This window comes from Alosa pseudoharengus, unplaced genomic scaffold, assembly GCF_046254945.1.
Source record: "Alosa pseudoharengus isolate Yale_2024_CS ecotype anadromous, Long Island Sound unplaced genomic scaffold, YU_APseudo_1.1 YU_APseudo_1.1_scf_15, whole genome shotgun sequence".
Taxonomy (NCBI): domain Eukaryota; kingdom Metazoa; phylum Chordata; class Actinopteri; order Clupeiformes; family Clupeidae; genus Alosa; species Alosa pseudoharengus.
The window spans coordinates 37,126,034-37,236,741 of NW_027468620.1; the positions used below are offsets into that span (position 1 = coordinate 37,126,034).

The 110,708-nt window shown below is 41.5% G+C and overlaps 1 protein-coding gene across 5 annotated transcripts; it reads left to right on the forward strand.

Annotated features, from left to right (window-relative positions):
* The first annotated feature begins 25,037 nt into the window (after positions 1-25,037).
* LOC143124661 (uncharacterized) lies at positions 25,038-106,200 on the forward strand. 5 transcript variants are annotated; one of them, XM_076286349.1, is made up of 24 exons: positions 25,038-25,400; positions 29,641-29,740; positions 29,864-30,108; positions 31,817-31,926; positions 35,555-35,726; positions 37,679-37,894; positions 51,927-52,064; positions 53,056-53,274; positions 53,449-53,586; positions 53,672-53,830; positions 54,045-54,124; positions 55,343-56,922; positions 57,480-59,227; positions 72,866-73,006; positions 74,661-74,879; positions 75,396-75,539; positions 76,682-76,792; positions 84,775-84,850; positions 86,453-87,498; positions 88,089-88,164; positions 99,178-100,067; positions 100,401-100,539; positions 104,428-104,484; positions 105,407-106,200. In XM_076286349.1, the coding sequence occupies exons 1-24, from the start codon at positions 25,302-25,304 to the stop codon at positions 105,919-105,921; spliced, it is 8,418 nt and encodes a 2,805-aa protein (XP_076142464.1). In that variant the 5' UTR covers positions 25,038-25,301; the 3' UTR covers positions 105,922-106,200. The 5 variants fall into 5 exon arrangements, with proteins under 5 accessions (XP_076142464.1, XP_076142466.1, XP_076142465.1 ...); XM_076286351.1 differs by having other exon boundaries at positions 88,092-88,164; XM_076286350.1 differs by having other exon boundaries at positions 84,778-84,850.
* The last annotated feature ends 4,508 nt before the right edge of the window (positions 106,201-110,708 follow it).

Sequence of the window (110,708 nt, forward strand, 5' to 3'; positions counted from 1 at the left end):
TAATGACATTTGCCTATCAGACCAAGGCATTCAACAGTTCAACCAAAACCTCCAACAGTTTGTGGAAAACTGGGAGAAGGAGTTAATCCCAACATCAGAACATTTAGAAATCACCTCAAATTCCCCAGAGCCCACTAACAACAACCTAGAACCTGTTGATCCGTTCCACGATTCCCTCTTGCATTCTGTTGATGACATGGACGTGACTCGAGAAGACTCAGGAAACACCATTATCTCCCTCCAACCGCCCCAGAAGGATGAGAACTCCCCAAAGAACGGATCTCAACCCCGAAGCCCTCCAGCCACTTCCACTGCTCCTGATGTTTTATCCAGCTCATCTCTTGCGGTTTCATCCTCTGGAACACTCAGACCAGAAAACAGCGGTGGTTTACCTCCAGATGCGGATTTGGACGTGACTCCAAAAGACTCAGGAAACACCATCATCTCCCTCCAACAGTCACAGAAGGATGAGAACTGCACAAAGAACACAGCTCAGCCCCATAGCTCTCCATCCACCTCAACTCAAAAACGCATGAAACCTGAAACATATAAAACAGTCTGGATGTGTGGATATGCTCTTTCAGGTTTGGCCAGAAGGATGGCAACAGCACAAAAACATATAAGTAAACTGGGGAATAATAGTCCTAGCATTAGGGTGCACCACTTGGGAGGTCCTGGAATGACCTGGACTAACCTTGTGCTCCAGATGCACGAGGTGAAAAGCAACCAACCATATCCAGACATGGTCATCATCCATCTTGGAAGCAATAACATCAACATGACAAAAAAGGAAGACTTGCTGAACACAATCAAGAAAGACTTGACTCTCACACACAACATCTTCCCCCAGTGCCAGATTGTGTGGTCTGACATGGTGCTAATGCCCTTCTACAAACAAGGCATGACTCCTAGTAACAAGGTTGATGAGGCAGGCGACAGAATTCATGAGGTGATCAATCGTACAGCGCATGCTATAGTTCATGACCTGGGGGGAAGAGTCATCACCCATGACAACATTGGCCCTGAACTCTATAGCCCCAGTGGCAATGAAATGGTCATCTCAGACAAAGGCATTAGAAGGTTCAACCTTAATATTCTGCAGTTTGTGGATGAGTGGAAGAGGCAGGTCAACTTTGTGTCGGCGCACACCGAAACTATTCCGAAATCCCCAGAGCCCACTAACAACAACCTAGAACCTGTTGATCCGTTCCACGATTCTCTCTTGCATTCTGTTAACGATGTGGATGTGACTCAAGAAGTCTCAGGAAACGCCATTATCTCCCTGCAACAGCCCCAGAAAGATGAGAACATCCCAAAGAACGCATCTCAGCCCCGAAGCCCTCCAGCCACCTCCATTGCTCCTGATGTTTCATCCAGTTTATCTCCTGTAGTTTCATCCTCTGGAACACCCAGACCAGGAGAGAGCGGTGGTCTACCTCCAGATGCGGATTTGGACGTGACTCCAGAAGACTCAGGAAACGCCATCATCTCCTTCCAACAGACACAGAAGGATGTGAACTGCACAAAGAACACAGCTCAGCCCCATAGCTCTCCATCCACCTCAACTCAAAAACGCATGAAACCTGAAACATATAAAACAGTCTGGATGTGTGGATATGCTCTTTCAGGTTTGGCCAGAAGGATGGCAACAGCTCAAAAACATGCCAGTAAACTGGGGAATAATAGTCCTAGCATTAGGGTGCACCACTTGGGAGGTCCTGGAATGACCTGGACTAACCTTGTGCTCCAGATGCACAAGGTGAAAAGCAACCAACCATATCCAGACATGGTCATCATCCATCTTGGAAGCAATAACATCAACATGACAAAAAAGGAAGACTTGCTGAACACAATCAAGAAAGACTTGACTCTCACACATAACATCTTCCCCCAGTGCCAGATTGTGTGGTCTGACATGGTGCTAATGCCCTTCTACAAACAAGGCATGACTCCTAGTAACAAGGCTGATGAGGCAGGCGACAGAATTCATGAGGTGATCAATCGTACAGCGCATGCTATAGTTCATGACCTGGGGGGAAGAGTCATCACCCATGACAACATTGGCCCTGAACTCTATAGCCCCAGTGGCAATGAAATGGTCATCTCAGACAAAGGCATTAGAAGGTTCAACCTTAATATACTGCAGTTTGTGGATGAGTGGAAGAGGCAGGTCAACTTTGTGTCGGCGCACACCGAAACTATTCCGAAATCCCCAGAGCCCTCTAACAACAACCTAGAAACTGTTTATCCGTTCCACGATTCTCTCTTGCATTCTGTTGACGATGTGGATGTGACTCAAGAAGTCTCAAGAAACGCTATTATCTCCCTGCAACAGCCCCAGAAGGATGAGAACTTCCCAAAGAACGCATATCAGCCCAAGAGCCCTCCAGCCACCTCCACTGCTCCTGATGTTTCATCCAGCTCATCTCCTGTAGCCACCTCCACTGCTCCTGATGTTTCATCCAGCTCATCTCCTGTAGTTTCATCCTCTGGAACACCCAGACCAGAAAACAGTGGTGGTCTACCTCCAGATGCGGATTTGGACGTGACTCCAGAAGACTCAGGAAACGCCATCATCTCCCTCCAACAGTCACAGAAGGATGTGAACTGCACAAAGAACACAGCTCAGCCCCATAGCTCTTCATCCACCTCAACTCAAAAACGCATTAAACCTGAAACATATAAAACGGTCTGGATGTGTGGATATGCTCTTTCAGGTTTGGCCAGAAGGATGGCAACAGCTCAAAAACATGCCAGTAAACTGGGGAATAATAGTCCTAGCATTAGGGTGCACCACTTGGGAGGTCCTGGAATGACCTGGACTAACCTTGTGCTCCAGATGAACGAGGTGAAAAGCAACCAACCATATCCGGACATGGTCATCATCCATCTTGGAAGCAATAACATCAACATGACAAAAAAGGAAGACTTGCTGAACACAATCAAGAAAGACTTGACTCTCACACACAACATCTTCCCCCAGTGCCAGATTGTGTGGTCTGACATGCTGTTAATGCGTTTCTACAAACAAGGCATGACTCCTAGTAACAAGGCTGATGAGGCAGGCGACAGAATTCATGAGGTGATCAATCGTACAGCGCATGCTATAGTTCATGACCTGGGGGGAAGAGTCATCACCCATGACAACATTGGCCCTGAACTCTATAGCCCCAGTGGCAATGAAATGGTCATCTCAGACAAAGGCATTAAAAGGTTCAACCTTAATATTCTGCAGTTTGTGGATGAGTGGAAGAGGCAGGTCAACTTTGTGTCGGCGCACACCGAAACTATTCCGAAATCCCCAGAGCCCACTAACAACAACCTAGAACCTGTTGATCTGTTCCATGATTCTTTCTTGCATTCTGTTGACGATGTGGACGTGACTCCAGAAGACTCAGGAAACACCATTATCTCCCCCCAACAGCCCCAGAAGGATGAGAACTCCCCAAAGAACTCATCTCAACCCCATACCCTTCCCCCCACTTCCTTTGTTCCTGACATTTCATCAAGCTCATCTCCTGCAGCGGGTGATGACATGGGTGTGACTCCACTAGACACAGCCACCATTTCCCCACAACAGCAGTTAAACCAGAAGGTAAACAGCCCTCTGACTTGTTCATCACCAAATGAATCACTTTGAAAATGTTCGGACCAATCCCATTTCACCCCTTGCCCTTACTTTTTAGCCCCTATCCCTATACATTTCACCCCTATCCCTATACATTAGCACCTATCCCTCTACATTTACACCTATCCCTATACATTTGCATGTTGTAGCCTTCTATCCCTAATTATTTGCATGCTAGCTACTCCCCCTCCCTCCCATCAAAAATGCTCTAAGTGATATTGGGTTACATCACTTCTGTTGACATTCAAGGTACAGGCAGCTAGCGGATGGTGAGGTGATGTTTGCTGTACTGTATGTGACAAAAAATGTTTTAGCAAAGAAACCAGGTAACATCACTAAGAGCACCTTTTAAAATCATTAATGAAAATCTGTAGATCTGGATATTGAAACCAAGCGGGTGCGCTTTGGTGGAGGGGCATGAACAATTCTGCAACAAACCAAGGCACTGGTCTGTTGAAGAAAAGGTTCAAATGTCTTTAGTGTAAAGGCCCCCTAAAGAGTTTTTTTTACCTTAAAATAAGGTTTTCAAAATCATTTTGATGGCACATAAACTCTTAATAAGACTAATGACACTTCTGCAGCACTCTAAGTGGGATTGCATCGCTTGCAATAGGACTAAGCAAGTTGCTAGTTTGGGTCAAAAAAAGCCCTATTTTTTACTTGTTCAGGGTAGCAGAAATCATGTCTGATATCAAGATGTATTTTCTCCTCATTAATGTGAGTATGGGCATAGCAAACAGAATTGTTGTTGTTATTTCGGTGTGTAGAATTTCTCAGATTACCTAACAGTCTGTCTCAAGGCAGAGATTTCATTTTTATTTTGGCTTTTGGGGGTAATAATAACAGCTCAACTTGTGTGAAAAGATGTATGCAGTCTGCAATAGTTTTGACTGATCTTGTGTGTTCTTGACCTCCAGCAGCAGCAGGTCAGAGAGAGCAATGAGAGTCCTGTGGAGGCGAACCAGACACATGGGAGCAGTGAGCCCATCACAGGTACCACACACACTCTGAGTGCAGTTTACACACACACACACACACACACACACTTTGAGTGCAGTTTACCGGAGATGTTCACAAGTCATTTTTTGAAAGTCCAAGTCGAGTCTCAAGTCTTTGAGCTTGAGTCCAAGTCAAGACTCAAGTCTTTGAGGGAGAAGTTCAAGTCAAGTCTCAAGTCTTTTGTCACAAGGTCAAATCTCAAGTCTCTGGCCATCTGATCTGCCCCTAACACTGTGTTAAATATTATGCTGTAATGCTGTGCCCCCCCCCCAATCCCAATAAACTTCCTTGTATCTTTGTATCCTTGTATGTCCTGTAGCTACCAAAACTGCTAAATCAGTTGTAGGATAATGTTATGGAGTCTACTGCAATGCTGCAATCTGAAGAAACATAAATTAAGATCTCTGTTTCAATATTATTTTTTTCCAATTTCTTATTTTGCTTGCCACTTATAAAAAGTGCATGATACAACTGACGTGTAGTTTTTGGGGGAAATATCTCTAAACTAATACTACAACATGTCTATCATGTTTTTTTTTCTGAAATCAAAGTGTGGGCAGGCAAGAGTAGATGATCTTGTGACAGGAAAAATATCACTCTTGCTGGAGCTAGCTTAATTTAGTTTACATCCAGAATTTACTTTGGGTCTCCAACTTGGGTCTCCAACATTGTGTCTAATCTGTTACTTAACATATCCCTCTAGCCCTAACCTAAGTGTGTCACATCATATGGCCAACTATAAAGATGCAATCTGTCTGTTCCCAGCATTAACACTTTGCGATGGTTAGCTTGTTACCTGTGACGATACATGCTAAGTTTAACGTCTCTTTCACAGTAGTAACTGACCTATCTGGGTGCGTTTTGAGATGCCTGATAAAATTAAAGGTTGTTGAACCGGCATAATTACAGTGCATGAAAATGCACTGTTCTGTTATCCGAAGTCTTCTTCTTCTTCGTCTTATTTTCTTTTTTGAGGGACAGCCGTGGCCTACTGATTAGGGCTTCGGGCATGTAACCGAAGAGTTGCCGGTTCGATACCTGACCAGCAGGAAAAATGTGGGCGGGGGAAGTGGTTGAGCACTGCTCTCCCATGCCCACATCCACGGCTGATGTGCCCTTGAGCAAGGCACCTAACCCTCACTGCTCCCGGAGCGCCGCTGTAGCAAGCAGCTCACTGCTCCGGGTTAGTGTGTGCTTCACCTCAATGTGTTTACTGTGCGCTGTGTGTTTTTCACTAATTCACGGATTGGGATAAATGCAGAGACCAAATTTCCCTCACGGGATCAAAAGAGTATACATACTTATACTATACTTATACTTCCCATCAAATTTCTGTGTCTAATTCAACCGTTTAACTTAGAAATTTTGTTCAAACTTTGTAGCGTAGGTCTTGAAAAGGACACTTGAGGAATGTATTTTTCATTTTTGTAAACTTTATACTTTTGGAGATATTAATATAAATCAAGCTTATTTTCCCCCATAGACTTTGCATTGGCCCTATGACATTACAATGGGCTAATAATTAAATTGATTTGCACCTGTATCAACTGTTTTCTGCTCCACTAGGCCAACTCTTTCTGTTACTCTCCATTCTACAAGGCACATTGTCAAGTCTGAAGTCACTGTTTTTCCGACTCAGACTTGATTCCCCATCTCTGCAGTTCACACACACACACACACACACACACACGCTGTGTTCTTTGTGTAGATTAGTTGGGATAGAGTTGGCTATAGGGTACAGCTGTGTTCTTTGTGTAGATTTGTTGGGTTAGAGTTGGCTTTAGGGTACAGCTGTGTTCTTTGTGTAGATTAGTTGGGTTAGTGTTGGCTATAGGGTACAGCTGTGTTCTTTGTGTAGATTAGTTGGGTTAGTGTTGGCTATAGGGTACAGCTGTGTTCTTTGTGTAGATTAGTTGGGTTAGTGTTGGCTATAGGGTGCAGCTGCTGGTGAATTTGTGTAGAACTGTGGCTCTGCAGTCAGACCATTCTCATCTGTTACTTAAGAATAACACTTTAAACACCCATCCTTTAATAATGCTTTAAATCTTCAGCCCTTGTTGTTGTCTAACATATCTAATGTAATTAACAGGGAGAACACTTGTAAACAGGGTGCGATTTGTAGGGGGGGATGGTGGGGATTTCCCCCCCTCTGGTTTTCCTATCCCTACCTCTGCTAAATTATTTTTATCCCCGGTGGGGACAACATTTATTCCCCTCTGCCCCTCATATTGATTAATGCTACTTTATATAAGTAAAGCGCTGCAACGTGAGAACAGTCTAGCTAGCCTACATAATAATCTGACATCAGAAACGCACCGTCACCGTCAGCACTCATGCTGCTGACACAGTGGCTGCGTGATAACTTAATTTGGCCTTGATCGTGCAGGACATTTCAGTTTCAATGGAAAAGTTAGCTGGACAAATGAAAGAAAACGAGAAGGATTCAGTGAAGCATATAGTCATATTTTAGAACTGAGATGGAGGACAACTGCACGTAGAACGTAGGCCTATTGTCCGAAGGAACTTACATTAAATGAGGAGATATTTGCTGATTGTCACAAAAAGTGTTACAGAAATTGCTTGGCATCGCTTATTCAATGGCTCTCTACCGAAACACCTGTAGTTTGCGGAGGACGAACGAGAAAGCACTCGTTTGATAAATCAGCCAGTAGGCTAGGCCTAGTAGACAAATAACTTTCAGAAATAATCTGTACTGCAAAAACAAATGTAGGTGGGTATTTAAACTATCTAGCGGGTGTTTTAACAGCTGCAAGAAATAGAAGCTTCATGGTCTTTATGTTCTGGTTCGTAAATTATTTTCATAAAACTTCAAGTTGCCCTATAACTTTACTCTCCAAACTCTTCACTGCACTGTAGCCAATTAACTGACAGTATGATAGTAGGCTATTTATTTTCTGTAGGCTACAATAAACACACTTATTTTTTCAACTTTTGCAATATTACGCACTTGGCTACTGAACGCAAATCAGCAGGAGAGAGAATGCACGTAGCCTACGCAGCGTGTAGCGCAACGTGTAGGCTATTTGGTTACCAACTAACACGGTTAGCCAATTCACTAACTTAAGACTTCAGACTACAACATTTTTTTACACAACAAATACAGAAAGGATGGAGGCAGCAAAAGTAGAGGAGTCATTTCAGATGGGGCAAGAACAAGGTGAATTTGTATGCTTGTCAAAACGTAGTCCTACCCTGCATTAGAGGAGCTGATCATCATACCATACGCTGTTTAAAGTCATACACCACGGTAAACTAAAACTAAAATGTTACAAAGGTGGCAAAATGAATATAGGCTATTATTAGCCATGACATTACTAGGCTATGAATCGTTAGTTAATTTTTTCTTTGGGGGGGGGGGCGTGGGGGGTTACAAAATCATCCCCCCCTCTGGTTTTTACACAAATCGCACCCTGCTTGTAATCACTCCAACAGTTTTTGACTAAACGCTAATGCAATGCACTGTGTTTTTTCTGTCTTGCAGGCCCTGTTACCAAAACATGTGATGTGAAGGGTCCACCCAAAGTGGTCTGGATGTGTGGTTTTGCTCTTTCAGGTTTGGCCAAAAGGATAACATCAGCACAAAATCAGGCCGCTAAACTAGGGAATACATGCGCGAGCATGAGGGTTCACCAGTGGGGGACTCCTCAGATGACCTGGACGGAACTGGTAATCGAGATGTGCCGGTTCAAACGGCAACAGCAGCCCCGCCCAGACATGCTCCTCATTCATCTGGGAGGGAGGAACGTTGACCTGAGAAATCCACACTCTAGTCTGAAAAGCATCAGGAATGATTTGGGTAAAACACACAGAATCTTCCCCCAGTGCCTGATTGTGTGGTCCGACATGCTGCCAGGAGGCTCCTGGAAATTCAAATGCATGACTGACGAAGCCGCAACAAAAGCCATTAATGTAATCAATCACGGAGCACGTTCTTTAATAACTGACCTGGGGGGGAGAGTTATCACTCACCAGAACATTGGGCCTGAACTCCGTCTCTCCAATGGCCACTCAAAGCAAGTCATTGTAATGTTTAAAGAGAACATACACAGATTTTTGGATAAGTGGGAGATGGGGGTCAATCCTGATTCAGAGCTCACAGACACCATAGCGCCCCCTGCTGACAGTACAGGGCCTACTTCAGACAGGTCACATCTCAGCCAGAACGCATCTGAGCCCCACAGCCTTCCGGCCACCTCCACTGCTCCTGCTGTTTCATCAAGCTCACCTCCTGCAGCCACCTCCACTGCTTCTGCTGTGTCATCAAGCTCACCTCCTGCAGCCACCTGCACTGCTCCTGCTGTGTCATCAAGCTCACCTCCTGCAGCCACCTGCACTGCTCCTGCTGTTTCATCAAGCTCACCTCCTGCAGCCACCTGCACTGCTCCTGCTGTGTCATCAAGCTCACCTCCTGCAGGCACCTGCACTGCTCCTGCTGTGTCATCAAGCTCACCTCCTGCAGCCACCTGCACTGCTCCTGCTGTGTCATCAAGCTCACCTCCTGCAGCCACCTCCACTGCTCCTGCTGTTTCATCAAGCTCACCTCCTGCAGCCACCTCCACTGCTCCTGCTGTTTCATCAACCGCACCTCCTGCAGCAGGTGATGATGTGGATATGACTCCCGAAGACTCGGGACACACCACCGTCTCTCACCAGCTGTCCCAGAAGGTAAACCAGGTCACTTACTTGATCATTATCTCATTAAGGTCATTAATGAAAACCTGTAGATCTAGAGAGCTTCTTGGAATTGGTGATATTGAAACCAAGAAGGTGCGCTTTGGTGTAGGGGCATGAACAATTTAGCAAAAAAACCAAGGCACTGGTCTGTTGAAGAAAAGATTGAAATGCCTGCCTTTATTTTAATGGGCAAATCTACATGATTAAAAACCTATACTTTGGTGGTTTGCGACGTCTAGCCTTCTTCAGGAAGTTTCTGATTGTAGATTGTTTAAATAAAGGTTTGTAAAAGTGAGAATGTATTTTTCCTTCCTTCCTTCATAGACTCCCCACGTACCTCAGTCTAAAGATATATCAAGCATCACTGTCAAGCAAAGTCTCTCTGCGGAGAAATCCTCCAACACACTGAAACCTCAGAAGGAGGATGTCTGCAAACAGGAAGTCCGACCGATATCTGCAGCTGGTTGGTCACCATCCTGATTATAAACTTACACTTACATTAAGTAATGGGGGCAGCCGTGGCCTACTGGTTAGGGCTTCGGGCTTGTAACCGAAAGGTTGCCGGTTCGATCCCTGACCAGTAGGAAAAATGTGGGCGGGGGAAGTGGTCACTCTCCCATGCCCACATCCACAGCTGAGCAAGGCACCTAACCCCTCACTGCTCCCCGAGTGCCGCTGTAGCAGGTAGCTCACTGCTCCGGGTTAGCGTGTGCTTCACCTCACTGTGTGCTGTTTGTGTTTCATTTCACGGGTTGGGATAAATGCAGAGACCAAATTTCCCTCACAGGATCAAGAGTATATACTATACATATGTTACTGCTTCTTGTAATGGATCAAATGCATAACTCTTGTAAACAGGTCCTTTCCAGTTCCATATAGACCCTTTCAACAATAAAAACAAAAACAATGCTTGAACATTGTATTTGGTTCCCAATCTACTTCCTCTGCATTAAGAAAACATGGAATGTTAAAATGGAAGCCTTGTGGGGCCAACTATGATGCTGATAATGGAACTCTCTTGAAAGGGTCTATAAGTGCCTGCACCTATCTACTGTTTATATCAAGATCAAAATATCTAGTTGCCATTGTTTTCAGACTTACCTAGCACTTTCTCGTAAAATCCTTTGACCTGATTTAAGAAGAATTTTGATCTTATTTCAAGACTTCTCATCCTGAAAACAAGCTAAATTGTCTGCCAGTGTGTTAAGCAAATGTATCTTGATACGACTCCTTAAAATAAGTCAAAGTCTTCTTAAATTGAGTAAATATATCTTTTGAGAGAACACTAGGCAAGTCTCTTAACGCTAAAAACAATGGCAAATAGATTTTTTTTCATTCTTCATATAAGATTAATAATACATTTTATTGTTTGGCAGTGTGAATGCTGTTTGGTTCTGCTGGTGTGATGCGTGTGCTTGTGAGGCTGTTTTGGTAATAATATAATTTTTTATCTCCCACAACAGTGACGGACATTAAGGCCATTTCGACTGAATCAAAGACCAGAGAGTTGTTCTTAAAATGTGAGACAAAGACACACACACACACACACACACACACACACACACACACACACACACACATAATGTCAACATTGACATATGGACACACATACACATAAGGGTCTGTCTTCCTTACATGCATTAAGCCAAGACTAAAAGAGAGCATCTCTGTGGAGATCTCTGCTGAAAAACAAACTTTTGTGTCTAGAATTAGATTTAAAGGAGAATTCTGGCGTTTTTTCACATGGATCTCCATTTTATCAAGGTCACTGAGTACTGCTGGTACGAAAAAACCTGAAAACAATCGGTTTTACCTATTTGAAGTTGCTGCAGCCAACAGCTAAGGCAGCCAGACAGTGCTATGGGGGCATGAACATGGGGGCTCATGAACATGCCCCCTGAGAGTGGCACTGTAGCTGCATTGAAGCTTTAAACTGTTGGTTACAGCAATGCGAGCTAGGTAGCACCGATTGTTTTTGTTATTTTCGTACTGACAGTTCTACAGTGACCTCGAGAAACGGAGTTCCATGTGAAAAATCGGTGGATTTCTCCTTTAATCCATGTGCAAGCTAATGTCCCATGTTTGTACTTTTAGAGATTTAAACCCCTGAAACATGTTCTCCTCCAAGGTTATCGGCTCTTCACTCTGAATCCAAACACGGCACACAAGAAGCTCTATCTGACGGAGAACAACAGGAAGGTGGAATGGAGTAACAAGGACCAGCCATATCCATATCATCCACGAAGATATGCTGAGAAATGTTTCCAGGTGCTGTGTTGGGAGAGCATTTCCGAACGCCGCTACTTTGAGGTTGAGTGGAGTGGAAGTGTTTGTATATCACTCTCATTTGACAACCAAGGCTGGAAAAAACGGGTTGATGTTAAGTTTGGATCAAATATTCTGTCCTGGGCACTGAAACTCTCCAGCACTAGCTGTTGTGTCTATCACAATGATGAGAAGATCAAAGTTCCTCAAGTGACAAGCTCCAGAATAGGAGTGTGTGTGGACTATAGGGCTGGCACTCTGGCCTTCTATAGTGTCACTGACACAGTCACCCTCATCTGGAAAGTCCAGACCAAATTCAGTTTTCCACTCTTTCCTGGATTTGGTTTAGGTCAGGGATCATCAGTGAAGCTCCTGTGATTCCCATTACAGTGCTGAAATCCGCAAATTTCTGTCCGAACCTGGCCCGTGTCCGACAGAGTTGCGTCCAAACCCGACAGGCATTTTAATTTTTATGTTCGAACCTGACCCGAGCTCAACGCAGATGATGCCTCAGTTATTCCCATGCTAGTGATTAAACGTTTGTGGATAGCCTGTCTTTAGCCCATTAAACGGAACAAACAACAAATGGAATTCTTCATTGTTTACAGAATCAGATGAGCGTGCACGCATGCAGGTCACACACAGCGTACGTTAACACAAGAGGCCCAAGCAAGCATAGCCTGTTGAAATATAATTCCAGTCTTACCATTGACGAAACGTCTTGAAATGAACTGCAACTACAGTCATTCTGTCACTGATCCCTATGCAGCATCGACGTTAATTGGAGCAACTCAAGGAAATCCTCATCCAGTTGAACAAGACAACCTTATACCTATAGCCTATGGCTTTACCACAGCATGCAACGCACATAGGCCTTCACATAGTAGGCCTAAACTTAATTCGCTTAGTTTTCTATGGTCTTAAAATCTTCTGATAGGCTAAGAACTTTTTCTTTAACGTCACCCAAGACATGCCGCCTGAAATGCACATGCGTTGTTACAGCTACATAAACAAATCTTGCACACAGGAAAAAAAGCTGTTTGGTCTTTTTTTACATTTTATTTTATTCTCAAAAAACAAATGTTTACATCATGTGAAGCAGACCCAACATAATAAGCTATTTTAAATGTAAAGCGTCCAATGCATATCGCCCCCATGTGTCCAAACCAAACCAGACTATAATTTCTAAATATTTGTTCGAACCCGACCCGACACGTCGGCTCCCATTGGCTCCCATCGGGCTCGGATCGGGCAGCCGACTCTAATTCCCATAGATAAAGGTTGTCATAATATGCATGTCTTATTGTCCATAAACATATAACTATATACTGTACATATGTTGTTATATTGTAAGTTATACATATTGTATTGCTGTTCACATGTCCCTATGCTCTGTGTCTGTGTTTTTGTTCTCTTGTGAACAGTGTGTTTATCAATCTGTTTGTATATAGTGCTTATTGGCCTTGGATCTTTTTATTATAACAGTGGCCTTGGGCAACTTGAAATGTGTTTATAAATAAAATGTATATTATTATTATTGTCTATAGTATTATTGTTATTAGTAGTAGTAGTAGTAGTATTAGTATTATCATCATTAATAAACTGCTCTTATGGTCAGACCAACTCTGGACTAATGGACCAACTCTGGAAAAATCTGGACTAAATCTTCATCATCATCTTTACAATCATTATAACCCCACTAGTGCAGTGCCTGTTCAAACATGCCATTCCTGAAGAAAACCCGTAGCCCAATTACATGCCCACAGGTATGCTTGCTTGTATGTATGCCTGCTTTAAAAATAGGATGATAGGGAAACATCATTCCATAATTCCATTCATCAAAGAATGCTGAATATTATAATATATTAGCCTATAATTAATGTGGCCTCTAATAAATGTGTAATTAATTTAGGCATGGCTGCATGTGACATTTCTACAGATCAGAATGACATAAGCCTAACAACTGTTTTGAGTTAAGGCTAAATGTGTATATTTAGCTTACTGAATAACTTCCTAATACTGAAGTCAAACCATTTTGTGGAATGATGCATCATATGCATAGCTAGTATGATATATAGAACATCGGAATATAGAATCAACATGAACATTTTCATCAGTAGGACAGGGACTGGAATATAGCTCAATTAGTAGCTGTGCACTCTCTGACGCAGGAGACTGGGGTTTGATTCCTGCTCGCTGCAACAGTTTTGAAGGTGCATTTCTCACAGCTAAACCAACCTAGATAGATAGATACAGTATAAATATAGAGATAGAAGGTTGGGGTTGTGGAAGTATAGGCTACATGGTCCTCACTTTAGATTGGGGGGCTGCAAAATTTACTACAAATAGGTAAGAAAGGTCTTATAAGCGTATTAGTTATCCACCTCTTTGTCTTATACACCATTAACAAGCATTAACAAGCTGCTTGTTAACACTTACAACTGTTAACAAATATGCTTGTAAGTAACTTAAAAGGCTGATTATTAACACTTACGAGCTGCATGTTAATAGTTATTTAATGTTATTAAAGGATAACAACAGTTAACTAACTGTTAGTAATGAATTGTTAACTGCTTATTATGCACTGTTAATACCATATAAGCACATGTTATTCTAAAGCGTTACCAAGTTTTCTTGTGCTTTCTGGCCGATGATGATGAGATGCACAATTAATCCAATCAGGCTCAGGTTGGTGCCAACTAGTGTACAAAACTGGCTCTGACCAGATGGAAATACTAGCCCGAACAGAACAACGAGCTATCTCCCTCGGCCCATGTGTTATCACTGATGTTCCAGAGCACCAGGGCCATATGACCTTCCTCATGGTAAATAGACACAGGCCTAAACCTCCTTTAGTGACCACATCTGGACCTTCCTCATGGTAAATAGACACAGGCCTAAACCTCCCTTAGTGACCACATCTGGTCAGGCCTTTGGTATTAGACAAAGTTATGCACAATGGTAGGCTATGGACCTCTCCCCATTGTACTACACACAGAAGTAACATATGAACACATCAGAATACAAAGGCTCAAATTCTTGCAAGTCAGAGAGATCCTAAATCAAGTTAAAGTCAAACCCTTCCCCCACTGCTTTTATATGCTCTATCTGGAAGGGCCCATTGTCAGGCACAACAGGGTAAGTTTCTAAATCATCCAAGTAGTCGTCGAGTCTGGCTGAGTTTGTATTGCCTGTGAGGGATTGTTGCGAGATATTTGAGGCGATACTTTAACTCATCCACTTCGATTCTTTGTGCTGTGCGATCCCTTTGGATAATTTCTATAATTTCCCTTTAACAATCCTCATCTGCAAAGTCATCCGGGTCGTACATCTGATATAATTATTCTCATGAGGAGAAAAAAAGAGTAGATTTGTTCCAGTTAAGTCCCTTTCTCACAGATATGTGGACCTTAAGTCTGTTACAATCACTCACCCATTCATCATTTCATGCACACATTCATTCTTCTCAACATTCAATCCTTATTTTATCAATTTTCATCTAATTAATTTGCTTAATCATACAATACAATAGTGGATGGGCACCTTGCTCATCCTAATCCTATTATTAAGCCTCACTCCTTTTCTTTAACACACAGAATCATTTAGAGCCATGCTCTATTAAATTCAGAAAGGAAAGGCGACCGGAGGATTAACCACTGTAGCGTGTCTCCCTAGGCCCTGGAGTGGGGGAGTGGCCGGGGAATATCACACAACGCCTGCAGGCCACATCAAATGGAAGTTTAAAACTGGCAATATCCAATAGAACATAAGTTGATACAAAGGTCTATCAAAGGTCTATCACAACATTAGCATGTCAGAAAGGGGAAGATATTGGGGAAAGGTTCCAGTAGGGGCTGGCATAGAAGCAAAGAGGGGGAGTGAGGGTGTGTTTGTGTGTGTGTTTTAATGTATAGAAGCACACATACAGTCCATCTGATCAATAGGTATGTGCCTGGACTCAATTTTATACACTGACCATTTTCTCACCCATTAATTTGTAATGGCCGGTCATTTTTGACCGGGAATACACAATTGTTATGAAAATGATAAAAAAAAATGTGTTGTGTGTTCAGATGCCCTGTGTTAACAAAGTCATAGAGCCTCATGGCTGTCAGAATAAGTTAACAATATTTTTGAGAGAAAAGAATGGGGGGGTTGGGGGTCGCTGAGGAGGGTGGTCGCCCAGGGCATCATACAAGGTAGGACCGCTTCTCAGTAGCAAGCATGGGCGCTTGCAAAGTAGGCCTATAGAGGGCGCCCACTCCCCACATAGTGATTGATGTGCAAATCGCCGCTGTAGCAAGGCAGCTCACTGCTCTGGGTTAGTGTGTGCTTCACCTCACTGTGTGTTCACTAGTTCACGGATGGGATAAATGCAGAGACCAAATTCCTTGTATACGCAAGTATACTTGGCCTATAAACCTGATTTAAATTTTTCATTTACAAGATGCCGCCCAAAAACTGCTACTGTGTATATTCTTATTAGACAGATTTTATGTATAATTCCTGACATTATGTATATTTACCATAGATCACATACAACAAAATCAAATCTTAATTTATCAGATAGCTTCTGTCTCATAGGCTAAAGACTATAAAACTACACTCCTACCTATCGATGATCGCATTTGTTCGGTAGCCTATAAAAAGTACACTTCTACTTTAATTGAAGATCGTATCCATTCGATAAAACCTTTTCTACTCTGTTTACTTGTCCAGTGAGATATCTGTTTACTTGTAGCCTAGTGAGATATCAGTGTTGTTGTCTAGTGAGATATCTGTGTTGTTGTCTAGTGAGATATCTGTTTACTTGTTGTCTAGTGAGATATAGTGTTGTTGTCTAATGAGATCTGGGGCCTGTACTACGAAGCGGGGTTTCTGGCTTATCTGGGTAACTTCGAGAGTAACTTGATCACGTGTGTGGCGTAACTTCCCGATTAACCCGTACTACGAAAGGTGGATAGGTTTTAACCGAGGTATGCTGCCATGGCAATTTACGCTGCATCTCAAACCTGCTCCGACCAGGTTATGTTCTTGGTTAACCCGAGGTTTCCGTTAACCACACCCTTTATAAGTACCACCCCTCCACTAACAATTTCTCCCGAGACATGTCGGCGTACCTGGATGATCCATACGACATTGGAGCGCAAATCGTGAGGGACTCTCTTCGCAGGGCGAGGGGTTTTAGAGACCGCCAGAAAATATATATAGCCTACCCGGACGATATTCTCTATGAAGATATAGATTGTCAGCCGAGGGAATTCGTTATCTTTGTCAGATGATCTAGGAAGACGTCTCATAGCAATGCCCGTACGTGGACATTCATGTATTCAATCGGTGATGCAAGAATACTGTATGTCCTAAAATAAATCGGACATAGGCCTACAGTATGCTGAACATCTGAGCAAGAATAGCCTAGTTCTTTATAGATCAGTGCCCTCAACCCCCTCCATAATCGGCCTTCCACTATTATTTGCGATGGCCAACTCCTCTGCTACTGTAAAACACTCTGGTGCCTTAGTGTTCAAATACACCTTTTTCTTGTTAGCTGTAAAACAGAGGCCAAGTGAAGGCTATAAGCATAGGCCTACATGTTTTCATAATTAAGAAATATTAATGCAAGCTATGACTATATAAACCACTATTCTGAATAATGTGTTTGTGTTTCATTTTCACCTGCTGCCATGTGTGTTGCGTTGTTGTGCAGTGAGATATCTGTTTACTTGTTGTCTAGTGAGAAATTAGTGTTGTTGTCTTGTTGTCTAGTGATATCTGTGTTGTTGTCTAGTGAGATATCTGTTTACTTGTTGTCTAGTGAGATATCTGTGTTGTTGACCTACCTTTCGTAGTACGGGTTAATCGGGAAGTTACGCCACACGTGATCAAGTTACTCTCGAAGTTACCCAGATAAGCCAGAAACCCCGCTTCCAGGCCCCAGATATCTCACTAGACAACAACACAGATATCACTAGACAACAACACAGATATCTCACTAGACAACAAGTAAACAGATATCTCACTAGACAACAACACAGATATCACTAGACAACTAGACAACAACACTAATTTTTCACTAGACAACAAGTAAACAGCTCTCACTGCACAACAACGCAGATATCTCACTAGACAACAAGTAAACAGATATATCACTAGACAACAACACTGATATCTCACTAGACAACAAGTAAACATATATCTCACTAGACAACAAGTAAACAGGGGCCTGTACTACGAAGGGAGCTTAACCTACCCAGATGTAACCCAGGGTTACTTTGTTAAACCGGGGTTGACAAAACCTGGTTATCTTAAGTGGTGTTAATCGGTACTACGACGCTGATTATGAAGTTGATTTGTTGAGCCGGGGTTAACCTCATTGGAGTTTGTGCGCGTTCACATAAAAGGGGCGGGTTGCAGCGCAAATCACCACTTTCAGTGAGGACGCGTTCACCTTATTTTACGGATGAGGAATGCAAAATTATTATGACAATTATGAGGAATTAAAACCCACTCTACGACAAAAATCAAATACGTCGGCAGTGAACAAAGCAAGGCAAGGCTGTTGGCAACGTATTGCAGATCGGGTAGCCTAAATGCCTAAAAGTAAAGTTTTATTTCCACATGTTCTTCAAATACGGAGGATTAATAGCTTGCGGAATGTATTTAATGAGTTGAAATAATTAAAATGCCTATTTTGAGTTCATAGAAATGCCTACAGATGCAACACAATTTAGAAGTGGGCATATAGATTACAGTAATAAGGATAATTGAATGTTTAAGTAGCCCCATTGACTGATTTAGTGTATGCCTAATCCTGTGAACATTTCAGATGCAACACCATTGCCAAACGCACATGGCAGCAGGTGAAAATGAAACACAAACACATTATTCAGAATAGTGGTTTATAGTCATAGCTTGCATTAATATTTCTTAATTATGAAAACATGTAGGTATGCTTATAGCCTTCACTTGGCCTCTGTTTTACAGCTAACAAGAAAAGGGTGTCTTTGAACACTAGGCTACTGTAAGGCACGGAAACCTCGGGTTAACCAAGAACATAACCTGGTCGGAGCAGGTTTGAGATGCAGCGTAAATTGCCATGGCAGCATACCTCGGTTAAAACCTATCCACCTTTCGTAGTACGGGTTAATCGGGAAGTTACGCCACGTGATCAAGTTACTCTCGAAGTTACCCAGATAAGCCAGAAACCCCGCGTCGTAGTACAGGCCCCTGTTTACTTGTTGTCTAGTGAGATATCTGTTTACTTCCTGACATTACTTACTTGTCTAGTGAGATATCTGTTTACTTGTTGTCTAGTGAGATATCTGTTTACTTTTTGTCTAGTGAGATATCTGTTTACTTTTTGTCTAGTGAGATATCTGTGTTGTTGTCTAGTGAGATATCTGTTTACTTGTTGTCTAGTGAGATATCTGTTTAGCCTACTTGTTGTCTAGTGAGATATCTGTGTTGTTGTTTAGTGATATCTGTTTACTTTTTGTCTAGTGAGATATCTGTTTACTTTTTGTCTAGTGAGATATCTGTTTACTTGTTGTCTAGTGAGATATCTATTTACTTGTTGTCTAGTGAGATATCTGTTTACTTGTTGTCTAGTGAGATATCTATTTACTTGTTGTCTAGTGAGATATCTGTTTACTTGTTGTCTAGTGAGATATCTGTTTACTTGTTGTCTAGTGAGATATCTATTTACTTGTTGTCTAGTGAGATATCTGTTTACTTGTTGTCTAGTGAGATATCTGTTTACTTGTTGTCTAGTGAGATATCTATTTACTTGTTGTCTAGTGAGATATCTGTTTACTTGTTGTCTAGTGAGATATCTGTTTACTTGTTGTCTAGTGAGATATCTGTTTACTTGTTGTCTAGTGAGATATCTGTTTGCTTGTTGTGCAGCAGAAGCGGAAGAGTGAACTGAGGAAAGGGGCAAGGAGGCGGAGTTGCCATGACAACTGAGGAGGAACAAGGCACTGAGAGAGACAGAGAAACGGATTTGGCTTCACTTCCTGTGCAGAGATGCAGATGAGTTTCACTGTCTCAATTGTCAGCTGTCACGGTCAAAACAGAGAGAGATTTTTTTGGTCTTTGATAATGGTCGGAATCTTGCAAATACATGTGATACAAAAAAGTCAAAAGTACCTCACTCTTTTTAGCCACTGACTGACAGGCTCCACATATCATGGCACTTGTGCTGCTACTGAGTGGGGCCATGCAGACCAACCAAAGTATTTTGCTTCATATTTGTAAAGAGAGAGTTTTAAACGACTGTGCCGTCAATTAACTGTATATATATATAACTATATATATATATATATATATATAACTGTATATATATAACTATATACAGTATACAGTCTAGGGTTCAGTCAATGCAGTATCTTACTCTTTTTCTGGTCACTGACATCTTGCAAGGGGAAATTCCCTACAAGCCTTTTAACCGAATGCTTTCATTGGATACAAAAGGAGAGATTGATGATCAACTTGAACAGACTTTTTCCTCGTAAGATAAACACTGGGTCATTCTGAGGTCAGGGTATATAGCCTGATATTTAATAGGCTACTCATAGGCCATACATCAGCTGGAGGCAGAGAGTGAGGGAATGAATGAATGAAGGGGCTGATGAGGGGGGCCAGGCTGATAGTATAATAATGGGGGGGGGGGCAGGCTGATAGTATAATAATGGGGGGGGGGCAGGCTGATAGTATAATAATGGGGGTGGGGGGGGCAGGCTGGTAATTTAGTAGTGGGGTGGGGGGGCAGGCTGATAGTTTAGTAGTGGGGGGGACTGATAGTTTAATAAGGGGGCTGACGAGGGGGGTAGGGCTGATAGTTTAATAATGGTGGGGGCATGCTGATAGTTTAATAATGGGGGGGGCAGGCTGGTAATTTAATAGTAATAAAAAGCTATAAATCACATTGTTTTTTTGGGCCTCAGTGCCACAGTGTGCTGACTCAGACTGCTCGAACATGTTGGGAACAATCGTCACTGTTGAGAGCAGGACGTCCTGATCTGGTCAGCTGAGAGCTCTAATCTGAGGCAGTAGATGTCCTCCCTACTGGCGCATCCTCGCCTGCTGGCTCCACTCAAGGGTAGCCGGGCGGGAGACCTTGAGCTTATCTCACTCAAGAGGCCCAAGAATGTGTGTTTGTGTCTCGTAATGTGTGTTTGTGTGCAGAATGAGCACTTTGTGTCTCGTAATGTTACACAGACTCCTCGATTACAGCAGGCCAGTTAATAAATGATGAGTACGAATAACGGTTGAGTTGGTTACATTGTTTGCAGCTTTCAATGAAACTTGTAATATACAGTACATGCAATTCTCAGTGCATGCAAGGGGAGGCGCGTGCTGACCATCTAAAAGATGATGCCGCTAATCAAAGCGTCAGGAACAGGGAAACCATTTTTGGACATGGGTATCTGGAGACCCAGAAAGGCTTTTCGTAAGAGTTAGTAAGGCAACACCTGTAGGTGGAGTCATTTGAGAGGTTCTAATGACAGTATACCTGTAGGTGGAGTCATTTGAGAGGTTCTAATGACAGTATATCTGTAGGTGGAGTCATTTGAGAGGTTCTAATGACAGTATATCTGTAGGTGGAGTAATTTGAGAGGTTCTAATGACAGTATATCTGTAGGTGAAGTCATTTGAGAGGTTCTAATGACAGTATATCTGTAGGCAGACTGGTAGGGGTCAAAGCAGACCCGGCGCCAGACACAAATTCACGGACGGGCATTACACCTTTCCAGGGGGGGCACGGGAACTTAAATTGATCACGGTAGTTTAAGCTGACACTTGACAAAACATTCTAATATGAAAATGTAGATGCATTTGTTGTAAAATGGTGCAGCTCCTTTGAGAGCCCCGTGCGCAGGGATGGAGAGAGAGAAAGCGAGAGGGGGATATGTGTGTTAGAACTGAGATGCGTGTGGAAAAAGTTGACGTGCTGTTGAGATTGGAGCTAGTCATATTCAAAATAATGCAAAAATAAATCCGCAGATAAAACCAAAATCCTCGTTCATTTGCTAACCACTTTCAGATAGAGTGTTAGGGAGTTAGCCCCGAAGTTACGGATAACTTCGGCCCTGGAGTGGTAACAAGCTCCCTGTTCTCCGACTAGGTCAGAAGAAAAAAACAGTAAAGGTTAACGCTCTCAAACAAACCCAGAAACTACTAGGCCTACTTCTACTAACTACGATATGAGATATAGCCTACCTGCGAGCCGATAAGCTATATTTGTCATCGGATGACAGGGGTTAGTGCAGAAATGAAGTAGACTGCGCCACGTAACCTCCTCTCCATTTAGGTGATGGGCTTACCTAATGTTCCTGATTGATTCCGTAGATTGATTGCTACGGAATAATACAGATTTTACAAGTTTTATTTGCTACTTGCTAGACTGACAAACGTATAATTTAGGCCATAATTTAATAAGTGTTCAAAATCAATCTATGGGTTTGGGGTTGGTTGGAGCAGCCAAGCTCATCCAGGGCGGGCACAGATGACTTCCAGGACGGGCCTGGCCCCCCAAAACCCCCCCATGCCGGACTGGGTCAAAGAGAGGCTTGGATGTGTTGCTGGACCAACCACTCAAAGCACTTGGTGGTCTGGTGGAAGTGCCACAGGGTGATTGTTATCACTCATGTGAATAGTTGATAATGACCATCTGATCTTTCTAGAAGGTTCCGCAGGCCTCTGCTGTATCTAAGAGGCTGATAACCACTGATTACGCCCATACAATCGGGGGATAACCACTGATAACGCCCATACAATTGGGTGATAAGGTTAGAAGCGAGCTATGCGACCCCAAGATACATTCTGGTTCATTCTAGTCTATGCTCATTACACATCATGGGGAGAGGAAAAGACAGATGGTTATAGTAACACAATAGAGGAGATGTTAAATGAGAAGAATTTTGTTTGTGTTGTGACGCTTCCTCGTTATTATTCACCAAAATGTTTTAGAATAATAAAACTCTTACCGCCTAGAAACATTCGGATGTTATTCACTACTACTAATTTACCAGTTGGAATAATAAAACGTTTATTTCCTACATACTGTATACACTATACTATACCATATACTACTTTGATTTTGCAGCCAAAGGAGGGAGCTGGGTTAAGTTATCCAATTCGGGAGGGAAAAACGTCCTCTTTATCGAACGACCAGACAAGAAAAACCCTTTTAACACTTCCTTAGTGGAAATCGTTTTTTTTACAAGAATAAAAAAGAATACAAAAATATAAGGTACAAAACACCATATGTGATTGAGAAAAATGAAAAATAAGAAATAAAAGTGAATTACAGGCAGGTTATAAGAAAAAGTAAAAGAAAATGATCAAATATTCAAATTCACATGGGGAAAATCCCTATTCTGTCTCCCTATGTAGGTCTACACCCATATCTATATATGCCATGTTACCACATGCTTATGTCTAATTGGCAGTTTTATTACCTTTTTTTCACAAAGCTTTCAGACACAGCCAGGTGATCTGACCATGCTATGACCTCCAACAGGCTACTTCCATGTCTGCAACAGTAGCGCTTGTTTCCTGTGTGTCGTTGCCCTAATAATGCGCATGCTTTCCTGTCGTTGCCCTAATAATGCACATGCTTTCCTGTTGTCCTGTAGCGACTACGCTAAGATAAAGTTAACCGGGCCGTTTCTAGATTAGGACAATGGCTGGGTCGGCTATAAAACGCTTTGGCTCACTCATCCAACTCTAGGGACTGCGGGGAGTGACCCAATTTCACCTAGGGGTGGTGTATTCCTTTAAGCAGAGTTACACTTTAAGCATGATTACACTTTGCACAGAGTTCTAAAAGGTACAAACTTTATTTCCTTCATAACTTTGCATAACTTTGCCTTTTACTTCAAATTGTTTATTTATTCATTCATTCAAACAAAGTGGTATAAAAAAACACAATCTTGTTTTCAAGGCCTCTTGCAGCGTTGGCAGATAAATCTTTCGCCAAATGATTTAACAGTGATGGTAAGAATGCCAGGGTATATAAGAACTAGCAAGGGCCAAAGGCTGAAATTTAACCCAGCTACAATTTGTAAGGTATCAACAATATCAAGTTAATGGTACAGATGTATGGTCTACAATTAAATATCCATTAGAAATGTCTCAATAGAGGATGTTTTAGAGCGTGATCTGCAGGCGACTTGTTGCCACCTCATAGGCATGCACCCTGCGGGCTCCGTGTTGGAGAGCCTGTCTTAGACTGATTCAAAAAAGTGATGTTGATTAGGCCTATTATGACATTGAATTAAAGCATTATGAACACGAGAAGAAAGCTGGCGACTACGCCGCTCCGTCCGGCATCTTTTGTCCTGTGTTTGTTCTTTTTTAAATGTATTTGTCATGTCTTGTTGTCACGGGTACGCTGGCGACTACGCCGCTCCGTCCAACATCTTTATTTTTTAAGCGACCTTGGGTGTCTTGAAAGGCGCTTTATAAATAAAATGTATTATTATTATTATTATTATTATTATTAATAATAATAATAATAATAATAATAATAATAATTACAGAGTATTTTGGGCTGTGATGATTGCTATACACACCTACAGTATAGTAATGTAGTGTGGGAAGCATCCATGGTGGGGTGATCAATGTAAAGAGGCAGATAAGAATGTGGAAGAAAATTGTACCTACACCAATGAATAGGCCTAACTGGAGTCTGAGATAAAGTGTGTCTTTATAGTTTGTAGGTTTAATACATATCTGCAGAGAGGTCACAAATGCATCAGAAAAAATTGTGCACCACGAGACAACCTTTCATTCACAGAGATATTTATATCAAAGAGGGGTTAGTCGAATGTCAGTGTTTTCAGAGAGGATCTGATCACCTTAGTTTCAATTCTGTATGTCTGGAACATCTGCAGATTTATGAAAATATTATCAGCAAACTGATTTGAAGAAATATTATGAATATCTAAACCAATACAGGCTGTAGTGGGGAGTCATAGGACAGGTAGATACTGGAGGGAGGGGTTCCATCGGTAATATAACTTCTAGATGAAATAAGAGGATGATTAAAAGAGTGGAGTTGAAATAAGGGGATGATTAAAAGAGTGGAGTTGTCCAATGAGAGTGGAGTTGTCCAATGAGAGTGAAGTTGTCCAATGAGAGTGGAGTTGTCCAATTCTGTCAGATGGAGTGCAAAAGGCATAAGGCCCCGGAGGCAATACGTCAAATGTATTGAGATCAGAAATGGACATATTAGCTAAAAGTAGGCCTATGTTAGAAGTTGAGGTCAAGAGTAAGAGAAATGTTATCTTTAAAAAAAAAAAAAGGATACCGATAAGTATGTCAGCCTAATATTCATGATTTAGCCTAATAATAGTAGGCCTAATAAAGCGCTCCAGACGATGGCAGCATTGCAACCACAAGGATACCAACTGACTGCTACTAAACACCAGAAAAGAGGAAGTGCCTCACGTGTTAGGCATTCTTGACATCGGTGTATTTTTAGAGTCTACAAGGTTGATAGGTTTACATTTCCAGTTTATTGCAGTCTACTAGTTTAACGATATAGGCTACTACTAGTTTAATATTCTGCTGCTGATATGGCGTGATATTCGTATGATAACGTTAAAAACACGACTTTTCATCGTCGGCCCAGCCCACTTTGCCCCACTGATCTCAGCACCACTCGAGAGATCAAAAGTTTGCTCTGTTTCCAGACCTGCAGACGAGCATGGCTGGTGAGCGCGGAGTCAACACTGGACAAATCGCAGAACGTGGATCTTTTGGACCTGTGCAACGGCTTAATTATGTCGAGCGTGATCTTTCCCAGGCAAGTACTCTAGGCTATTTAAATTGAATGTTAATGTAATATCTGTTGGTGTCATAATAACTCGCTTTGGTTTAAAGCGTCTACCAAGAACCAACATAAACAGCCTAGGCTACTCGATCCTGAACCAGCATGAGTTTTCAACAGTCTCTAAAGATCTTAAGTCTGGTGCGGGGTACAGCCTCTGGTCCAGGTCATGACTCTGCAGAGGAGTTACCAGGATGTGATCTTTGTGGAAAAGTCTTTTAGTGCAGGCCCATTGGGAGACACATGAGGCTCATAGTCTAAAACATGTGTTAGCTGTTAAACCAGGTAAATTTAAGGGTTTCCCCAGTGCCATTTATAGAGATGATGTAGATAGATACAACTGTAATTCAATACAATTATAATTATGTACAGCAGTGTTTCTAAACCTTTTTTTCTGTCACGCCACTATCATTAGGCCTAGAATACACACACAGTCTTTGAAGACCAACAAATATAGACAGTACAGACAGTAGAAGATAAAAAAAATACTAAAATACTAAATTCTAAATATACTAAATAAACTAAATCAAATATCCCCATAGTGTGCTTAAGGATGATCAAGCATGAGGCGCTTGCAGTGTCAGCGCAGGGACTGAGCCTGTAGTTCCGTATGCATGGTAACGTTCATGAGAGTGAGTGTCATGGTGATGGTGCAAATAAGTAAGTCAAACAGTGCAAGAATAAAGTTTAGAGACCACCATAAAATAAATATGGACATTTTAGAGAATATTGTACAAAAAGTAATATAAAAAAAAATATGTTAGTGCAAGAATAGGTTACAGTAATAGGGTTACAGCCACTGGTCAAGTATAAAGTATTAAGTACGGCCACAATCCAGGCTGTCGGAGGGAGGGAGGGAGGGGTTATGCATATGTGCTAATATAGCATGTAAACAGTGTAGCAGTAAAACAGTAGGGTAGTGGACAGTCAGTACACAAACATGGCGAAGGTGGAGAGGCAGACAGACTATGCAGAGAAGTCTATCTCTCTTCCCTTGGATGACACGGGTGACAGACACACACGTAGCTCCTGGTCCACAGCTCTCATACTGCAGTAGTAGTGTAGTAGGCTACAGCATGGTCCACAGCTCTCATACTGCAGTAGTAGTGTAGTAGGCTACAGCATGGTCCACAGCTCTCATACTGCAGTAGTAGTGTAGTAGGCTACAGCATGGTCCACAGCTCTCATACTGCAGTAGTAGTGTAGTAGGCTACAGCATGGTCAGGCCAGTCATCACTTATAATCGCGGGGCAACATAGCGATGCATTCTGAAGCCCTGTTTCTTTTCTCCTACACCGCTGTGCATCGAGGGAGGGGTGCACTTTTCTCCTTTGAGATACTTTCTCCTCCGATAATAAACTTGTACTCGTAACGATAGGCAATTGAAAAGGTAGTAGAGTAAAGAGTAGATTACTTGCTCAAAAATGTACTTGAGTAAGAGTAGAGTTTTGAAAAAAGGAATATGGAAAGTTGCCGTTCCTCGAAAAAAATACTTTTTTACTCATGTGTGTTACTACCCACCCTTGGAAGATGAATCTGAATATGAGGTAATTGTCATCATACTATTGTTTCATTAATCCACAAAGAGGCAAAAATTATCCCACAGCAAGCCGACCATACAAAGCTTTATTCCCGACGCCGGAGACAGGTTACAAACACACAAGCATGCCAGGCAAGCGTGAGAGCAACAAGTCTGTCATAGGCAAAGTCTTATCATTATTTATAGGACTAAACAGGGAATTCTTGATAGATTACGTAGAATAAAGAAAAAAGAGCTGTCATCATAAAGAAAGTTAATTAAAAGAAAGCTGTTATTACTCCAAATTCTCTAAGGCGGTTGACCTCAGAGGTCATAGACAAGAGAATCACTCCAGACTCCCATGGGAGGTTGACCTTGGAGAACACAGCCAAGAGAAAACCAAAACAGCTGAGATCATCCTTGTAATGTCTCTATTTCTTTAAAGTGTAGCCAATTAGATAACAACCACCCCAGGAGACATTTAACAGCTAAAGCGTTAAGTCTAATTACTGGAAATTTCCCCACAGGGCTTAAAAATACAGCATTATAGAAATACAGAAAGGAAATAGAATAAAATGAGAGAGAGAGAGAGAGAGAGAGAGAGAGAGAGAGAGAGAGAGAGCACAGTGAGAGAACTAAACATGAGAGTAATATTGTTCCTGAATTAGCCACAATTTGCTGTTTTTTTTTAAGGTGGCTGTCATCTGTGTCATTCCGTGTCAAACCAGATAAGGTTGTTGCTGCACTGTCTTAGATTTTGTTTAAACCTTGTCTACATCATCAATGGGTCCTAAAACCAAGGCCTATCAAATATTTCTGTGCAAATCTTCTGTCTTCGTATCTTTTTAAGACCTTGACATTCTTTCATTTTTACAGCTTGAAAAACACGTGCCATGTTTTGGTATTAATATCTTGACAAATATTCAAAATGTAAGCAATTGTTGCAAGTGTAAGCAAAGTCTGTACTAAATGTCTACTGGCTTTCAAAAGGGCGATAGATTTCGGAAAAATGTGCATTAAAGGGATAACAGGCAAGCCTGAGTGCTTTTTCTCCAGGAAGCTCCCCCTAGCGTCTGTACGTGTTGATACGTGTGCGAGCCCTCGCTCGGTCTGAAGCTCCACTTTTTCCTTTTCTTTGCATCTCCCGTCAAGGGTTATCGCTGCTTCTCTGCCGGCTCTGCCATTATACACACGTTTGCAATAATCGCTAGCCGGGTTTCGTTAGCCTGCCTCTGTGCTGGGGATGCAGGATGTAAACTGATCCTGCTTCTCGTGATGTCTGAGACTTTGTGAGACTGAAGGTCGCGGGTAAGATACACCGAACTTGCAAGCGGGATATTCTTTCTACAGGCAGTAGGGGCGGGCGAGAGAGTCTTCATTCGCCCTGTAATGAGTCATGAGTCATTTAACCATAACCACAACCAAACACGGAAATGTTGCTTGGTGTCCTTAAGTGTGATATTGAAGGTATTAAAATACAGTTTTTTTCAGTCACTATTTCCTCTTCAAATACATAAGTTTATTAATGTTTTCCAACAATTTGAAGTCTCCACATCAAATGACAATGACAATAATAAGGATAAAAGTGTTTGTATTTTTGAGTCATTTTCAAGCAACTGAAATGGTATGTGGGGTAGCTAGTAGGACCATACAAATCTATGTTGAAATAGTTAAGTAGATGGACATTTAGTGTGTAAAGTACCAATATTGTACCAAGTCCCATTCACAGAATAAATGCATGTAGTTACAGATGTTTTGGGAACACCAGAATTTACCAGCATTTACAATAAACAATAGACTTTAGCGCCCCCTCAGGTGAAACACAGCATAGCATAGCATTTTGCTTTTATAATGGTGTTATGTTCCCAAAACACCTGTAACTACATGCATTAATTCTGTGAATGGGACTATTGGATATTATAGTTGTATCTTGTAGGAACAGAAATTGTCTAGGGATTGTTTCAGAAATGAAGTCTCAGTCAGCCAGGAGTGAAGTCAGAAATCTCAGAGAGCTTTATTCACGAATCCGGAGACTTACGTCGTTTTGCTAACAGACGCAGTCTGATGTTACAAACAAGGAAACACTTTTTATACCCTACTGACAGTTCAGACAAGACATGACATCTCCATTAATGGTACGCAAACGTGTTTACGACATAGTTACCACAGAGTCAACCATATCTTTAAGGCTGTATCCCGTAACATCCAAGGCCCATGGAATCCAGTCAAGATTGACCCCAAGGCAGTAAATAGGGTCTTAGGGGCGCCAGCCCGTCGAACTAGGCCTACCCAGCCTCCTTGGAGGACACACATACAGTATGGCACACACACACACAGCACACACACACTCAGCATGGAACACACACACACACAGCATGGCTACGCAAACACCTTGAACATGGAATTCCACAGTTGTTACCTCATAAATCTCTCCTTCACTTTCTGCTTACAGCAGCGACTCTTTCTTTACCATTTGCACAGACCATACCAAAAGGGTAAATGGTTGAATATAGCTCACACTTATATGGTGAGACACCTTTAAGGCCAACATTTCTTACTACAATCTAAATACTTCTTATGTGTCTTGCACCATTTTACCAAGTCAAATTCCTTGTCTTTTCTTTTTCCCTGTGGAAAAGAAAAAAACCTGTCAATAAAATTATTCTGATTCTGATTCTTAAACCTTGTACCGTTCAGATCCTCCAGGAGCGGGAGAAACTGAGAAAGGATCGAGGTGTTTACCTGCAGAAGACCCAGTACCTGGCTAAGGAGCAGATGTGCTTCCAGCAGGAGCTGCGTAGGTTTCTTGTAGTGTTGATTACGGGAAGATCAGGATAATTTAAAATGACTGGTTGACGGGACCATTTGCCCTGATGTCTGACCCTGTATGTCTGCCTGCGTGCCTCTCTTTTTCTTCCAGGAGAGCTGACCTCTCCGTACAGCGTCACATTTGACCAGGAGGAGACCCAGCGACAAGTGGAACAGTTCCTGGAGCACATTAATACCCACCTCCTGTCATTGCGGAAGGCTGACGAATCCACCAGGTACCACCTCCTCAGGCTGCAGCAGGAGGCCGTACTCCTGGGCCTTCCTCCTCCAGACCACCCCTGGTCCTCAGACGCAGATATTCTGCTGCCAGACGAGGAGGACGAGAGACAACAGCAGGTGAATTTCCCCCTCAGCTCTTCTGGAGCATTCAGGGCTGGATACTCAATAGTACACATAGCTCTGTATCATACATACTCAGTAACTCATGTGGAGCATTCAGGGCTGGATACTCAATAGTACACATAGCTCTGTATCATACATACTCAGTAACTCATGTGGAGCATTCAGGGCTGGATACTCAATAGTACACATAGCTCTGTATCATACATACTCAGTAACTCATGTGGAGCATTCAGGGCTGGATACTCAATAGTACACATAGCTCTGTATCATACATACTCAGTAACTCATGTGGAGCATTCAGGGCTGGATACTCAATAGTACACATAGCTCTGTATCATACATACTCAGTAACTCATGTGGAGCATTCAGGGCTGGATAATCATTAGTACACATAGCTCTGTATCATACATACCTGTTTCATGTACAGTGCTTAGTATAAGTGAATACATCCATGCTAAAGTTGACCAAAAAGAGGAATTAAAAAAGGTGGAAGTGCTCTGCACTTCATTGGTGCTAAAAGTCTCAGATAGTAAAACACTGACTGTCTGTCGAAGGTCTTGGGCTAGTAAAAAGATGGCTACTGGCACCAGTCTCATCATGTGCTTGGGTGTGGATGGTTTTCAGGGGATCCTGGGGAATAGAGATGCTTTGATTTTGTGTCTTCTCCCGTCCCGCAGGAGAAAACACGTCATTATTAATAAAGAGATTCATGGGGATGTTTGTTTCTCCATCCTGTCGCTAGTGTTAACCTTTCCTGATTGCTCCCCAAACCAGGGGAGACTCGTTACCTCCAGGGCCGACGTTATAAAATAAATAACGTTGGGGTAAAATCCCATTTCTGGTGAGCAAATGAATGCATGGCAATCAGGCAAGGAGTCGGCGGAGGTGGGGAGGGGTATTGGTAATGGATCAGGCACTGCTGTTGCAACATGACTCTGATTTCTGATAGCCTCTCAGCCTTGATAGGTGCTGTCTCCTCATGGCCATGCAGCCATTTGTTTGCTGAGATTCCGGGGGTTTGACACCAGTGATTGGTTTTGAGCCATTTCAGCAGCATCCTTCTTATCGTGTCCAGTGGACATTGAGCAGGTTGTTTATGTGTGTGTGTGTGTGTGTGTGTGCGTGTGTGTGTGTGGGGGGAGGGGGGGGCTCAAGGTTGACAGAAAAAATGTTGGGTGCAGGAGAGAGAGGCGATTGTTTTCAGTTAAGATCTTGACCCTAGTCCAACTCAGTTCTGTGCTGTTTGGTCTGAAATATTCCCTGCAATTCCAAAAAAGATTAAAATTGTCAATAAAATTTATCCCAACTGAAATCTTTTTGGACATGCAGCTTGTTTTTTGTAAATGTAATTTGCTCCAACATGCACAATGATGCGTTTTATAGTTGCATATTTTGACACTATTTCTGCAAGTTTGTTTTTTGTGTCAGACACTGAAACATTTGGGAGACAGCATACAATCTTCCTTTCCCCATTTAAAAGTCTTACAACAGAGTTGCCTAGAACGAGTGTTGTGAGATGAAGTGCTGCTTCTTGTCTGTGCCCATCTTTCTATTGTTGTGGTTTGGGTCTGTTCCCTGGGAAATTCCTCTCTTACGTCCCGGAGGCATTCAAATCTGTTCCATAGTTTTTGGGGCTGTGGGTTTCCCTTAGGACCACAAGCTCTGTAGTAGTTTGCTGATCTGTCTGTATTTCCTCCAACAGCCAAGCCCACCGGAGCCCCCCCACCACGACACCCCCAGACCAAAAGCAAGCCCACAGGAGCCCCCCCACCATGACACCCCCAGACCACAGCCCCTGACGGCCACAGTAAGGTGAGATAAGATAAGCCTTTATTGTGTCTGAATGGAGAAATTGTTTTGGGCAATCGAGATACAGACACTACAGTGGATGTACGAATTAGTGTCTACAATCACACATGCAGTAGTCACACTTCAACACATTTCTATGTAAACACACATTTACACACTTAAACACATTTACACAGTAAAACATGTAAACACACACTTACATGATAAAACATGTAAAAATAAAAAGCCTTGGGTTTAAAGTCCCTAAAGACATTTCTAACAACAGTCTTCCTGTACAAATAATGTTACAAAACAAAAATATAGTATCAAATGTGGTACTTAACAGGCTGATAGCATTGTGTGCCGATGTTGCATGTATGCTGCAAGAGCTGACAGTAGCGTTTAGGGCTAGGCGATATGGCTGAAAACTATCACGATATAAGTATTTCATATCAGTCGATATCGATAATTATTGATTTTTAAAAAAAAAATCTATTTCGGATAAGGACCAGAAGGATAAAAAAGTTAAATTTAAACACTTTTATTTTAAACTTAACCTTCCTCTGATTTTAATCACCTCAGTTATCAATCAAAGCAAACAGGGAAAAGAAATAGCAACAGGATCATGAAAAACACTCAAATAAATAAATGTGCACACAAGTATGAATGAAAAGCAGCACTGGTTGAAGCCTGGACATATTGTAAACAAAGCAGCTTAATTTGCTAGTTTATCATAGTCTACTGGTTAGACTGTTCAGTTTCCCCATGTGTGTTTAAGTTTCAAAAGAATACCTTTTCTTCTTGGGACAGGCCCATTTGAGTCTTGGAAAGTAGCCTACTTTTCCATTTGCATCGGGATTGAGATGATTAGAACTTAGCAGTCAATTTGAATGCAACAGTTTTGAACAAATTTGTGCAGCTTGCTAATAATGCTAACCGGATTTAATAGCAATTTAGCCAGTTGTCTTGCACGATTGTGAATGTTTGGATTATGTGCATGCTGAGGAGGGATGCGCCTGTTGGGAGGGGGAGAGAGAGTGTGTGTGTGCACGGAACAACGACTCATTGAGAGTCTGTGTTGAGGTAGGCCTACTTCTATCGCCTAATCTGGTAGAGTTACACATAGCTACAATGCAAGATATATTTAGCCTTTTTATTTATAGACAACTTAAGGACGTGTGTGTCGCTTTAATTATCGAATGTTCTATCGAACGTATTTTTTTTATTGATATCAATTAGCAGCTACATAGCAGCCCTAGTAGCGTTGTTAGCTGCAGCTAATGGCCAGTAATCCCAGTCCGCTACAATGCTAGGTCTGGGGGCATCATATAAACGTTCCTTTTTTGACACGTGACAAAATGATGCATTTTCTACTCATTAGCTGTGAAGGCATCAGGAGGGAGGTTTAGCTAAAGTACTCATTAGCTTTGAAGGCATCGGAAGGGAGGTTTAGCTAAAGTACTCATTAGCTGTGAAGGCATCGGGAGGGAGTTTTAGCTAAAGTTCTCATTAGCTGTGAAGGCATGAGGGAGGTCTAACTAAAGTACTCATTGCTCTACATATCCAGCTGGCTACTGTTACACGTGTAGTTAGGGCCCGAGCACCGAAGGGCGCAAGGCCCTATTGTTTTTGTAAGGATTATTATTATTATTATTATTATTATTTTAACTTTGTCTCAGAGCATTTTCCTTTTTTGAGGTGGTTAACATGGTCGAAAACGCTTGAAATTTGGCACACATATCAGGTGTCACGCAAAGCAGTTAGGTACAAGAGCTTGGCCCTGGGCGTGGCCAAGGGACTCAGTAGCGCCCCCTTAGGTGATTGAGGCAGTGGTTGGCACATACTTTCAGCTAGACGCATCAAATTCGGTAGGTATGTGTATCTCCCCAAGATGAACAACTTTCGTATGTACAATGCATTAGCCACGCCCAACAGGAAGTGAGGTATTTGGGATTTTGTGCGGACTAAAATGTGATGAATTGTGATGCCAGAAGACGTTCTTCCCATAGGTGAAAACTCATGAAATTTGGCACACACGTCAAGAGGTACCATGAATACACAGGGGAAAAGCCTTGGCACTGGGCTTGGCCCAGGAACTCCATAGCGCCCCCTTATGTCACTTTGACTTGTGGTTGGAAGATAGTTTTAGATACACACACCAAATTTGGTGGGTGTGTGTAACTCCCAAAAACAATCAACTTTTGTATTAACATGCCATTAGCCACGCCCACAGGAAGTGAGGTAATTGGGATTTTGTGCATTGTGGACATGATCAATTTTAATGTACTCCTCCTAGACGATTGATCCGATTCATGTGAAAGTTGGTATACATGATGCCAATATGCTTCTGATTCTAAATTGTGAAGCTTTTTTTGATATGTTGTAATTTGACGAAATGGCAAAACTATGAATTTTAATACCCTTCCACGTTAACAATAAATGTGTCTTAATTCACCATGCATGGCTTGAAATGTTTTAAATTTCACAGGTCTTTGAATACCATGGTAGTGATGATATTCACATGCCCATAATGTATATTTGGCATAGCGCCACCACCTGGCAACAGAAAGAATGGCAATTACATTGATGTTACATGATCAATTTTAACATACTCCTCCTAGACGGTTTGCCGGATTCATGTGAAATTTGGCTAACATTATGCCAAGATGTTGCTGATGTTAAATTGCGAAGGGATTTTTGATATGTTGTAATATGTCATGATTTTAATATCTCACCATATAAACTGGAAATGTGTCATATAATCACAGTGCATTGAATGAATGGTCTGAAACTTCTCAGGTTAATAGATATTATGATTATGATGATATCCAGACACCCAATGGGCCTGCCTGACATAGCGCCACCACCTGGCCAAGTAGGAAATGTGACAGAAATGGACAATGCCTTAAGTGATTGATCTGAAACTTTATAAAATATTGGATATCATTATTGTGATGATATTCACACATATAATTCACATGCCTAGCATAGCGCCACCATCTGGCCAAACAGGAAATATGCCAGAAATGCTCTATGCTTTGAGTGAATGGTCTGAAACTTCTCAGGTTAATAGATATTATAATTATGATGATATCCAGACACCCTATGGGCCTGCCTGGCATAGCGCCACCACCTGGCCAAGCAGGAAAATGTGCCAGAAATTGGTAATGCCTTTATTGGTTGATCTGAAACTTTATAAAATATTGGATATCATTATTGTGATGATATTCACATGTGTAATTCACATGCCTAATATAGCGCCACCATCTGGCCAAAAAGTGTATCAAAAATGTTCTTTGCTTAAAATGAATAATCTGAAATTTCTCAGGTTAATATATATTATGATTATGATGACACACAATGGGCCTGCCTTGCATATTGCCCCACCTGGCCAAGCAAGTAAATGTGCCAGAAAATAACATGCAAAAACAAATAACACACATATCAAATATGTACATTTTACAAATGCACCACGTCGGTGCTTTGTTGGATTCTGAAATGTCATGGGTTGCGGCCCGCAGGTGCTCGGGCCCGCCATTGCCGCTTGCGGCTATATTTCACATTACTTTTGTTTTCAAAATCAGAGTGGTTTGTGTTTTCCATGGAATTAAATGACATTCATAAAGGTTAATGAGAGAATCCATGTTCATAGTGACGATTCGAGGAAGGCTCTAGCCGAGAGCTTGATCCAGGCCACAGGAGGTGGATGGAGAGAGCCGATGGAGATCTGTTTAAGGGAAGAGCAGTGTGAGACGCTTCTGCTTCGTGCCCATCACAGTGGTCTTATGCAGGAGGCAACACCTCAATGCTTGAGCCAGGCCAAGGTAAGTGAGGGGCCAATGCAGTTCATGAAAACATAGTGAGCTACATCTTGGGCGTTTCGTACGGAAGCGTATTGCATTCATGACAAATAAAATAAAAATGCACCCTGTTTGTCTGAATTAATGACTTGGCACATCCTGTTTTTCTGAATTGTTGAGTTAACTATCTCATCAATACAGAAAAACAGCCCCTTTTCTCTGAATTAACAAGTTATTCTGATTTTCTGAATTAACGAGAAAATTATCTCGTTAATTCAGAAAAACAGAGCTGTGACTTGCATGAGATAAGCTTATAGATACCTGGACTAGGTGTTTTAATGTTTGTTTTAGGTGTTTGGTTTGGCCCTCCGCAGCAAACTGAAAAAGTCCGATTTAACTTGGGTTTTATTAAAGAATGTCTGTGGAGATGCATAAATATAGAACACTGCTAGATTCTAAATCACATTCAGTATTTTGCGTTTTAGCTAGCAGCTAGCAGTAGCTAGTTATAGGGATGTTGGCTGTGATGCCTAGCCTACAATGCAGCCTGCATAGGCTACCGATCATTTTGATCATCACCTCTGTTGCTGTTTGCTTGGCCGTCTTTACAACTGTTTTTCTGAATTAACGAGATAATTTTCTCGTTAATTCAGAAAATCAGAATAACTCGTTAATTCAGAGAAACAGGGCTGTTTTTCTGTATTGATGAGATAGTTAACTGAACAATTCAGAAAAACAGGATGTGCTAAGTCATTAATTCAGACAAACAGGGTGCATTTTTATTTAATTGCATGATTGCAATACGCTTCCGTAGTTTCGCCTCCATTATGCTGCCAACATCCTATAGCCTTGAGGTTACACCTTTTAGCGATTTTTCAACATACTAGGTACTCATTTAGTGCTAAGTGGGGAACCCAATGCATTGAGAACGTACTGGGTACTCATTTAGTGCTAAGTGTTTTTTGCCAGACATTACACATGGCACCTTAATAAAGGATATCGACTAATTATAGTTATCGTCAAAATCACAAAAAAATATTGATATTATTTTTAGTCTATATCACCCACCCCTAGTGTCTAGATTAATGTATCCATTCTTTTGACTTTATTTACTACAAGATTAGTTTATCCATTCATTTGACTTTACAGTATTTACTACATTGATTTTGCATTAGTGTTTTTGCCAGCCCTGATACTATTAATACTACTACCTGATACTACAGATACTGAAGACTGAGACTTTATTATAAGGTAACTAAGCCAAGTCCATGACAAACTTTGCAGGAAGAGGAACTTCTTAACCAACAACCATCTTGTGCTTAGACTTTGACCAAATCCAAAGTTCTCTGGGCCAAGGCCCCATCTTATGCTGGATCATTACACACAATTACATTGTGTCTAGACAAACACATTACATACAGACATATGACAAAACCCGGGCTCAATGACCATCATGTTGAGACAACAGACCATTCAGGATAATATACAACCCACATGCATCCCCCAATCCTCCCTGCTATTGCCTGCTGCCTCACATGATATTAATTATGTCAGCGCTAGTCTCTGTGTGCAGAAGCATAGGCAATGCACGTCATATAGCTACTGGTCTTCCTCAGGGAAAGCCCACATTATCCTGACAATGGAGGTCACATAGCCACTGGTCTGCCTCAGGGAAAGCCCACATATTATTCTCACAATGGATGTCATAGGACCTTTATTAGAGAGACATTCATGCACAGAGCAAGTTGGATGTACTAAAATGTATGTTGCATTAGTGAGACTTGTATTGTGAAAAGCAAAAATATCAGTTCTTCCCAAAGTTAACATATTGTATGTAAGTCATACAAAAATGTAGGGAGAGTCTCAAAATATTTCCCACAGCAGTGTAGATGAAGTTGTGAGTATAACATATTTCTCAAAGGACTCTAGAGGCTCCAGGGGCCACCACTATAGCTGATCAACTTCTCTGGTCTCAGGTCCATCATCCCGGCAGTTTAAAGGCCGCTGTGGAGGGAATGGAGACGATGTCGAGGTTCAGTGTAGACAATATGCTGAGGAAGGCCACCATGCTGGTGGGGGATAAAGTTCAGTATGAAACATCCACCAACCCAAACACACAGGCAAGGGCCGTCACCATGGAGATCCTGGCCGACACCCTCAGGACCACGGACGCAGAGGAGCACCGAAGAACAGTAAGTCTCCATGTTAATATATGTCAGGGCTAGGGATGTCCGATACTGGCTTTTTTGCCGATATCCGATATGCCGATATTGTCCAACTCTCAAATTTCGATTCCGATATCAGCCGATACCGATGTCGATATGTGGGTTATTTTTCCTCAAAACTAATTTAGGTAACATCACATATCTCCTGTTGTGGAATTAACACAACATGCTTAATGTTATTGTGATGCCCCACTGGATGCATTCTTGAATGCAACAAGGCTTTCCAAATGTTAACATTGTCTGTGCAAAATAAGAAAAATACTTCAACTTAATTTAGGGAAAAAGTGCCATGTTTATTTTTTATTTTTTAATTGTCTCAAACAACAGTTTGGATTACACTCTCCCTGAGATAATCTTGACAATGCCCACAACAAATAGGGCAAATTTGACTTCTTCACAAATGATAAAACATTGTACCTGAACAACTATGTGCAACATAGCAGAATGTAAAGCCAACTAAAATAACAGGCATAGTGTATGACAGGCTACCCTTTTTCTGTGTTAAATGAGCCTGCATTTGTAGGATGCTTCATGAACTGTTTCTTTAACTAAAACTCAATCACCTTAATTGAATGAATGCATAAATATGAGTCAATTACAATGTGGCAAGCAACTATACTGCACAATTTTGAAAACATTTGTTTGAGCTACAAAAAATACTTCAGGCTTGAGGTGAAGTACATAACGGGCCATACCCACAATCAGGCTTGGAATTTCACCATTTTAGGGGCAAGGCCACTTGGCCTTCAGTTGGGCATATTTGGTGGGGGGCACAAAGGCCACATGTCAGGGCACCAAGGCCAAAGTTAACTATACAGTAGTAGGCTATAAAAATGATCAAAGTTGTATTCACTGCAGTAGACCTGCATCACTGTATACAAAAACATAAAACATGACATATTACATATAACTGTAAATCATTTGATCATCTAATATTTTCAGATATCTAGGCTATATTTAACATTTATTTTATATTTGGCCTGTTATGAAATCATGTATTGAACAATTTAAGCACAGCTCAGCTTTAAGAAACTCAAATAGCCTAGATGCATGCTTAGCATTTTGTGATCATTAAGGCTACTTTCACAAACTCTTACAGTCAGCTGTCCTCTGATTTACCGATATCTAGGCGACATTTGTAATATTTGTTTTGTATTTGGCCCGTTATGAAATAATGTGGAACAATTTAAACACAGTGTAAAACTTAAATCCCAAATTTGGAGACATCCATGTATGTTGAAATTTACTGAAAATTCAAAACGGGATTAGTCTGGAACGGCTAACTGTACAGGGGACTGATTTACACCTTTCTGTTCGGTAAGGTCTGCTGTTTATTCTGATATATGGTTTGTCATATGTTAAACGAAGGGTTCTGAAGTATTCCACCGAGATGAATGGGTAGGGAGATAGACGCAAAACCTTCAGTAGAATTTATGATTGAATGATATTATTTACTTTTCTCGCGAACCGTTCACCACAGCAATTAGCGGCTAACATCGTTTAAAAGCTGAGAAAAAGCTCTTTCATGTGATACTTGTGATGTCTGTGTGACGAGTAGGCTACTTCGCGAGTAGTTCAACTGAGAAGAATGGGTTAATTTGGACGCACTTTCTTGCGCTGTCACTTTCTCCACTGCGTAATTTGGCCAAAGGTATATATATCGCTATTAGTAGGACGCAAAGCAGAATATTTAAAGAAGGGGGCACAAAGGCCACCGTGGCCTGTAAACCTCTGATTTTCAAAGGGGCGTCGCGGCCAACTCAAGGGGCTACGACGGCCATGGCCAATTCCAAACCACAGACATAATGTTGAAACAGAGCGAGCAAGTTTGTTACTGCAGCCATCCACGCTTGTTTGTATGCTTCAAGACGCAGCTTGATGAGGTCATCATCTGTGCGCCGGTAAACGCTTCAGGAGCGCATAGGCACTATTTGGGTGTAACGCAAGCATTATTTTATCGGTTTTAAGGCAAAAAAAATCCGATAACGATATTAACAGATATTACATTTTTATGCTAATATCGGGCCGATAATATCGGTGGGCCGATATTATCGGACACCTCTAGTCAGGGCCCATTCAGTTGCTTAATGTACTGTACACAACTATGGATTTGGCTAGTCTCCACGGTAACCCTTAGAACTCCAGCCATTTCTTGCAGGTTTTTGCATTACTATGTTTTAATGACTTTATAGTGGTCTCAGGAATGTGCTACGAAAAAGTTTTAGGAACATTTCCCTCAGAAATTAAAAGACAGTTTAGAGTTCCTTTTTGTGTTTTTGCCTCCCCTGTGTTGCTGAGAACATCGAACACCTTGTTTGCATTTTTAAAGGTGACTCCATTTGGGTAAGTTGTCCGTTTGAGGGCTTACTTTCTAAGACACTAGTAGCGAACTCAGCTAAGCATTTAAGAAGGAAAGTCTTATGCTCTGGAGCAGACAAAAAACGCAGCTGAACTCTGTTGTCAAATGTATTGTTTGTTTAACAAAGTTTCTAGGCCTGTGCTGGCCTGATAGCACTTCGTGCACGCGAGGATACGGAAATCTGTTTAGAGATATAAATCTCTTTAGAGGCCGGACTCATTGGTCCGTGGTCTAACCTCCGAAGGATGAAACATCTTCAAAACGCTGGTAACAATCAGGAGTCTGCACACCGGACCTCTTGACCTCTTTACAACCTTTAGAAAAGGAGTGACCTGTGCAAATGAGGTTGAGAATCTCCCCATGAGCAAGGTCACAATTACATAAAGAAGAAATAAGGAAACATTTAGTCTACTTTCACCATCTCTAAACTCCAGTTCATGTATTTGGGGCAGCCGTGGCCCACTGGTTAGCATTCTGGACTTGTAACCGGAGGGTTGCCGGTTCGAGCACCGACCAGTGGGCCACGGCTGAAGTGCCCTTGAGCAAGGCACCTAATCACTGTGTGCTGTGTGTGTTTCACTAATTCATGGATTGGGATAAATGCAGAGACCAAATTTCCCTCACGGGATCAAAAGATTATATATACTTATACTTCAGAGGCGATTGCTTTAAGACTACAGGGGAAGCTCAGCCTCCTCTAAAATATCACGGAAAATCGCATCAAATAACACTATTACATTAGCTTCTAGCCTACTATTCCAACTAGAACATGCTGAAAAAATGTTCAACTTCATGGCTAGTTTGTTCAGCAATAAGGTTTTGCCGGTCATTTATCGTGATTTCGCACCCGTAATACATTGCTGTAACAACACGATCTATCAAAAAACCATGCAAAAAACCCATAGACGCTCGGCTTCACTGGCTTTCAATGGCACTACAGAGTGGGCTGATCTCAGTGCAGAAAAGCTACACGTTTATTGGACAAGCGCCACAAAATCGTCATTTCCAGGGAAGCCCGGCGTCTCTGGGAGTGAATGGGACAGTGGGATGGCCCGGACGCCGAGCTTCTGTATGATGATTGGAGGAACCGTTATAGAGGCTGGACTCTTTTTGATTGACAGCATATGTCGCGATCTGACAGGAAGTGGTTCAAGTTCAAGGCAGGGATGCGTTAACGTTAGTGTTGGCAGGTGAAGCCGAGAGACAAGGCAAGTTACAGCTCAAATTCTCATAATTTGGGAGCAATACAGTCGGTTTCTATTTGTCTTAAATAGCATACTGTAAATAAAACCGTAATGTGAAGTTACAGAGTTTGTGACTTGCTTTTGTTCCAGTTGTGTATTTAGGCTAAATTAGGTAGCGTGTGTAGGCTACATGCCATGTCTGCCATGCCAACTCTATAGCCTACTGTTTGGGATACTTTTTGCCCTCAAAGAACAATATAGCACCTTAATAATATTAATTTAATAATTTACCATTTTTTATCAGAGCTTCCCCTGTTCCAAAGAGCAGCAATCGCCACTGTTATACTTATATAGGGATCAAAAGAGTATGTATACTATATATATATATATTTATTTTTTATTTTATATACTATATATATTCCTCTTGTATGACAAGGGCAGTCGCACTAAATTATGGAAGCATATGAGTAGCTTTATTCAAATGAGAATGCAATCTGCAATATGCAATTAAAAAAGACATTACATTATGCAATTGACAATTCATTATGCAATTTAATATTGCAATTTGCAATAATATCCAACAAATTGTATTTTAATCTGCAAAGTGACAATGAAATCCTAAAATCAATTCCAATAATTTTGGCTAAAAAATAGAATAAACATGGATTGAATTGCATTCCATTTTGCCATGGTACTTCAGTATGAAAATTCAAATGGCAATTAATTTTGCATTTCAATTTTCAACATTCAGTTTCATCATTTAACTGTCCATTCATTTTGCAATTTAATATTTAAAGTGCAATGTAGGATTGCATTTAAAAAACATATTTGGCAAAACTGTCAATGCCAGCCTGAAAAGATTTTGGATTATTTTGGGCAAAACGTTTTGCCATCGTTTTGAGGCATTTTATTCAAATGGAAAAGAAATAGCGCCCCCCGTGATTGCATTGCACTTTGGTCAAGCTCTTTGTGTTGCAAAATTCAAATGGCCATTCAATCTGCCAAACGCATTGCAATCTGTCAAGTCACTCGTCAAGGCGGGAACTAGGCTACGTCACTTCCGTGTTTACGTCTTCTTACCCAGTTAGCGTTTGCAATGGAGGAGTTTGCAGTCTCTGGCCGACAGACCCGGCTGTAGAGTACAGTGACAGAGGGGGCATTTGCGATTTTCAAGGGGGCACATTTTTTTATGGGGGGGGGGGGGGAGTGTTGGCGGCGCAAACATATCATGTCACAGTTGATGAATAATGTTGACCGCGAGTAGGCCTAGTGTCCGCGAGACCCAGCTGTGTTCTTACATTATTAAGGCTCTTATGTTGCTGCTGATAACTTTGCCAATCAGCGGCATCTTTAGTAGCACCCCCTCCCCCCAGCAATCAGTAGCCTACAAATAAGCATTGTATACAACAATTCAGCGAGATAGATTTGGCCAAACGTGGTCCCGGAGCGACTGCACCCCCCGGTCCGCTTATGAGGCTAACCAGACCACGGAGGGGAGTCTCCGTTGTGTGTGTGTGTGTGTGTGTGTGTGAGTGTGTGAGAGCAGGGCAAGGAAAGGCTATGTGAGTTTTAGCCTAACTAACGACAATGGACGACAGAGTGGGCAATCTAGCCCTACTTGTCCTGTGAACTCCAAAGAGCTCCGCAATCTCCCTAATAGGAGAGGTAACCCTCTATTCCCTCCAATGGTATCCACAGAAGGTCTCCCCACCGGCTAGCGCCCATTAGCTATAAGGCCTCAGAAATCTTTGAACGGACCAGGTTGACATCAAATCGGACAAGTAGGGCTAGATAGCCCACTCTGTCGTCCATTTTCAGTAATCTGTCCGTTGAGTCCGACTCGTTGACACAGCCAGAGACCTTAGTGCAGCTGCAAACTCCTCCATTGCAAGCGCTAACTGGGTAAGACGTAAACACGGAAGTGACGTAGCCTAGTTCCCGCCTTGACGAGTGACTTGACAGATTGTAATGCGTTTGGCAGATTGAATGGCCATTGGAATTTTACAACACAAAGAGCGTGACCAAAGTGCAATGCAATCACGGGGGGCGCTATTTCTTTTCCATTTGAATAAAATGCCTTAAGAAAATAATCAAAAATCTTTTCAGGCTGGCATTGACAGTTTTGCCAAATATGTTTTTAAAATGCAATCCTACATTGCACTTTAAATATTCAATTGCAAAATGAATTGGCAGTTAAATGATGAAACTGAATATTGAAAATTGAAATGCAAAATTAATTGCCATTTGAATTTTCAGACTGAAGTACCATGGCAAAATGGAATGCAATTCAATCCATGTTTATTCTATTTTTTAACCAAAATTATTGGAATTGATTTTAGGATTTCATTGTCACTTTGCAGATTAAAATACAATTTGTTGGATATTATTGCAAATTGCAATATTAAATTGCATAATGAATTGTCAATTGCATAATGTAATGTCTTTTTGAATTGCATATTGCAGATTGCATTCTCATTTGAATAAAGCTACTCATATGCTTCCATACTAAATACTTATATTGACAAGGTGTTTCCTTTTTGTGTACTGTGAGAGCCTCACAGTCATAAATCGAACACCCCCACACTCACACACACACACACACGATCTCAACTGTGTTACGGATGCCCTGTTTGACACCAGAGTGGACAAAAAATGCAACACGTCTTTGTGTAAATCAAGTTTAAATGGAGAGAATAGAAAAAGTTACGATTGTGCCAGTTCTGCCCTACTCTCGCTTAGTAAACAAATGGAATGTTGGAACATTGCGCTCCCCAACACAAAAGGTCGGGTTTGCTTGATCTTTTGATGATAAGTTTTGAAGCTTTGTTTTGATAACCTTGAATCAGATGTCATAAGATGGTTCATAACATTACACATCAGCACGACATTACACACTACGTGCACACATATGCAGGCCAATAGGGAGATTCGACTTCATGTACCTGCCTGCAGACATCTTAAGCTGACTTGCATAACGTGATTATTACAGTGCATGAAAATGCACTGTACTGTTCTTCCTAGGCAACTTCTTCTTATTATTATTATTATTCCGCTTACCACTTTTTCTAGACGCAATTTCTCTTGAACAGTTTAATTTAGAAACTTCATTCAAACTTTGTAACGTAGGTCTTCAAACAGATCGTGTTGCTATATCTTTTCAACTTTGAAACTTTTATACTTTTTAAACTATTAAAGAAAAACTTTTTAAAAATCCCCATAGACTTAACATTGCCGATTATGACATCATAATACGGCCATTAAGCAATTAAAATCCTATGGCAGGTGTTCAGGCCACCTGGATCTCAACTGCCAGTCTCAGGCTTTAAGCATACAAACTGGCCCTATTAAGACTACACATCCTGTTCAACTGCTTCCTCTGCCAAAAACTGTTTCAAAATAAAAGTCCTCACTACAATATTTCACTGTTAAACAATTTAACCCTTTAAACTACTGAACTTTTTAACTGTTTAGCCATTGTAACTGTTACTTGTCATCAACTATGACTCCTACCCACTGTAGCTAGTTAGCATGGTTACCATAGTTAGCATGCTAGCATGTTAGCATGCTAGCATGTTAGCATGCTAGTTATCATTTTTAGCAAAACTACTAAAAATGATTAGCTAAGTTAGCTAAGTCACATGGTTAGCATCGTTAGCATGCTAACATGTTAGCATGTTAGTTAGCATTTTTAGCAAAACTGCTAAAAATGATTAGCTAAGTTAGCTAAGTAACATGGTTAGTATAGTTAGCATGCTAACATAGTTAGCATGCTAGTTAGCATTTTTAGCAAAACTATTAAAATGATTAGCTAGGTTAGCTAAGTAACATGGTTAGCATAGTTAGCATGTTAACATGTTAGTTAGCATTTTTAGCAAAACTACTAAAAATGATTAGCTAAGTTAGCTAAGTAACATGGTTAATATAGTTAGCATGCTAACATGTTAACATGCTAGTTAATATTTTTAGCAAAACTACTAAAAATGATTAGCTAGGTTAGCTAAGTAACATAGTTAATATAGTTAGCATGTTAGTTAGCATAGTTAGCATAACTGTTAAAAATAATTAGCTAAGTTAGCTAAGTAACATGGTTAGTTAGCATGTTAGTTAGCATAACTGCTAAAAATGATTAGCTAAGTTAGCTAAGTAACATGGTTAACATAGTTAGCATGCTAACATTGTTAGCATAGTTAGCATGTTTAGCAAAACTGCTAGAAAATGTTAGTTAAGTTAGCTAAGTAGCATGGTTAGCATGCTAGCATTGCTAGCACTGCTATAAAACATTAGCTAAGTAACATGGTTAACAGAATTAAAAATCTTAGCATAACTGCTAGCAAACATTAGAGCCATTCCAACTTTCAGTTATCGTCAAATATCTACCTATACACAGCCATTAAACTATTTGAATATCAACATTCATTAAACTACTAGAAAACGTTAGCTAAGTAGCATGGTTAGCATTGCTAGCACTGCTATAAAACATTAGCTAAGTAGCATGGTTGGCATAGTTAAAAATCTTAGCATAACTGCTAGCAAACATTAGAGCCATTCCAACTTTCAGTTATCGTCAAATATCTACCTATACACAGCCATTAAACTATTTGAATATCAACATTCATTCAACTTCCAGTCTGTCAACAACTTTTAAACTATTTACCTTCAACTTTTAAACGGTCTACTTTTAAACTATCATTAAACTATCTATTAAACTAGCTGTCTATCAACAACTTTTAAACTATCTACTGTCTATCAACAACTTTTAAACTATCTACATTCAGCTTTTAAACAGTCTACTTTTAAACTATCAACTTTTATTAAGCTATGCAACCACCATGTCTATCCTAGCATCACCTTAGTAACCATCTCTGTATTATCTGTTTTAACTATACATGATATTTTACATCACAACTTTAGCATTTTCATGCACTGGTAATTCCTTGGAATTGCATTTCTAGTTATTATTATTCCGCTTACCACTTTTTCTAGACGCAATTTCTCTTGAACAGTTTAACTTAGAAACTTCATTCAAACTTTGTAACGTAGGTCTTCAAACAGATCGGGTTGCTATGTCTTTTCAACTTTGAAACTTTTATACTTTTTAAACTATTAAAGAAAAACTTTTAAAAATTCCCCATAGACTTAACATTGCCGATTATGACATCATAATACGGCCATTAAGCAATTAGAATCCTATGGCAGGTGTTCAGGCCACCTGCAGCCTTAGGCTTTAAGCATACAATCTGGGTCAATTAAGACTACACATCCTATTCAACTGTTTCCTCTGCCCAAAACTGTTTCAAAATAAAAGCCCTCACTACAATAATCCACTGTTAAACAATGTAACCCATTAAACTACTGAACTTTTTACATTCAACTTTTAAACGGTCTATTTTTAAACTATCATTAAACTATCTATTAAACTAGCTGTCCATCAACAACTTTTAAACTATCTACATTCAACTTTTAAACTTTTAAACTATATATATTCACTAGCTGTCTATCAACAACTTTTAACTTGTCATCAACTATGTCAACACTTTTCATCAACTATGACTCCTACCCACTGTAGCTAGTTAACATGGTTAGCAAAGTTAGCATGTTAGCATTGCTAACATTGTTATCATTTTTAACAAAACTGCTAAAAATGATTAGCTAAGTTAGCTAAGTAATATGGTTAGCATAGTTAGCATGCTAGCGTGTTAACATGTTAGTTAGCATTTTTAGCAAAACTGCTAAAAATTATTAGCTAGGTTAGCTAAGTAATATGGTTAGCATAGTTAGCATGCTAGCATGTTAACATGCTAGTTAACATTTTTAGCAAAACTGTTAAAAATGATTAGCTAGGTTAGCTAAGTAACATGGTTAACATAGTTAGCATGCTAACATTGTTAGCATGCTAACATGTTAGCATGCTAGTTAGCATAGTTATCATAACTGCTAAGTTAGCTAAGTCACATGGTTAATATAGTTAGCATGTTAGCATTGCTAACATAGTTAGCATGTTTAACAAAACTGCTAGAAAATGTTAGTTAAGTTAGCTAAGTAACATGGTTAGCATGTTAGAATTGCTTGCACTGCTTTAAAACATTAGCTAAGTAGCATGGTTAGCAGAATTAAAAATCTTAGCATAACTGCTAGCAAACATTAGAGCCATTCCAACTTTCAGTTATCGTCAAATATCTACCTATACACAGCCATTAAACTATTTGAATATCAACATTCATTAAACTGCTAGAAAACGTTAGCTAAGTAACATGGTTAGCAGGTTAGCATTGCTAGCACTGCTGTAAAACATTAGCTAAGTAGCATGGTTAGCATAGTTAAGAATCTTAGCATAACTGCTAGCAAACATTAGAGCCATTCCAACTTTCAGTTATCGTCAAATATCTACCTATACACAGCCATTAAACTATTTGAATATCAACATTCATTCAACTTCCAGTCTGTCAACAACTTTTAAACTATTTACCTTCAACTTTTAAACGGTCTACTTTTAAACTATCATTAAACTATCTATTAAACTAGCTGTCTATCAACAACTTTTAAACTATCTACTGTCTATCTACAACTTTTAAACTATCTACATTCAGCTTTTAAACAGTCTACTTTTAAACTATCAACTTTTATTAAGCTATGCAACCACCATGTCTATCCTAGCATCACCGTAGTAACCATCTCTGTATTATCTGTTTTAACTATACATGATATTTTACATCACAACTTTAGCATTTTCATGCACTGGTAATTCCTTGGAATTGCATTTCTAGTTTCTCATTCTGATACGTTTTCAACCTGGAATTGTGCATAATATGTCATTGTTGAAAATGTAGAATCAGAACCTCAGCAATAATCACGTTATGCAGTCAACTTAAGACCTCTGCGGGCGGCTACATGAAGTCGAATCCCCCAAATGTTTGTTTAATGGATTTTTTTTTGTGGTGATGATGATGACTAGCTCAGACCCACGGTAGGTGTCACGTGATTGCGGTAATGCGATTATCGTCCCAGCCCTACCAGTGTGTAGTACTTGGGTCTTTAATGGTCCAGTGTGTAGTACTTGGGTCTTTAATGGTCCAGTGTGCAACATGAATAATATTATGTAATAATATTGTTTGTTCATAGTCAATCTGTTTACCTGTTAGAATATGTCGGTTGAAGTGCTCTCTAGATTGTGCGTACTGTGGCCTGTAGCAACAACTCTCTAAAGCAGGGTTTTTTCGACCAGCGGTGGTATTGCAGGTGGTCTGTGAAAATGGTCTAGGGGGGGGTCACCTTTGGATAATTCTGTGCTGTGAAGAAATGAAATTAGCCACACATTTCATGAAATAACAACTAATAACTGAATAATACAGCGACAACAAAGAAATTAATTGGGATAAAAAATGAATATTTTGATGTTTTGTTTACCTTGACCTTTACATAAATGCATTTTCTTGAACTCTGGTGGTTTCAAAGTTATTTTCAATTTTCATGGTTACCCGCTGTACTATGTGTAGTACTTGGGTCTTTAATGGTCCAGTGTGTAGTACTTGGGTCTTTAATGGTCCAGTGTGTATTTAATGGTCCAGTGTGTAGTACTTGGGTATTTAATGGTCCATTGTGTAGTACTTGGGTCTTTAATGCTCCAGTGTGTAGTACTTGGGTCTTTAATGGTCCAGTGTGTAGTACTTGGGTCTTTAATTGCCCAGTGTGTAGTACTTGGGTCTTTAATGGTCCGGTGTGTAGTACTTGGGTCTTTAATGGTCCAGTGTGTATTTAATGGTCCAGTGTGTAGTTCTTGGGTATTTAATGGTCCATTGTGTAGTACTTGGGTCTTTAATGGTCCAGTCTGTAGTACTTGGGTCTTTAATGGTCCAGTGTGTAGTACTTGGGTCTTTAAATGCTCCAGTGTGTAGTACTTGGGTCTTTAATGGTCCAGTGTGTAGTACTTGAGTCCATATAAGCTTAGACAGTAAACAGTAGTAGAGTACGCGAGTGGTGGAGGAGAAATCAGGCCGGAGAAATCCCTGTCCGACACTCTGTCGCACCCTACGTAAGGGAAACGAAAATGACAAACAAACATTTAACATTAAGCTCACAACAGCCCCTTACCGCGCGTCACGAAACTTTGAATCCCCCGCATAGAGAAAAGCCAACGTTTAAATGGCTAATTAACTAATTACTTCCGCTGACATCAAACTTAACATACAGTAGAACACCCCCAAAACACACATGATCACATCAGGGTTTCCGTTGTCCGGTAATTACCGGACATTGGCCGGAAAAGAAATGAAATGTAAGCTATTAAACAACACGCATAGCCTATGCTGCATTTCAAATAGGAAGCGCACGCTTAAAACGTCCATCTTAAACAACGAACAAATGAGTGAGGCGGTTCAAACATGGCCAGGCCCAGGCAGACTAGCCTTAAAAGTTTTTTCAGAGGCCAGACGCAATGGATGATGATAAATTGGTAACGTCTGAAGCCTCAGATGTCCGGTCAACTCCACCACCACCAGATAAAAAGCAGAAGTGTCGGGCGTAGCCTATCTGTCGGAATCCGTGACATTGGAAGTGGAGTTGCGGGGGGTGCGGCCGCTCCAAGACACTGTCATTCTCCGTGTACACTGGACATGCAAAGTTCTTTACTCAAAGCATACAGTAGGCCTATGCATTCTCTGTCTATGATCTGCAGGGTTAGGTCCTCCTCGACGAGGAGATTACTGGTCCGCAGATAATTTCTGGCACAATTAAACGGTATCATTGAACCGCGGCCGAAAGAAAAAGAAACTAAACATCCCAGAATAGGAAACATTTCTTAATTTATTGTTATCAAATAAAGAGTCATAGCATTAGGGGGTATTGGTGTGAGCGCTCATTCTTGTGTGTGCGCATCTGTGTAAGTGGAGATAACGTGGGTAGCAGCAACAAACAACGTAGCCTTTTTAAAACAACGAACGAAGCGGACTCTTGCTCTCCATGAAGATACTGGCTAGATCTTGTTTAAGTTAGGCTAATGAACATGTTGCATTCTATACAGCCTGATTATGTAATTCTTTAAGCTACATAGCCTGTCTCCAGTTTTCCTCAATTTGACTAATTAAGAAGCGATAATAGGATATTTGACCGGCATATCATCAAAATGTCCGGAAAACGAAACCTCTGCCGGTCACTTTGACCGGCACCATTTTTTTCTAGCGGAAACTCTGGATCACATATTAAGCAACATTCCTCACACTTAAAAGGAACGTGCCCAACACAATGAACAAGCACAAATAATAATTCAGGAAATTGACATGACATACATCAGTAATATCATAGGGTCTTAGTATAGTAGATGTGCTGCTGAGGCGCCACATCGTCACACAGGTAACAAACATGCACCACAGCAACAATCACCAAAGTATTCATTTAAAGGTCCCCTGTGTAAAGTTTTCAGTTGTTTTTTAACAAAATCAACATTTCCCATTCATAAATGTGGCCCCATTCATGTTTAATTACCACCACCACCAAATCGAAGCATACCTATTGGCTTAGGAATCCTCATTTTCATTTACATAGCGCCGTGTCGACTCGCCGTGTACGTGCGCCATTTCAAAATAACGGTGGCCTGCAAGGGACATGCGAAATACAGCTCAGTCTTTGCCATCTGCATGCATAGAAAAAACATTAGCTTGGATTCATCTGCAGAACTTTCCTACATTCAGCAATGTAAGTAACGAACCCATTTTCTACAAGTCATATGTCTTCCTAACAATCCGACATTGAAATCGTATTTTCCAACTAAATAAATAAAGAGAAAAATAACTTTGTTTGTGATCTGTCACCAGCTCACTTGATCTCTAGTTTCTAAACCCAGAGACAGTTGACAACCTAACCTAACATAGTTTTGCTATGACCATTAGACTACCACAAAACTGCTGAATGTGTGTTATTTCAGGTTAGTTTGCAACAATATACAAGTTTAACCAAAGTCTTTAGCTGCTACCTGCAAACATAACTAGCCGTTCCCATTCACTTTCCGTTTACTGTGCTAACATAGCTAGCTAGCTCGGTTAACAGGCAAAATGAAACCATTTATTCCGTCTCCGAAAGAGTGTTTCATTGGCATCACACACAAGCAATGACAATAAAATAGTACACAACAGTTTATTAATATGTTGCTTATTCAGAGACAAGTTTATGCTTCGATGGGCCTAAGAGTCCATAACTAGTGCCAGTTTTGATGTGTGATGGCCCCCGTAGTTCTAAACGAGGCAGCGCTTGAGACGTTGGTTGCTATATATCTCCTAACCACTAGATGGGAGACTTTCTTTCACAGGGCTTTAAACAAATCTTTACAAAAGTTATTTTTTTAATGTCAATGAACACATCAGACAAGAAAGGAAGTCATTGTATGATGTTAATGTCATGTACGTGAAGAGTTGCCCTTGCCCTGTGCTTGGTTAAACATTTTCCTTTGGTTATTTCTTCCCTCTAGTGGAGACCGATAGGTGGTGCAGAGCCATCTCTTGAAGAGCCAGACGGGCCTGTGGTTGTAAGGACTGAACACACAGAGGGAACTGTGCTGAGAGTCCCTACAAAACAGAACACACTCATCAGTAATCTACCAATTAAGGCAAGTTATATATGGACTTTAATGGACACAGTTCAAGTTCAAGTGTGTATGTTGGTTGTGGGCATAAACACAATCAAACGATGGGTATTGTTCATATTGTTGGCTCAGTAAATGGAAGGCAAAGGGAAAGCTATGCTTTGCTTGTTTTTAATCATTTATTTTCTCTCATGGGTTTTTGGTTATCATCACACATTTAATGGACCACTCTGGTCTAAGAACAACCAAGGGTCTATTTATGGATGATAACGAGTGTCTATTTATGGATGTTAACGAGTGTCTATTTATGGATGATAACGAGTGTCTATTTATGGATGATAGCGAGTGTCTATTTATGGATCTCAACGAGTGTCTTTGGATCTTAACGAGTGTAAACATTTTTTGGGTACCAGAAAAATCTACTGTCAAGGCTTCAAATATCATTACACTTCTGTGGTACTGTTGAGTCTCTTCATGTAACAGCCAAATATCATTACACTTCTGTGGTACTGTTGAGTCTCTTCGTGTAACAGCCATTGTTGGAAGATGTCCGCACCTGTAGTAAATGGGGTAGCAAGTCTGATGTTGGCTGTAGTCATAAACAGTTGGCTATCATTGCTGTTTTGCCTTGTATACTCTCTAATTCCATTTTCATTTTTCTTGCCTTTGTTGATATGGTTGACATTACATTTTTGTTCTCTTTTATATATGTAAAGTACTTTTTAACTTTGTTTAGAAAACCACTCTATAAATAAAGGTTATTGGGCAATTCCACGCAAAACTGTCACATCCATAACGCCAACACAATGACATAGTATTCAGCTGGCGTTATGGACGTGACAGTGTTGCGTGGAGTTGCCCTATTATTATTATTATTATTATTATTATTATTATTATAATTGTTATTATCTGTTTGGTAGAGAACTGGGTAAAGAGAAGACTCCTTTGCACCGAGTGAGCTAATCCAGTTGTATGTTCAGGTACTCCATAGTTAATGCTGTTGTATTTATTGCAGGACCTTCCTCTTGGTAGTTTGAAGGCCGTTGTGGAGGGAGTGGAGAAGAAGCTGAGCTTCAGTGCAGACGATGTGCTAACGAAGGCCACCATGCTGGTTGGGGATAAAGTTCAGTTTAAAATATCCACCAACCTCAAGACCAAGGCAGAGAGGGCCGTCAACGTGGACATCCTGGCCGACACCTTTGAGTGCGATCACACAGAGGAGCAACGCAAAATAGTGAGTCTGGTGAATGCTCAGTTGTCAGCAACGAGTGTGCAAAAGAAGACTCTTTTTGTGTTAATTAATATTTGGAGAAGTTTAGTGTAGTTACGGATATGTTATTGTGGTTCGTAATGCCAAGTCATTATCAGTATAAAATCATTTGCTTGACGGAGTGCATTCCTTTATCAGGGTGTGGTTCTTGGCTTGAGCAACTCATTTGGATACATCAAGTGCTCTCAGGACCCCAAACTGGTCTTTGACTTCTGTGAGGTCTTGGAAGACAAGAAGCTCTCCCACTCAGAGAATGTGGAGTTCACCATAGTGCCAGTATGTTGCCTTTTTTAGGATAATTCAGAATAATCTAGATAGCTTTATATTCAGATACGTTCATATTTCTTCTTGATCTGTCCAGAACACGGTGGCTGGGACTGGCTACCAAGCCATCAGGATCAGGAGAAAGAAAATGTTCACTCCTGTGCCAACACTGGACAGCCCCACTACAACACATTCAGAGAAAGTGTTCACCTCTGTGCCAACATTAGAGGGCCCCACTACAACACAGACACAAAAGGTGCATTGATTGATTTTCCACATTTAACTCGCATTTCTAATTTTGTGGTTCTGTTCCTATTTGGAGAATGTTTTTATATCTACTTCATAAGGATGAAACTTATCTACAGCAAATCACAAACAAGTTCATAACCTCAGTTGACCACAATGGAATTAAAATAATAAATACCATGTATTTGTTGATAATGCTTGTCTTGTGCACCTCCTGTACACAGAAGATTACTATCCAACCAACAAACACCAAAGAAAGGATGCAGAAAGACACAGGAATCAATTCTGATGGCCCCAAAACAGGGTAAGTTTTTGGTTCTCTGTGTCCAATGCACAGTAAAAGCACAGGTACCAGTAGAACATTTACAAAAGTTTCACTATGAATAGACCAGTGGTCTCCAACACGGTGCCCGCGGGCACCAGGTAGCCCGCGGGACGGCTATGAGGCGCCCCCAGCGCCAACAGCCAACAAAAATAGCCAACAGGTCACCTGCAGATCACGCTCTAAAAACACGCTCCATTGTGAAGTTTTCAATAGATATTTAAGTCTAGACCAGAACCATTTTAAGAATGTATGTAGCCATACATCTGTAACAATAAATTGATATTGGTGATACCTTATAAATTGTAGCTGCGTTAAAATTTAGCCTTTGGCTTCAAATCCGTTTCCCATTCAATCTTTAAACAACAACGGAAGCGGAGCGCACACGCTGCTCGCACGCATAGACAGTAAAGGGGGAAAAAACTTGCTTGTCTGGTGTAGCCAATGAAAGCATATCTTTGCAAAAGTTCTGTGGCCATTCCATGTTCGTCAAATACGGTTCTTGCATGATTGTTCAAGGACTGAAAAACAATTGCTTTAGCTCACAGGCCTTTTCTCCTCCGTAGGCAACTGCCGTATAATAGCGCTAAAAATGTTATAGCATGCATGACTGAGCAGGACTGTGCATTACCCTTTTTTGTCAGATCATGGATCATTTCAGGTGTGCAATAACTTTAAAAGGAGTTTTCATATGTTAGGGTGGTGTGGGCGATTACTATTGAAATGTTAAAACCGAATTGTCCACTGAAATCAGAACTTAAACATCCCCTGAATTCATAATGGTGGGTTGGTATAAATTGGGTACAAATTGTAACCCAAATTATTAATTGCACAAAAAGAAAGTTTTTTTGTAAAAAAAAAAAAAAAAAAATAGATTAGATTCCCCATGCAAACTTTGAAATGAACAAACTGAACAAAAATGTTGGTAGTGTTGCATAGGTTATTGATATTAAATTTGAAAATACAGTTGCTTAATATATAAAGACGTATAGGCCTGCACAAATAATGATCGATCATTTAAAAGTAAAAATCACATAGGCCTATTATTTAGGAGGACTACCCTCGCAAAAAAGGGGTGAGGGTATGTTTGTTTTAAATGAGTAGCCCTCCATATGATTTCGGGTCTTCAGGTAGCCCTCATTCCCAAAAAGGTTGGAGACCCCTGGAATAGACATTACAATTTATTTGTTTTTGCCACAGAAAGCATGTCCAAGTTCTGCCCGGCTCAGTCAGTGCAGTAAAACTTGCAATGAAAGAGAATACAGAGGACCCCAACACAAAGACAACAGAAGCATCTGGAAGGAGAAGCAGCATCCACCCAAACTGTGACCATGGCAGTCAAAGCAGAAACAGAATCCCAGATAAGGGTGGCAGGACTGATCGACCTCAGAGTTACCGTAGCTCGAGCAGAGAAAGGAGACAAGTAGGAGTAAGCAAAGACGAGAGCGATAGAGAGAGAAGTCGCAGCAGGAGCAGAGAGCGGTCTACCGGGAACAAGCAGAAGCGGAGTAGGAGCAGTGACAGGGTTAGGGACCAAGGTAGAGATCGGAGTCACCGTAGCTCAAGCAGGGAAAGGAGGCGAGGAAGAAGCAAGGAGAGGTGGAATAGAAACAATAGTCGCAGCAGGAGCAGAGATCGTTCCCATAGGAGTCACAGTCGGAGTCACAGCAGCAGTCACAGCAGAAGTAGAAGCCGGGAAAGAGGTGGCAAAATTGGTCGATTTGAGCGGCGCCATACAGCAACCAGAAAATGGATAAGAAGAGAAACGAGCAGGGAGAGGAGCCGCAGTGATAGGAGGAGTCGCAGCAGGAGCAAAGAACTTTCCCCCAGAAACAGACGTAGCAGGAGCGGGAGGAGGAGCAAAGAACTTTCCCCCAGGAATAGACGTAGCAGTAGCAGGGAGAGGAGTAGAGATGGGAACAGGAACAGGGGCAGAGACCAGGATAGGAGCAGCAATCAGGGCAGGAACCAAAGCCCTGAGTGTAGAGATGAGAAGCGCAAGAGACAAAGCAACAGTGGTGAGGGTTCCTCCAGGAAACGCAGGCGGAGCAGGAGTCCCAGGATAGACCATGTGACCGCAAAGGTTGAAAAGGACCTGTCCAGTTCTAAGGCCTCTGGTACTACCACCTACGGATCATCCAATCCTGATGCAGTTGAGGATGAGGAGAGTGAGGATTTGGCCAGGAAGAAAATGGAGCTGGAAGAGTTGGAAGCTTTGATTGCTGAAAAGTTGGCTGAAAATGCTGCCTTGGAACTAGAGATGACATCATTACCTTGCCAAACCTCTCTTTCTCCACAACATCAGAGAACTATGCCCCCTCTCAGACAAGCCCACAGAGACAACCTTTATGACCCCTTCCAGATGGATGAGGAATATAAAAAACAGTTAAAAGAAGTACGTCTGGGAAGTGCCAATGAAGTACAAAGAGATAACTTGCGACATTATGACCGCGCTGCGAGGTTCAGGAGGGATAGTTTATGTGGTGATGGCGTGGAACCAGTGCTGTGTGTAGAAGTGCAGTTCCTCAGACAGGCTGAGGAGGATAGCGAGGACCGCTGTGTTCATGAAAGAGAGGCCAATGACTGTTTTGAGCACCACATGGAACGGGACAAGAGTGTAGTGCCACATGATCAGAAGAGAGAAGACCAAACACCAAGCCTGAGCCAGCATGAACAGAAGATGCATAGGCGGTCAGATGAGGGTAGGCGTTTTCCTGAAGGAGCAACCCTTGGCAAGTCTATTGATCCAGTGGGGACCAAACATGTACAGCCTCGGCATGGTACGTTCTTCCTCGTTTAGTCAGACAAATGTACCCTACTGCTCTAACAATCAGTGTGAATTATTTACTAATGGTTGCAATCCCAGCTATTAGTTTCTTTCCCTAGTAAGCACATGAGGTAATTCTGTTCTACTCCGTTCCAAACAAAACTACTTGAATAACCAGAAGGGCCCTTGGCAAGGCCAAATCGTAATGTAAACAAAAGGAAAATTATCTTGGCACCCAATTTAATGAGATCTTCCTTGGTCGATGATTAACTTTTCCACCAAGTTTCATGAAAATTTGGCCCATAGTTTTTGCTTCATTTTCATTCTTTTGGGTCAAAGATGAATGAAAGACTAAGAGCTGGATGTACATTATTTCCTTATAATCAGTGTGATTATACACATGATCTGTGTCTGTATATTTCCATGATTTGTTACTCAAGAATAACTAAACACCAAACTTATCAAATAACAATTTATTATGTCAGAGAGCTATTTAATAATCAGATAGAATCACCCAAGCAGTGCTTGACTGAAGTCGCAAAGAAATGTGTTTTTTTCCTTATCTTTCAGGTCATGGTACCAACAGAAATGATAAAACGGTCTGGATTTGTGGTCATGGTCTTGTAGCTGTGGCCAGAAGGATGAGCATGTGGCCAGAGTGTGGCGTTCAGCTGGGTAAAATGAAAGGGTTATGGAGTGGAACGCAAGGAATGACCTGGAAAGAGCTTGTGGCCCATTTAAACAGACTCAGAAACAAGTGGCCCCTCCCACACATGCTCATCATCCACCTGGGCGGCGACGACCTCAACATGAGGAACACAGAGGACCTGCTGATCACCATCAGGGAGGAACTAACCCGCGTACGCAACCTATTCCCCCAGTGCCTGATTGTGTGGTCTGACATCCTACCCACATGCTTCTGGAAACTCCTGACTCCTGATGTGGAGGTTGATGAGGCAGCAGGCAGAATTCATGACATGATCAATTGCAGAGCACATGCTATAGTAACTGAATTGGGGGGAAGAGTTATAACCCATGACAACATTGGCCCTGAACATTATTACCCCAATGACATTTGCCTTTCAGACCAAGGCATTCAACAGTTCAACCAAAACCTCCAACAGTTTGTGGAAAACTGGGAGAAGGAGTTAATCCCAACATCAGAACATTTAGAAATCACCTCAAATTCCCCAGAGCCCACTAACAACATCCTAGAACCTGTTGATCCGTTCCATGATTCCCTCTCTCATTCTGTTGACGATTTGGACGTGACTCGAGAAGACTCAGGAAACACCATTATCTCCCTCCAACAGCCCCAGAAGGATGAGAACTTCCCAAAGAACGCATCTCAACCCCGAAGCCCTCCAGCCACCTCAACTCAAAAACGCATAAAACCTGAAACATATAAAACAGTCTGGATGTGTGGATATGCTCTTTCAGGTTTGGCCAGTAGGATGGCAACAGCACAAAATCATGCTAGTAAACTGGGGAATAATAGTCCTAGCATTAGGGTGCACCACTTGGGAGGTCCTGGAATGACCTGGACTAACCTTATGCTCCAGATGCACAAGGTCAAAAGCAAGCAACCCTATCCAGACATGCTCATCATCCATCTTGGAAGCAATTACATCAACATGACAAAAAAGGAAGACTTGCTGAACACAATCAAGAAAGACTTGACTCTCACACACAACATCTTCCCCCAGTGCCAGATTGTGTGGTCTGACATGCTGTTAATGCGTTTCTACAAACTAGGCATGACTCCTAGTAACAAGGCTGATGAGGCAGGCAACAGAATTCATGAGGTGATCAATCGTACAGCGCATGCTATAGTTAATGACCTGGGGGGAAGAGTCATCACCCATGACAACATTGGCCCTGAACTCTATAGCCCCAGGGGCAATGAAATGGTCATCTCAAACCAAGGCATTAAAAGGTTCAACCTGAATATTCAGCAGTTTGTGGATGAGTGGAAGAAGCAGGTCAACTTTGTGTCGGCGCACACAGAAACTATTCCGAAATCCCCAGAGCCCACTAACAACAACCTAGAACCTGTTAATCAGTTCCATAATTCTCTCTCTCATTCTGTTGACAATTTGGATGTAACTCGAGAAGACTCAGGAAACGCTATTATCTCCCACCAACAGCCCCAAAAGGATGAGAACTCCCCAAAGAACTCATCTCAACCCCATACCCTTCCCCTCACTTCCTTTGTTCCTGACATTTCATCAAGCTCATCTCCTGCAGCGGGTGATGACATGGATGTGACTCCACTAGACACAGCCACCATTTCCCCACAACAGGAGTTAAACCAGAAGGTAAACAGGCCTCTGACTTGTTCATCACCAAATGAATCACATTTAAAATGTTGTTCCATATTAGTGTTCGGACCAATCCCATTTCACCCCTTGCCCTTACTTTGTAGCCTTCTATCCCTATACATTATTATACAGAGCCCGTTCTGAGTTGTGCACATTGACTGCACTAGTGTGTACTAGTTTTGAAATAAGTGCTAAAAAGAAAAATAAATATATTTGCCATATGGGATTCATAAGGAAATGTCTATCAAATTCCAGTGCATCAGTTCTGGTAAAAGCCATTTATGAGATGAGGTGTCAGGTTCTTGAAGGGTTGTGCGATTTCATAGGGGAAGATTTGAGCCACTGTCCCTTGTAGCTCAATTGCTAGGAGTAAGAGGGGACATGGTTTTTTGTCTGTTGAGAGGGTCAAAAGTACGGTTGCCTCCATCAATGTGGTTAATCCTGTAGCACAGGGGCAATAGGACCCTGGGAGACCTGCACTGTATAACGACCCAGTGCCCATGGAGAGCCAGGTTCAAGTCCGGCCAAAGGTCACTTCCTGGAACCATCACCCCATCTTTAGAGGCAGTGTAGAGAAAGAATTCTCTGATAGCTGAGGCACTCCTTAATTAAAATGTCTTTATTACAAAAATGACATGTCCTAAAAGGACAACTTTAAAATGCCCACACGTAGCGGCATGGGGCCTTCCTCAGGGCATCCCATCAATGCAGAGGAGACATTGGGTAGGAATTACTACTACATCTGCCAATACTATTACTAGAGGATAGGAATGCTGACACTTTATGTAAGTCTTGGCAAATCGTTCCACAATAAGGGGACTACAAATGAAGATGGCTTGGATTGCCTTGGGTGAAGGGGCGGCAGTGCCATTCCTTGGAGGAGCGCAGCGGCCGAGTGCGAACAAGCCTTTACGAGAGCGTCAGTCTGATTACTGATGGCTGCAACTTTATCAGTGAAGCAGTGAGGTTGGTAGCTGGTGGAAGAGGTGGAGGATTGAGTAGAGTTTTGAGGGTGGAAAAGAGTTTACGGGTGTCAGTGGCACTGTGGATCTTCGAGAAGGAGCGACTGGTAGCTTGAGATCGTTGTAATAGTTTTGTGCCATTTCCCCTCAGCAGCTCTGAGGTCTGTACCCAGTGTTTGGAGGGTATCATTCAATCATCGGTGTGATTGTTTTGGTCGACTGGGTCTGGTGGATAGGGCAGAGTGTAGAGAGCAGAGCAGAGAGTGTCATCGCTCTCCTATTTTCTTCCTATCTGCTATCAACAAATTCTGGAAACGTGGAAAGAACATGCTTAAAAATGGCAGTCGAATCCAATACACACTGCTGTGGACTCTGTAGGAGTAGTAAACTACTCCACTGGTCTGCGTGAGAATGGCTTATAGTAAATGGGGAAATGTCAATGGCAAAAATCTCATTGCGTCTGTTTAAAGAAAAGTCCCTGATATGAGGTATTGGTTTCTTGAAGGGTTTTGGCATTTCATATCTTTCGTAACTTTCATATCTTTTGGGTTAAGAAAAAAAAAAATGGGATTGGTCCTTTGTGTGGATGTAGCTGAAATATTGTAATGCATTTTATTGAACAATATTTGATGGTATAGTATTGTTTTGCATCATATTGTGTTGTATTCCATGTTTGTTCCTCTACTGGTTTTGGGGGGTAGTATAATTTGGCTGAATCTCTCTGGGACCCCTAAGGGACTAACGCCCTGAACCCTCACAGACGTAACTGACATCATATGTGAGTGATTCAGTGCAAGAGAATGCTAACCCCATATTTCACATCACATCAATTGTGGGAAATAATCCTCATGCACACAATGGTCTTCAGCTAGCTCATTTATTTCTGGTGGTGTCAGCTGTGTTCTGCTTGTTACATCAGGGCTTAAACTTCATTTTTCAAAACGGGGGATTCCTCCCTCAGTGCTTCACATGGGGGGGGGTGCATACATTTTACAAATTGAAATCACAAGTCCTCGACGTTCAGCATTTTCCTTATTACAGGCGTGTCAATGAGAACAATACTTAAAATAGTCCTCACTTACATGATTTGGGTTTTGATTTTCCAATAGGAGTAAGTAGCCCCCTTCAGACCGTCGAGCCAAAGCCGAGCTAGCCAGGCCGTGTCGGGGCTAATTGCTTTCACAGCTTCAGCTGTGGGTGCTCTCTGGCGCCACCTGGGGGCTGTCTTGGTGCTACTGACCCCTGATTTCTGGCCCAACCTAAACGTTCGGCCAGTTGGTGCTAGAGGTGGTGTCAAGGTGAAGGCGGGGTCAACTCGTTGTCTAAACGTTCGGCCAGTTGGTGCTAAAGAGGGGCTAGAGGTGGTGTCAAGGTGAAGGCGGGGTCAACTCGTTGTTGTGTAAACGTTCGACCAGTTGGTGCTGGAAAGGGGATAGAGGTGGTGTCAAGGTGAAGGCGGGGTCAACTCGTTGTTGTGTAAACATTCGGCCATTTAGTGCTAGATTCGCCTATACCGCGAAACCGTGGTAATTTCTTGCTTACCGACCGAGGTAAGAAAACATCCATACCGTCCCAGCCCTAGGAGCATCTACTGCCTTCAAAATCCTATTTTCTTTACTGTACGCTCTGTTTGGTGGTGGGCTGGTGGGTGCACTCACGCAGCATCGTCGTGAAATCAAAATTCCACTGGAACTCCAAGCAGACTTGACACAGCCTTACAACACCTTTTACAGCTCTTCGAGTCACGGTAAAAAGTAATTTATGGTACATAGCTCATTTAGACACACGTATGTTGTGTGTGCTTGCATTTCTTTAGGAATCAGTCTTGGCTTGTATAGAAATTAATATTAAGTGACATACATGTAAAAGGACAGAAATAGGTGACTGACTTCGATAGCATACAGGATAGGAAAGAGATACGTGACTTTCTGCTTATCCTGTTTGAAAATGTGTGGTATTGGTGACGTTTTCACAAGCGAGGGCGTGTCGAGGTGTAATGCGGAGAGGCTAATGGCCTGACAGTCTGAACACAAAGGTCTCAGGGTCATGAGGCTTGTAGCCTGGGCTACTATCACCAGGTGGCCTCCAAATTACCCTGGCCTGGCTCAACGGTCTGAAGCCGGCTATTTTCATCTTTTATCTGTATAAACCGTTCACACTGCCAGTTAAAAACCTTTAACAATTATTAGTTAAAACTTACAACCCTGTTTATCGTTAAGGCCCACTATGCAACATTTTCAACTTAATAAAACAGTTTAGAAAGCATTGTGATGGTTAAAAGACCTGTTGTGGCTTTCCCTGCTCCCTCTACCATCTCCTAGAGGAAAAACAACCTTGCAGGATCTACATTAGCGTCCCGGCAGTGTCTGAACTAGGAAGTCCCGTGAGAAGCGAGAACAAGTGAGAAACACAAAATGCTTAACATTCTCTGGACATTCACACAATCTGGACATCTCAAGCACCGATTAGCCATGCTGGCTAGCTCAAGCACCGGTTAGCCATGCCGGCTAGCTCAAGCACCGATTAGCCATGCCGGCTTGGCGGCTTCATTTTTCAGATGTTCATCATGGCAGAGCCAGCGAAAAGACACTGACACATATGCACTCCAAAGCTGTAGGGGGACCTCGTAGAGAAAAATGCGACAACAAAAGTGAGAATTCGGCAAAGAAATAACTGGAGTTACAGAAGGGCCCTTTAAGTTACAGAAGGGTTACAAAAGGGCCCTTTAAGTTACAGAAGGGTTACAGAAGGGCCCTTTAAACTCACATTTAGTTGCAAAAAGGACACAGACAACATCAATCAAATGTTGAAAATGTCAAATTTGATTATGCTGGAAAAGTTGTGTAATGATAAAGAAAACAAAAGGAAGAATGTTTCACAACTAATTAGGGTAACTGACAACATGATTGGGTATGAAAAAGAGCATCCCAGAGAGGCAAGGTCTCTTAGAAGTAAAGATGTAAGGGTATTCTTCACTCTGTGTAAACCTGTGTGCACAAATGATGAAACAATGTAATTGTAATGCTTAAAACATTCAGAGAATCCAGAGAAATCTTTGCAAACAAGGGAAAGAGCTGAAAACCAATATTAGATGGCCGTGGTCTTTTGGACCTCAGATGGCACTGCATCAAAACCAAACCCGTTTCCAGACCTGTCATTTTACAGTTCTGCAAGCAGAGACTAGGATTGCCACTGATGTGAATGATCACACAGTATTCAATATTACTGATGGCATCAAGGTGGTGGGGGCCCCAAATCAAATCAATACTGTCATTCCCTGTCCATGCTCTGACAACAGCTTAGACACAGAATGTATATAGAGTGATAAAAGGGTGACCTTGAAATTGTGGCGTTAAAGGCGCGCAATGAAAAATTTTGTGCTGGTGCACCTTAATAAAAAAGTTGGGCGCACCAGTGCAACCAATACAAAACGGAGTCTGGAGCCCTGACTGTGGCTGGGATGACTGGGGTCCACAAGAATCTGCTTGGGCTTTCTCCTGCAGCACTGGCTGTGGCTGGGATGACTGGGGTCCACAAGAATCTGCTTGGCCTTTCTGCTGCAGCACTGGCAGTAAAGGTCCTGAATAGTTGGTAACTCAGGGCTGCATGATTTGGGGAAAATATATTGCAGCTATTGCAGATATTGTGATTGTGATTTGTGATTGTGATTTTTGAATGTCAATGAATTGATTCAGTTCAATATTCCAAATGTTTCTTTAATTTGTGCCACCCCTGTTTGGTGAGTGTGGTGGAAAATTCCGCCCTCCTGGACTTTGTAGTAACTACCACTCTGGAACCAATCAACCTCTTGAAACACCAATCAGCACTCTGGAATCAAGCATCCGAAGGAGACCGCGCGGACAGAGTTCTCTTGAGACTGTTGATCCTTTATTCACCGTATTGCAATGAAAACACAATCCAAACAATGGCTGAACTGAGCTGTCAATCAATAGGGTGAAGGCAATGTTACCAGCTGGTACTCTGAACTGAGCTGTCAAGCAATAGGGTGAAGGCAATGTTACCAGCTGGTACTCTGAACTGAGCTGTCAATCAATAGGGTGAAGGCAATGTTACCAGCTGGTACTCTGAACTGAGCTGTCAATCAATAGGGTGAAGGCAATGTTACCAGCTGGTACCCTCACTGAGATCGATCTGACTCACTGCTGGCTGTGCTCTGCCTTATATACACTTTGATTCTCCCAGGAACGCCTCCTCCTTGGGACGTCACCAAAACGCTGCTCAGCCAATCAGCACAGGGGGCGTTTTACAATGGTGGAAACCACGTCCCCTTTCTGCATTAAAATTTGTGCTCACGCCTTTGCCATATTGCAACTGCTTGCGTGTCATTGCCATTGCCTGGGCTCTCAGGTACTTTTATGTTATTGTGTTCTATCTCTGGCTGTTGTCTCAGAAACGCTCATCTGTTGTTTGTTTCGACCAGCTGGCACTCCACCCTCACCCTGTGCTGACAGTTAACCTATCAATTCACAGCATGTACATCAACAAGCCTTCATCAAAACCCAACATGGACAGAGGAACAACATAAAAAGAGGAAGAACATGTTTTTATTGAAACCCCTGAAAGGAGAAAGAACATGGAAAGAGGAAGAACATGTTTTTTATCGAAACTCATGAACAAGAAAGAACATGAAAAGAGAAACATTATGAAAATATCTCAAGCAAGGAAAAACTCCATAGGAAAAACACCACATGAGCACACCTGGTGCACAAGATGCACAGCACCCCTAACTGACTATGAAGCTCACCAATCAGAATTGCTGTGCCCCTCACACACTACGAACACTCACCAACCAGCAGTAGCATAGTCAAGGAATTGAAATTGACATAAAAGTCAGAATTTCTGCTCCTTACATGTTCACTCTGATACAGACTTTTCCCTTCAACATCGATGGCTCCAACGTCACCCCCTCCACCCACATCCGCAACCTTGGAACCGTCATCGACATTCGACCCCACCCTCTCCTTTGTAGCACATGTCAACCATGTCACCAAAACCGCCTTCTTTCACCTCCGTAACATTGCACGCCTCCACCCCTCTCTGTCCACCACCACAGCTGAAACACTCCTCCACCCCATGCCCTCATCACCTCCTCCATGCCCTCATCACCTCCTCCATGCCCTCATCACCTCCTCCATGCCCTCATCACCTCCTCCATGCCCTCATCACCTCCTCCATGCCTTCATCACCTCCTCCATGCCCTCATCACCTCCTCCATGCCCTCATCACCTCCTCCATGCCCTCATCACCTCCTCCATGCCCTCATCACCTCCTCCATGCCCTCATCACCTCCTCCATGCCCTCATCACCTCCTCCATGACCTCATCACCTCCTCCATGCCCTCATCACCTCATCCATGCCCTCATCACCTCCTCCATGACCTCATCACCTCCTCCATGCCCTCATCACCTCATCCATGCCCTCATCACCTCCTCCATGCCCTCATCACCTCCTCCATGCCCTCATCACCTCATCCATGCCCTCATCACCTCATCCATGACCCCATCACCTCATCCATGCCCTCATCACCTCATCCATGCCCTCATTACCTCCTCCATGACCTCATCACCTCATCCATGCCCTCATCACCTCCTCCATGCCCTCATCACCTCATCCATGCCCTCATCACCTCATCCATGCCCTCATCACCTCCTCCATGCCCTCATCACCTCATCCATGACCTCATCACCTCATCCATGCCCTCATCACCTCCTCCATGCCCTCATCACCTCCTCCATGACCTCATCACCTCCTCCATGACCTCATCACCTCATCCATGCCCTCATCACCTCCTCCATGCCCTCATCACCTCATCCATGCCCTCATCACCTCCTCCATGCCCTCATCACCTCCTCCATGACCTCATCACCTCCTCCATGACCTCATCACCTCATCCATGCCCTCATCACCTCCTCCATGACCTCATCACCTCATCCATGCCCTCATCACCTCCAAAGAAAATCACCAACAAACTCCAATGCGTCCAGAACTCAGCTGCCCGCTTTCTTACCTCCACCCGCCACTGTGAGCACATCACCCCTGTCCTCCACAACCTACACTGGCTCCCAGTCAAATACAGGATCATCTTCAAAATACTTCTCCTCACATACAAAGCACTTAATACTCTTGCCCCTCGATACCTCTCTGGCCTCCTCATTCCAGCACACTCTGGCCCGCCGCCTCAGTTTCATCGATGCAAACACTCAAGACCATCAGGAGCTCCGGACCTGTGGCGACCTGACCTTCTCAGCTGCTGCACCCTCCCTCTGGAACTCCTTTCCCGACCACATCAAACAGTCAAGCACCTTACCATCCTTCAACCAGGCCGTCAAAACTCACCTTTTCCAACTTGCTCTTCATTGTTAACAGACTTTCCCAGTTTTCCCACCTAGCTTCACCTTTGCTTTCCATGCACCTTTTTACCTCTCCATGCACCTATGTGTTTTTTCTTTTGTCTGTTATGTAACCTATGTACCTTGTCGTACTATTACTATTAGAAATGTGATAAAAATTAACTGTGCAACGATCATTTGTAGCTTTTGCAATCAGATAATTGCATTGGTTCATATTGCGATTGTGATAATTGTGTTGGTTCAAATTGCAATTAGGTAATTGCGTTGGCTCATATTGCGGTTGCGATTACGATAATTATGCAGCCCTATAACTCCTTGTGATGCGCTGACTTGACCAACCTTTGCAGAGTAGAGATCATGGGCGGTGCTGTTACTAAACCATGCTGTGATGCCAGTCATGATACCATCAATAGTACAGCAGTAGATGTTGCTAGTCATGATACCATCAATAGTACAGCGGTAGATGTTGCTAGTCATAATATCCTCAATAGTTCAGCAGTAGATGTTGCTAGTCATAATACTCTCAATAGTACAGTGGTAGAAGTTGGTCAGTACTTCACCGTCCATACCAAACTTCCGCAGCCACTGAAGAAAGATGAGTCAGCCAGAGCAATGGATACCCTATCTTAGCTGAATTACTGAAGCTAAGCAGGTGTGGGCTTGTTTAGTACTTGGATGGGAGACCACCTTGGAAAACTAGGTTGCTGCTGGAAGTGGTGTTGGTGGGTGGCCAGTAGGGTGGCACTCTTCCCTCAGGGTAATAAGATCAATCCCAATGCCCCAGTGCAGTGACGGGGACACTGTACTGTAGGAGATGCCGTCCTTCGGATGAGACGTTAAACCAAGGTCCTGACTCACTGTGGTCATTAAAGTTCCCATGGCACTTATCGTGAAAGGGGGAGTAGGGTGTTCCCCGGTGTCCTGGTTAAATTCCCAACCTGGCTTATTCAATCTGGGCCCCCTAATCATCCCACAGTGTAATTGGCTCTCCATTTCAGGCTGATGTGTGGTGAGCGTTCTGGTGCGTAATGGCTACCGTGCATCACCCAGATGGGTGCTCCACATTGGTGGTGGTGGTTAGTGAGGTTCCCACTTCCCTGTGAAACACTTTGAGTGTCGGAAAGCACTATAAAAATGTAACATGTTGCTGCCGCTTTTGTGACCTATATGGTGTGACCAGCTCAGATCCTAGCTGATGTTCGTTCCAAGGAATCTGAAGCAACTGAGACTCTCCTCTGCTGTGCCCCAATGTAGATGGGTGTGTGCTCCTCTTCCTGCAGCCTCCTGTAGTCCGCTATCAGCACCTTGGTTTTGCTGACGTTGAGCAGCAGGTTATTGTCCTGGCACCAAGATGTCAGGGCTCTGCTCTGTAAGCAGAGTCATGATCACTTGTGATATAGCCGATTAAGCTGGTGTCAAAAGCAAACCTAATTATGCTGAGTGTTAGAGTGGAGGAGATGATGTTATCCACCATATTACCTGTGTCCTGTCAGTCAGGAAGTCAAGGATCCAACTGCAAAGGAAGAACTGAGGTTCAGGTCCCTCAGTTGAACCCAGGCTTATCATTGAAACTATGTTGTTAAAAGTGGAGCTGTAGTCAATGAAAAGCATCCGTATATAGGTGTTTTTTTTATCCAGGTGAGAGAGAACAGTGTTCAAAGCAAATGCTATTGCATAATCTGTGGACTTGTCTGGCCTATAGGCAAACTGGGTCTAATGTAGAAGACAGGGAGGATGTAATATGATCTTTAACCGCTCAAAGCACTTCATGACAACAGAGCAAGTTGAGAGCAAAAGGTCGGTCTTGTGGGTATAACATGAAGCAGGGAGAGATTAAAGATGTCCATGAAGACCTCTGCCAGTTCAGATGCACAAGCCTTGAGAACACAACCTGGGATGTTGTCAGGTCCTGGAGCTTTATGTGTATTCACCCTCCTAAAGGATTTATACACATCTCTTACATGAATTGGCAGAGACGTTGAGAAAACATGAATTGGCAGAGAAGTTGAGAAAACAAGTTGAGAAAATGAAAATCTAATGAAGTTGACGGGGATAGGGAAAGATCTGTAGTTCTCATAAATACATTTTCAAATGTGGGTTTCTTTTGAGTATACATATATTCTGTTTTAAGTTAAGAGCAAATCCCATGTTAGAAAAACATTGGAGATTGGCTGAATCTTTTGTGAAAATTGTGTATGGGAGAGAAGAAACATCTTAGGAAATGTGTAGGAACCTTTGGTGAATGATGTCCACAAAACACTTCAAGAATTGAGTAAAAAACTGGATAAACTGTGATGTGTGTTTCATGCTATGTGCTTGCTCCACTGCATTTTCCTCAAGTAGTGCTGAAGTCTATAGCAGGCCCAGATTTGATCTGCATAGATCTGTCAAATAGGCCAAGACACAGCTCAGCAGGAGCAGGAGGGTCACTACAAAACTGTGGACTCTTGTTACATGTGGCACAGCTGGCAAACCGTAGACTTAGCGATGGAGGACTGCCACAACCACCCAAGCTACACTGTCAGATGTGCTGATGTAACGAATACCAGCTAGCTTAGCTGTGCGTGTGGAATATTAGTAAACCTCACTCCCTGACGCCTCATGAGTGCTGCTGGCATGCGAGCTAGTAGCCTGGGCTTGTAGCTCAACTGTCAGCACGCTCGCCTCCCGATCCTGTTAGCGGGTTCGAGTCCGGGCGTGTGCAGGGCTAAATCGCGCAGGTTCATCGCAACGCAGGTTACACTGAATGAGTTCTACGCCTGCTATGAGGACCTCAATACCACCCAAGCTACACTGTCAGATGTGCTGAATGACTTTTACGCCTGCTATGAGGACCTCAATACCACCGATACTCAATACCAATTCCAAACCGACAGATAGGTGGCTTGGCCAAAGTGCGCACAAAGAGCACGCAGACGTGTTCACTGTGCCATGGTGTGGGTGCGGCAAGGCTCATTTGTAGTCCAGACAACGGATGTTGCGCAACAAAAAAACATGTAAAGAGGCAAAATCTGGATAACTAGCTGTACATAGAAAATGATATAAAGAGAATTGTTAGCGGTGTAGCGGGAGAGGAGGTCAGAAATTCTTACATTTACAGAGATACTTACATTGACATTTATTTATTTAGCAGATGCTTCCAAAGTGACTTACAGCAAGAGAATAACATTTAATCTACAGTGCATGTTAGGTGTACTAGGTTGTTAGTAGAGGATGTACCCTTGGAAAAGTTTGGTCTTCAAGAGTTTTGGTAGTAGTCTGGATTGCCATGGGTGTAGGGGCACAGCAGCCAACGGGTTAATAAGAGTACTTAAGTAAGTGGGTGCAGACCCAGCAATCACTTCATACGCAAGCGTTAGTGACTTGAATTTGATGTGGGTGGCTAGGTGGTGCTCTCGTGAGGACAGCACTGTGCAGCTAGGTGGTGTTCTCGTGCCTTACGAATTTGATGTGGGTGGCTAGCGGTACTTACATACAGTTGCGTTCCGTCACCGCATGCAGTGGGTGTTGCCGACAGTCGTGGGTGTGTAGCCTACTATGCAAATGCCCAGAAGTAGGCCTACAACCGTAATTTGATTGGCTGGTGCCTTCCGTTGCTCACCATCGGTGCAGCAAAAGTTGAACTTGTCGACGGAAGCAACGTGACTCAACGGACCCACAATTCAGTTCGGCAACGAATGACTTAAGCCCATGTAAAGTGAACGAGATGCAACTGTTTGTAAGCTCCGTAAGGGTAGCCAGTTGGAGCTCAAAGAACAGTGGGGTAACGTGGTCTTTTTCGTTTGTAGGTTCCAGAGAGGTAGATAGGTTCAAGAGAGAGGGTGTCAGTTTTGATGTTGATATTAAGATATATGTGGTATAGTTTGTTTGGATGGGAAGACTAGTAGTTCAGTCTTCGAGAGATTTAGTTGGAGGTGGTGTTCTTTCATCCAAGCGGACATGTCAGAGAGACAGTCCGAGATCTGCGCTGAGACCCTGGCATTATTTAAATTGAAGTCAAAGCTTGTTTTTTCAATTTTTGGTCAAAAAATGGCTCTTTTTTAAAGTAAAGGTTGCCGACCCCTGCTATAGCCTTAGAGAGGAATGGAAGGAGTGAGATTGTGCGATAGTTCTCCAGGTGGGAGCTAGGGGAGGCAGAGTGACACGAGGCAGTTGGAAATGTACCAGAAGCCAGTGAAGAATCAATTACATGTGATTGTTCTGTTGTGACAGTAGGAGATATGGCTTGGGGGAGGTTGATAGGAATAGGGTCCAGTGGGCATGTAGTGGGGCGGCTACATGTTAGACGTTTAGACACCTCCCTCTCAGTGAGAGGTCTGGATGAAGGAGATGATGCACCATAATCCAGAGATGCCTGATCGTGTGCAGTCCGATTGCTGCATGTAGGTTTTTTTATTGGGGGCTGTGGACCCATTGTAAGACAAAGAAATATATGAGGGACAAGAAGCACACAGAGTTTGGATTTTCTAAGTGGATGTCCATGTCACCGAGGACAAGCATGGGACAGTCATGCTCAGGGATGGAAGAGAGCAGGGTGTCGAGCTCATCAAGGAAGTCGTCCAGTTGTCCTGGTGGAAAGTATGATAATCACATAGATTTTGACCGAAGCGGTCACAATGATAGCTTTAAGTCTTTGAGAGTGCTAGGCCAATTTTATAACTGATAAGAAGGAGAAAAAAGGCAGCACTTTGCACACAAAAGTGTTATAAGCTGCTTATAAAGTGATGCTTTAAAGTGTCACTTATAAACTGCTAATAAACATTTTTGTCTGCCTTTTCTGTCCTTGACAAAATTATATTTGAAGTAGTCACATTTGCTTGATGGTATTTGAAGTAGTCACATTTGCTTGATGGTATTTGAAGTAGTCATATTTGCTTGATGGTAGCAATGGAGTATATTTCGTTTGTTGGAAATGAATAGATCTTATTCGATGCCTGTACTCAGTGGACATCAGAGCTAGTGAGTCCCTCCAGGAATTTGCGATGCTGTGATCGCAACAATTAACAAATTCAGCAAATCCCCTCAAATTCTGGGCGACCTCGCAATTTTGTCCAAACACCACAACTTTTTCGCAAATTTGACCTATCATCGTAGTTTCCCCGTGAAATTTCACCTACCACAACAGTCCCTCGCGCAGAATATTAAGATGCCACACTCACTTCTGCAGACACCAGAGACTGCCCTTTAACTTGTTCGTTCCTCTGCAGTTTTGATGACAATAAATAGAAGGCTAACGTTAATGATCTGCTTACTTGCATCTCTCAACCTCGTGGTAACTTAATTAACTTACTTTCATCAGGTTGAGAGATGCTTACTCTCAACCTGATGAAAGTAAGTTAATTAAGGCCTACTTGGTTTACTGACATTTGAGTAGGCTATGCAACCCATTGGCAAATGTTTACATTTGGAGATGTCCTTTCGTGTCATGTTTGCTAGCTTGTGGGAGCAATTATTTTTGCAATTTTCACTTCCTCCTACAATTTCAAACAAACAACTAAAAACAGCGCAACTTACATCGCAATTTTTTTAGAAAAGTTGTTGCGAAATCAGGTATTTTAGGTCGCAACAATCTCAAAAAATCCTCGCGAAATCCTGGAGAGACCGGCTAGTGAGCTGAGCTGAGCAGTGCGGCCGCTCCTCTGCTCAAATTTGCGTCTGGTCGCTCTGCTCAATTTCGCTACACACTCCTCTTAAAAATCCTCCCACTCCAGTAAAATCGCTCCACGCTCGCTCCAATTTAAAAGAGGGTAATAAATAATCTACAGGCCGAATTGTCACCTGAAACAGAAAACTTAAATCCTAAACAACTAAGATAAAAATGGCAATATATTTCACTCATAGAACAGTTTTTCATTGCTCTGCATGTGTTCCCGTAGCAGACTCATGTTTCCGCGAAATGTCTTTAGATTACAAAATTAATCTTTACTCACTGAAACAGTGTCAGCACATGGTAGTTCTTGCTCTACATTGTTAGTATCTACCGTAAATCCTCAAATTATGGCCTCAGACTCGTGGTGTGAGTGGTATCGGAGCGGAACAGAGTGGCCCAGAGTGGCCGTCCTCTAAATTAAAAAGCTCTCCACTCACTAGCTCTGGTGGACAGAGGTCTTCACATTTGAAAAGCTGAACAGAAGGGCTGCTGCTACAGCATATCCTTTACTGTTGTAGTGTTGAGGTCGTTTTCATATATCATACCATAAGTCAGTAATGTAATTATTGTGCCAGGCCTAGTCATATTGCTATACCAATTTGAAATGTTAATCAGCTTTTGATGATTTCTGTGTCCTCCTCCTCCCCTTCAGCGGAAGCCCTTTGGATCAGAGGCAACAGTGGAAAAGGAGATCGTGGAGGATGTCTGCAGTGACTTCTTCAAGGGAACAGTGCTTCGACTCCCAGCAAAGGACAAACAGGCGGTCAACAATATGCTGTTTAATAGGAACAAGGTAAGTAGTTCAAGGTAGTGATGGGAAAATGAAGCTTTGGTGAACCACTAAACCACAGCAGTGTGAAGCTAGCAACACTAATGAAAAAATCCAATATGGCTGCCACATGTAGATTTTTCAACATAAAAGTCCTTACCAAAACCAGTATATGTAACCAAAATATTGGTTTGCTAAGGACTTTTATGTTGAAAAATGTATGTGTGGCAGCCATCTTTTTGCTTTTCAGCTAGTGTCGCTAGGTTCACACTGCTGTGGTTCAGTGGTTCTCCAAAGCTTCATTTGCCCATCACTAGTTCAAGGACAGCAACTTTGGAAAGCTGTGAAAAATGTAGACATTGTTTGAGTTTAAAATTCAGTCACAGAATTGTTTAAATATAAAGGCATCCTATGCAAGTTGTTTGTACCTTACAGGAGAACTCTGGTAATAACTCTAGCTAGCTCTTCGAGTCACGAGTATTGCCGGTATGGAAAAAAAACTATGCAGGGTTACCTAGGTCGAGTTATTGCAGTCAATAGCTAGAACATTTTTAAAATCATGCCCCCAGAGTGTAGCACTGTAACTGCCTGGTTTGTAAACAAATCCACTTGTACCATTTTACAGTTTTGTAGAATACAAATCATTTAATTTCACTTATAGAGCACCGAAACATTACACGTCTCATGGTGCTTTACAGAGTGTTAAAACATTCAGAGAGAGCCCATAAGTAACAGGGGCGAGGAAAAACTCGAATTGGAATTGGACTAGAATTGGAGATACACATAGGAAGAAACCTTGAGCAGATCCACGAATCAAGGGCCTGACCGATCTGCCTAGGGTCAGTTACAGAGCAGTAAGGTCTGTATACATGATAAGTGAGAAGTTAGTTAGGTGTAGAGAATAGAACATGGAACTCACCTGAGGTATATATTACAAAGAGGTAGGATGGTTACATATTCAGTATGATAATAGAATAGAATCCTATTTAGTGTCAGAAAGTTCAAATAGTCCAGAGTAGGGAATGAATTGTCCATAGGGATTAGGAGTTGTCGTGGGTCACTAGGCTGTGTGGGCCAGGGGTCCGGGTAAGGGGACAGCAACAGGCAATGATAGGGCAGTCATAGGGATGGGACTTCAACAACAGCAACAGGTGATGATGGGGCAGTCATAGGGATGGGACTTCAACAACAGCAACAGGCGATGATGGGGCAGTAGGGATTGGTCTTCAGGTGAGATGAGGGCCAAACACAAGGATGGCTGATGAATGGTAATGGTTTACCTCACAAGTGAGGTAAAGGGGAAGAAAGAGAGATATAGACTGGGTTATTATTATTATAAATCATGATGGTTAGTATTGATAAGTATATCAATAGTACTATATAGTGTTATACTATATATAGAGAGAGGGGGAGAAGAGGGAGTTGAACGACAAGACCGAGAGAGAGGGAGGGGGAGAGAAGAGGCGTCGGCGTGACACATGAAAAGTCCAGTTAGTTGGTCATATGTACGGTCAAATGCGATTAATCAGCGCAAATTGGTTTAACATGTTATTCTCTCTGTAATTAATTAATCAAAATGAATGCATTATTTTGACAGCCCTAATAATAATTGTATTATTAAATTACTAAGGTTTTTATTGACATCGCTAATTCATACTGTTATACAATGGTACTGCAGGAGCTTTTGCTGGGGACTTTGCAGGCGTTTGTGAAGGGAGTGGAGAAGAAGCTGAGCTTCAGTGCAGACGATGTGCTAACGAAGGCCACCATGCTGGTTGGGGATAAAGTTCAGTTTAAAATATCCACCAACCTCAAGACCAAGGCAGAGAGGGCCGTCAACGTGGAGATCCTGGCCGACACCTTTGAGTGCGATCACACAGAGGAGCAACGCAAAATAGTGAGTCTGGTGAATGCTCAGTTGTCAGCAACGAAGGGAGAAGACTCTTTGTGTGTGTGTGTGTGTGTGTGTGTGTGTGTGTGTGTGTGTGTGTGTGTGTGTGTGTGTGTGTGATTTGAGACACTTTGAAGGTCCAGAAGAAGCCCAGATCAGAAGGCACAGTCACAATCAAAGCCAGAAGTGTGATGTCATGCCTTGCCTTAAAGGCAAATCGCAGTATTCTAACCTGAGCCAGAAGTGTGATGTCATACCTTGCCTTAAAGGGAAACTGCGGTATTCTAACCTGGGCCCTAGTTTCTATTTGTCTGTTGGTATCCAACTGTTTACTACGGACAAAACTATAGTAAAAAATATGGGGTAAATAGTCATGTCAGTTCTATAGTTTAACTGAGGTAAACAAACGATGAAAGCTAGTTCGATTTCGTTTTGTCCCTAGTAAAAAAAATGAGAAAATGTGGTCCAGGTTAAAAAGAATCCTGAAGTTTCACTTTAAGGGGTGCATTTATCTGCTTTCAGGGCGTTGTTGTTGGCCTTAGTAATATCTTTGAGTTTGGATACATCAAGTACCCGCAGGACCCTGAACTGTACTTTAAATTCTGTGAGGTGATGGAGGAGAAGGAGCTCTCCCTCTTAGAGAAGGTGGAGTTCACTGTTGTGCCGGTAAGTGTATGAGAGTGGGAGGGGCTTTACTTTTGGGATGTAACCGTGCTGCTCCTCAGTAGAGGTGGGAATCGGCACTGATCTCCTGATTCCATTCCATTACAATTATCATGTCTCCGATTCCATTCCATTACAATTATCATGTCTCCGATTCCATTCCATTACAATTATCATGTCTCCGATTCCATTCCATTACAATTATCATGTCTCCGATTCGATTCCTCGATGCATCACGATGTGTCAAATACATTTGTCTATCAAAGCCATATAGGATATTTGACTTGACGGAATGCATTAAGATACTCTATAGTTCAATGTAATACAGTTTTCTATATTACTTCATATGGTTATGTTTTCATCCAAAAATACAAGTAGATAGACAATCTTTTTTAAGTCTGAACACAGCAGACAGTACTTGTCAATTTACAATTTACAGCATTTCCTGAGTATGACAAACTTCACATGGAACATCTATTTTCATATCATCAAACAAAGAAAAGAGAAATGTTGTTAGGCCTACAGTACATATAGCCTGCACATCCTTACAATTACATGTCAACACTAATTACCATATGTCTGTACAGAAATCAATTTTACATTTACTACATAAAATGACATAGCCCAACTACATTTACACAGCATATTATAGGCTACATATATTGCCTGATGAAAGTCTCAATTTGTAAGGTAGCCTATCACCAATATCAAGTTAATGTTACAGATGTATGGCTACATACATTCTTAAAATGGTTCTGGTCTACAATTAAATATCTATTAAAAACTTCACAATAGAGGATGTTTTTAGAGCTTGATCTGCAGGCGACTTGTTGGCTGACATGCTCAGTAGCCTAACTAGACTGAGAATATTATTGATTCATTTGAATGTTTAATCCGCGGCCGGAAAATTAACGAGCGACTTCATTGCGTTGTAATCGATTATGGTTGGCCACTGCATCGATGCAGCATCGGCCATGTCCGCATCGTGATGCATCGATTATTTTATTAATTTCAACACCTCTACTCCCCAGTGTGTTTTCCCCCAGGTTGGAACTATTTGGCTCCTTTGCCCAAATCAGTCTCCGGTACAGAGTCCATACGGTCATTCTAACCCTAGCCCATCTTTGTCACCTCTTTCTTTCTAGAAAAGCACATCTGAAGCTGGCGATCAAGCCATCAGGGTCAGGAGGTTGGCCGATAGCGTATTCATCCCTGCTCCAAAGCTAGAGGGTCTGGCGACTGCAGATAAAGAGAAGGTGCAGTAGAAATTTGTTTTATCATGGAGGCAATTTCTGTGTCAACGTCCCTGAAAATAGCGGCGCTTCTCTGCTCTGCTATGTACAGGGTTCTCACGAGTCATGGAATTTTAAAAAGTCAATTTTAGCCATGGAAAGTCAGGAGATTTGGTCATGAAATATGCCAAGGCACTTATCAAAAGCAATATATTTCATGGACTGTTTTTCTCTATTGGGTTTATTGCATACATTGCATAATTGTTATCGTTAGCATTTGATTTTTCCCACACTTGCTTGTCAACTTTCAATCACTTCAGGCAAGATATATAAGGATGTGTTGGGCCTAAAGATATATATATAAAGGTGTATTAGGCTTAAAGGTATGTATATAAAGGTGTATGAGGCCTAGAGGTATGTGATCATAATTATGTGGTATGTTTCAAGTAATGCAAACTTTAAGTTGATGACTGAAAAACACATCACTTTGCTACATTAAGATGCTGTGGCTAACTGGTGTCTGCACAGAGCAAAGTGACGTCTCAAATGTTATACAAATTAGTGAACCATGTTAACACAGTAGTGTTGTCACGATACCAAAATTATGACTTTGATACGATACCTACCATAAATATCACGATGCTCTATACTAAAACGATACTACAGGGAAATCCTAAGATATCTGGAGAAGAAAGGACTCATACCTCCTCCAAGTGTATGGAGTCATTTGTGTTGAATTCGGTGCACTTTTGTAGTGTGCAGGTCAATTCTGGGTTCTAAACTTCTAAACTTCCTACATAATTAATATTTTTTTATAGTCAGTAAAATAGTAGGCCTACTATGTGTGATTAAGTCCTTTATTGTTTGTTATAGTTCATTTACATTGTGTTGTGTTTTGGCAATAAAGTCGCTTTAAATAGACCTCTGAAGTTTGCCTACAAAAAAGCATCTTTGACATCCGGTATCTGGCGATTTTTCCTATAGGAAAATAACATGGGGATTTTGAATTATCGCACCTGGTAAACTCTCGCGGGGATGAAAAAGTCTGAAATGCAGACGTTTTCCTGAACACACTTTTGTCCTCTGCCTTCGAGTGGATATTGTGATCTCTGGTACGTAAAGGTGGCACACTTAGATTTTTGCTACCCCAGAGCTAACTTGCAATGCAACTTGCCATAGGTAGTTAGCTTCAATTAACAACCGGATCTCCTTATATGGGCAAAGATGGCCGTTTTGGTTCTTTTTTGTAGGCGAACTTCAGAGGTCTATAGCCAAACTAGGCTAGATCAAGGTCAGTGTTAAAGGAATTATCCGGAGTAAAATGCACTTTAGATCAATTTACGGATGATTGGGAGTACATACGTTGAGTTGACATCCAAATCATGTTATTCGGATGTGTTTTAAGAAAGTTCGATGTTACCGGTTTTAGTCGAAACTCGTTAGCGTGGAAGTGAGAAGGGCATATTATTTCGCCGCTACAAAACGCTATTTTTATACCTCTTCTACAGTTCCAAACAACATTACACTTACGTGGTAGTGAGTAGAGGGTGCCTAAAGCCAAACCGAAGTATCCCGAGGTCTTTATGTGGTCGGATAGAGCAGTGTTTCCCAAACTTTTTTTCTGGCGACCCACTTTTTAAAAATGACAGACCATCGCGACCCATTTCACTTCAAATCCCTGCAACCACCTATATTGTTTTAGGCCACAGGTTCTCCAACTTTTCTATGCCTCCCCCAACCATACATTGCTATAGGATCTAGATAGATAGATCTTGCTTTGAACACGGTAGTGTTGCATTTTGAGCACCATCAGGGTGAAAAATTGGAAATGACTACTTAAAAGATACGTTTTAATGCGCATCCGAGAGTTTGGGGAAATTCGCATGTTGGCATAGTAAAGCTGTTCCTGTATTTCTAAAAGAAATGTTGTGGGCTACGTTGCGTTGCAGACAAATGGGCCCATAACACTGCGGGCGTCAATTCCGATGTAAACAGCAAATAACTCAAGTCGTTATATTGTATTGTATTATATTATATAGTCGTTATATCAGAACAAGGCTTTTGGGCAATAGCCGGAAGAATGCGCATTTACTTTAGAGTTCGCGAGGTAGAAAACGAGAGAAATAGTGTTGTCTATGTCTATTTAAATTGTAGCCTAATATAATGCACTGTTGTGCATTTTAAATCAGAAATAAGAATGTGAGGAGGTTGCTATTAACTTTAAAGATTGCATCTACAATCGAAACTATCTACATGCAAATTGAATATCCTTATCCGGTCTATGGATGTCTGCTTTAGTTGACAGCACGGTCACTAGATTTTAATCGGTAAAGTTGAGGAGGTATCTGTTAATGTTCGTGCAAATAGGCGGATTCTCTTGCAGTTTGCAACTGCGAGGTAGGCCTACAGGTCATGGCAGGCGCCGCAGAGAACGGTTTCATTTTGAGAGGTATATCCATGCTCTGGCTCCCCCTCTGCGATGCGTTCGTCCGCCAGTTTCATGAGTTTTTATGACAAACCCGTAACTGTGGTAGTTAACAAACTACATCCTAATAGAAAACTGTTAACTTTCCTGGTATCAAATGACAAATGGTATCAGTTAGACCTATAACACAACATAAATTGTGCTGGGTTGGCGACCCAAATAAATTCTCCTGCGACCCACCCGTGGGTCGCGACCCAGACTTTGGGAAACACTGGGATAGAGAGTCCAGAATGAATTTCATCAAGCCAGTACCTTTCTGGAAATGTTGTCATCTTTGCTGCCATCTTTAGGGGAAAGTTCGTAGGAGTCAATTGCCAAGTATGCTCTGGAAATTCACAATTTCGTCGCCGTTTAAAAAAAAAAACATAGTCCAGTATTTCTTTTGAAATTGAAATGAAGTTGTATGGACTGGACTATGGTTTTTTTTTTTTTTTTTTTTTTTTTTTTAAACGGCGAAGAAATTGTGAACTTTCCCCTAAAGATAGCAGGAAAGATGACAACATTTCCGGAAAGGTACTGGCTTGATGAAATTCATTCTGGACTCTCTATCCGACCACATAAAGACCTCGGGATACTTCGGTTTGGCTTTAGGGACCCTCTACTCACTACCATGTAAGTGTAATGTTGTTTGGAACTGTAGAAGAGGTATAAAAATAACGTTTTGTAGCGGCGAAATAATATGCCCTTCTCACTTCCACGCTAACGAGTTTTGACTAAAAACGGTAACATCGAACTTTCTTAAAACACATCCGAATGACATGATTTGGATGTCAACTCAACGTATGTACTCCCAATCATCCGTCAATTGATCTAAAGTGCATTTTACTCCGGATAATTCCTTTAAAATTACTGCATGCAAATCACTGAATGCTATGCAGAGGGGCCTAATCTTTAGGCCATCTGATGTACAGTATAGGCTTCCCTAGGCCTTCCCGTGTTCATGGGATTTCTTTGACAGTTGCAAAGGGGAAAATGTGAGGATAGTCTTCTTTGCGCCCAGTGTACAAGTATGACGTTCCAACCACTCAGGTCTTCGTCAGATAGGCCTACACCATTACCTGTTGCAATATATTTGTGTGCATTCCTACATTACGTCTATTTCTTTGATAACATGATTTGCTACTACGTACTGTAACAATAAGCCGCTATTATTATTAGGACTCAACACGCTTTGGTGGTATGCTGTGGGCTTTAATTAGCGGTCTACATGCCATGACAAATATTACCAGTAGTACTGACCGAACATGAAATAGATCGTTTACAAGTTATGGTAATGTTATTCTGGCGTGAACATTGCGCTTTCATCACATTAGCACCCTATGATTACAGCTCGTTATGTCTCGTCAAAATGATTACAGCTCGTTATGTCTTGTCAAAATTCATTGATAAAGGAAGGTTCGCTTTATCCCAGAGAACCATACACGTTTCACTTAGGCTAGACTAAAACATAAGAGAAGAACTTGGCACTAACCACCAGTAGTCGTGTTTTCTATAGCATATTCGTTAACCTGTCGTTCTTTGAACTCTTTAAAAATGTTGGGATATGTCTGCGAGGTGTTTAGCCAAGTTCCATGCGTAGCCTACTGCTTTAAATGACTTTGAAACATATTTTACAAACGGGCCTCTGTGTACCTGATGGCTTGCCTTCACTATTCGCAATGTATCCGAAATAGTTGCAGATTTCACTGCACCTTTTGTTTTATCCACAAGGCCTAGAACTGTCGGCAAAAAACTATGTTGACGTTGGCTGCGCAGTCACTCACTCAGAGCTGCCTGCTTGACACGCCCACTTGCCTAGATGCATGCAAGGAGCAGTGAGAGCAGCAGTTCACACAGACACAGAACTTTATTATTTTAATAAAGTATCGATTCTAAAAACGTCTGAAATCGTATCGTTTTTGCGTGAAGGCATCGTGATACCTTTTTAGTATCGATACACCGTGCAACACTATAACACAGATATCTGATATAGGTCACTCTCAAACGTAAATTAATAGAATAGAATAGAAAGCCTTTATTGTCATTATGAGCATCTCCGTAAAAGTGCACACATAATTAGCACAATATAAAAGACTATACAATAAAAAATCTTAATACACAGTAAAAAACACAAACAGACAAACAGAATATAAGTACAGACTTGAGTCCAAAGAGCGACTGAATGAGTATTGACGATAGAGGTAGTTTATGTCTGGTGGTCAGTGCAAATATTGTCAGTGCAGTTTACATTAGTGCAAAGTATGGTGACAGCTTTGGGGGAGAAGCTATCCCTGAGTCTGTTTGTTCTGGCTCGTATGGACCTAAAGCGCCTGCCAGAGGGCAACAGGTTAAAGAGATGAAAGCCGGGGTGGGTGGTGTCCTTCAAGATGTTTCTGGCCCTGCTGAGACAACGAGAGTTATAAATGGCAGTCAAGGAAGGCAGAGGGCAGCCGATGATCATTTGTTCAGCCACCCTCTGCAGTCTCTTCCTAAATGTAAACAGCAGCCCAAAAAATCGGATATAGGCAGAAAATCAGAACTGTGCATCAAAGCCCATCGGTGTAAACATGAGTGGGGACCCTGTTTATGTGTGCATTAAGGCCCACCGGTGCGATCACACAGAGGAGCAACGCAAAATAGTGAGTCTGGCATCTATACATCTAGCAACGAGTGTGCAAGAGAAGTTTGTGTGTGTGTGTGATTTGAGGCTAGAGCCCAACCGATAAAGGATTTTGAAGGCCGATACCGATACAAATATTTGTTGATTAAAAAATCTGATATTCCGATATATCGGCCGATATATACAGTATATATATATTTTTCAGAAACGCGCAAAACATTAACAGATTTCCCTAACATTAGTTATTTGTAGTTATTTATGAGTATTGACTAAAATAATATGATAATGCATTTTAAAAACAAACTTGTTTATTTTTAAATAATATTGTCACAGAGGAACATCGAAATATATTAAAGTTCTGATAAATAAAATGTATAAAAATAGAAACTTAAGATATGAAACTTAGTCTTTTGAACAAAAACACAATAACAACAACAATCAAATCAAAGTTACCAGTATTAAAAGACTTGGTAAGCTTCATAAATATAACTTTGGACTAAGACTTAATAATTACAAAAAATAATAATGACATTATTACTATCATCATCATTTGTATTATCATTAAACAAGATAAAGGTCACTCCTAATTGTTTGAGTGTGCGTGTGTAATAGTCCCTATTGCCTTATAAGCTACCTTATAATTACAATGTCAGCTTGCTTATCCCTTTACCTGCACTTTTAAAATTATTTCCATCAAGCTACATCAAACCATTTTCAATCATCAGTTGCTGCCTGCCTTCTAAAACCTACTATTTAGTGATCTAAATCCATTATGTAACTTGTTAATGCTGCGGCTGAACTACAGTATGAAACGCACACTTGGCCTCATTGGATTTCACACACTTGTAAAAGAAAAGCTAACTTTTATGCACAAGCTACGTTTTGCACAAGCTAGGCTACGTTTGATACTTTTTCTCTATGTCTAAATGTTCACTCCTCACACGTCTAACTTACATTTTACAATGCAGGGACTGTAACTACAGATATACTAGTTATAAATACAGTAATCATTACTTTATTTAGGCAGAATAAGTTTGTTGTGGTTTCCAAGCTCATTAATGTTAAAGTTAGCGGTCTTCCACTGATATTCATGGAATTAGCTAGCTTTGTGGTTAGCTAGTCTATGATGAGCCATAATTTAGCAATGGATAACGTCATACTGCAAATTGTAAAACATACGCTTTCAAAATAACAGGCCGGGGAGAGATGATACGTCTCACTGCTATAACTGTCACGCTATTAAAGAAATACATCTTCAGTCACATTGTCAAAAGTTAAAAGGACAGTCAACTACACTGTAACAACGTAACGTAATTACTAGCTAATTCCGCTTCACTCTCGGCTTATTTACCAGCAGCAAAACTGGACATTGTTTTCACGAATTTTGTCATGCTTATTTGAGTTAAGAAAACTGATGGGGATGTTCTTTTAATTGTTATTCAAGCAATGTATGTCTCTAAACGTGCTAAATCAATTTTCGGTACCATAAGGTTGTGTGGCATAGTCATGTTATTAGGCCTGGGACAATTAGTCGACGTGAATAATTTGCGTCGACTATTTGCAATGTAGATTTATTAATGCACCTGTGATCTACATCCCAATTTAAACCACACATAATTATTGTACGTGCTACAAAAAATAATGGATGATGGATGATTTAAGCTTAACTCCCGGAAGAAGGCATGTAGCCGAAATGCGTTGGAGTTTTTTAGAAGGTTAACTTGACCAAGCCATAATAATAAAGGCTTTTTAACTTTTTCAATAGAGAGTGCCTTGGAATTTTTTGATTCTTGGCTGTTGAGCTTCTTGTTGAGGGATATGCAGTACAGCCAGACTGCTGAGTGTTGAGGGATATGCAATACAGCCAGACTGCTGAGTGTTGAGGGATATGCCAGACTGCTGAGTGTTGAGGGATATGCCAGACTGCTGAGTGTTGAGGGATATGCAGTACAGCCAGACTGCTGAGTGTTGAGGGATATGCAGTACAGCCAGACTGCTGAGTGTTGAGGGATATGCCAGACTGCTGAGTGTTGAGCTTCTTTTTGCGCCCTTGTCCAGGGGAGACAGAGGAGAATGTGCAGTGGGACAGATGTTGGGTTGTTAGTTGTAACCCTTAAAGCTGCAGTTGGCAAGTCTGACAGATTGAGTTTTGAACTCTCTCCCTCCCCCACTACCACCAAACACCCTCTCATCAAGTTTGTGCTCGTCAGTGCGCACCAGACTGTGATTGACAGTCAGATCTCACACAGCCCTACTCTGATTGGAACAGAAGAACTGGGAGCTGTGGATTTTCTAGGTGGAGGTAGAAGTCCGTTTTCTTTGTTGTTGTTTTTTAAACCGGCTGATGTTCTGTCGGAGCATAGTGTCGGTTTCAGTGAATATGAGCAAAAAAAATCTTGATTCAAACCCAGAGAAAATTCAGTGAGGCTGGAAATTCTGAACATTGAAAGCTTTATTTGAAGCCCGAACTGCATCTAAAGAATGGAGCAACTTGTTTTTGGCTGGTTGTGTTATGTAAGGAGTAACGGCCGCCGAGGTGTCCTGCTATACGGAATTACTGGACGAGGGTGAGAGTCTAAGAACAGGCAGGATGTAAATCCTGTCATGAGACCATGTTTCTCTGTTCAGCATTTCCGTTCTGTTCTGAAAATTAACGTCTCATCTGCATACAGTTTTGTCTGTTTGAACAGCTTTGCTTAAACTATTTAAACATATATTATCTAAACTAGTTCAACACATATCATCTAGTATTATCTAGTATTGCAGCATTTGCACATGTGTATTTGTTTTAGAGCAAGCTGCAAAATAGAGTTGAGATGGCTGCAGCAGATGTCATCTTCACTGTATTTTATCTTTGTCTTTATTGTGTTCTTTACTACAGTTGAGAATTAATATCAATGAATGTGTGTTCTTGACCTCCAGCAGCAGCAGGTCAGAGAGAGCAATGAGAGTCCTGTGGAGGTGAACCAGACACATGGGAGCAGTGAGCCCATCACAGGTACCACACACACTCTGAGTGCTGTTTACACACACACACACACACACACACACACTCTGAGTGCAGTTCACACACACACACACACACACACACACACACACACACACACACACACACACACTCTGAGTGCAGTTCACACACACACACACACACTCTGAGTGCAGTTCACACACACACACACACACACACACACACACACACACTCTGAGTGCAGTTTACACACACACACACACACACACTCTGAGTGCAGTTTACACACACACTGATCACCAGCAGTAGCCTGGCTAGCGCCAACACTTCTCAATGAGACGTGGTCTGGAAACCAAACGTTCATTTTCTCGTATTTGAAAAAAATGCCCAGATCCGTTTATTGGGTGCCACGGATGTCTATCAAATGCGTCTGTGCATAGCTCATCATCGTCTTGCTTTCCCCCTTGTTCTGTGATTGGTCGCCTATCTCAGGCGAAAATTTGCTCCATGGTCTCCAGGCTGCCTTAGCAGCGTGAATCAAATCGTGCGCAAGGCAGCATGGGAACACCCAGGCTACACCAGCAGACCATACAGATGTTTTGTTTGTGTAGATTAGTTGGGCTAAAGTAGAGAAGGAAAGAATCTTATATTTTGATTGAGAGCAAAATTATGTTAATTGGTGGAATTTTGTCCAAGACAGTTTTTGCATTAACACCAAAAGGGCTTCTAGTGAATGCTAAGGGGCCAGCTAGCACATCAGAAAAACAAACACAATTTTATACCACTGACAATTTTGACAATTACTTGTACAGATCATTTTTACAGTTACAAATAATTTCTACAGTTTCAAAACGTGATACACACAGCTTTTGAGTCTAATATTCTTCCATACACTTCCAAGTTATCCACTTAAACTTGCCTACTTGCAATATTTGACCAATCTCTCATAGACTACCACAAGTAGTTTGAGTAGAACTACTGCTCTTCATTATCTCCCTGCTTGTTGACATCTTATCATGTATTGAATTATTTCATGATCGCTAAACGTTTGATTTGTTTTAATGCTGTCATCAGCAAACTTCATTCAACTGTGCTTGTGATTGAACTATGCCGTTCAGTTGTAGACGTCAGTAAATTGTGGTAGAGGGTGGAGAAAGGTTGGTTACACGATATGCTGCTGGTTTGATAAATACTTTGCACAATGAGGAAGCACAGCGTGCACTATTACCGAACTCGCATAAACAGACGCAGCGTAAACTGCGCTAGTGTTAGTAAATCTACTCCAGAGAGCGCTGTCAGTTGAGCAGATGGCAGTTGGAACAGGTGCAACTCAGTTTAATTGGCTCTACGATGGCATAATGTCCAATGCAAAGTCTATGTGGGAAAATTAGATTGTTTTTTATTAGTATCTCAAAAACGACAAAATTTACAAAAATGAAAAATTAATTCCTCCCCAGTCCTTTAGAAGACCTACACAACAAAGTTTGAACAAAGTTTCAAAGTTAAATGGTTCAACCTGAATTAGACACAGAAAAATGGTTGAAGGAATAAGTAGTCATTATCCAGCGATAACAGTACAACAGTGATTGACTAAACGCTAATGTAACGCACCGTGTTTTTTCTGTCTTGCAGGCCCTGTTACCAAAACATGTGATGTGAAAGGTCCACCCAAAGTGGTCTGGATGTGTGGTTTTGCTCTTTCAAATTTAGCCAAAAGGATAACATCAGCACAAAATCAGGCCGCTAAACTAGGGAATACATGCGCGAGTATGAGGGTTCACCAGTGGGGGACTCCTCAGATGACCTGGGCGCAACTGGTAATCGAGATGTGCCGGTTCAAAGAGAAGCAGCCCCGCCCAGACATGCTCCTCATTCATCTGGGAGGGAGGAACGTTGACCTGAGAAATCCACACTGTAGTCTGAAAAGCATCAGGAAGGATTTGGGTAAAACGCACAGAATCTTCCCCCAGTGCCTGATTGTGTGGTCCAACATGCTGCCAGGAGGCTCCTGGAAATTCAAAAGCATGACAGTCAAAGCCAAAACAAAAGCCATTAATGTAATCAATCACAGAGCACGTTCTTTAATAACTGACCTGGGGGGGAGAGTCATCACTCACCAGAACATTGGGCCTGAACGCTATCTCTCCAATGGCCTCTCAAAGCAAGTCATTGAAATGTTTAAAGAGAACATACACAGATTTTTGGATAAGTGGGAGATGGGGGTCAATCCTCAATCGGAGCTCACAGACACCATAGCGCCCCCTGCTGACAGTACAGGGCCTACTTCAGACAGGTCACATCTCAGCCAGAACGCATCTGAGTCCCACAGCCTTCCGGCCACCTCCACTGCTCCTGCTGTTTCATCAAGCTCACCTCCTGCAGCCACCTCCACTGCTCCTGCTGTTTCATCAAGCTCACCTCCTGCAGCCACCTCCACTGCTCCTGCTGTTTCATCAAGCTCACCTCCTGCAGCCACCTCCACTGCTCCTGCTGTTTCATCAAGCTCACCTCCTGCAGCCACCTCCACTGCTCCTGCTGTTTCATCAAGCTCACTTCCTGCAGCCACCTCCACTGCTCCTGCTGTTTCATCAACCGCACCTCCTGCAGCAGGTGATGATGTGGATATGACTCCCGAAGACTCGGGAAACACCACCGTCTCTCACCAGCTGTCCCAGAAGGTAAACCAGGTCACTTACTTGATATATCTCATTAAAGGTGCTCTAAGTGATATTGGGTTAAGTCACTTCTGTTGACGTTCAAACAAAACAGAGCTAGCTCGCTACTCCCTCCCCCTCCCTCCCATGCAATCGAAACTCTCCTAAATGCGCGTCTCGTCGGTGATTGGCTAGAACAGTTTAGGTTTTTATGGTTCAAAAAAGGTTCAAATGCCCTTTATCATTCAAATCATTTTGATGGCACATAAACTCTTAATAAGACTAACGACACTTCTGCAGCACTCTAAGTGGGATTGCATCGCTTGCAATAGGACTAAGCAAGTTGTTAGTTTGGGCATGTCTGATATCAAGATGTATTTTCTCCTCATTAATGTGAGTATGGGCTGAGTTGCTCGAGTGCTGGTAGTTGGAGAATAAGGTGATGCAGGTGTTATTTCGGTGTGTAGAATTTCTCAGATTACCTAACAGTGTCTCAAGGCAGAGTTTTCATTTTTATTTTGGCTTTTGGGGGGTAAAAATAACAGCTCAACTTGTGAACAGATGTCTGCAGTCTGCAATAGTTTTGACTGATCTTGTGTGTTCTTGACCTCCAGCAGCAGCAGGTCAGAGAGAGCAATGAGAGTCCTGTGGAGGCGAACCAGACACATGGGAGCAGTGAGCCCATCACAGGTACCACACACTCTGAGTGCTGTTTACACACACACACACACACACACACACACACTCTGAGTGCAGTTCACACACACACACACACACACACACACACACACACACACACACACACTGAGTGCAGTTTACACACACACTGAGTGCAGTTTACCAGAGATGTTCACAAGATGTTCATTTTTTGGAAGTCCAAGTCGAGTCTCAAGTCTTTGTGCTTGAGTCCAAGTCAAGACTCAAGTCTTTTGTCACAAGGTCAAATCTCAAGTCTCTGGCCATCTGATCTGCCCCTAACACTGTATTGTTAAATATTATGCTGTATTGTTATACATTCAAAACATGTCCTGTAGCTACCAAAACTGCAAAATCAGTTGTAGGATAACGTTATGGGGTCTACTGCAATGCTGCAATCTGAAGAAACATAAATTAAGATCTCTGTTTCAATATTATTTTTTTCCAATTTCTTATTTTGCTTGCCACTTATGAAAAGTACATGATACAACTGACGTGTAGTTTTTTGGGGGAAATAGCTCTAAACTAATACTGCAACATTTCTATCATGTTTTTTTTTCTGAAATCAAAGTGTTGGCAGTCAAGAGTGGATGTGATCTTGTGACAGGAAAAATATCACTCATGCTGGAGCTAGCTTAATTTAGTCTACATCCAGAATTTACTTTGGGTCTCCAACATTGTGTCTAATCTGCTACTTAACATATCCCTCTAGCCCTAACCTAAGTGTGTCACATCATATGGCCAACTATAAAGATGCAATCTGTCTGTTCCCAGCATTAACACAACACTTTGCGATGGTTAGCTTGTTACCTGTGACGATACATGCTAAGTTTAACGTCTCTTTCACAGTAGTGACTGACCTATCTGGGTGCGTTTTGAGATGCCTGATGAAATAAAGGTTGTTGAACCGGCATTATTTATCCTGGTGCCATACACCTTGCATGTAGCTGTTCCACTGTGCACAACATTATTTAGTCTGGCTTTCACCAGACTAAGCTCAATCTTTTAAGATCTTTTAACATTACTCTGGGGAGTCCGCTATGTATTTTCTACTGCACAAGAGGCGTGATCAACGGGCATAGTTCAAATGACTCTGTACGCAATTGGATAGTCATTCACCAATCTGACCAAAGAACCGAGTGACGTTTGCAGAGCGACGCAAAAACTCCAGGCTCTCCCGCTATCGTCATTGTTTTAAACCTGCCAATAATGCGCCAGGTGGATAAGCCAGTTTGTGATTGGTCCCCGCAAAAGTGTAACGGAAGCAGGAGAAAGAAATGTACAGGTTTCCAGCCTGAGCTGCAGGGCGGAAAAGAAACCGCCGTCAGATCAGGGTTCAGATCAGAGTTCACCCAGCCTAGAGGTTATTGTAACTGAAAGTAATGATAAAAGGCACAACTCCAGGAAGACTTGGTACCATGGTAAATGCATTTTTTGATCAGTGAGTAAATAAATTTAGATTTTAGAAGCAATAACTGCATGTTCACGAGTCTCGAAGCTCGAGTCCGAGTCAAGTGTGAAGTCTTTTGAGGTGGAGTCGCAAGTCAGGTCTGAAGTCACTGTTTTTGCGACTTAAGTGTGACTCGAGTCTCAGACTCGAGTCCCCATCTCTGCAGTTTACACACACACTAAGTGCAGTTTACACACACACACACACACACACACACACACACTCCAGTAGACCATACAGCTGTATTCTTTGTGTAGATTAGTTGGGTTAGAGTTGGCTTTAGGGTACAGCTGTGTTCTTTGTGTATATTAGTTGGGTTAAAGTTGGCTTTAGGGTACAGCTGTGTTCTTTGTGTATATTAGTTGGGTTAAAGTTGGCTTTAGTGTACAGCTGTGTTCTTTGTGTGGATTAGTTGGGTTAGAGTTGGCTATAGGGTACACAGGGATACAGACAGTACCTTCAGGAAGTTTACCGTTCGCCACCATCTCGAATTTAGTCACAATAAGTCGAGCGACGAGTACGAATGAACAGCTATGATAAGGGATCAATTTCCAAAAATAATTTCGTGGAAATGCATGGATTCCAGTTGCTTATACCTGTTCATTGGTACTCATCGCTCGACTTATCGTGATTAAATTCAAGATGGCGGTGAACGGTAAACTTCCTGAAGGTACGGTCTGTATAAATTGTCTTGTAAATAAACTACCAGTGCTTTTTCAAAGTTCTCAATGTCTCGTTTTAAATGTCAGGGCCCTCAGAAGTCTACCAATGAAGTGTGTTGCTACTTTGAGCCTCGTAAATGGTGTAAAACAGTGATTTATTTGCATGGCTAGCCTGATGCCCGATGCATCGGCTAACTATCGCCAGATTTCGGAGTGCAGGGGACAAGCCGAAATGAGCTATGAGACAAAAGTTCACACTCGGTATCATGTTTCAACACACTTTAGGTCAATATCACACCGAACTTCTCCTTTAAGAATAACACTTTAAACACCCATCCTTTAATAATGCTTTAAATCTTCAGCCCTTGTTGTTGTCTAACATATCTAATGTAATTAACAGGGAGAACACTTGTACTCCAACATTAAATTACATTACATTATTTGGCTGACGCATTTTTAACCAAAGCAACTAACAACATGGTAACAGTTAAGTTTTAAAGCAATTCTCTTAACATTTTTAGGACAATTTAAAAACGGTAGAGTACCGTAAGAATAAGTGCATCAGTGAGTGCTGTTTTTAAACAGTTGAGTGTCAGTTCAAGACGGCTGGTAAGTGCTAGCATCAGCAAGACTTGTTGTAAGTGGTGCTATGAGAGGAGGTGTTTTTTGAAAGGAGTTTTTGGAAAATGGAGAGGGATGTCCCTGCCCTTGTAGGAACTGGCAGTGTGTGCCACCAACGAGAAACAACAGATGAGAAAAGTTTGGATTGGCCTCAGCGTACCGGTGGTAGAGCTAGACGTCATTCGTCTGAGGAGCGCAGCGGTCTGGAGATAGTGTATGTCTGTATGAGGGCATTCAAGTAGGTGGGGGCAGAACCGGAGACTACTTTGTAGCAGTGTTGTAGTACTCGAGTCCGAGACTCGAACTCGAGTCCGAGTCATTAGCTAAATTTAGAGACTCGTGACTTGACTTGGACTTGAGCACTGAATGACTCGAACTTGGACTCGGACTCGTGCATTCGCACTCGCGATGACTCGTTGAGGACTCTACTTTTTTTTGTAATATATCATAAGGCTATAATTGTAGTATGTCATTAGGCTATAATTTGCTATATGATTTTAATATCTAAATTATTCGTAATACTTATTTTAGTTCAAGGGAATGTTAGGCTACTCCTTCGTGTCGTAGGCTACATTGCAAGTCACATCATGTTCACATGCAAAGCAAACGTTAACTTTAACACCAAAATGCCTGGAGATATGGCCGCCGCTATTTCAATGTAGTAGGCAATTGCCAGGCAATATTAGTTCTCATACATGACATAACATTACCTAAGATTACACTCAGCCTAGGCTAAACAACACACACTGCTGCTGGATAGCTGATCATTGTGACTTGGTGAACAGTGTTTTCCCTGACTGACGCGAGAAGCGAGGTTCCATTCATTCATTTTCATTCGGGGCGTGCCCTGCCGTGCTTCTGTCTGTTAATTTGCAGCAGGCTATTATCGGATGAAAGAAAAATAAACTAAAAGTTTTCCCGATCAAGATATAGCATACTTCTTAATTTTGGTGTCATAAAATATAGAAGCATAACATTAAATTGCCTAGTAGAGTGTCCATGTAGTGTCAATGTAGGCCTACATGTCTGCGCAAGTGAAACTGACAAACTGAACCTCTCGTGGGTAGGCCAGAAACAACTATACTTAAAATCACGAATGAACTGGATTACTGTTACTTTTAAAACGAGCGATTTGATAGCCTAATCCAGTGATTCTTAAACTAGGGGTCGCGACCCCAAATGGGGTCGCCAAAAACTTCCGTGGGGTCGCCAATTATTTTCTGTATTCAGTCTGAAATTATTATTAGGTGAAACAAAGGAATATAATATTGGCCTTTTCTGCCTTTTTCTTATTTACACGCAGTTAAATCAACGAGTTCTGGTTCAGCCTATGGGCTACTGGTCCGCTGATAGAAACAATCTGCTCCCACTATGCAAACTCAACTTGTTCCCGCTATTTTAAGTAAAACAAAACAAAAAACATAGTTAGCCTACTAGCCAAAATGGACAGGTGGCTGCTTAAAAAATTGAACAAAAGCTCGGAAGTGCCATCTACCAGTGCGTCTACTCCTCCGTGATCCTCAGATGGGACAAGTCTACAGGCCGGTGAGAATAAAAAAGAACAAACGGCGCATCGGCTTTATCAGAAAGAATTTTTGAAATATGCATTCACTTGCCAAGTTAAAGATAGGCCTAACCTCGACCACCCACAATGTGTGATTTGCGGCGATGTTCTGGCGAATGAGAGCTTAAAGGGGAACTTGGCAACTATTTCAACGTAATAAACCCGTTTAGAAATCATTTGGATGGTTAAATGACCTGTTCCGGTGAAAATGGTGACTTTTCCCGCTGCCCCTAGCGTCCCCAGGCGGAAAACCAACCTTGCAACATTGAGACTACCGTCCCGAAAAGATAAGTGAGAAACAAGAAACTAGTTTTAAATCGTGTTTCTTACCTTGTAACATCCACATTGTCTGCCAAACTTACACTAACCGTTTTGCTAGCTTGTAAACAAATCCATGTGCTTTATCGTTACCTTTTTCCACAGTTTGAAATAGCATAATGCACAATTTCTCTAGCAGAGGGGGGAATCCTGCCAAGTTTCCCTTTAAAACCTGTCAAAATGAAACGATATCTCAAAATACAGATGTCGGCTCAGCACCGTGGAGGAAAATCTCCGTGTCGCCGTATGCAGCATTCCTCCTAGAATTAACTTGCTATGTTCACGGAAGCATGCCCACCCTTCCCATTGAAATTGTTAAAGATAGTAAACCAGAAAAGGGAAATAAAAAAATACTGTTATTGTTATCGCCATAAATATAATTAATGTAACGTTGTAGGCCTAATGCTGCATGTGTATGTGTGTGTGCATGCTTGTGTTTGCGCGCGCTACGCACATAACGCTCTGATCTGATATGGCGGCAGCCTACAGCCTACACTTGTTTAATCGTGATTGTTTGTTCGTGTAAATAAAACAAATGACTTTGCTTTCTAGTTTTTGCTTGATTTAGTTGTTAACGTTTGAGGGGGGTATTTGAGTAAGGACTTAGAATGGGTTTGGGGAAAGTGGGGTCGCCAGACCTCGCCATACTTTTTTGTGGGGTCGCCAGACAAAAAGTTTAAGAACCACTGGCCTAATCCACTGCACGAAAAAAAGGAAATGGCAACGTGTTCTATTTCTAACAGGTGAATATCGTAGCAAATAGTATGGCGATGGCAGCTTAAAAAAAAACATTTATTTCACTCATCTCGCTGAAATGAACGTAGAATGTGGCCTGTTGCGCAAAGAAATTAATTAGGCAGATGATCTACATCTCCGTTAACCGAAAGCTAGTTTTCATCTCTATTGTTGACGTGAAATATGTCTCCATAGTGTCAGTGAAGTGATAACATAATTATGCAATTGCCGGTAGCCTCACGTCACGGGAGTCAGAAAGAAGCTACCAAGACGGGCCCTGCTCTGTTTCTGTCCCTCCCAAACTGCGCTAAAATTGTGTAGGCTATTTAACAGCCAGAATTTTTTTTAAAATGCCCGGGGAGGCCCTTTTATGATCCACACTACCTCTTACAAAATAGGCCTACTCCAACGTCCATCTAGCTCTTGTGAAGTATGAACTTCTACAACACTGCCTATTAGGGTGCATCAAAAAACACAATTCTTGAATTTTGATATGGCTGGGTGCTAAAAGTGTTCCAATATATGTAGAAACAACACATGCAAAATATTTTTCCAGTACATTATGATTTAGGGGTGCCACCGCACATCTGTTTTTGTTGGATAAAGTGTTTAACAGTGCTCAATGGTCGCCATGGAGATCTGAGGTAAACAATATACTACAGCTCAAGAAAACTGAGGTGATCTTTCTGTTTGAGGTGATCTTGATCTGTGTTGGATGTGTTATTACATATTACTATCATATCTGTAGTTGTTTCCCCGACCCCTCTGCAAAGCTAATTGCGTGCCCACAGCTGAACCACAAGCGCAGTTTAATAGTTAACCAATTGTGACATTAAAAAGAATCAAACTTTAGCGATCATACATGATAATAAGATGTCAACGAGCAGCGACATACAGAGTAGGCCTAGTAGTTCTACTAATCTACTTAAAAATACTTGAACTATTTATTGCACAATGAAGAAAACTGATGCTCTGAATACTTATTCAGCTGTCTCTAAAAGTTTCTCTAATTGACGCATTCAACCGCGATTTTGATTACACCTGCTTTTAAAAGGCGCAGGTTTTTCACCGCAAAACAGACATGCGCTGTTTTCATACATATGGCGGAACACCTAATCAATGCTATTAGCACTTGTCGTCTCCTGTGTTTGCGCGATACTCCCACTTTCCCCTGACCCTCCTAAGAATGCATATGCATGACACGGAAAAGTGCAAATAGCCATTTGCAGATCCCACGACAGGCAGTCTACACTTTTTCCTCAGTGCGGCCTGTTTGTACATACCTCGCCATGCTTTTACGTGTACTTTGCGAATGAAATATGCCTGACGTGGGCACAAAAACATACATCTGGCCCTGTCTCTCCTTTTTTCATTCACTTTCTCTGGGTGTCTTACTTCTCTCCTTTGTATCCCTTATTCTCTCTCTCTCTATTTATCTCTTTGGCTGTGGAGAACTTGTGTGTGTGTGTGTGTATGTCTGTGTGTGTGTGTGTTTGTGTGTGTGTCTTTGTGTGTGTGTCTGTGTGTGTGTTTCTGTGTGTGTGTGTGTCTCTGTGTGTGTGTGTGTGTGTGTGTGTATGTCTGTGTGTGTGTCTGTGTGTGTGTGTGTGTGTCTGTGTGTGTGTGTGTGTCTGTGTCTTTGTGTGTATGTCTCTCTCTGTGTGTGTGTCTGTCTGTTTCTGTATGTGTGTGTGTGTGTGTGTGTCTTAGTGTGTGTGTGTGTGTCTTTGTGTGTGTGTTTGTGTGTGTGTGTGTATGTCTTTGTGTGTATGTCTCTCTCTGTGTGTGTGTCTGTCTGTTTCTGTATGTGTGTGTGTGTCTGTGTTTTTGTGTGTGTGTGTGTGTGTGTCTTAGTGTGTGTGTGTGTGTGTCTTTGTGTGTGTGTGTGTGTGTGTGTGTGTGTGTGTGTGTGTCTGTGTGTGTGTGTGTGTGTGTGTGTGTGTATGTCTGTGTGTGTGTGTGTGTCTGTGTGTGTGTGTGTCTGTGTGTGTGTGTGTGTCTGTGTGTGTGTGTCTGTGTGTCTGTGTGTGTGTGTGTGTCTGTGTCTTTGTGTGTATGTCTCTCTCTGTGTGTGTCTGTCTGTTTCTGTATGTGTGTGTGTGTGTGTGTGTGTGTGTGTGTGTGTGTCTTTGTGTGTGTCTGTGTCTTTGTGTGTATGTCTCTCTCTCTGTGTGTGTGTGTGTCTGTGTCTTTGTGTGTGTGTGTCTGTGTGTGTGTGTGTGTGTGTGTGTGTGTGTATGTCTCTCTCTCTCTGTGTGTGTCTGTCTGTGTCTGTATGTGTGTGTGTGTGTGTGTCTTTGTGTGTGTGTGTGTGTGTGTGTGTGTCTGTCTGTATCTGTGTGTGTGTGTTTGTGTGTGTGTGTGTCTCTGTGTGTGTGTGTGTGTCTGTGTCTTTGTGTGTATGTCTCTATGTGTGTGTGTCTGTCTGTTTCTGTATGTGTGTGTGTGTGTGTCTTAGTGTGTGTGTGTGTGTCTTTTTGTGTGTGTGTGTGTATGTCTTTGTGTGTATGTCTCTCTCTGTGTGTGTGTCTGTCTGTTTCTGTATGTGTGTGTGTGTCTGTGTTTTTGTGTGTGTGTGTGTGTGTGTCTTAGTGTGTGTGTGTGTGTGTCTTTGTGTGTGTGTGTGTGTGTGTGTGTGTGTGTGTGTGTGTGTGTGTGTCTGGGTGTGTGTGTGTCTGTGTGTGTGTGTGTGTGTCTGTGTGTGTGTGTGTCTTTGTGTGTGTGTGTGTGTCTGTGTGTGTGTGTCTGTGTGTGTGTGTGTGTGTCTGTGTGTGTGTGTGTGTCTGTGTCTTTGTGTGTATGTCTCTCTCTGTGTGTGTCTGTCTGTTTCTGTATGTGTGTGTGTGTCTGTGTTTTTGTGTGTGTCTGTGTGTGTGTGTCTTTGTGTGTGTCTGTGTCTTTGTGTGTATGTCTCTCTCTCTGTGTGTGTGTGTGTCTGTGTCTTTGTGTGTGTGTGTCTGTGTGTGTGTGTGTGTGTGTCTGTGTGTGTCTGTGTCTTTGTGTGTATGTCTCTCTCTCTCTGTGTGTGTCTGTCTGTGTCTGTATGTGTGTGTGTGTGTCTTTGTGTGTGTGTGTGTGTGTGTGTGTGTGTGTGTGTCTGTATCTGTGTGTGTGTGTTTGTGTGTGTGTGTATGTGTGTGTGTGTGTGAGTTGAACATGACCGCAACCAACAACCAAACCTTTGCCGCTGCAAACCCAAGCTAATCCCTGAATAGGACGGTTACTCTTGGGTGGCAGGTGGGGGAGACATATCTGGGGGGAGACACACTGGCTATAGGTTCAGAGTTCAGGTTCCATTCCCTCTCTCTTTCTCCCTGGTGATGTTGCTCAGTGGAGCAGAGACTCTGGCACAGACTGAGCAGTTAAGTTCAGAGTTTAGTTAGTGTCAGCTCTTACTATTAGGCCCTGTTAGTCAGTGAGTTAGCCACTAGAGAGAGTTTGTTCTTTTAAGTTTGTCAGTATCGCCCTTTGTGTTTAACAATAAAGTCAATTAAATTTTATATGTGTGTCCGACATCCATCACTGCTGCACAGAATTCAGGGTAAGGCCACGTGAACATGTCCCATTGACCTCCATTCATTTTGTCTATAGGACAGTGAATGGAGAATCTTGAAAGTTGAATTCTGAGAAATGCCCAAGTTACCCAAAGGGCAAACAAACAACTTTTACTTTGATAACCCTATAGAACATGTTACTGTATACAAGTTCACTGTACTCAACATTTCCAGGTCAAATTTTGGCAATTAGACTAAAAATTGCACATTTTTCGAAATTTCGCCAAAGTTCATGTGTTACGTGGCACCCCTAAATCTCAATGGAATTACTCAAAACTGTGCAAAAGTCATTTTTATGTTAATTGGAACAAAATGCAATGCCAGCCAAATTGATATTTTGAAATTAAAATTTTCCATTCAAATTTGATGCACCCTACTGCCTATACAATTGTCAGCAGTCAGTAACAGCATAATGTGACTTAATGGCCTGTGTGATTGGGATGTGGATTGCTCGTTTATTATGAGTAGGCCTATAGGCTATGGTATGGCTATATGGTATGGTATTCTCTCCGATATAATAAATACAACACATTGGGTTTGGCAAGAAATTTGGCAATACTACTTTCACACAAGTGATGGCACCCCTGCTTGGAGACAGAAGATTGTCCGTTTTGCTTTTAAGGATTTCATCTGCAATGGAAAAAAATGGAACGACATGTAGGCTATGCTTACTTTAGTGCTGGACTTGGACTTGACTTGATCAATAGGGACTCGACTCGGACTCGACGGGGATCAATAGTGACTCGACTCGGACTTGACTCGGATGAGTAGTGGACTCGACTCGGACTTGGAATTTTTTTTTAATGACTTGGACTTGACTCGGACTTGAACACTGGGGACTCGAACCTGGACTCGGACTCGAGGCATAGTGACTTGACTACAACACTGTAGTCAAGGGTTAGAGCCTTGAATTTTATGCGGGCCGCCATAGGTAGCCAGTGTAGCTGGATGAGCAGCGGGGTAACATGTGCCCTTTTGGGTTGGTTGTAGACCAGGCACGCTGCCGCGTTCTGGATCATCTGAAGGGGTTTCACTGCGCAGGCTGGGAGACCTGTCAGGAGGGCGTTGCAGTAGTCAAGTCGTGAGATCACTATTGCCTGAACCAGAAGTTGAGTAACATCTTGAGTCAAGTAAGTCCTAATTTTCCGTATGTTGTAGAGTGCGAAACGGCATGACCGGGAGACTGAGGCAACATGATCTGAGAAGGTTAGTTGGTTGTCGAGAACAACTCCTAGATTTCTTGCAGTCCTGGTAGGTGAAACAGACAGGGAGTCAAATTTGATGTTGATGTCGTGGTGTATGGTATGTTTAGCTGGGAGGACCAGCAGCTCAGTCTTTGAGAGGTTCAGCTGGAGGTGGTGTGCCTTCATCCATGTAGCTATGTCTGAGAGGCAATCTGAGATCCGTGCTGAAACCAAGGGGTCATCAGGTGGAAAGGACAAATAGAGCTGTGTGTCGTCTGCATAGCAGTGGTATGAGAAGCCATGCGAACGGATAATCTGTCCCAAGGAGGTGGTGTAGATAGCAAAGAGAAGGGGGCCCAGCACAGCCCTGGGGGACCCCTGTGGTGAGATAGTGAGGTGCAGATAGCTGACCAAGCCATGATACGTTAAACGAGCGTCCTGTGAGGTAGGATTCAAACCAGGACAGAGCAGAACCGGAGATTATCTGTGTCAAAGGCAGCCGATAAGTCAAGCAGAATGAGTACTGATGACCAAGCGGTCGCCCTGGCTCCTTTTTAGGCTTCTGGTACAGACAGCAGAGCCGTTTCGGTAGAGTGGCCGCTTTTGAACCCAGACTGATTTGGATCCAGAAGGTTGTTCTGTGAAAGGAAGTCAGAGACCTGTTTGGAGACTGCTCGTTCAAAGCCTTTGGATAGGAAAGGCAGGAGTGAGACAGGGCGGTAGTTCTCGACTTGAGCAGGGTTGAGAGAAGTTTTCTTAAGTAACGGTGTTACCCGGGCCATTTTGAACGCTGTTGGAAATGTGCCGGAGGTTACCGAGGCATTGATGACATCTGTGATAGCTGGTGCGATGGTCGGGCTGAACCAACAGTGATTGACTAAACGCTAATGCAATGCACTGTGTTTTTTCTGTCTTGCAGGCCCTGTTACCAAAACATGTGATGTGAAAGGTCCACCCAAAGTGGTATGGATGTGTGGTTTTGCTCTTTCGGGTTTGGCTAAAAGGATAACATCAGCACAAAATCAGGCCGCTAAACTAGGGAATACATGCGCGAGCATGAGGGTTCACCAGTGGGGGACTCCTCAGATGACCTGGACGGAACTGGTAATCGAGATGTGCCGGTTCAAACGTCAGCAGCCCCGCCCAGACATGCTCCTCATTCATCTGGGAGGGAAGAACGTTGACCTGAGAAATCCACACTGTAGTCTGAAAAGCATCAGGAAGGATTTGGGTAAAACGCACAGAATCTTCCCCCAGTGCCTGATTGTGTGGTCCGACATGCTGCCAGGAGGCTCCTGGAAATTTAAAAGCATGACTGACGAAGCCATAGCAAAAGCCATTGATGTAATTAATCACAGAGCACGTTCTTTAATAACTGACCTGGGGGGGAGAGTTATCACTCACCAGAACATTGGGCCTGAACTCTGTCTCTCCAATTACCATGAAAAGGGCCTCTCAAAGCAATTCATTGAAATGTTTAAAGAGAACATACACACATTTTTAGATGAGTGGGAGATGGGGGTCAATCCTGATTCAGAGCTCACAGACACCACCTCAACAACCATAGCGCCCCCTGCTGACATTACAGGGCCTACTTCAGACAGGTCACATCTCAGCCAGAACGCATCTGAGCCCCACAGCCTTCCGGCCACCTCCACTGCTCCTGCTGTTTCATCAAGCTCACCTCCTGCAGCCACCTCCACTGCTCCTGCTGTTTCATCAACCGCACCTCCTGCAGCAGGTGATGATGTGGATATGATTCCCGAAGACTCAGGAAACACCACCGTCTCTCACCAGCTGTCCCAGAAGGTAAACCAGGTCACTTACTTGATCATTATCTCATTAAGGTCATTAATAAAAACTTGTAGGTCTAGAGAGCTACTTGGAATTGGTGATATTGAAACCAAGAAGGTGCGCTTTGGTGTAGGGGCATGAACAATTTAGCAAAAAAACCAAGGCACTGGTCTGTTGAAGAAAAGATTGAAATGCCTGCCTTTATTTTAATGGGCAAATCTACATGATTAAAAACCTATACTTTGGTGGTTTGCGGCGTCTAGCCTTCTTCAGGAAGTTTTTGATTGTAGATTGTTTAAATAAAGGTTTGTAAAAGTGAGAATGTATTTTTCCTTCCTTCCTTCACAGACTTCCCACGTGCCTCAGTCTAAAAATATATCAAGCATCACTGTCAAGCAAAGTGTCTCTGCGGAGAAATCCTCCAACACACTGAAACCTCAGAAGGAGGATGTCTGCAAACAGGAAGTCCGACCGATATCTGCAGCTGGTTGGTCACCTTCCTGATTATAAACTTACACTTGCATTAAGTATTGTTACTGCTTCTTGTAGTGGATCAAAGGCTTGGCTCGAAGAGCTGCATAGCCCTTTTAAAACAGATCCTTTCCAGTGCCTGCACTGCAAAAACTGCTTAATCAAGATCAAAAAATCTAGTTGCCATTGCTTTCAGTATAAAGAGACTTGCCTAGCACTTTCTCGTAAATTCCTTTGACTTAATTTTAAGTCTTCTCATCCTGAAAACAAAACAAATTTGTCTGCCAGTGAGTTAAGCAAATGTATCTTGAGAAGACTCCTTAAAATAAGTCAACGTCTTCTTAAATTAAGTAAAAATTATCTTTCGAGAGAGCGCTAGGTAAGTCTCTTCATATTAAAAACAATACAAATAGTTTTTTTTGATCTTAAAGGGGAAATCCGTTGTTGAATGGGTTTTAAATATGACCATAAGATAGTCATTGAAGAGGGGTGACCCTATCCAGGCCCGAAGCATTCCGAAGTTAGACATTTTACCAATTCTTCCAATAACATTAGCAAACAGGACATCGGTTCTACTGCACATAAATCGCTTCTTTTAACCCATCTACAAGGCTAACAAGAGCTCCACACTTCGTCGACAGTGTAATTAGGTTTAACATTTGAAACGAGGCATTGTCAACATTGTATGTGTGCTGAAAGTTTATTTAGTTTATATAAATTTAGTTTATACACACACTACCTGGAGTCATAGACCGTTTCTCAAAGTCAAGGATGGGTCCTTTAAAGCCGCTCTTTCAAGGACGTTACGTTATCGAATCTCGCCAAGCACTGTTCCAATGTCAAGGGTGCTTTAAAATTCTATCAAGCACTGAGTCCTTCGTTCTGAGATTTTCGAGGATGCATGCGTGTATCCTCTCCGTGCTTGGAACACCCACAATCCTGTGCGCACATGATTTTTAATAATGCACCTGCAGCTTCCTGCACACTCGCTAGTTAGTCTGTTCCATTGTGTGTTTTCCGTATGCTAAGAAGAAGCCTTGCCTTGTCTTTGAAGGATTCGACTCGGCAGGACTCAAGCACGAATCCTTGACTTGAATTTAGAACGAACGAGAATCTTGTGTTGTTGACAGAAGGAGGACCTCTTCTTGTTCTTGTTGTTGTTCTTCTTTTTCTTTAAATGGCAACTATTTGGTGTATTAGCACCACCGCTGGACTAGAGTGTGGCGCAAGAGTGGAATTAATCTTTTACAACTCATGCGTTGAACCCGCTTCTTTCCCCCCTCCTGGGTGACACACCCCCTCCTTCCGCACAGTCCTCCTTCCATCAACAACATGAGATTCTCGTTCGTTCTAAATTCAAAATGGCTTCGCCGGAAACCAAGCTCAAGACTATGAGTCCAGGTAGTGTGTGTATAAACTATCTTCTAAATAAACTTTCAGGTGGTTAGAAGTAAAAGAACTTTGTGGATGGGTTAAAAGAAGCGATTTATTAGTCCAGTCATTTTAGGAGAAAGGGTTGAACAAATTGCAACACAAGCAAACTTAAACTGATTTTGTATCCTCAATATGTCCTGAGTAAGGGAAAAAAAGCCCCGAAGAATCCCAATAGGGGAAAGTTTAGAAAAAGACCTAAATATACCCTATTCATGCACCTATACAGTATTTTTCTCACGCAAATAGGGGGAAAAAATTAACCTTCACATATCACCATGAAAATTACTGAGTTGATTACTTACATCAAGACAAACAAAAAATGTATTATAAGTTTTTTGAAATTGTTTGTTAACATGGGCAAACAGGGCATAATGTAATTATGTATAGCTAATGTATAGTGACCCAAAACTAATTGCAACATTTGACAAACAAATTGTCCAAGGCATGGAGGAAGATAATACATGTCTTAACTGGTATTATATCTCATCTAGAGGGTATATGCTTATAGAAAATATATAGTTTATGGTGTTTAATTTGTTTTCCCTGGACAGTATAGGCCAAAATGTATCCACTTTACACTAGATTCGCCTTTACTGAATAGAGGGCAATGTATTGTGCATGGCATAGAGGAAGATAGGAAATGTCTTAAATGGTGTTATATCTCCTCCGGAGGGTATATGCTTATAGAAAATATATAGTTTAGGGTGTTTAATTTGTTTCCCTTAATAGTGCAGGCCAAAATGTATCAGCTGTTCACTTGATTCGCCTATACAGAATAGAGGAGTATGTGTTATGCATGGTATGGAGGAAGATGGGACATAAGTTGATTGATGCTATATTGTACAGTGCATATACTTTTAGAATATGTATAGTTTTGACTCTTCTATGACTTTGGTAAAACCATGACCCATGCATAGGCATGCATTGTTAATTATTAATCTTAAACTATATTTATTAATATAGCATTTTTGCCAGATGTCACAACAATAGAGTCACTTGGAGGCTAACTGCAGTTATCCCATCTGCACCCTTCTGTTGAATTAGGACATGATCATGTCCATCTTCAACTTTGCCTTCACAATTTTCCTGCATTCACTAACATAAACATACTGTGCTGTCCGATTATTGTTTTAGACAAAAATTGTGCAAAGTAAAGGGGCATCATACAGGCCCCTCTGATTGGACAGACACTATATCAGTCACCCCTGGGCAAGACGTCAATTACTATAAGACTTGCAAAATGATGGACTGATACTTTAGTGTGATATACTGTATGTTTCAGTGACCTCTAAATCAGATTACGTAAACACCAAAACCACTTTCCTTGGCTGAATAATGCCTAACTATGTGTTTGTACAGATTACACATTGTGGAACATGCAAAAAACCCACTTGGCTCTATTTAAATATTCAACAACCATTTCCATTGATTCAAAGGGCCACAATCTAAAAATAGACACCAATTTTGCAACAAACCAGTCTGAAATAAGCCAAAGGAATTCACTCTTTGAAAATAAAAGAATGTTCCTCAACAATGCAAGATTCTAAAATTCCATGTTAAGTTAGATGGGGTCAGATATTCTTTAGAATGTGTATTCTACAACATTCTAATTACAGTTTTGTCAGTATTTGCTGAAGAATAATGCATAAAACAACCCTCATTTTAACATATTTCCACCAACTGGATTTTCATGGTCTTTTACTATGGTGTAAAGATCAACAATTGAAATATAAAAATGTGAAAATAAATTCTGTTGCATTTAGTTTTGGGTCAGACCTTTGCCTGGACTATTAGCTCCGTTGTGATATTTATACAAATTAACTATACGTAATTACATGCCCTGTTTGCCCATGTTAACAAACAATTTCAAAAAACGTATAATACATTTTTTGTTTGTCTTGATGTAAGTAATCAACTCAGTAATTTTCATGGTGATATGTGAAGGTTAATTTTTTTCCCCTATTCACGTGAGAAAAATACTGTATAGGCGCATGAATAGGGTATATTTGGGTCTTTTTCAAAACTTTCCCCTATTGGGAATCTTCGGGGCTTTTTTTCCCTTACTCAGGACATATTGAGGATTCAAAATCAGTTAAGTTTGCTTGTGTTGCAATTTGTTCAACCTTGACCCCTATTTTGTCTTAAAATGACTGGACTATATGTGCAGTAGAACTGCCCTGTTTGCTAACGCTATTAGCACTATGAAAGAATCTGTAAAAAACTTCTGAATGCTTCGGGTCTAGATAGGGTCACCCCTCGTCCATGACTCTATCTTATGGTCATACTTAACATATTTAAAACCCACCGGATTTCCCCTTTAATATAACATTAATAAGACTTAGATTGTATTTCCTGCAGTGTGAATGCTGTTTGTTCTGCTGATGTAAGAGCATGGATTGCCAGTGAATTCTACGTTATGCGGGTACTTATGAGGCTGTTTTGGTCATATCATTTTTTATCTCTATAACAGTGACGGACATTAAGGCCATTTCAACTGAATCAAAGACCAGAGAGGAGTTCTTAAAATGTGAGACAAAGACACACACACACACACACACACACACACACACACACACACACACACACACACACACACACACATAATGTCAACATTGACATATGGACACACATACACATAAGGGTCTGTCTTCCTTACATGCATTAAGCCAAGACTAAAAGAGAGCATCTCTGTGGAGATCTCTGCTGAAAAACAAACTTTTGTGTCTAGAATTAGATTTAAAGGAGAATTCTGGCGTTTTTTCACATGGATCTCCATTTTATCAAGGTCACCGAGTACTGCTGGTATGAAAAAACCTGAAACCAATCGGTTTTACCTATTTGAAGTTGCTGCAGCCAACAGCTAAGGCAGCCAGACTTGCAGGGGCATGAACATGGGGGCTCATGAACATGCCCCCAGAGAGTGGCACTATAGCTGCTCATGAACATGCCCCCTGAGAGTGGCACTGTAGCTGCATTGAAGCTTTAAACTGTTGGTTACAGCAATGCGAGCTAGGTAACACTGATTGTTTTGGTATTTTTGTACTGACAGTACTCAGTGACTAACCTGGAAAATCCAGACCCTGATAATCTAGAAAGATTAAGGGTCTGGCCCCGAACAATGTAATGGCCCAACTCTATGGGCGGTTTATGGGCGGTTTATGGGCGGTTTAGCTCACCTCTGGCCCGCCTATGTCAGATACGATTTGATTGGTTTTACGGGATGCAAGGGGAAAAAGTAACATGCATCATTGCTCATTGCCAGAGTGTTTCGCAGAGACAATTCCATTGTGCTCTTGCAAGAACTCTGGATTTCCAGGGTACTCAGTCACCTCGAGAAACAGAGATCCATGTGAAAAATCGGTGGAGTTCTCCTTTAATCCATGTGCAAGCTAATGTCCCATGTTTGTACTTTTAGAGATTTAAACCCCTGAAACATGTTCTCCTCCAAGGTTATCGGCTCTTCACTCTGAATCCAAACACGGCACACAAGAAGCTCTATCTGACGGAGAACAACAGGAAGGTGGAATGGAGTGACCAAGACCATCTATATCCACATAACCCACGAAGATTTGTTGAGAAATGTTTCCAGGTGCTGTGTTGGGAGAGCATTTCCGAACGCCGCTACTTTGAGGTTGAGTGGAGTGGAAGTGTTTGTATATCACTCTCATTTGACAACCAAGGCTGGAAAAAACGGGTTGATGTTAAGTTTGGATCAAATATTCTGTCCTGGGCGCTGAAACTCTCCCGCACTAGCTGTTGTGTCTATCACAATGATGAGAAGATCAAAGTTCCTCAAGTGACAAGCTCCAGAATAGGAGTGTGTGTGGACTACAGGGCTGGCAATTTGGCCTTCTATAGTGTCACTGACACAGTCACCCTCATCTGGAAAGTCCAGACCAAATTCAGTTTTCCACTCTTTCCTGGATTTGGTTTAGGTCGTGGATCATCAGTGAAGCTCCTGTGATTCCAATATGGATAAAGGTTGTCGCAATATGCACATCTTATTGCCCACACACATTAATATAGACATATTTTTTTATATTATAAGTTATACATATTGTATTGCTGTTCACACCATGTCTTCTGTTCCCTATGTTCTGTGTTGAATATTTGATTGGTGAACAGTGTGTTCTATGTTTGTGAATTTGCTTGTATACAGTGCATGTTGGCCTTGGATTTTTTTTAATTTTACAGTGTCCTTGGGCAACATGAAATGTGCTTATAAATAAAATGTATTATAATAGTATTGTTGTTGTTGTTGTTATATATATCGCCTTATCTTTATTATTATTATTATAAACCCATATCCAATCTGCTGTTTGTATACATGGATTTCTATGCAACGTCACGAAAACATGCGTGCGCAACTAAGAGGCAGAAAGCACCATAGAACAGCATAGAGCAATGCTCTCCATGAACAGAATAAAATTAGTTTTTGTGCTGAAAACTGCACCAATTCGAAATCATGATGGTTAGAGAATGTTAAATATGTTCAATATCCCTAACGGAATGCATGTCTTCGACAAAAATGACAAAATACGTTGTTATATTAATAATGCAAATGAACGGCAAACTTTGAAATATAGTCTGAAATTAGATGTTATTATCATTGAGACAACAGGGGTATACAAAAAAAATCTGATTGTAGCTTACAGCAGCCGACTATTTAGGTTAAGTTTATAACGTTGTGGACGGCCACCGAGCGTCTTCTGCCCCACGGCTGCGCGCGCATCTAGTTTTGTTGGTAAACGGGAAACCCGTCTATAGAGTCCTTGAGAGGGCAGTGGCAGCTTAACTCCAGGACCACCTTAAAGACAGTGATCATTTTGAGGCATTTCAATCTGAGTTTCGATATCTTAAACACAGCACAGAAACTGCTTTGGATAAGATAACAATGTGCAATAAACACGTTAGATGTGGGCATGATCAGCTGTATGTCATTTCACATTTTACTCGCCAAGGTCATGTGAGCGTCCCCTGCTGTAAAATGGTGCCTCTGGGTGCTTTGTTTGTTGTGTTGTTCAAATGCAAATGGTTGGTTTTAATAACTTACTTAAATGCAGCTCTTCTCTCTGATCTACCCACCTACTCTAAAGATCTATGCCAATACTCTAAATATCTACAACACTACTGTAAAGATCTACAACACTACTCTAAAGATCTACTCTAAAGATCTACACCACTACTCTAAAGATCTACACCACTACTCTAAAGATCTACTCTAAAGATCTACAACTGCTCTAAAGATCTACAACACTACTGTAAAGATCTACAACACTACTGTAAAGATCTTCAACGCTACTTTAAAGATCTACTCTAAAGATCTACAACACTACTCTAAATCTACTCTAAAGATCTACAACACTACTCTAAAGATCTACTCTAAAGATCTACAACACTACTCTAAAGATCTACACCACTACTCTAAAGATCTATTACACTACTCTAAAGATCTACTCTAAAAATCTACAACACTACTCTAAATATCTACAACACTACTCTAAAGATCTACTCTAAAGATCTACAACACTACTGTAAAGATCTACAACACTACTTTAAAGATCTACTCTAAAGATCTACAACACTACTCTAAATCTACTCCAAAGATCTACAACTGCTCTAAAGATCTACAACACTACTGTAAAGATCTACAACGCTACTTTAAAGATCTACTCTAAAGATCTACAACACTACTCTAAATCTACTCTAAAGATCTACAACTGCTCTAAAGATCTACAACACTACTCTAAAGATCTACAACACTACTGTAAAGATCTACAACGCTACTTTAAAGATCTACTCTAAAGATCTACAACACTACTCTAAATCTACTCTAAAGATCTACTCTAAAGATCTACAACACTACTCTAAAGATCTACAACACTACTCTAAAGATCTACAACACTACTCTAAAGATCTACACCACTACTCTAAAGATCTACACCACCACTATAAATATCTACAATACTACTCTAAAGATCTACTCTAAAGATCTACAACACTACTGTAAAGATCTACTCTAAAGATCTACATCACTACTCTAAAGATCTACAACACTACTCTAAAGATCTACTGTAAATATCTACAACACTACTGTAAAGATCTACAACACTACTCTAAAGATCTACTCTAAAGATCTACAACACTACTCTAAAGATCTACTCTAAATATCTACACCACTACTCTAAATATCTACACCACTACTCTAAAGATCTACAACACTACTCTAAAGATCTACACCACTACTATAAAGATCTACAACACTACTGTAACGATCTACAACACTACTCTAAAGATCTACACCACTACTATAAAGATCTACAACACTACTGTAACGATCTACAACACTACTCTATAGATCTACAACACTACTCTAAAGATCTACACTACTCTAAAGATCTACTCTAAAGATCTACAACACTACTCTAAAGATCTACAACACTACTGTAACGATCTACAACACTACTCTATAGATCTACACCACCACTATAAATATCTACAATACTACTCTAAAGATCTACTCTAAAGATCTACAACACTACTCTAAAGATCTACACCACCACTATAAATATCTACAATACTACTCTAAAGATCTACTCTAAAGATCTACAACACTACTGTAAAGATCTACTCTAAAGATCTACATCACTACTCTAAAGATCTACAACACTACTCTAAAGATCTACTGTAAATATCTACAACACTACTCTAAAGATCTACTGTAAATATCTACAACACTACTGTAAAGATCTACAACACTACTCTAAAGATCTACTCTAAAGATCTACACCACTACTCTAAATATCTACTCTAAATATCTACACCACTACTCTAAATATCTACACCACTACTCTAAAGATCTACACTACTCTAAAGATCTACAACACTACTCTAAAGATCTACACCACTACTATAAAGATCTACAACACTACTGTAACGATCTACAACACTACTCTAAAGATCTACTCCACTACTCTAAAGATCTACAACACTACTGTAACGATCTACAACACTACTCTATAGATCTACAACACTACTCTAAAGATCTACACTACTCTAAAGATCTACTCTAAAGATCTACAACACTACTCTAAAGATCTACACCACCACTATAAATATCTACAATACTACTCTAAAGATCTACTCTAAAGATCTACAACACTACTGTAAAGATCTACTCTAAAGATCTACATCACTACTCTAAAGATCTACAACACTACTCTAAAGATCTACTGTAAATATCTACAACACTACTGTAAAGATCTACAACACTACTCTAAAGATCTACTCTAAATATCTACACCACTACTCTAAATATCTACACCACTACTCTAAAGATCTACACTACTCTAAAGATCTACAACACTACTCTAAAGATCTACACCACTACTATAAAGATCTACAACACTACTGTAACGATCTACAACACTACTCTAAAGATCTACACCACTACTATAAAGATCTACAACACTACTGTAACGATCTACAACACTACTCTATAGATCTACAACACTACTCTAAAGATCTACACTACTCTAAAGATCTACTCTAAAGATCTACAACACTACTCTAAAGATCTACAACACTACTGTAACGATCTACAACACTACTCTATAGATCTACAACACTACTCTAAAGATCTACACTACTCTAAAGATCTACTCTAAAGATCTACAACACTACTCTAAAGATCTACACCACCACTATAAATATCTACAATACTACTCTAAAGATCTACTCTAAAGATCTACAACACTACTGTAAAGATCTACTCTAAAGATCTACATCACTACATTAAAGATCTACAACACTACTCTAAAGATCTACTGTAAATATCTACAACACTACTGTAAAGATCTACAACACTACTCTAAAGATCTACTCTAAAGATCGACAACACTACTCTAAAGATCTACTCTAAATATCTACACCACTACTCTAAATATCTACACCACTACTCTAAAGATCTACACTACTCTAAAGATCTACAACACTACTCTAAAGATCTACACCACTACTATAAAGATCTACAACACTACTGTAACGATCTACAACACTACTCTAAAGATCTACTCCACTACTCTAAAGATCTACAACACTACTGTAACGATCTACAACACTACTCTATAGATCTACAACACTACTCTAAAGATCTACACTACTCTAAAGATCTACTCTAAAGATCTACAACACTACTCTAAAGATCTACACCACCACTATAAATATCTACAATACTACTCTAAAGATCTACTCTAAAGATCTACAACACTACTGTAAAGATCTACTCTAAAGATCTACATCACTACTCTAAAGATCTACAACACTACTGTAAAGATCTACTGTAAATATCTACAACACTACTGTAAAGATCTACAACACTACTCTAAAGATCTACTGTAAAGATCTACAACACTAGTCTAAAGATCTACTCTAAATATCTACACCACTACTCTAAATATCTACACCACTACTCTAAAGATCTACACTACTCTAAAGATCTACTCTAAAGATCTACACCACTACTCTAAAGATCTACAACACTACTCTAAAGATCTACACCACCACTCTAAAGATCTACAACACTACTATAAAGATCTACAGCACTTCTCGAAAGATCCCTTTATAATTATAAAGACCTAAGGCAGATGCTGTACGAGTCTCCCCTTTTTAAAGACCTGAGGGAGATGCTGTACGAGTCTCCCCTTTGTAAGGGCTTCTACACACAGTTGCGTTCCGTCAACGCATGCCAGT

Coding starts and splice junctions, on each gene's coding strand:
- LOC143124661 (XM_076286349.1), top strand. CDS start 25,302: ATGGCTGGTGAGCGCGGAGTCAACACTGGACAAATCGCAGAACGTGGA. Junction 56,923..57,479: donor ACATGTACAGCCTCGGCATG/GTACGTTCTTCC, acceptor CTTATCTTTCAG/GTCATGGTACCAACAGAAAT. Junction 75,540..76,681: donor TGGAGTTCACTGTTGTGCCG/GTAAGTGTATGA, acceptor CTTTCTTTCTAG/AAAAGCACATCTGAAGCTGG.